The 144,179-nt window shown below is 40.5% G+C and overlaps 2 protein-coding genes and 1 long non-coding RNA gene across 13 annotated transcripts; 1 reads left to right on the top strand and 2 right to left on the bottom strand.

Annotated features, from left to right (window-relative positions):
* The first annotated feature begins 34,803 nt into the window (after positions 1–34,803).
* Positions 34,804–105,471, top strand: PALMD (palmdelphin). Of its 3 annotated transcripts, none has more exons than XM_050960967.1 (9): positions 34,804–34,822; positions 69,757–69,802; positions 76,153–76,233; positions 83,561–83,691; positions 94,601–94,715; positions 95,804–95,837; positions 95,947–96,060; positions 96,940–98,061; positions 104,322–105,471. In XM_050960967.1, the coding sequence occupies exons 2-9, from the start codon at positions 69,758–69,760 to the stop codon at positions 104,363–104,365; spliced, it is 1,686 nt and encodes a 561-aa protein (XP_050816924.1). In that variant the 5' UTR covers positions 34,804–34,822; position 69,757; the 3' UTR covers positions 104,366–105,471. The 3 variants fall into 3 exon arrangements, with proteins under 3 accessions (XP_050816924.1, XP_050816926.1, XP_050816925.1); XM_050960969.1 differs by lacking the exon at positions 34,804–34,822 and adding an exon at positions 69,280–69,298; XM_050960968.1 differs by lacking the exon at positions 34,804–34,822 and adding an exon at positions 69,471–69,620.
* Positions 105,472–107,949: 2,478 nt separating this feature from the next.
* LOC127054791 (uncharacterized) lies at positions 107,950–110,013 on the bottom strand. The gene is made up of 2 exons (XR_007775330.1): positions 109,128–110,013; positions 107,950–108,500 (listed from the first exon to the last, which is right to left on the bottom strand). It is a non-coding gene; the product is annotated as an uncharacterized LOC127054791 (long non-coding RNA).
* Positions 110,014–110,022: 9 nt separating this feature from the next.
* On the bottom strand, positions 110,023–136,657 carry LOC127054772 (putative ferric-chelate reductase 1). 9 transcript variants are annotated; one of them, XM_050960959.1, is made up of 17 exons: positions 136,429–136,541; positions 135,701–135,807; positions 133,816–133,945; positions 126,355–126,550; positions 125,907–126,043; positions 125,247–125,341; positions 123,895–124,045; positions 122,338–122,517; positions 119,075–119,173; positions 117,855–118,002; positions 117,140–117,256; positions 115,370–115,482; positions 114,950–115,036; positions 113,934–114,031; positions 113,651–113,709; positions 112,647–112,790; positions 110,023–110,392 (listed from the first exon to the last, which is right to left on the bottom strand). In XM_050960959.1, the coding sequence occupies exons 4-17, from the start codon at positions 126,548–126,550 to the stop codon at positions 110,232–110,234; spliced, it is 1,785 nt and encodes a 594-aa protein (XP_050816916.1). In that variant the 5' UTR covers positions 133,816–133,945; positions 135,701–135,807; positions 136,429–136,541; the 3' UTR covers positions 110,023–110,231. The 9 variants fall into 9 exon arrangements, with proteins under 9 accessions (XP_050816916.1, XP_050816923.1, XP_050816918.1 ...); XM_050960966.1 differs by lacking the exon at positions 133,816–133,945 and having other exon boundaries at positions 110,023–110,245; positions 110,331–110,392; XM_050960961.1 differs by lacking the exons at positions 133,816–133,945; positions 136,429–136,541 and adding an exon at positions 136,571–136,657.
* Positions 136,658–144,179: the final 7,522 nt, after the last annotated feature.

Raw genomic sequence — 144,179 nt, 5'->3', positions numbered from 1 at the left:
TTCAGAAGTTTCTCTCTGAAGTCTGATCCTGAAGTTTTTTTGCTGCAGGATGGCTACCTTTAAATCTGCTATTGTGTGTCCAGGGAATTTGAAGTGTTTTCCTACAGGTTTTTGTATATTGCTATTCCTAATATCTGACTTGTGTCCATTCATCCTTTTACAGAGGGATTGTCCAGTTTGGCCGATGTACATAGCATACTCTGTTAGGCTCCTTGAACTTATTTAGACCCCCTAGCACTAGAATCCCCTAGATCTGTTTACACCTGTTAGAGCCAGGTGTATGGGAGGATAATTTGATCCAACTTCTGGCTCCTTGGCATCCAAGTTATTCCCTCTGTGACTCCTTTAGTCATGCATGATGGTGGAAGGTGGTTTCTAATATCCCATTATGCTTGACTACTGCATTTGGTCTACTATGCTAAATGGCAAACTAAGCCACTAGGTTCCTGGAGCTGGGCAGGCCATGCAGCCTTTGGATTACTTCCAACTCTTTAAACATTAAACAAGATTCGGTATGCAATCTCTCTTTACAACGGGGGCTGTGCCAAGGCCTTAAAACACTCCTTTGAGGAGGCTATTGCTGCAGAATAGTTTTTGTATTGTGTGAGCACAAGCAGCAGGGCAGTCTCTGGTCCCTGGACAGGCTTGTATGGCAAGTGAAGACTTCTTGCATCCCCTCTCTCACTTACATAAAACCAGGCATGAGCAGAGCCTGAGGAAATGGCTCCATGAAGTTCAGAGCTTGCTGTGGCATCATAGTTTTAAATGTTTTACAAACAAACAATCTAGAAATGAAAGTTAAATATTTGTTATGGTGGCACTTTCAAAAGTAATTATCAAAATCACTGTGCCACTCATGGCAGGTTCACAGGCTCACACCCAGGGCAGTTCAGAAATTTTCCATTTAAATGTTTGTTGTTGTTTTTATAAATAGAGAAAATTTGGTTTTTCCAACTCAAGAAAAATTTTCATGAAACATGTCAACTTTCCAGGGAGAAATTTCCATTTTGTCAAAAAATGGAATGTTCTCAACTCAAAATATTTCATCCAAAACCTGAAATATTTCAATTCAGAAATGTTGCCACGGTGCCTCCAGGGAGTTGAAGTTCAAACGCTTCATGCTCCCACTCTCCTCTGTTGGTCAGGTTTCCCAATGGACTTCATCTCCCATGACAACTGCATAGCTGCATCATGATGTACTGCCACACATCACCAAGAGGTTGTGGTGTATGATAGGATATGTACACTCACCATCATGAGCCCATGAGACACCCCAGCCACATTTCAGAATAGAAGTATTTCAGTTTGGGGCTGAAATATTTTGAGGTTCCATTTTTCTCCAAAAACTCAACATTTTCCACAGGGAAAAAAACCTATTATCTGACCATAGATATATCACAGAGTTTGTTCTGGATCAGATCTTCCCCAGAATTTAAGAAGCAAGTTTGGGTGCAGGCTTTTGATTCAGGATTGTCTCTATATTTAATATGTATAATGCAAAATACAAGCAAGTAACAATAATAGTGGAGCAGATTGCACACAGATAAAATGGTGTTCAAAATGCCAGAATTTTGCATGGTATGGAGAGTTCCATTGCAGCTTCCATTTAGTTTCACTGTCTTCCTTTGCACTCCATTGGTTTTATTAAAAATACCTTTAAAATATGTTTAATCAATATCCCTCCTGGGACCCACACTATTAGAGGGTACATATATCTACTACTACCTGCCTACCTCCAATGTGGAATTAGAATTGCCTGTAAGCTAGTTGACACATTTTTCTATTCCTCAGATGAATCATCTGGGATTTTTTTTAGACAGGTCTAAGATAGACTTTAGCTTCTGCTCTATGATTACCAGAGTCTTTTATGATCTTTTTGCTCAGAGTTGAGCATTCAAAGTAGTGAGACTAGAGACTAAGTAATTATTCATTGTGAAAAGTATTCCTTGCAAGTTCATCCATTTTTTCTCATTTCTGAAATTGTATTTGTTCATCACAACTATTTGCTGGGTAGTTGGCATCACAGTTACAAGCTGAGCTGCACTTTAGACCCTATTTAGTCTCTCAAGTGGGAACAGGTTTCACTACCTTCACCAACTCTGCGTGGAGCCATATGGCCCTATCACTCTTAGAAAGGAGGGCTACAGCCTAGAAATCTGGTTTCCCAACTGTGTTAACATAGCAGGCCCAGCTACATTTGGTACTTGTTAAGCCCTTTCATTCCAGAGACTCATGACAGCAGCTGATAAAAGCAACTCAAATACAGAATCTTCAAAACAAATCCTTATTTATTCACCACCACTCCCAAAGGCACAAAGCAAAGAGCAAAAACAAGAAGAGGCCTATACAGATGGGTTTTACTATTACCGTAATCTATTTTTGCCAGCTTTTGTAAATTCCCCTAAGCCCAGCTAACCCCTGTCTCTGGCTGGGAGAAAAAGAATGTCCTGCTTGCAGCATACGCCCTATATTTCTATGACTCAGGCCTTGGTTACACTTGAGAGTTACAGCGCAATAAAGCCACCAACAGCGCTGTAACTCACTCCCCGTCCACACTGGCAAGGCACATACAGCGCTGTATCTCCGTGGCTACAGCACTGCTTGTACTCCACCTCGCCGAGAGGAATAAAGCATATAGCGCTGCTGCTGCTGCGCTGAGGCGCCAGTGTAAAAAGGGAATAATCTTAGTACGCTGTGACTGACCTCCGGAAGCTTCCCATAAGCCTTTAAAGTGAAGGTTACTCTTTGTTTTGTTGTGATGCCTCTTTTTGTTTTGTTGTGAACTCCGGGCTCCCAGAGCTGCTTATCAAAAAAATAAACACAGCTACTGTTTGCTGTGAATGGGCAGAGGCAGCAGGGCTCCCTTTGGAATGCCCACAGCTAGTGTTTGCTTGAAGAGAGGGGGAGGGAGGGGGCTTGAGGAGAGAAGCAACAGGACGGGTGGGGGGGGGGTTCGTTTCGGCAGCGGCTGCTTATCTGGTCTGTGAGGAAACAAACAAACAGCTGCTGTTTGCTTTCAGTGAGTAAGAGAGGAGGTGGGGGAGGGGGTCAGAACTTGCAAGACAGCTGCTAACAGTGTCAGCTCCAAAAATCCACTCTCTCTCTCCTCACACTCCCTGTCACACTCCACTCCACCCCCCTTTTGAAAAGCACGTTGCAGCCACTTGAACGCTGGGATAGTTGCCAATAATGCACTGCTCCCAGTGCTGCTGCAGATGCTGCAAATGTGGTCACGACAGTGCGCTGGTAGCTGTCAGTGTGGACAGACTGCAGCACTTTCCGTACTCAGCTGTACGAAGACAGGTTTAACTCCCAGCGCTGTACAGCTGCAAGTGTAGCCATACCCTCAATCAGTTTGAATGTCAGCCTGTCTACTGACAACTCTCTCACCTCTCCCATTTCCCCAAGCCAGTGTTTTAAGATTTAGAATCCCCTTTGATCCTAGGCTGTCAGCCCTGGGTACCGTAACCTATGCTAGCCTGGACAGAGCCATTCCCAATGGATGGTGCAGCCGTTGTTATCTTAACTCCTTCAAAGCTGTTTACTCCAAGTGTCTTGTCTTTGCCACTGTTTCATTTCCTGTTGGTTTCTCCCTTAACAACCTCTTTGATTTAATTCGTGGCAGTCAGGCATGTTGATATCAAACAGATATGCCCCTCAGGTTACAATATTCATTAAAAAAAAAATCTGACCCACAGCTCCCTCATACTCCACAATTGGGATAAACGGTGTTCAGATTATGGACCATTCACACAGAATTTCAATCAGTTATTGGAGAATTCTCTCTCAGACAAAGATACATGGTATAACAAGTTCAGGCAATAGACAGTTGGGTGAGGGGAAAGCAGTGAACAAAGATGGTTTCCAGGAAAGAAGAAGATTTTAAGGAGGGATTTAAAAGAAGAACTCTGCACTTGTATTCATGTCTCTGAAGAATACCAGCTTATGGTCCCAAGACTCACTAGGACTACATTTCGCTGTACAAATAAGTTACTGAAATAGCTTAGAAAGTAGGTTTCCTTTTTTAATATTCCTAGACATGAGTATGATCTACAAACCTTGTATAACTGGGCATGATTTCAGCCTCAGGCTCCTGCTACTCTATTCTCAGAATAGACAAAAATGTTGTTACAGACTAGAATCATAGCATGTTACAGTTGCACATCATTTTCAAGACATGCTCAAAAAAAGGTAAGGAGTTGCCAAAATACTGCACAGGGTGTTTCAAGGACTGCTGTATATTGCAGCATGGAACATCATAGCAATTTATTACATTCCATATTGTACTGCCCTTAAAACATTTGCAAAACTATCATATGATGCACTGTTTACACAGACATTCCTCAGTATCTCAGAAGCAGTACCATAGACATTAATTGAAGTGGAGGCTGATTATTGATTGTTTACCGACTAGCAGATGAAGAGGACAGAAAACCAACATTCAGTCAGAAACTCATGCTGCTGCCTAGCATGGTACACTGCTTTTTTAAGGTTCTCCTTAATATTGCTTTAACTGAATATCTGTCTGACTTTGCCCCCTTGTGGCAGTGTGTACTCCTCACTTTGGATTTGTTGTTCTGAGAAGGATATATTGGGGGAGGAGGAGGGGGAGAATACAGTCACGAACAACCTCATACATAGGGATGGCTCCAGGCCCCAGCACGCCAAGTGCGTGCTTGGGGCGGCATGCCACTGGGAGTGCTCTGCTGGTTGCCGGGAGAGTGGCAGGCAGCTCTGGTGGACCTCCCGCAGGCGTGCCTGCAGAGGCTCCACTGGTCCCGCGGCTTCGGTAGAGCCGCGGGACCAATGGACCCTCCACAGGCATGCCTGCAGGAGGTCCACCAGAGCCACGGGACCAGCGACCGGCAGAGCACCCCTCGAGGCATGCCTCCATGCTTGGGGTGGCGAAATGTCTAGAGGTGCCCCTGCTCATAAACATATAAAATTAGCTCAGGGGAGGGGTTAGTGAAATAATAGAGGAAAGGCACTTTTAGTAGTGTTATGCAATATGCAGATTTATGTTGGCTGAGTTACAGTTTAAATAGAACACATGCATGTAAAAAGCTCTTTCAATCTTTTAAAAAAACAGCAGCAACAAATATCCTTTTGTCTTGTGATGCTGCTGTGTAATCTATACAAACCTATGAGAATCAAGCAGAAGTGGAATAGGAATGGGTAAAATAAACAGAATTATATCTATTATTGTTTAAAAAGGTGTCACAGAGTGTGAGGAAGTCAGGGCCCTGCACCCTCACTTCTTGTGATTCACTGTGACTCTCAGCCAGTCAGTAAAATGGAAGGTTTATTAGAGGACAGGAACACAGTCTCAAACAGAGCTTGTAGGTACAACTAGGACCCCTCAGTCAGGTCCCTCATGGGGGTGGGGGGAGGAGCAGGGAGCTTAGACCCCAGCCTTGAGGTTCCCTCTGTTTCCCCAGACTGCTTCAAACTGAAAACCCCCTCCAGCAGTCTCACCCAGCCTTCCCCGGGCTTCTCCTCCAGCCTTTGGCCAGTTTCCCGGGCAAAGGTGCCACTTGGCCCCAACCCCTCTCCTGGCTCAGGTATCATCCTTCAAGTGAAGTCACCCCCTGTTATCCCATCCCTAATGCAGACAGTCCCAGTAAAACTCCCCTGCTACATCCCCAGGTCAATCCTCCCCACTCTGTCACAAAAGGATATAGGTTTTTTCACAAAATCTGTATTTTTCTACAGTTGAGAGAATAAATTTATGTCTAAAATAATCTCTCTATGTAAAGATCAGAACATGTGCTGCACCTTGGTAATTTATAGGGTAGTTTATGCCTGAAGGATTGGGTCAGAGGCCTTCAAAATATCTTCTAGGCAAGCAATTTGTGTCATCCATTTGATTGCTGTTTTCTACAAAATGATTTCATGTGCATCACCAAACCATCCAGGCCCTGAGTTTCGTTATTTAGTCTGCCTCTATCTTTTAGAATCTTCCTTTGACAGAGCTGTGGCATGAGCTCTCACTATCTCGTCAGTCTTTCAACCATTCAGGCTTCACCCAGCATCCCTGTGAACGCTGGACATTACTCCCAACACAGCCACCAGGAATGGATCACATTCCTTTATACTAAGCTCAAGCTGCTTCAGATTTGAATATCGTTCTCTGGGACATGCAATACACTCTGCTCTTGTCTACAGGTGACTTTCAGAAAAAAAAAGGCTTCCATTCCTCCCTCACTCACTCCTGGTGCTATCATTGGCTAAAGCCCTCAAATCCTCCAGATGCTGCTAGAGACTTGGTTGCAAGAGGGGTCCCACCAGTGCAGCTGGACTGATGGTAGAATTGGGGGATTTTTTCTGCATGCCCTAGGTGCAGTTCAAGTGTATAAAATATTAGAATTAAGATGCACTGGAGTCCAGGAGAAAGACTGAAGGGAGTGTTGGGATCTGTCACTGTTGGGAGGATTCATGCTGCATGTAATCTAGTACCTTCATTGATTGCAACTGCTGTGATCTGGTGCAAGAAAAGAAGCAAACTCTCAATCCGGTCCCAAATGAACACCTTCAATTCTACTTGAAATTCACTAGAAGCCAGTGCAGTTTCCAGAGCACTGGTATTATGTACTGTCAGCATAAGACCATGCTCAGCCAGTAACTGAAGTTCCTGAGGAATGTGGCAGCCTTTCAAGCAGTCTCAAGATGTAGGCCTGGTCTACACTATGCATTTAAACTGAATTTAGCAGCGTTAAACCGATTTAACCCTGCACCCGTCCACACAATGAAGCCCTTTATATTGATATAAAGGGCTCTTTAAACTGGTTTCTGTACTCCTTCCCAACGAGAGGAGTAGCGCTGAAATCAGTATTACCATGTCGGATTAGGGTTAGTGTGGCCACAAATTGACGGTTTTGGCCTCCAGGCAGTATCCCACAGTACACCACTGTGACCGCTCTGGAAAGTAATCTGAACTCAGATGCACTGGCCAGGTAGGAAAAGCCCTGTGAACTTTTAAATTTCATTTTCTGTTTGCCCAGCGTGGAGCTCTGATCAGCACGGGTGGCCATGCAGTCCCAAATCCAAAAAGAGCTCCAGCATGGACCGTCCGGGAGATACTGGATCTGATCGCTGTATGGGGAGACAAATCTGTTCTGTCAGCGCTCCGTTACAGAAGACGAAATGCCAAAGCATTTGAAAAAAATCTCCAGGCTATGATACAGAGTCCACAGCACAGTGCTGTGTGACAAGCATAACGGAAAGCCAAAGAATCATATGGACGCTCATGGAGGGAGGGAGGGGGTACTGAGGACTCCAGCTATCCCACAGTCCCCGCAGTCTCCGAAAAGCATTTGCATTCTTGGCTGAGCTCCCAATGCCTGTAGGGTCAAACACATTGTCCGGGGTGGTCCAGGGTATCTCTCATCAATTTACCCCCTCCCTCTCCTCCCGTGAAAGAAAAGGGAAAAAAATCATTTCTTGACTTTTTTCAAAGTCACTGTATGTCTACTGCATGCTGCTGGTAGACGCGATGCTGCGTCACTGAACAGCAGCATCCTCTCCTCTCCCTTCCCCGGTGGCAGACGGACTGGTAGCCATCCTCGTCATCATCCCGTGAGTGCTCCTGGCTGGCCTCAGGTGAGGTCGGCTGGGGGCACCTGGGTAAAAATGGGAATGACTCCCGGTCATTCCCAGCAGATGGTACAGAATGGCTGGTAACCGTCTTCATCATAGCAACTGGTCATCATCATAGCATCTCCATCAGCCCCCCTCCTCATGTCTAAAGAAAAGATTCTGTACTGCCTGTACTATCATAGCAGCGGGATTCTGGGCTCCTCTCCCCTCCACCGTTTAATGTCCTGCCTGGGCTATCATAGCAGCTGGAGGCTGCCTCCCCCTCATTTTATCTCACTAAAAAGTCAGTGTTTCTTATTCCTGCATTCTTTATTACTTCATCACACAAATGGGGGGACACTGCAACAGTAGCCCAGGAGGGTTGGGAGAGCAGGGAAGCAACAGATGGGGTTGTTGCAGAGGCACCCTCTAGAATGGCATGCAGCTCATTATTTCTGCGGGATCTGACACGGAGCGGCTGTGCTCTCTGGTTCCCTGGTACACTGGTTCTCTATTACACTTGCCCCATATTCTAGGCAGCACTGACTCTATTTTTAGATAAAACATAAAGGAGAGAATGATTCGGGAAGTCATTCCCATTTTTGTCTTTGCACCCCCGGCCGACCTCAGCAAAGGCCAGCCAGGGGCACCCATGAGAGCAGAAGACAGTACAGAGCAACTGATAACCATCATCTCATTGCCCATTTACACTGGCACGGCAGACGGTACAGAACAACTGATAACCATCTCTGCTACCTTGCAAAGGCAAATGAATGCTGCTGTGTAGTGCTGCAGTACCGCCTCTGTCAGTGGCATCCAGTACACATACGGTGACAGTGACAAAAGGCAAAAAAGGCTTCATGGTTGCCATGCTATGGCATCTGCCAGGGCAATCCAGGGGAAAAGGGCACAAAATGATTGTCTGCCGTTGCTTTCACGGAGGAAGGAATGAGTGACAACATTTACCCGAAATCACCCGCGACACCGTTTTTGCACCAGCATGCATTGGGATCTTAACCCAGAATTCCAATGGATGAGGGAGACTGCAGGAACTATGGGATAGCTACGGGATAGCTACCCACAGTGCAGCGCTCCAGAAATCGACGCTAGCCTCAGTGCATGGACGCACACCGCCGAATTATTGTGCTTAGTGTGGCCGCGTGCTCTTGACTTTATACAATCTGTTTTACAAAACCGGTTTATGTAAAATTGGAATAATCCCGTAGTGTAGACATACCTGTAGCTTCAATCACCTATTATCAAAATGACAATGGCACACGTGAGAGTAGCAAGACTAGCATAACAGAGTGTCTTTGCTGAGCTGGAGATCCTAAGGCCAAGCCAATGCTGATTACAGCATGAGTCCACCTCAGAGGAATCAGGCAATCTCCTATATGGAGAAGATGGCCACAGTAAGTGGAAAGCTCAGGAGGCTGTAGTGAGATGGAAGAGAATGAGAGGGGCTCCTGCAGGGAAGGCCCTGAGACTAGGGGACCTGCCCCAGCAAGGAAGGGCTGGGAGTAGCCTACTAAGGCAGGAAGGACTTTGACCAGGCCAGGGAAGCTTGGGTGTACCCAGCTGAAGGCTGGAGGGAAGACTTCTGAACTTTAATTAATAAATGAGACCCAACCCTAAGGAGTACAGTTGGGGTTCGAGTGGAAAAACCCTGTATGGAGTTTACTGGAGATCCAAGTGGGTGAGGGGCTGCCTCCAGAACTGCCCTGAGGCAGCCACTCATCTATAGGCAACATAAGAAATAAAAGGTTTCTCACCAAATACTGATGCAAAAAGAGTTCCCTTGACCCCAGCTACCACCTGAGAAGCTAGCTACAGCCTCAGCTCCACCCACAAATTACATGTCTGTTACCACTGACAGCAGCCCTGCCTTCTATCTGTGGTGCCATTATCATCTCTACCAATTCTTCTGGTTGTTTTGTCCAACTTATCAGCTTATGCCACAATGAGCCCTAGCCGCCTAGCTCACTTCTAGCCCCTACTTTACACTGGATCATCCCCTCTTGGTGCCATGATCAATCTTTGCATTAAGCCGAATAGATATTCATAAATACTCCTAGCCTTCATTTGTTACAGCAGATAAAAAAGAATTGCTTTTGAATTAGTATGTAAAAAAAATAAATAGCACTAACTAAATAAAGAGCCCATTTCTAATCTCACTTAACTGTATAAATCAGGAGTAATGTTATATGTAAATCACATAGTTGCAAAATGGTATAACTGATATCAGAATCAGACCCAGAGCATTTAGGGTACCTGTACACTGTGGCCCAGACCGTCAGCTGCTGTAATTTAACATAACTCCATTCACTTCAATTAAGCTGTGCCAATACACACCAGCTGGCGGATTGAGCCATGTGTGATTGCTCTAGGCATAGAAATAGCAGAAGGCACTACCCATCTTATTACAATTGTGTAACAAATCACCACACTGTGAACTTACAAGTAACAGAGATGGCCAAGCAAGTGTAAGAGTGTAGGGGGAGGCACGGGGGGTGAAATGTTGTAAAAACTCCTTTGGATAAACTGTACATAGTGAAGAAATGTCTAATTTAAAATGATAATGAACATCATAAGAGAAGTAGGTTGCACCAGAAAATGATTGGTTCCCCTTCAGATTCAGATGGAGAGGAACCATGCATCCGATGAAGTGGGTATTCACCCACGAAAGCTCATGCTCCAATATGTCTGTTAGTCTATAAGGTGCCACAGGACTCTGCTGCTTTTACAGATGGAGACTTGAAGCTGCTCTCTAACTTTTCTTTGTGTTTTTTAATTGGCAGCTATTAGAAACCAACCAACCTATTCCCCACATGGCAAAGCAATGACTGGCAATCAAGACTGATTCTTCCACAGGCATTTGAGAACTAGATGAATCTATAAACTGGTGAGGGAAGGTGTTAAAAAAAAAGTTGTGTTGTGATGAGATCTTAATTTGTTTTAATTTACATTAAGTGCCAAAAGTACAAAATGAGTCCTATATAATCTAAATAAAGAAATAAGAACCTGATTTTATCACTGTCATTGAGAGATCCTAGTGTAACTCCACTGACTTCACTGGGTAACCCCCAATTTATCTCAGGGTAAATGAAGGTGAGAATCAGTCCTTACATAATTAAAATGAGGGCCTGATTCTGAAGCCTTTATTCACGCTGAGTAGTATCAGATGAATTAACTGTTTTTTTTAAAATGTGTAGAAGGAGCCGTATAAATCATTCCTACATTATTGTGGACTATCAGAGATCTCTTGGGACCTGAACCAACACTCATTGAATTTAATGAGAGTTCCCATGTCCCTGACACAGACAGCTCAGAACACTTTATAAATTCAGTGTGGGATTTATGTTAAGACAGAGGAAGCAAAAGAAAGGAAATGTGAGAAAGTACACACATATTGGCGTACCAAGGAATTAGCAACAGGATAACTCTGGAGTCTTGCCTCTAGAATAGGTATGTCACTGGTTTACATCCATGTCAGGTCAGTAAATCAATAGAAGTTAGGAGCCTAAATACCTTTGAGGAACTGGGTCTAGTCATCTAAGGTTTCCATCATCTAATAGCTGTTGACAATCTAAGCCTAGCTCCTTGTGGACAGCTCTGCACATCAAATAAGCCGTCATTGTCACATTTGGCCCTAACGAGCACCTTTTTGGATGTCTCAGCAAAGACGCAGATGATTGACCACAGATATTAAATTACCTCTCATCTTTAAAGATACTGGGTAAGGTTCGATGTCAGCACAGCACTCATAGCCTAGGGGGAAGGGGACTACTGCGGCTTTATCCAACTTTGCACCTTCCAGATCCTGGGTTGGTCAGGGAGCTGATGCAGCCCCCACACGCACACTGTGCAGTTCTTGAGGGCCTGTTGGAGTTATGGCAGCCTCCATGGAACTGCACTATAGACTACAGCACTACCTGGAATATTTGCAGTGCTATAATCCTACTCCAGACAATCCCCGGACAGTAGAATTTATAAAGGGGTCCTCAGAGGACAGCCTAATCGCTAAGAGCCAGAGGAATCCTTCCCTAGTGACAACTGGGGCTTTTACAGCCCCTTTACACCACTCTGTCCCTTCCACCCAGTACAAAGCATTTGGAATGAGGGCAGGGACCTCACCTGGTCTTGTTTCTATCCGCTCCCAGGCACAGCAGTGAAATGGTGTGAGGAAAGTTGCACAGCCACCCCAATTCTGCAGTAAAATAGTTGACTGCAGTTTCCAGAATTCTCAGTCCAGCATTTTTCTTTAAACACACCTCTTCTAGAAAGTAAGCCCAGCATCTGTTTAATGCTGAGGTGGGAGTGATGATCGCACTGTTTCTTGGTGCTTGTGTGTTACCAGTATGGAATGTTGACACACCAATCCCACATCCATATTTAAATTATGCCACTAGCTAAGAGCTAAAGTTCAGTTTGTTCCATTTCATGCCATTCCCTTTACATGGCATTTCCTAGGGCTGGCCCCATAGACAAGATAAGACATCCAGCTTAAAGATGTGCTTTAATGAAAGCAGTCTGAAGGAGGGCAGTGTTTCAGCTGTCTTCTAACAGTGAACCTTGGCTCTTTAACATGTCTCCTGCGGCTCTTTACAGTACATGATGGTAAAACACTGATTTAATTATTAACCAATCAGGATGCTTTTAATATGTTATTAACCAATTATAGTTGATAAAATAATATTTGGTTAGTCATTTTGCTGTGAAAATAGTATAATAATAATAAACAAACTGATTTGTTTCCCCCCTAAATATTTCCCCCTAGTTAAACATGAATATATAGCACTATAGGAAATGAAACATGAGTTCACGCTACTGTGGCTCTTGGGTATTTTTGATCACTAATTTGCCTCCTGAACTACTGAGGTCTGAGTATCACTGTTCTAGATGGTGTGAAGGCTCCTTTATAAGGTGTTGGTCTTGGACAGCCTGACACACTGATACATATCCCATTATAACACCACTGGGATGCTTCTGTTCTTATACTTGTCTTGAACATAGTCAGGACCAGTTATGGGAACCCCTAAAAAGATTTGAATGATATTTACAATGAAGAAACAAAGAATATATGCCATAAGTCTGAAGGTTATACTGTTTTTCATAGCAGTATTCCATGCAGCAGAGCAATAAAGCAGCATAAATAATCAGCGTGTGTACACACTTATACACAGATAGTATGTAAACATGAAAACAATGCCCATATTTGTAACAACTTTCAGCCAAAATATTTTACAAATCCATTGGCGCTCACATTCTGGAAAGCTATATCTTGCATGACACAGTAGCATAAACTCACATTGTGCTGCACAAGCCAGATTAAAAATATTTGTCTTCTCCATTAAAAGAAACACACTAACGAATTGAATATCACATTGTTTCCTTTTTCAAAGGCAAGGAGAATGGAGCCTAAGAGGGCTATTTGAGCTCAGCTCACTGAGCAGAAATTAATAATTAAATAACCTGCCTCAATTGCAGCTTCTGACATTTGTCTGTTTATTATGTGTTTAGTATTGGATTTCCCCAACCCCAGTCACTCCTCTCTTTCCATTTCCCCAGCCTACTGCCATGAACTAGTGCTCTCTGGCAGGGATTGTGTGCGTTTATTGTTCCCTAAGCAACCATGCTTGGTTCCTTTTAGTTCTCCGATGATCTAAAATGTAAACCTATGTCATAAAAAAGAAAAAGGAAAAATATCAATTATTATTAATCTCAGAACGACAGATTCTAGCCCATTTTCCCCAGCTGCCTCCTGCAGAGTTTTTTGCTACTACTGCTTCCTTTTAGAAGCTAAAAAGAGCTTTGTGTTGCTTTGTCAGAGGGTTGAGAAAGAACCAGCTGATCAGTGGTGTGACGTTCTCTATTCCAGTTATTTTATGGTTTGTTTGTTTTTGAAGGTATAGGGGTTGTTTCCCCCAGCTGTTTGGAGAGGGTGGAAAGCAAGGCTCTTCAGGCTCATGATCCATTTATTCTTCCCTTTCCTTATTTACACCCTTCCCACCTGAATAGGAAGTAGCCCAAGCGCTTGTAGAGTCTAGGGAACTTGGAGAACTCCACAAGCTCTGTGGCTTGGGAAGATAGGACAATTTGGTGCTGAATAATCATGAAGAATGATACTTGGACCACTTCACTTATAGCCTAGGATTATGAAGAAAAATATTTTTAAAAATCAAATCTACAATACAATTCATTCCCAACACCATGGACATATGCACATAGTGCCTCCCAGAGGAACATAACTGGAAAGAGTCACAAAATGAGATAAATACCCCTCTGCATCCATTTACACTAGATACACTGAGGCCAAGTACTAGGATAGTATTTGCTTTGAAGAAGACAGTGTTGGGGAAGGCATGGTATTCAAAATTGGCAGAGTCAATAGCACACCCACAAGACCACCAGACATGAGAAAATCTTATTAGACAAAAAATGACTATAGTTAGGCTGTCTAAAAGAGAAATAACTAGCAAATACCTAGCAATGCAGAATTTCACTCCTCATATACTGTGTGTGCTAGATGCATAGCTGGAGTATATGGAGTATCCAGCCTAGTTGTGCAGGTTCACCAGAGACTGCACCATGCTGCTAACTGTAAAGTGTCTATTCCCTTAGTAGGCACAAGAGGTGCAACACTCTGCACACTGATATGAAGCTGTTCTGACAAGATTTTCACAGATTTGGAATCCGTATCATTGGCTTGTAAAACACTTTTTATACATTTTACAGGGTATGCTATGTAGTTACTTGCACAACTGCTTTAACATATATCTTTCTGCAGTTTTTGGCCGCTTCTAAAAAACAAAAATAACACACTGAAGGGCATCACGATCCCTATGAACAAGTGAGATATGCAGGACTTTAGAAATGAGAGTCTAAGAGACGGGACGGTGAGAGAGAGAAAGAGAAAGTTTAAAAAGAAATCTCAGGACAAACGGCGTTATCAAGGGATCCAACTAAGTGAAATCCATCCAGATGAGAGCTCTCTAAGCATAATGGCTGTATTGCATTGATTATTTTGTTGTTGGATGATTCCAGACAATTCTTGTTAGAATGTGCTGAATTCTCGCCCCTTCTAGCTTCCCCTTCCCACTCCCACCCCGCGACCAACACTTTCCTCTTTTTCCAATGTAGCTTCATTTTAGGAGCAAGTGAAATAATCTATAATTCCCCACAGTCAAGAAAGCATGTCGAGGTTTAGTTCTTCTTTATGAAAGATGTCATTACTATAATGAGTGGTTACAATTAATTACTCATAATTTATTGGCAGCCATAATTAATTGATTCTGAGCCATTTCCATTTGAAAAAGCAAAGTGTTTTTTCCCCAAAAAAAGTCTTTTCCCCCCAAATTTCAGGTATTTTTAAAATATTTAGAATTTATTAGTGTGTCCAAAACGGTTCCAAAGTCACATCCTAGATTGTCCCAAATGAGAATTTTATTTTTCCCATCCAATCAGCAAAGAAAAATATATTTTAAAAAAGATGAATAAGAAACACCACTGGTGTTGTTTATCTGTTATTCCAGCAGATACTTATAGTACAACAAAGAGAAGCTTGTTATATAATAAACACCACTATGGAAAAAAAAACCAGGTAGGATTAAAGGTATTACACTAATATATTGAGTTCTGAGAAATTAATAATAATCTTACCCTTCTTGTGAAAGATCTGTGCATAAGATACAAGCCCACTTATCTTCTACTAGTTGTTCAGGACAATTTGAGTTTAGATGGGGGAAGATAGCCAGAAACTCAGACTTTTGGAAAATTTTCATGCAATGATAAAGTCTTTGCCTTACACTGATCTGCAAATATTTTCATAGATTTGAAGGCCAGAAAGGCCATTAAATCATCTAGTTTGACCTGCTGTATAAGACAGGACATAGAATTTCATCCAGTTACTCAATACTAAGTCAAATAACTTGTGTTTGTCTAAAGCATATATTCTAGGTAGGCCTCCAGTCTTGATCTGAAGATTTCAAAAGATGTGGAGTCCACCACTTTCCGTTGATAGTTTGTTCCAATGATTGAACACTCATTGTTAAGAGTGTGCCTTAAACACTTAGGACATGCATAGCTTTACCCGTATGAGTAGTCCCCTAGACCACAAAGGATTACATATGGGTAAACCTACACATGTTTAAGTATTTGCTAGACCAAGACTCAGATTTTTACAGTATGAAGTTAAAGGAAAGAAGATGGCACTGACTGGGAAGAGAGTCCAGAATCTATCCTACCCCTTCAGTGCTGTGAAACATCAGTGATCTTGTTTTTCGAGGTCCCGCATCTGATGATGAGCACTGCAAATGTGCTCCTGCCCAGCTGCTGAGTGGGTGCATTAGCAGAGAAGGAGGTCTGTGCCTCCTCTCTTCATTAGATTCACCCAATTTACACCATCTGATGATGTGGCCCTTCATTTTTTTCCCTTGGAGTAGACTCAGGGATGGTGTGGGGAAGAAATCATGAGTTATAAATTACTGGCTAGAAAAAGAGTTAAAAGTCATCCGGTTATTATTAGTTACCTTTTAAACTGCAGCAGCAGTCAGAGGCCCTGCAATAGGAATATGGGCCCCACTGTACTAGACACTGTCTACACATGAAATATAAAAGCATGTTACTATGCAAACAAGTTTACAGTCGAAGTGTGTGATGAGAGACGACAGATGGAGAAAACCCTAGAGGATTAACACACACCAGAAGGGATTCTTTTCCAACAAATGAATTCTACTGTACACTGTTGCTACTTGTACTGAATGTCCTTGGACTAATACCACTTTATGCAGGACTGGAGGTGGAATTAGATTTCCTTTCAAACTCTCCAGATTGAGTACTGCCTCCCACACATTTTGTTATCCTGCTGTCAAAGTTCATTCTGACTTGCATTGTCATATTTATTTTGAAGATGTTTTCAGATTACAGGGGCTGCAATGGAAAGAAACACCAACACAAATTTTGCACGTTTTTCTGTAAGCAATAGATGGAAAGGTGTTTCTGAATTACAACCATCACAATCAGTGCACACAACTGGTAAGAATGTTGTGCAGTTCTGATCTGAACGCATCATTGAACATAGCTGCAGTGAAAGCTGCCATTTACCCGTATCCCCTTCTTGTGGCCAGATACTGGGGATAAAATTGATTTTTTAGCAAATTCTCCTATGTAGAGGTTGAGTTTGTGAGTTCAGCACATTGCTGAAGCCAGTCAACTATTGAACCAAGTCCCAAGTGGTTTGTTAACAGTACCTCTAACAACTTAGTTTCCCTCTGAACAAGCCAATTTAAGCTCTAAGCTTGTTTTTACTGTCTCTTGCATATCTTAATTCAAACACTATAGATTTCATTTTTGAGTGGCTTTGTTTCTTTCTGGTGTCTAACATATCTGAACTGCCTTAAAAGTACCAAACAAATAAAAAACTCTTCCTTACATACCAAAGATAGATAACATCCACTAGTAAATCTTTATTTTTATAAAATAGGACAATGCCTGTTGACCTAGCTGTGCTTCCATCGACCTTACTAGGAGTTTCCCCCATTGATTTTAATGGAAACAGGAACAGGCCATATGGTACTAATGCTAACCATATACAGCACCATTTATCCCCAAATATCACAAAGCACTTTGCAAATTATGTCCTGTACAGAGAAAATTTCACTAAGAAGTGAAATGCAAACACCTTAGGGGTGAAAAATGGCGGATGCTTAACAGCACATAGCAATATTACCAAAATGACTTAGAACCAGCAGCGAAGAATACCATCAATCAGACAAAGTGCACTTGGAATCTAGGTTGACACAATATAGTTATCAAAAACTGAGGTTAGCCTGCACGATTTGATGCTCTGTGAAGTAATAATTCTTTAGGGCTAAATTCTGCTTATAGATGCATACATGCAGCTCCTACTAAGTGACAGGCGGGGAGAGGTTACCCACCATGACAGAACTTGACTATTAGTAGTACAGATTTAACAATGTATTGTGAACTTTTATGAATCAACTTACTGGGCTTGTTTCTTCAAAATATTGTCTTCTTAGGTTAGCTTCTCACTGCTTTTTGAATGACCCAGCTTCCTTTTTTCCCCCACCTCTGAATCTGTTTAGAGATGCCTCGTGGATGTATTTATAGGATGATTTATATATGCCACAAAGTTCATTCCAAATACTGCTCAGCAAATTAAATCAATCTTAAACTGACAAAATGTAATTGAATGTATACTTTTGTATTTGTAGAGTACACAACTTTCCAGGAAACTATTAATAGCACTTGAAAGAACAAAAGATTAATCATCCCATGATACTGTAAATTAACATCAATGGATTTGGGATGGGATTTTCAAAGAAGCACTGATTTAGAGTTGGTCACCTAACACCTTTGGCTCTTTTGAAAATGCTAGTTGGCAGCCCACCTTTTTCTCTGTTTTTTTCTGACAGTTGGGCCTCTCCGGTGCTAAGCACCATAGCTTGGGTGTACTATGTCACACTATTGCCCATATTGATTTTAGCAGCATTTCTTAAACCTAGCTATTGGTGGTCTCCCTCTTACCAGAAAAGAGGACTAAGTGACTGGAAGAGGCTACAGTTACTGACATTCCCTTTTTACTGACACATTATAAAGTGACCAGTAGGTCTTGCCCTCACTGGGCAAGTGTAACAATTTACAACTGGAGATCAAGTGCAGCAATTTACAACTGTGACATTCCCCCACCCATTTTTCATAGAAATATGGTTATGATATCAATATGGCATAACTAAGATATACATTATGCAAGATAGCTCATGTAACATCATTGGAAAGGTTATGATTTACTGAATGTGATTATCCAATTGTATGCACGTATCGTTTCTGTATCTAAAGTTAGGAATATTGACTATGTAACAATTATAACTGTGTGTGTACTTGGAGGGAGGGGAGGAACAACCACGAGACAGTAGGCAGTCCTCCTGAATGACCCATTTAAGAAGGACAGTAGAACTCTGAAGATGCTAATCTCCTACATTTCTGAGATGCTTCCTGGGAGGTTTAAGTGAATCAAGCTTAGTTTGCATGTTTTGTTTTATTTGCTTAGTAATCTGCTTTGTTCTGTTTGCTATCCCTTGTAATCACTCAAAATCTGTCTTTTGTAGTTAATAAACTTATTTCTAGTTTATAACATAACCCAGTTTGTGTAATCTGTATCTGGGGGGGCAAGAAGGTGTGCATATCTCTTTTCACATTGAAGGAGAGGACAAATTTTTATGAGCTTCCACTGTGCAGATTTTTCTATACAGCACAAGACAAACCTTTGGGTCTGCACTCCAAGGGAGGTGGGCACCTGAGTGCTGGGGCAAGTCCCTTAAGCTGAGTCTTCCCAGATCTGATCTCTGTCTTTCTGCAGCTGGGTGTTGCCCTGCCTGTGTGTGTGCTAGAGGAGGCTTAAGAGCTTGTTTCAGCAAGACAGAGTAAAGGGGGCCTAGGCTGGTGGAACAGACAGGCTCAGTATATCAGGTGGCACTTAATGGGGGGCAACCTGTCACAACACGCCTGATCTTTTGAAGCCTGGAGTGCAACCTTATCATCCTGGCAGCTCTACTGTTATTACCCATGTATGGATAAATACTTCATGGCCTTTACCCCATGAAATCAGTTACTGATTAGGAATAAATGTTTTATTAAAGATATTCAAATGCTTAAAAACTAATAGCAAAAAGAAATATTACAACATTTCTGTCCATTCCAAAGGAGGAACTGCAAAGACTGTACAATATGAATACTGCTGCTTTCCTGGCTTGAAAATTATAGGGTAGAAAAAGATGGTAAAGATAACATGAATAGAAATTAATATTTCTGGGGGAAGCAGCAAGTAAACATGCTGAGCCACCATGTCGTGTGCCTAATTAGTATTCTAAGAGAGATCCTTCATCTGTTTACAGCACCATCTCTCCACAATTATGAAGGCCTTTGCTATGGCCATGTTTTGTTCACACACCTGATTGTAGTGCTTGTAATCAGGGATGCAGGCTAGCACGAATGCAGCGTGCTCAGCCTCAGGAGTCATTTTGTTCTTTGTTTCTTTTTAATAAGAATCAGACACTCTAAAAGGATGTGAAAAGACTATTATTAAAATACATTTAAATATGTTTAATGGTGCCTCCTGCTGACTCAGAAATCCCTTTCCTCTAAGCCTTTACAAAGTATTTGGCTAATTGTAAGTGCCCTCATAACTGTGCCTATAAATGTACCATGTCATGTAGTCTTTTCGGAAAGACTTGATAAAGACTCATTTCTAATAAAAAGCCTTAAGAGAAAACTCAAATATTTCTGCTTAGAAGAGCAAGCTTAATATCCAACAATAATAGTATTACTGTATTTTAGATCTTCAAAGTGCTAAAAAGATATTTATTAATCAGACCTTTCCAATGGAGGCACAGAATTTAACTTTGTATTGGATGATGGGTAATGAATATCAATAGGTAGCCGGTTTCCCTCTTTCAATTAAAGTATTTTCCTTCCCACCTTATCATGTATGACACAAATTAAATTGTGGCAAAACCTCTCTGTTTCTTTGGGAATTCCAAAGGACCATATGGCTGTCTGTTTGTAGTATGTGAGATATAGTAACAAGGGGCTGGTGAATTTTCAGTTTTATCTGGTCTTTTTTCCTTTCATCCCCTATCAGTTTTCCTCTCTAGAGGCTGCCAACCTAAGAATCTATTCTCCCATCAAAGCAGAGAGGAGATATTCAGATAACAGTCATCACTGCTTACTTATTTAAGGCTAGATTAGAACACTATCTTGAATTAGGGGTAGTGCAGAAACATCCTGCCCCAGATGGAGCTCAGGGATGGTTCAACACATGTCATTCCACCCACCCCCACCCCAATACCTTCAGACCACTCCATGGGCTGGAGCCATTAGCCCTGCCCCCTCTGCACTTGACAACTAGGCACACACAGAGGGAGCAGTCCATGCATTCTCCTAAGTGACTTGGCCTTTGTGTACCCAGCACAAGGGGGTGCGGGTCCCTCTAACACCTCCTCATGTCTCTCACACCTCCTCCCAGCACACCTATGGAAATGCCAAGGAAAATCCAGCCCTAAATTTGTATCCAGCACAATTACAACATTGCCCCCTCTGTCTTATTTTATTTCTCCAGCTTTCCTCCAGAGATCGTCAGCTGGAGCTAAAGTTAGTTTTAAATCAGCAGGTACAAATAACTTCCATCCAAGAGTTTTAAAAAGCTGGTTGAAGAGCTCACTGAACCCTTAATGTTGATTTTCAATAAGTCTTGGAGTACAGGGGAAGTTCCAGAAGACTGAAAGAAAGCTAATGTGTCAATTGTTAAGATGATTAAGTTTGCAGATTACACAAAAATTGGGGGAGTGGTAATTAGCAAGAGGACAGGTCACTGTTTCAGAGTGATCTGGATCACTCGGTGAATAAGGCAAATGCAAATATACACAATACTCCAGCTGAAGCCTTAACGGTGCTGAGTAGAATAGTATAATTACTTCTTGCTTACAATACTTCCGCTAATACATCCCAGAATAATGTTCGCTTTTTTTTTTGTAACGGTATTATATTGTTGACTCATGAGTAGTTTGGGATCCAATATTAACACCAGATCCTTTTCTGCAGTATTCCTTCCTAAGCAGCTATCATTCATTTTGGATTTGTGCAATTGTATTCCTTCCTGGAGGCAGTACTTTGATTTATTCTTATTGAATTTCATCCTGTTTATTTCAGACTATTTCTCCAGTTTGTCAAGATCTGAATTCTAGCCCTATCCTCCAAAGTATTTTCAACCTCTCCCCACTTGGTATTGCCTGCAATTGTTTCTATGTCATTATCCAAATCATTTATAAAGATATTGACTATAACTGGATCCATTACATATCGCTGCATTTCCCCACGCAATCCTTCTTTCCAGCTTGACTGTGAACCATTGGTAACTGCTCTCAGAATATGGTTTTCCAACCAGATGTGCACTCACCTTAAGTAGGTTCATCTAGGCTATGTTTCTCTAGTTTGCTTATGAGAGGGCCATATGAGACAGTATCAGAAGCTTCCCTAAAGTAGAGATATATCACATCTAGAAGTTCTTCCCATCCACAAGGCTTGTTACCCTGTCAAACAAAGATTAGGTTGATTTGACAAGATTTGTTCTTGACATATCCAAGTCAAGTGTTACGTATCACCTTATCTTCTAGGCAGAGGTGAAAGTAAGCCAGAGCCCTGCTGCCACTACCCTGGGGCTCCAGCAGCCAGGCTCCAGCGGCGATTTAAAGGGCCCAGGGCTCCTGCCGCTGCAGGGAGCCCCGGCCCTTTAAATCTCTGACAGAGCCCTGCCTCCGCTACTCCAGGGCTCCGGAGGCAATTTAAAGGGCCAGGGGCTCCCCGCTCCCCAGGGTAGTGGAGGCAGGGCTCCATTGGAGATTTAAAGGGCCTGGAGTGCCGCTGCAGTAGCGGTGACCAGAGCCCCAGGCCCTTTAAATCGACCCTGGGCTCCCAGCCACCTCTGCAGCTGGTAGCTCGGGGGATGATCTGGGGCACCCAGCCACAGCCAGAGCCCCGGGGCCTTTAAATCTTGATGGAACAAAACCTACCTCTTCTGGTTGAGGCCACGCCCCTGCCCAGGACTCCGGCATACCAGCAAATCCTTAAACTGACTTTCACCCCTGCTTCTAGGTGCTTACAATCTTAAAATTTTCATCCTTCATATTTTCACTTAGTTTCCACTTTTTATGACACATTTTTTGAGTTTCAGGTTCTTGATCTCTTAGTTAAGCCAAGGTGGTCTCTACCATACTTTCTCTCTCTCCTACGCATTAGGATAGTTTGCTTTTGTGCCCTTAATAATGTCTCTTAACAACTGCCAATTCTTGGAGACCACCATTTTTCTCCTTCATCCATATACCCCTTGTAGATGGCCAGGAACAAAGTTGAGGCAAAGTTGAGGCAAACTGCTTTATCCAAGGCAAATGTCATTTCTGCTCCACAGATTGGGTGGCAGCTGGAGTTTGTGTAGCAAGAGTCTGGCACTTCACCAATGTGCTTGAATTATGATGAGTGGAATAATTTGACATTCCACAGGGCACTTGAACTTGGGTCTCCTGCACCACCACTACTGCTCTGAAGCCATTATGTTGGCACATTGAAATATTCCTTTCAATTCACAGTAGCTTTAGTTTTTGTAAGTTTACAGCTGTCTATTCTTTTTCCTGTGATTTTTAATTATGTCAAGGATAATGGGGATTTTGCTAAGCTAGACTGTGTTAATTTAGCAGTCTCCATTGGCAGGAGAATATTAAATGTTTAAATGTATGATAGAAAAAAACATTTCCTGGATAGTCTGAGAATGAATGACTATGAGCTTATGAGGGGAAATTATGCAAATAGATAGTAAGTACAATCATTGGAACAGCTTGACTTTTAGAATTTATCCAGAAGTTGAGAATTAAGAAGAAGGAGTAGAATATTGCTGTGTGCATCACATCACCTGCTCTCACAAAGGAACTACAAAAGAAGACTTAAGAGGAAGAAAAAGTCTATCATGTTTATCACATGGAGATCCTTGGGAATTACACTCTTTAAGGAAGTCTTGGGGTGGAGCACAGAGTTTGCAGGTGTGCATCCAAACAAACTCAACAGATCCTGGGAATCCACAGGCAACGGTGCGCTTTCATTAGCAGATACGAACGATCCTGTGCTGACAACTGGCCACCAAACTGTGTTACCTCCCAACTGTATTTGCATATAGATTCTAGAGGGTCTAGAGAGAATGGTGCTGGTACAATGGTCATCTGCCTACACCATCCAGCACAGGTGAATAGCACCTCTAGGGCTCAAGGAAAAGGACACAACAGTGGCATTGCAACAGCAGTAGCACTTCTTCCCTGTCACATGATCAAAGGGGATGCTCAGCTTCTTAAGCACACAGTTATCTAAAAGTCAGCTATTCCTTCTGTTATGCTCTTTCCTTAAGGGGCTAGCACAGGTGTGGGGATTGTAAGCCCCATCACATTTGATATCATCTTCTGGGTTCTGCTTCTGTGGCCCCCAGGTTTACAATAGAAGTAACGATAAAGGTTTCAGCAGAACTGCTTCCATTGACATCCCATAGGAAAGATCTTTCAGTGGTTGCTGCTTCTGAGCTAATAGACAGTGTAGGCCATTAAAGGTCTCTATGTGTAAGGAACAAAATCATTTTTTTCCTTCCCCCTTCCAAGGGTCACAAGTGACTGCTGCAAGAGCAACTTCCAGGAGCAGAAAGTGAGGTGGAAGGGTTCAGACTTGTTCCCTGGCAGCGGTGAGGACTGAACCCTTGGTTCTTTTATTTGCTATTTAACATGGAGATTTACATGGCTTTCTAATACATTCTATGCTGCCACCATCTGGCCCTTGGTATAATAGTAGGTTTTCTAGTTTTCGATTACCTACAGCCCTATAAGAGTTTTCTGTGGGCTGGAAAATAGCAATACTTTTCCTGAGGTGATTTTACAAGACTTTAAAGACTTGCCATTGACCAAGAAGCATTTACAGGAGCATTTACACTGATATTTGTAGCATAGATATGCACCCCAAAATCTGTCAGCATAGGAGAGGCTGGCACCCATCAACATGAACAACTATCCATGGCACTCACTGCAAAAGTGCAGCCACTCTGACATGCTCTCCTTCACTTCTTCTCCTGAGTTAGGTGCTTAAGTGTCCCATACCACCAAGATATAGGCCAGGTCTACACTACACACTTACTTCAGTATAACTACGTTGCTCAGGGTGTCAACCCGAATGACGTAGTTATACCAACCTTAACCCCCCCATGTAGACAGCACTATGTCGGTGGGAGAACTTCTCCTACCAACACAGCTACTGCCTCTCATGGAGGGGTAGTTAAGCCCACGGGAGAACCATCTTCACCAAATGCACTACAGCAGCACAGCTGTATTGGTGCAGCTATACCACTGCAAGTTTGTAATGTAGACTTGCCCATAGTAAGCTACATCTATTTTCTGCAGCCAAGGCCCAGGAAATTCTGCAATAGCTTTATTTGGATTAAATACTAGAAATAAGACTATGACTAGAACAGTCAGTGCAATAATCAGCTAAATGTTTCTACCAATATGATCAGCAATGAAATAGTTAATCATATTGATATTTAAATTACTACATATCCTAGTTAACATCCCTTTGTGTGACGGGCAACAGCTCATAGCACTCTGAGCTATTGTTTCAGGCTGTTGGCAGCCTCAGGAAGACATTGCTACCCTACATCAAGTTACACTCTGGTAATATTTTCAAAGTTTTCTTCATGGCTAAAAAGACCAGAAACATTTTAAAATGAAAGCTTGGATTCTGGAGCAGTTTTCTGCAGCTATATAATGAAACAAATTTCCCTAGGTATGCTGTGTGCTACCCAACATCCTGACTGTGGTGTGTCTAGACAAACTGGGGGGAGAGGTTGTGAGGGACCAGAGGTGACTATACTATGGTCACATGCATGTGTACACACATGCAGTGACCCTGTCATGATCCCTCCTCCTCCCTATGCATCTACTCCATGGGAATTATTTACATCTTCTTAATAGATAGAGAAAGGGAGTAGACTTTGTAGAAGGCCACTTGAGTTATGGGGAGCTCATGTACAAGAGACACATGGTACCTCACACATTCCTTTCAGTTCCAGTGACAGATCAAATGTCAGATCCCTCTGTGCTCCTTCCGCATCCAACATATTCTTATAACTATGCAAGTGACTAATTTAGAAAATAAGATACTTATTCAGTGTAATAATTAGAGGAGCAGCTGTTTTCAATATCCCTGTGTTGAAAACAATTGCTTCTCCAGTTAGTACACTGAATGCTTATTTTCTTGTTGAAAGTGTCAAACTGTCATTACAACACGTACAGAAGACACTTTCAACAAGAAAGAAGGTATTTCAATGTATACTAAATAGCAGCTTCCCTTTGTTTTTAAAAAATAGACTATTTTGATTATTTCAGTAATAGTACATATTATGATGTCATTACTCACTACCACTGCTGATATGACAAATTATGTAAAAATAATTTGAAACTTAAAAAAATGAAATTTTTCAAGATGAAGTGTTTCCATTTATTTTAACAGGAAATTTCATTGAAATAATACAATTTCATAATAAAATATTCAATTCCAATAAAACAGCTTTTTCTGACAAACAGTTTTGATGAAAAATTTCCTACCAACTCTACTCAGAGGTTCAAAATCTGGATCTGAATTTTGCAATCTGTGACCACCTGCATTTTAAAAACATTTGTCACTGTCAGTTTTGTTATTTCTATGTTATGGTTTTGCACACACAGAGAATAGTCATGTACTTTCTATAAAGATGACCTTTGATATTAGTATACAGAAGAGAACAGAAAGAAAAAAAATATCTCCATGAGACAACACACAGCGTGTGTCCATCTGTTTTCCGAAAAGATCATTGAACTGAATACAAAATGGCTGCCTTCATCTAGTCCCTAGTGATTAAAATGAGGTTTTCAAAACCGCCAAAAGGAGTTGGACTCCCAGTTCCCATTAAAGTTAATTGAAATCCCACAGCCAAAATATCTCAGTTTTAGAGATATACAATGAAAGCAAATGCTTGACAATTATATAACTAAATTCAGTAGAAAACAAAGTTTTCACTTCTAAAATGGGACGATTACAGAATGGTTTTGTATCTGAGATACAAGATCAAGAGTTGTTGGATTTTTCAGTTAGCTGGCAATTTTTAAAGAAAAAAATAATTCCAGATTGAATGAAATGTTTTGTTCCACCCACAACAAAATGTTTCATTTTTGGTTTTGAACATTTAACATTTAATTTAAAAAAAATAAAGGAAGTTTCTAAATAAAGCCATTTCAAAAAAAATTTTAAAAGAAACATTTCATTTTGAAAATATCAAAATGAAATCTTTTAAAAAATTGTTGGTTTTCTATTTTCCACCAAATTATGTCTGCAAAAATTAACATCATTTTGTGAAATGTTTTGGTGTCACCAAATCTCTACATTTCCACCAAAAAAACTTTGGTTCAAAACATTTCACCCAGCTCTAGTTGCAAACCTTTGAAAATAGGTGTTTGCGTCAAAAATATAGACAAACCTCATAATTATAGGTACTAGTTTAGTATAGTTGGTGCTTGCTTTTATATCCAGTTTCTCTGGTCCCAGGTTTTCCTTAAACATATTTAAGGAGAGAAGATGTGAACACTGTAGGAACTGGCATGCCATATGTTTCCTCACTTATGGGGATGAACAAAATAAAGAATGCTTCATTTCATTTTTAAAGCAGGCTCTGAGTGATTTTGGAGTACATTGATGCCCTGTGATATCTGCAGAACACAGCACTGGGACTGTAAACTCCATATACCTCCTTACTTTTGTAATAAAAGAATAATGAGCTCAGCGGTGCAGAAGCAACACACCAGACTCTGAAAGATACCTCAAAGCCCATTCTGCCAATTCTTTGGTGTATATTAAAATTAATGAGTTTCTGCTAGAGAAGGAAGGAGGTGTCCCTACATGTGAATGAAATCTCTAATCTTTACATTGTAGCACTACTGCTGAGCAAAGCAGCAATCTGCGCAGCTTAGTCTCAAAAGAGTTGACTGCTTTTTTTCAGGGGCAAAGTGGGGACAGAGTGAAGATGCTGCAGGAGGAAACAAAGGTTTTCAGTTACATCTTCAGAGGGTAGCCGTGTTAGTCTGGATCTGTAAAAGCAGCAAAGAATCCTGTGGCACCTTATAGACTAACAGACGTTATCGTTTTGGAGCACGATAGCTCATGCTCCAAAACGTCTGTTAGTCTATAAGGTGCCACAGGATTCTTTGCTGCTTTTACAGTTATATCTTAACATTAGTGAAATCTGGATTGCCAGGAACCATTGCTTTTTCCTAATTTCATTTATATAACAGAGTGAAAAAACTGACCATGCTGAAAGCCAGCCAACACCGGAAGCTGCTAGCTCAGCCAATATAACCCTAATAGTTAATGGATCTCAATTATGGATTATTTTTTGGTCACAGGAACAAATATCTGGAAATGAATGCATTTGATTTATACATTTTGATGAACATGTCTTTCATAGTGGTTTTGAGCCATTAATGAAGCATAATTGTGAAGCAGCTACTGCATTGTTCCTTTATCCAATTGTAAAAAGGTGGTTTCATTAAAACTGCTCAGTTTCATCCCAAATTCTTCAAGTTTCCATATCGTTTCAAAGAGGAATCAATAAGACATTGCCGCATCAACATCTTTTTCAAGTTTTTTTTTCCTGCCTCTGAGGTCCAGTGGTGGATCTGAAAAGCTATTCACCACCCTAGGAAGAAGTCAGGAAAGTTTGACAGATGAAAAATCATTAATTTCACCAGCAGTTTCAGGACTGATGTCTGGTGGTTGGGTATGTTGCCTGGAGATCTGTGCGGCATCAGTGTGCTTTCTGCACATTTTCTTGAGGTTCAAGCCATGTTAGTTTAGTACCCTCCAGCCTTAGTTTTCAAAAGGGACTGATGAATTTGGGTATCCCAACTTGACAAGCTTCAGAGGATTTGGAATCTCTGCAAGTGCAGACCAGCAGTTCTTTGAAAAGCTGGGTGCTTCCAAGGTGCTTCAGGTTGAACCCCCAAAACTGAGGCACCCCAAATCACTAGTCATTTTTGAAAATGTAAGCCCTACAGTTGAATGTTTGGCCTAATCCTGTGAGCTGTGCCATACCACCCTCATGGGATGCAGAGAGAGGCCAGCTTGGTGTATAAAGGAGAAAAAAAAATACTAACCACATGGGGCCAGGGCAAAGTGGAACAGCACTGATTCCTGAGCAGTGCCACTCCCTGGAACTGCACAGCTTGCAGAAGCTGTTACAATCCTAGTGCTGTAAAAACCCCTGCAGGGACCAGGGAGATGGATGGGTCCCAGATGATGTGTTAAGTTGACAGTGGGATAGAGGCCTCTCCTGCCCATGAGGTCTGCATAGGAACTGATAACAGTAGGTAACCCGCTCCATCATTACTGAAAAAGGGGTTCTGCATTATGATGCAGGTTCTCCCTGCTCCAAATGGAGATTGGTGGAGAGCTTGAGGCAGTCTCCACGGATGTGCTCCCTAGCGGGTTGTTCACCCAGGAAGAAGGATTCAGGCTATTAATCTTCATACAGACAGATTTTAGGCCAGTAGCTGTCAAAGCACCTTGCATTAGGGATCAGCCTCCAAAGAGATCTCTCAAAACTGAGTGATTGGGCAACAAAATAGAAGATGAAATTCAATGCTGATAAATGTAAAGTAATGCACACTGGAAAAAATAATCGTAACTTTACACACAAAATGATGGGGTCTAAATTAGCTGTTGCCACTCAAGAAAGATCTTAGAGTTATTGTGGATTGTTCTCTGAAAACATCTGTTCAATGTATAGCAGCAGTCAAAAAAAGCTAACAATGTTAGGAATCATTAGAAAAGGGATAGATAAGACAGAAAATATTATAATGCCGCTAAATAAATCTATAGTACACCCGCACCTAGAATACTGTATACAGTTCTGGGCACCCCATCTCAAAAAAAGATACACTAGAATTGGAAAAGGTACAGAGAAGGGCAACAAAAATGATCAAGGGTATAGAACAGCTTCCATATAAGAAAAGATTAAGGCGGCATGCTTCCATGCTGCTGATGCTCATTAAAAAATAATGTGTTAATTTAATTTGTGATTGAACACCTTGGGGGAGAACTGTATGTCTCTGGTTCTGTTTTACCTCATTCTGTCATATATTTCGTGTTATAGCAGTCTTGGATGATGACCCAGCACATGTTGTTTGTTTTAAGAACACTTTCACTGCAGATTTGACAAAATGCAAAAGGTGGTACCAATGTGAGATTTCTAAAGATAGCTATAGCACTCTACCGAAGGTTTAAGAATCTGAAGAGCCTTCCAAAATCTGAGAGGGATTAGGTGTGGAGCATGCTTTCAGAAAACTTAAAACAGCAACACTCAGAAGTGGAAACTACAGAACTCAAACCACCAAAAAAGAATATCAACTTTCTGCTGGTGGCATCTGACTCAGATGATGAAAATGAGCATGCGTTGGTCTGCACTGCTTTGAATTGTTATCGAGCAGAACCTGTCATCAGCATGGATGCATATCCTCTGGAATGGTGATTGAAGCATGAAGGGACACATGAATCTTTAACACATCTGGCACATAAATATCTTGCAACACTGGCTACAACAGTGCCATACAAATGCCTGTTCTCACTTTCAGGTGACATTGTGAACAAGTAGTGGGCAGCATTATCTCCTGAAAATTGTAACCAAGCTTGTTTGTCTGAGCAATTGGCTGAAGTAGGATGAGTGGACTTGTAGGCTCTAAAGTTGTACATTGTTTTATTTTTGAGTGCAGTTATTTTTTGTACATAATTCTACATTTGTAAGTTCAACTTTCATTATAAAGATATTGCACTACAGTACAGTATGAGATGAATTGAAAAATACTTTCTTTTTTTATAGTGCAAGTATTTGTAATCAAAAAAATAAAGTGAGCAGTGTACATTTCATATTCTGTGTTATAATTGAAATCAATATATTTGAAAATGTAGAAAACATCCAAAAATATTTAAATAAATGGAATTCTATTATTGTTTAACAGCCTGATTAATCACACAATTCAACTTTTTAATCACTGGACAGCCCTAGTATAGAGTCATATTGATTTTGAATCTGAAAGTTTAAAGGAGTTCTCAAGGCTGATAGGCCAATAGATATAACCAGGTGTGTATGTTTCTATGCCTGGCCAGAAAGGATGTAACAGACAGCTGGAGAGCTACAGGATGCCAAGAAAAGAGAAAGACAAAGGTTTGTTTGTTTTGCAGGATTAAGTCTAAACAGACATTCTCATAAGGACTTGAGACTTTCAAATTGCTCGTAAAGTAATTTTTTGGGGGCATTTGAAGCGTTAAATTTTAGATCTGGACTTTCATTTTCCTTTTCCTCTTTCCTCTGATTACAGCAATCTTGAGATACCATGTAATTGGCAGAGTTATCAGCTCTTTTGTTTTGCCTTTATTGCTGGTGGTATGTCTGATGCTTAAGGACTGTTAGTCACCTCATTTGCTGATTTAATGCAAGTTATTTAGCAGTTATCCCAGAAAGGCAGAACGTGAGATGCACAATTCCTATAGCCCCCTTCATTTCTGAAACAGCACAACATTCGCTGCTAGAAGGGAGTCTCCTTCCTCAAGGCCCTGTAGTCAGTCACTTACTCAAGTCCACCCTCTCTGTGTAGCTGGCATACAACCCCACAGATACTTTTCTGTAAATCATTGTAATACCACAGAGCTCCCACAAGGGGGAAACTTCACACTAGACCTAGTTATATATTTAAAATGTAACTACTTTTTTATCAAAGTCAAATCAACACCTATGGCTGCACAAATTTGATGAGACTTAACTCACATGTATCCTTTTTTAAAAGCAAATATACTAAAATAAATAAATATTGCTTCCTATCTGATATAAAGATGTGAATTGGGCTGTAAAGCAGTTGGGCATACATTTACTTTTAGCTAAAAATATTTAACAAACAAGCATGTTTATATATATTATTCATTAATCAATGTTTAATATAGTTTTAAAACTTCTCTCTGAAGGCAAACTGCTTGGGCTTTATTTACGTAGCAAATATAATTTCATCAGGAGATTTCCCTCTCTAAACTACACAAGTGCACCTAACAGAAGGTTTGATTTTCCAAGTCGTTAAGGCCTACTTATCTCAAATATGAGATCACTAAATTACCATGGGACTGGCAGCTAAAGGGAGGCTGAGTAGGTAGAATGGATTAATCCACTAACCTTCAACTCTGGTAATCTAAGGCCAAATGCTGATTTAGTTTACAACTTATCTCTCTTATCTTAGTCTTCAAACTGTAGGCAGATATCAAAATTATTGAAGGCCAGATCCTGCCAGCCTTATTTACATTAAGTAAGCCTTAGCTCTAGGGAAACTCCTTCTGAAATCAGTAAGCCTACTCTTAGAGCAAGTCTCTTCTCAGTCAGAGTAAGGCTGGAAGAATTTGGCCCTGAATCAGCACACAACTGGCTGCTCTGGTATAACAATGTAAATGCCAGTGGAATACAGCTCAACATTCCAGCTGACCATTAAATTTTTCAGTACCGTATCACAAATGAAGATCCCAGACTGTCAGTTTGGACAGAACTGAAAAACTGCCTTATTATGGCAGTTTAGAGATAGCACCTTTGCAGATATCCCAGGCTCTAATTTTAGCAGTAGCAGTTTTCACCAAACGCTCATATTTATTTCTGATCTCTCTCTGAGCAGGCCTGTGTGTGTATGTTTGCCTTATTCCCAAAGGATCCATTTAGACGAGAGACTGATATGCAGTGTGAATGCTGGGGGCTGTGTGTACTCTTTTGGCCAAATACTTTGCCATTTGAGCCATACATTCACTGCAACAGAGATAGATGGTGTATTTTGAGCTGTCTAAGCATTACCCAGCTGAAAAGCCATACTTTGTCTCCTGTAAAACTTGCAGCAGTGTTTCCTTTCATTCTTCACCCCTTATAAATTGAGGTGTCATAAAAGTCACAACACTGCAAAATTCACTGGTTGCCATGAAATTATTGATCTCAAAGCATTGTGGTCTGAACCATAATGCATACTGATTCCACTCCCAGAGGAAAGGGGCACGAAAGAGGCTATTTTCCTTTAGGAAAAAATATTCTGTCCCTTAAGTGATAGTGCTGCTTTCCTTTAGATGCTGTTCAGAAGTTTGTTAATCATATAAGTTAGTTTTTAAGAGGGTTCCCCCCTCCCATAACATTTTACACTATTATTGGTAACATTTATCTCATTCATACTAAATCATAAGTGAAGTTTTACCATATTTGCTAGAAGTAACCCATAAAGCCTGCCATTTTCCATCACACTGACCCACAGGGGTTCAGTTTTGGAGACAGTTCTACAATGGTGTAACTTACATCTACTGCATGTGACTTACAGCAGCTTAGCCTCATTTAGATTAATTAGGCCTCCTCTGAATTTGGCTCCCTATGGGCAGATCTATTCACATCCCAATGGTAGCATCTGAGGAAACATACATGCCTTTGCATTCATTGAGTGACCCTAATGTCGGGCAGTTTTCTGATCAGATGTGTTCTCGAGAAGTGGAAGTGCTTTGGTAATTATTTAGCTCTTTTCCTACTCATTAATGAGTAAAAATATATTTTCTGTTGCACTATGGGTCTGATTTTTAAGAGGGGCTTTACCTAGCTTCCAATTTGTAAGTACTGTACTTGTGATATGTACCTCAAGTTTATCCAAACCTCAGATTTTAAATGACTCCTGTCTCATGACCCTCTACCACTCTTATGGAGTGTGCTTCTCTGCCCCCAACAGAAGCAGGCAGCATTTAGTCTTTTTCCTGCTCCTCTCAAATTTGGTACCTATGTGGCTTCCCAGATACAGATGCCTCAGACTGCAGAGGACTTTAAGCCCTAACTAGTCTGAGATTTCTTAGATTGTTGTGCCTTCTAGGGTACCATTCTTGGGGAATACTCTAGACATCAGCAGCAGATTGTCAGTATCCAATAAAGGCAAAGATGAAGGAATTTGAATAGCTTTCCCCAGTTTCAGTCCAGTTTAGAGTTGGTTCTAGTTTGAGGTGGCTTAACCCCTGTGGTGTTCACACACACCTCAACCCTTCTACTGCTAAGGTTTTTTCCTTAAGATCTTTTATCCTCTCCTCTGAATGACAAATATTCACAATCACTATTTCACTTAGGAATGTCATTTCCTTTTCTCCACGGAGATTTTGTGCACACAGTGATGTTACATTCCATTTCAATAAACTTCTTTCATTTGGTGGAGCAGTGAAGTCAATACAAATTTGACCTGATTAAGCACTGAAGGACTTGGGCCTGTTGGCCAACTCATACATCCCTTCTTGTGGGCACAGAGCAGGCTGTGAAGGCCTGTTACATAGGGGGCAGGACACAGAGCTCACACAGAGTTCATTCCTGCTGCACACTACAAAGCTGTGAACGAATCCTTCTATGTCACAGTAGACAGATTCCCCCAGTCGTTTCCCTTCAGAGAAAGATCAGACTATACTGTGTGTGGGTGACCCTGAAGTTCTAGTAGTGGCAGTGAGCTACACTGACTGTTCACCCAACTGCTAATTTACCCAAGCAGTGTCCAGAACAAAGATTTGCCCTAATACAGCCACACCCACGTACATTACATAACTCTAAGTTCCAGATTTATCAAGTTAAATATTTACTAATATTGCTATGACTAGCAAATCTTTTACAGTAATAACATGAATGTGGGGCTGGCATGTTTAAATCAATACATGATTTCCTAGAATATATCCTGCTAGCATGGAGCTCTTAGCTCCATTGAGGAAAGTGGTTTCTATAAATGATTCAAGCTATGAGATTTTTTTTTTTTGGTAAACACTATCGATGCTGGCCAATCATTCATGCAAGCATCTGAATAAAGGAGTCCAATAGAACAGCATCACATGGAGTCTATCACTTGTATCTTTCTCCCATGCAGTCTCTGACCTACATTAATTTATGAAGTGGCAGTAGTGACTATGACAGAGTGAAGCGGTCTCTTGATTTCATTTCTACAAAGTCATGGAACAGAAGGTAAGACCCCAACGTACATAGCCTGAATGCTATTTTTGAGAAACTTGGCACACAAAATTCAGGTCATTTCCTGGCAAAGAGTTTTATACTCTGCAGTCAGCTTTTTCCTTGATGGAGTTATTTTAAAAAATAAATAATAAAATAATAATAATAAAGTTTTCTTGTTATATATGTACAGTGTTTCACATTTGTGTTAGAGGGCATTTGTGTCAAACGAGAGGATAGGCCAGATCTCATGCTGGTTTAAATCAGCATAACTTCAGTACAGCTATATCAATTTACAACAACTGAAGGATCTGGACATACATTCAAAGTCTGAGCTACAGAAGCCTTAATATATCTCAGTGCAATTGCAACAATTCTTTGGGAAGGAATTTAACTTCAGTTGTGTTTAATATGAGTGATGTAACCCTCTTTCTATAAATTTCATGAGATCCTGTTTTATTATCTAATGATAGGAGACTGCAGTAACACAAAGTGGACTTAAACTGTAAACCAGAGGAACCCTACACATCAGCAATCACAGCTTACTTATGTGCTTTTACACTAATTTGTACTATCTGAAATGGAACGGTCTGTTTTGAGGTAAGGAAGTCTGATTAGCTGCCTTTGGTTTAACAGGTATTCTATATAACAATATGTTGAAAAGAGGTGGAAAAAGTTATTCTGAGACGTGTCACCACAGTCAGACAAGTACAAACAAAGTAACCATTTGTCCATTAATGTGCATCTTATTGTTCAGTTATTTAAAGTCCAATACTTTAAACAACTGAACATTAAGGATTGTCTTAAGAGTTCCACAAAATAAGGCTTTTGTCACTTCTCTCGGGAAAAGATTCCACAATCTGAAATCTCACTCACAGGAAGTTCACATTTATCTTCTAGGGTTCATTTAAGTATTTCTAGTTATGCCTCTCTTATTTATTCCTCTCCACTGGCCCTTCTAATATTTGCAGGCTGCCTCCTGCATCTTAATCACTTAGTTAAGTTATTCATGTTTAGCTTTTTTAATTTTCCCTCCTAAGTCAAAACTTCCAGCTGTTTGATCATTTGTCACTCTTCTCTGAATTCTCTCTTACGTGTCTACAACGTCTTGCAATTGGTCCTGCAGCCATCGAATCCTCTTAAATACATATTAGTTTTCTGATGCCTACATGTGATTCTCCCCTCATGGCTATTTCTTTTTGCACAAGTCCTCTAATATTAAGGCTTCCAATTTTCATTTCAAAACAAACACACAAAAATTAGACATGGTCACAGACATCACTGTGCTTTCAATTAATTGATTTCAGCAGCATCTGAACTAGAATCTGGATAAAAATTTACTGACCTCTTTCCATACTGTTTTCTCTATCTCAACATCGCATTTAATTATGAAGAATTATTGTTCCTTTAAGTTTAGATAAAAGCAGGACCATAATGTAAGCGATTTAATTTCAGTTTGTTTACTTAGAAGCATTATTAAAAGCTATCCTGGTTAGTAACTAGGAATGTACAATCTCACTTGTTGCCATAATCTTGTCCCATAATAATCGTATCAGGTCATGAAGTTCAAGAATGAACGTGATGACAAGATGTTAGGTTCCATAAGGAATGGGATGGTAAATACTACAAGTAATATTATAAATCCTTTATATAAATAAATGGTGGGGCCTCATCTGGAATACTGCATACAGTACCTGTTATCCTAGCTCAAAAAGGATATTGAAGAACTACAGGGGGGTCAGCAACTCAAACCTTTTATGCAGAACCCTGTTTTGTCAACAGGGAAACAAATACATCATCATCATCACCACAAACCCCACTCCAGAACTTTAGTGCTTCAGATAAAATCTCTTTCTAGCAAAGTCATGGGAAACTGCACTCAGAAATCCAGGCTTTGGTGGAACATAAATTAATTCTAGAGCCCACAATCCCTCACCCAGAATACCTTGTTGCCAGGCACTATTACTTTGAAGTAATGAAGTAATGAAGTACTTTGGATTTCAGCTACTGTGATCTCACACAAATAGAGGCGGTCACTCAAGCAGCTGTGGCTCAAACCATTTTTAAAAGGGATCTCAAACTGGACACCCATGAACTGAAGCAACCCAAGCACAATATCTTAAACTTCACCCAGCAAATCAACTGGTAGCCAGCACTGCTCACAGACTAAGGTGGTGTGGGGGGGGAGATTCTCCCCTTTCAACAGAACATTTCAGTGTATTTCATTTTGGCCAGCTACCTCTGACAACATTAATTCCTTCCCCTGATCCTCAGAGGATTCAATTTGCTGGTGACTGAAATAGGTCTAGCGCAGGAGAGATTCATATTAAAAGCATTTTTTTCCAGGGTCAGAGTACTGGCTGGATTGTGACCAAACTGTATACAGCATGACTACAAAGGGCAAAAGGCACTTAGCAAATAGACACAGACACAGCCTGGCACCATGTGTATCACCTCCGTGCCCTGGTCATGGACTTTATGATCACTTACACTGGGCTATGCAACTGATAGCAACCTTTATCTTGCACACAAAGCTACGTGAGTCCACGTGATTTCATTAATGGAATCATTTGGGTGCAGCAGAAAAAGTTCATGCTGGTCTGGGTCTTGTTACAAAGGCCTGTAGAGCAGCTGTGGAGAGGACAGAAAGGCCAGGCTGTTGAAGGTAGTGGTCTAGACTGAATCAGAATAATATAAGGTAGTTGTGTGAGCAATTTGTGGCAATAATAAAGCATAATAATTAAGGCAGGAATCACAAGCCACCATTTGCTTAGCTGCTTTCAGATGACAGTTTTCTGTAAGTATCCCAGCAGAGGAGAACTTTAGGGAGGAGATTTGTATAAGGACAAGGTGGTACTTCTGAATTGTGTTAATTTAGGACTCTATGCAAAATACAAGAATCTGCTTAAAGAGTCTTCAACTTGAGTGATGTGGAGGCTCCAGATGAAAAAAAAATTCACAACGAAGTCTGGGATCACAGGGCCAGATCCTCAGATCCTCATAGCGCCATTGACTATTGGTTTACACCAGCCTAGGGTCTATGTCATATTTTTAGAGAAGGGGACAACATAGGCTTGATTCCTCGCAGCCTTGTATAGTCAGTTTCATCTGTGCAGTGAGGATGTAAAGTACTATCCTTCTGATTTACCACCATCTCAGTATTTTGCATTGGTGTAAGTGATGACAAAGTGCAGGGCAATGAAGAACAAGGCCTGCAGCAAGCACTCTAAAGGTCTAGTTATACCCACCTTCTGTTCTCTCACACTGACCCCTTCACTCATTAATTTCATGTGTCTCTATTGGAGCTCATGGAGTTCTGCAGCCACCCTTTCGCCACAAATCCTGTACACTTCAGCATGAGTTACTTTATATTGATTATAAGGTTAAACAAACAGCAAGATTCTAAAGTGCCAGTGATCAGGCAGGAAGTGAGAAAGACCCTTGCTAAAAAGACAACCTACTTGAACACCACAACTATGAAACACGAACCAATAAGTTTCTATCATTGTGCCACAGGGCCTGTTGGCCACGAGCTAATTCTGCAGCTAGATTACCTGAATTTGATTAACACGCCTGGAAAAAGGGGGGCTCAAATAATATTGGAGGCAGAATAATTTTTAAAGAGTGAAAAGCAATGCAAAGAATCAGAAGGATTTGGATTATTTTAACCCCTTTTGCTACAATTAAATATATAGAGTTTTGTTGTGCTAATAGTCCAGTTCATTTTCCTTGGTGGACATACCAAGCACTGAATAAATAGTTTAATATAAGTCTTTGGATAATTAAAATTCACCTTTCTTCTGCGATTTAGTTTTCTTGTTTGCTTTATAACTTTGTACTAATCTTTGACCTACAATAAAATCCCTGAAAGATGCACACAACAGCAGTTTTAGGTACGTTGTCACACAGTGCATGCTCCAAGGGATCACTGACACAGCATGCATTTGACAGGCCTCTCAGTTAATGTTCTTATGAAAACAAATAAGTGAAGCCACTGAGAGGTTCTTGAACTTCTCAGCATTTCTGCCGAGTGACCTGACACCAAGTGATTGATCAGTCACATTCTCATGCCTCCTGTATTCCTGCTAGCAACTATTTTCAGCATTTACACTAAGATTTAATATATTTAAATAAATCAACTTAAAGTGCTGCATTGATAAATGCCACAGGAAAAATTATAGTAAAGCATGAATTTACTTTGAACTGAACAGCCATCTACCCTAAAGGGCCATTCAGTTCTACAGTTAAAGTCACAGAAAGCAGGACATGCAAAGATTTTTTCTAGTGATGTTAACTTAGTTGTGTTTTCATTCCTGTGGGCCTGTTCTCATTTACACTATTTTTTTCACCTGTGAAACTACATCAATAGGTCCTGAGAGGAGGAGTAATTCTATTTACACAACACAAGAACTGCATTGTCCCCTGAGAGCATGGGGGATAAAGTGACTAGCAATGCTGTTATTGTTACATAAAACTGCTGAGAGGAGAAAGAGAAGAACTAGCGCTGCAATATCACCTAGCCTACATCCAAAACTGCAAAAGGCCCTTTATAGGAGCACTGCATGCATCGCCTCACACTCTGGCTGTGCCTGACATTTTTGACAGTGCCCACTTCCAGAGCTGGGTCAGCCAGCTAATAGGAGAGCTGGGGATGCCTTTGCAGGTCTACAGCTCCACTCTGAGATAGGCATTAACCACCAGAGACCTGGACTTCAGTTTCCATTGGAGGCTACAGCTGGAATCTGGGAGTGAACCCATCTGTTTTACATATCTCTAGATGAGCAGGAGGAGGTAGACCAAACAAGTATCCATGCACAGAGTTACATTTCCTCCTGCATTGCCTGCCCTCCCTCTTTGCCAAATCTCCTTTTTGGAAATAAGGCCACCTCCACTAAGAATAAAGTCTACCAAAGCATAAAGGGAGAACAATCTCCTACACTTAGTGAAATGCTTACAATGCTCATTTCAATACAAATTTCCAGAATGCTCTACTAGCTGACAACTATTTCAGACAAGTGCCCAAGGTATAAAAGCAAAGCCCATTCTACTTGGGTATTCACGGTAAGCTCGCCTTTGTGCTTTGTCTATATACCATGTGCAATTACATATTTTCCATACAATGGGCAGAAGCACAAGATGCTTCCTTCGGTAAAAAGTTTCCATTAGGCTGGGAACAGATAGAATTGGCACTGCTGGCTGAAGAAACAGTGAGTCAGAAAATGCATCATCTGTTACTTAAGAGCACAAAGTGAAAAATTAATGAGTGTTACTGTTAATCTTGAAGCATGGGTTTGCCCATCAATTAGAGTTCAGGTGTGAAGGCTGCTTGGTAGCAAGTGCTGTATTTGCAGCTAAATATTTGTGTAGCACCTGGATGGAATGCCAGGCATGTGACTTGTATTTGTTACTTGTGTGGATTTGTTCTACTGAAGTCACCTAAAGGAGCTTGCCAAACCAGTGAGATCAGACTGGAAAATCTAATTCAAGGATTGTCAAGTGTACAGCAGCAAAACCACGCATTCTTTAGAGAAACAGGCAGCCACAGAGAAAATGCAATGGCCAGTAGCAAAGATCTGGGGTTGGATTATGCCTTGGCTGTTATGTGGGTACACAGACGTGAAGAAAAACAGCTTCTACTATATGTCCTGCTTCTAAATGGGAAGGTCCAGTCCCTGCACTCAAGGGACCACAGGTTTTTCACCCTTGAGGTGCAACTCATGCCAGAGGTTGAGCTGAAACCAAATCCTTCTCCACTTGTACTGCCCAAAAGAACAGACCAGGTGAACAAAGGGGAGCACTGAGCCACAGCCTGACCTATCCCTGAGAGTGCTGGGGAGCACCTTGTGCTGCTCGTCACTTAACCCTGATACAGGATTGTGTACAGAATGCCCTGTTTAGCCATTTCACTGGTTGCTCTACTTACTGCTGAATGGCGCTGACTCCTGGCGGTTCTGGGGATTAGCTCAGTCAGGCTGATACCCCTTCCAGCAGTTACATCCCCTCAGTTTCTCCTCTCTCTCTCAGGGGCCGCAGTTGTCCACTTCATGACTCTACCCAGGTCACTGTAGTGATTTCCCCTCCCGGGGGTCAGAGAGGAGCATATCAAGGTTCCTGCTTTCCAGTAGTCCCAGGCAGTCTTCTGCCTCACAGTGCTACTCCCACAGTGGCTTGCAGGGAACCCAAATCCACCCTCTACTCTAGGTTCTGGCTCAGGGACCTTCTACACAGCAACCAAGGTCCATTCCCTGCACCTTTCTGCCTTTCCCTGTGTCACTTCCATACTTCCTCTCCTTCCCCGCTCCTCTGGGTTTGCCAGTCTCTTCCATCCCTTCTCCCAGGGAGTAACTTTAGACAACCTCCAAGCCCTCTTCCCAGGGAGAGGCTGCTTCTTTCTAATTAGCTGCATTCAACCTAAAGTTCCTCCATTTGCAGCCTAATTAGCTGATTGGGCCCATCTGGCCCAATTCAGCTCTTGCAGGGCCAATGTGTGGCGCACACCCCATCTCCAGCCAGTATTTTTGGCATTAGGAGTCCTTTAAATGCAGTAACAGAGACTGAATAGCACCCGTAAAATAACCTCTACCCTAAATAGCCTGTCTTCTCATTAAACTACAGAATAGTGACTGTTCAGTCGGAATGCTAAAGTGTTTTCATATGATTTATATTTTACTGACTGATGAGAGGAGAACACTGTCACATATATCCATAGTAAATCTGACTTAGAGGGGGGGACTAGGGTGACTCATGCTGAATAATAAAGGAACTGAGCTGCAATGCAATAATTTAAAGAAAAGCTTTCAACATGGATCCTCCCAGAGGGCTTTGTTGAATCCTCAGTGCCAAAACTATATGGACCAAATTCAGCTATATTATAACTCCAACTTCAGTAGTTACACCAGGGATGAATTTAGTCTAGCTGGCTTCTGTCTCTTCTGCCTCACTATTATATTCCAAGTAGTAAATTAGAAGTCTCAAGAGGTACTAAACCAATCAGGTTTCCCTCTCCCCTAATGTATTGTATGCAGACAAGAGACTTCCCCAGCAGATTCAGAATGGCCCTGCTGATTTGTGTCTTGGCTATCATTTGCTCACATGCTGCTGCGGGAGAGCAAAGATTCATTCTTTCCAAAGAAATCCTCTCCAATTGTCCTTACAGCTGGAGAGTAACTTAAACAGTGCAGTGAAACTTACCAGCAAATGAATGTACTTTGTCAGGGGGCTTGGGCTGGGCGCCAAAACAAAATCTGCTACAGACCGAATCCTGCTATTGCTACCATTTGTTTTCATGAAGTCCTTGCACTAGCACTGTTCCAGGGCCTGAGTCTGACACTGACACTGAATCTGCATGTGCGGATCTTTGCACCTGGCAAGAACTCCGGGATCACCTCCACAGTCAGTGCACCACACAGGAAGTGGATAGGTCTGTATAGTCCAAGAGGAAGTCAAACAACAAATCAAATGAAATAACCTGTTAACCATTGTACTGCCCATTATAACAAGACCCACATAGGAGGCATCTCTCATTCCTCCTCACTTTTCAAGATGGCTCCTTTGCTGCAGCAAGCTGAAAACCAAACTCGCTTAGTTGCTAGAGGGCCATTTTTACTTTACTTTAGAATTAAACAATTCTATGACAATTCTGGTTTTTGACATGCAATGCTATAAGTGTAGATAGGGCCAGAATTCAGCACTTACGAGTGGGACTTACACACACATTCAAAAAGAGTTGTTTCAAAAATGTAGCTCACTCCAAGGCACCTCATGCCTCATCATGATCCCACAGTTGGCACAGAGGGGACCTTCCTATCTAGTGGGGATTCAGCTGGAAGTAAAAAGTGGTATTTCCCACACCTTTCAAGATCTCAGGTGCAGGAAAGATTTGGATTCTCTATTCTGACTAGTATAACTTCACTATATCTATCAAAGCAACAGGCTGTGGTATTTATTCTTCTTTACAGACACCATTCTAAAGGTACCTAGACTAGATGTTTGGCTTTATAAAACTAACCCACATGAAAGAAAGCTATTTTAGAAAGCTAATCCCAAAGGACCTACAATTGGAATAAAAACTGCCTTTGTTTTTCCCTCTGAAAGTTACCCTATGCAATCTAGCTTCCTAGTTCACTTTTGAGTGTTATAATAACAACTGTTACCTTGCAGTTAGTCCCCTATGCATAGAATAACTGCTAAGCTATTTTTTTCAAAGCTTCATCGCCGGGGATGCTATAAAGAAGAGAAATTATGCTGCACAATCAGAACCTTCTTAATGAGACTGCTCTCTCCAAATAATTAAAGCTATAGTTTTCCCCCACCAAGTGAGAGCTAGCTCAGTGTTATAATCAACGGATTAAAGTACCTTTGAACCTAACATTTCAGACCTGGGATTAACATCACTTGTAGTTGTTTTTTCACAGAGAACCCGAGTCTCCATATATTTATGCCTGTGTAAATCTGAACTAATTCCCTTGAAGTCTATGCAGTTAAGTTAGTTTTGAAGTGGTGTCAGGGAGAGGAGAATCAGACTCATTATATTTAATCTTTGCCAAGTTGCTCTCAGCTGATTCACTTGATAATAGTATTTCCACAACAACATAGCTTCAAAAGACTAGAATACTATATGGGGTTTTCATATGTTATTGGTGTACAGTGATATCTATCCACCCATGCAGGTACTCAGATAGCACCCCTAACCACAGTATCTGAGTGCTGTATACATTAGCAAAATAGGTTTCATCTCCATCATGAAAATGAATAATGAGAATGGTAGGAGTAACTGCTGGCAGCTATCATTGTGAGCAGTCACCATTTCAGGCTCTCAGAAGAGGAGTATCACCTATTACTACTCGAATTTTCTGCTCAAACCTGTATGTTTGTGCCCTTGTGTTTTTTTCAAGCCATGCTGCAGCCCATGTCATGCTCCATCCTTACATGGCATGACAACAATCCAGCTTTCTTCATGGGCAGCACTGGAGCTTACCATGATGTGCCGTATGATATAGATCGAATCTACCCATCTGCCACAGAGGGCAAGTCTGCAAGACTCGACAGGTTTAGCTCTGTGGAGCTGCCAGCCTCTGTGATTTTTGTTTGGAAGTGCTGCCTCTGACTCCTGCAGAATTGGCAATGCTAACTATGCTATCAGTCATCCCTTTCATTCTATCCCTTCTGCAACAAACAATGGTTTGTCACTCTGTTACTCCTCTGCTATTATTCCACCCAATGTCACAGTGACTCCTGCTTATTGCATGCCCTGTAACTCAATTTATTTGTCAGAATGGGGAGATCAGCTGAGCAAGCTGGCCTGCCTTTTTCTCAGGGTGTGAGCAGGAATATGGATTAGAGAACTTTCTACTTCTAACACGCCATGTCTGTTTTTGCTCAGCACAGTGACCAGACTGCAGAATGTGAGCATTGCTTCACAAGCAGGCTGCTTCCTCCTATACCCATCGATTCTTTCCAAACAGCCTGTTTGACCTCTGGTTCTCATGATGCAAGAAGGATGGTGATAATTGGAGAGGGTTCAGAGAAGAGCCACAAGAATGATTAAAGAGTTAGAAAAATGCCTTATAGTGATAGACTCAAGGACCTCAATCTATTTAGCTTAACAAAGAGAAGATTAAGGGGTGACTTGATTCCCAGCTATAAGTACCTACACGAGGAACAAACATTTAATAACTGGCTTTTCAGTCTAGCACATAAAGGTAGAACATGCTCCAGTGGCTGGAAGTTGAACCTAGACAAATTCAGACTGGAAATAAGGAGTAATTTTTTAACAGTGAGAAATAATTAAACTTTGGAACAATTTGCCAAGGATTATGGTGGATTCTCCATCAGTGGCAACTTTTTAAACAAACTGAATGTTTTTCTAAAAAATATGCTGGAAGTTCTATGGCTTGTGTAATACAGGTGGTCAGACTAGATGATCACAATGGTCCCTTTTGGTTTTGAAATGTACGAATGATCACATCCCGAGAGCCCCACTTCTTGGAGTGATAAAAACTCTATGATCTGTTCCATACACAGCCATGCCCTGTCCAAATGTAGTGTATTATTTGAACATTTCAGGAAGTATTTATTGCTTCGAATCAGGGAGCCAGAGTTAAAAGCAGATCAGTGGCTAAAGAAGTGGTACTGAAAGTCAGAGGAAGGCAATCAACAAACAGGAAACAGACTGGTTGCTTTTTTGGTTTCATTTTATGCTTTGTTATTTTTCTGGCTCTGCACTATCCATTCTGGGCTAATTTCCCACCCTCCACCCCCCAGCAGCAGCCATCTGTCAATACCACCAGCCCTGCCATGTCTCCCATAATGATATACTTGCTCTTTGATGGACTCACCTGCGAATGCTCTATAGTCACCAACCCATCTGCCTCCTTTTTAAAATAGCTTGAGGCTAGTCTTACATTGTGTTTCTCCAGGAGTCTCTCCCGCTGTTGCCCCCGTTTCATTTGATAAGTTCTACAGCACCCTGTCAGGCCAGGTCTCCAGTGGGGAAATGTGTTTAATATATTTTCTAACATGATATTAAACAACTTAGTAGCCATGTGGGCAGGATCTAAAAGTATGTTATATGGCTGCAGTTAAATGTAGGAGGTGGACCAGGGTTAATCAGCTAACGTGTTTTTAAATATGACAATCCTCAATCACACTAAGTCCAAATCTATGGTGTGTTAGTTAAAGTACATTAACACATGTTCTAACACACTGCACTTTCCCCAGTGTAGAAAAGACATTCTCTATTGCTGGCAAGGCAAATTCTGTTAGGCCGGGAGAAACGGATTGGATCACAGACCCAATGGCTGGGAGGCGTTGCGGCACGGCCTCCATGAAGGTCCATTTATCTTCTAAGTTCCTCAAGGCAGGGACTATTGCCTATGTTTGTAGGACTCCAGCACAATGGGACCCCAGTCCTCATCAGAGCCTGTAGGTGTATAAAGAACCTGTGATATCTCTGCATACCACAGCTGCCTGGAGGAAATGAGAGATTATTTATGGTAGATATGTAAGAGAAATCTCTGATTTTTCTGGGACTTAAGTAGAAAGATACACATTTTCCCAGTGTGCACAGAAAGCAGGTGACTAGTACTGAGTAACATGTTGCTATCGCGTCTCCTAGATACTGTGGTGACTTGTGCTCTATAAATACCTTAGATATAATCTGTCTTTGTGCAGTGCCAGTTACTGAGCCAGACGCAATTATATGTTTGAGAGTCTCTATGCGTTGGCATGTCAAATGCTCTTCAGAATCCAGCAAGCAGTTACCCAAGTCTTTCAAAATAAAGCAACCTGCAGTTGCTACACATGTGCGGTTATTACACATGGAGGCAAATTTTCAGAAGTTTGACACTCACACTCCAAGCAGATTTTCCAAAGCATTCACATCTCACTTAGGTGCCAGATTTTCAAAAGGAGCTCAGTACGTTGAGGGTTGAACTGTTTAGAAAAGTCAGGCCATAAGTGACAGAATGGGAACTGAACTTTTGAAAAAATCTTCCCCCGGTTGTGAATAATGAGCACTTGAAAAATCTGGCCCCTCATGCCCACACATGACTTTTGAAAAAGGTAGTTGTATGTGCTACAACAGCTATACAAAGTCAAAAAGATTTTGCTGTGCAGTGCAGAGATCTTGCAGTAGGCAGTCACTGCTAGTTATATTTCCCTCCTGCATACCAAAATGGTGGCTTTTGCACAAGCTCCTGCAGCTAAGGCAGCCCATGTCTGAACCTCCATCCTCCCAGGATGAAAAACATCCCTCCTTGCCAATTCCAACTTCCGACATCTGTGAATTCCTAACATCAATCTGGGGGCTGATTTAGGAGAGCACTAAGATGTGATTTGAACTGTGGCCCTTCAGGCAGACAGATAGCCTATTGTACTTGAGCAGCCTCAGAGTGCAGAGAATTGTGGAGCCAGCCAAGCCGCACTGCCACAGAAATTTTTCAGACACTAAATCACATGACAGGCTTTTCCTTTGGCAGAGTGACAGGTGCAGGTTGTACTTATTAAATGAAGCTACTACTAAAAGAGGATGGTGAGATCACGAAAGGATTAGCATATGCGTGTCTGTTCAAGGGCAAATCACATTTGCTGATGACAGCTATGGTTTATGTGGCGGCGGCTGGGAATGAGCCATCCCCTCAGTCAAGGATTCTTCCCAAGCAATTCATTAAAAATAATAAGTTATGGATTCCAACAGAGCAAAGTGGTATACTGCATTGGAAATAGAGTAATACCAGGAAGAGAAGAAGTGTTCTGGAGTCAGAACGTCATTTAAAAAGCTAGAGAATATGTTAAGGCTTAGATTTATCACTGCCAATCATAAGGTAGGGTTTTATCCTGAAAGGTACTAAGTACTATTGGCTCGATACAGTAAAATACTTAGGTGTGTGCTTAATTTTAAGCATGTGCTTCAGTCCCATTGACTTCAGTGGGAGTTAAAGCACCTCTTTAAGTACTCCTTTGGATTGGGGTGACAGACAGTAGCAGAATTATGAAGTCACAATAATTTCCGAGATCAGCTACTTCAGTAGGATAATTTTAGCAACAAATCAATAATTAGCTCTTTACTGTCAGTTGTTACTGGTATTCTGCATGAACACTAGTAAGGAAGAATTGCTGCAATCAGCCTTCTTGAGAGTACATTTGTTTTTCCAACTGACAAACTGTAGTTTCAGTTGGATTCAGTGTACTTTCCTAGCCTAAATTGCCACGCAGTGAACTGTTAAATAGCTGTTATATTCCTCCCCCAGGGTGGAATGCATTACTCTGATGAATGAAGTGATTTCTAGATACCCTATAGAGAGCATTTTGGAATCTCAGGATGAAAGGCTCAATAAAAGAAAAAGACGATTCAGTGGATCTATCACACATATAGGGTCCTCTTTAATATAATATCAGAGCCTCTCACAATCTTTTATGTATTTGTCCTCAACACCTTTGTGAAGTAGAGAAGTATTAGCCTGCCCATTTTACAGATGGGGAAACTGAGCCCCCAAAGTGAATAAGTGACTTAACCAGGCTCACACTTGAAGTCTGTGGTGGAGCAGCTCTGATTCTCTACTCAGTTTTTCCACTGGTGCAGTGCCATTGATTTCCATAAACTTATTCTCGATTTACATCCACAGTAATAGAGTGAGAGGAGAATCAGGACCTATAGTTTTAGTTTAATACTAAGGACAAAACTTCTTTTCCCAAATTCAGGCCCCACTTGAAAGCCTTTGGCTCTAGATTTAAAGGAGAACTCAAGATGTACACGGTTCCAAGCATTAGACTGTAAGCCATTTGGAGTAGTAACCATCTTCCTATTAAATGTTTGTGCACTGACATGTACAAACGGAGTCTGACTGAGACCTTAACTGCTACCAAAATAAATGCAGTTAACCATCAAGAATACCATTTGCCTCTGTCATATAGCAAGTTTTAGCCTGTATATTTTTAAATTTATTTTCCTGATTATGCTAGAAGTCAGGCAAAAATTACTTTTAAACTTAATTTTCAATGTTTACATAGCACAGACTATGTTATTAGAAATATATTAGGGAGAAGGTTAAAACTAAATTTGCTCCTGGGAAATAATGGTTTCAGTTATGAAGAAAAATATTTCGTGAACTGAGAAATTTCAGAATTTTTTTTTAAAGTGCCAATGGTGTCACAAAACCCAAGATACCATCCAACTTGCCAGTCCCTAGTAATTATGAATACTTAAGACTGAATGCTTTCATTTATCTACAATTCATAATCCTCAGCTAATACTAATCTCCTGTAAAGGAGTAGCTGAAGAGAGAATTGTATTCGGTGGGTATATTGTTCTGATATGGCTAGCCTTAATTAAACTTAGTTTTAAAATAAGCCTTTTTTTATTTGCAGTATTGCTCATGCCTATCAGTCACTAGAGTGATGTTTCTTCAGAGGAAGGCAAAGAAAATGCCTTATTAGAACCAAAAATTGATATTTGAGAACTCTCTGGGAAAATTAGGAGTTGCCACAACTTCTTAAAAATTGCACTAGAGAAACTAGGAAGAGAGAGCCTTAGAGATGGCTGAAGATGACAAAATGTCATTCAAGTGTCATGGCTTCATGAGACTACATATGTAAGTGAGTACTCTGCATTTGTGTCATATTCACATTCTCAGCTCCCGAGCTTTAAGTTCAGAATAGCACTAGCTCTGAAAATCATGTTGTGTACTGAGACACCAGAATGAGGTGTCCCTTCATGCAGAAATGTAGTCCATCATCCAAAAGGCTAAGGTCAAGGTCAGACAGGAATAGGAGAAAGGCAACATCAATTATTTTTCCTTCCACAAAATCAAGTTTTCATGCAATTTCACCATACTTGTAAATATATCTTTAAGCTGCTCCACTGAGGGAAGGAATGGAAAAGGATGTGTGCTGGGAACTAAAGGAGAGGAACTAATAGCAAAGAACATCTGAGACAAGGTAGAAGAGATGGAAATACAGGAGCAAGGGAAAAGAATAATGGAAGCCAATAAAGATAGTGAGAAATGGAGCTCGAGAAAGAGAAGACAATAGGGACTGAGACCCTGCAAATAAAGAGGAATCTGGCTATGGAAGTAAAGGAAGTCTAAGTCTGAAACTAGAAAATATATACTTTAATATGTTAATTTCTTTATTCAGCTACTAGGTATCTGTATATGCCTTAGTGTGTCACACTGTTTGTGGTCCCTAGTAAACATTAGAGACAAAGTTGGCACTCAAGTTCTGTAGAAGCCTGTTTGTGTCTGTGGTTTCCTATCATCAGGGTTGTCATAAACAGAAGGTTAAGGGTTAATGTCTCTTTTACCTGTAAAGGGTTAAGAAGCTCAGTAAACCTGGCTGACACCTGACTAGAGGACCAATAGGGAGACAAGATACTTTCAAATCTTGGTGGAGGGAAGTCTTTGTTTGTGCTGTTTTGTTTTGTTCGTTGTTCGCTCGGGGACTGAGAGGGACAAGATGTACATCCAGACTTCTCCAAATCTTTCTGAATCAGTCTCTCATGTTTCAAAATAGTAAGTAATAGCCAGGAAAGGCGGATTAGTCTTATGTTTGTTTTCTCAGCTGGTAAATGTGTCTTTTTGCTGGAAGGATTTTTACCTCTGTTTGCTGTAACTTTGAATCTAAGGCTGGTGGGGGGAGTCCCTCTAGTCTATATAAATCTGAGTAGCCTGTAAAGCATTTTCCATCCTGATTTTACAGAGATAAATTTTACCTTTTCTTTCTTTAATTAAAAGCTTTCTTTTTAAGAACCTGATTGATTTTTCCTTGTTTTAGAATCCAAGGGCTTGAGTCTAAACTCACCAGGGATTGGTGGGGGGAAAGGAAGGGGTAGGGTTAATTCCTCTTTGTTTTAAGATCCAAGGAGTTTGTAGCCTCTCAGGGCAACCCAGGGAGGGGAGAGTCGGGGGGGGGGGGAAGAGGGGGATGGTTAATTTCTCCTTGTTTTAAGACCCAAGGGTTTTGGGTCTTGGGTTCCCCAGGGAAAGTTTTGGGGGGACAGAAGTGTGCCAGACACAGACTTCTGGCTGGTGGCAGCATACCAAATTTAAGCTGGTAATTAAGCTTAAAAGTGATCATGCAGGTCCCCACTTTTTGGACACTAAAGTTCAAAGTGGGGGAAAAAACCTTGACAAGGGTCCTCTGCATTCTGCAGGATTCACCCCCATAGCAAAGAATTGTGCTCCAGAATCTGACCTTAAAATTAAAAAAAAAAAGTTAAATAACATAAGAATGGCCATACTAGGTCAGACCAAAGGTCCATCTAGCCCAGTATCCTGTCTACCGACAGTGGCTAATGCTAGGTGCCCCAGAGGGAGTGAACCCAACAGGCAATGATCAAGTGATCTCTCTCCTGCCATCTATCTCCACTCTCTGACAAACAGAGGCTAGGGACACCCTTCCTTACCCATCCTGGTTAATATCCATTAACAGACTTAACCTCCATGAATTTATCCAGTTCTCTTTTAAATGCTGTTATAGTCCTAGCCTTCACAACGTCCTCAGGTAAGGAGTTCCACAAGTTGACTGTGTGCTGTGTGAAGAAAAACTTCCTTTTATTTGTTTTAAACCTGCTGCCCATTGATTTCATTTGGTGGCCCCTAGTTCTTGTATTATGGAAACAAGTAAATAACTTTTCCTTATTTACTTTCTCTACATCACTCATGATTTTATATACCTGTATCAGAGCCCCCCTTAGTCTCCTCTTTTCCAAGCTGAAAAGTCCTAGCCTCTTTAATCTCTCCTCATCTGGGACCCGTTCCAAACCCATATGGGACCCATTCCAAACCCCTAATCATTTTAGTTGCCCTTCTCTGAATCTTTTCTAATGCCAGTATATCTTTTTTGAGATGAGGAGACCACATCTGTACGCAGTATTCAAGATGTGGGCATACCATGGATTTACACAAGGGCAATAAGATACTCTCCATCTTATTTTCTATCCCCTTTTTAATTATTCCTAAGATCCTGTTTGCTTTTTTGACCGCCACTGCACAGTGAGTGGACGTCTTCAGAGAACTATCCATGATAACTCCAAGATCTTTTTCCTGATTTGTTGTAGCTAAATTAGCCCCCATCATATTGTATGTATAGTTGGGGTTATTTCTTCCTATGTGCATTACTTTACATTTATCCACATTAAATTTCATTTGCCATTTTGTTGCCCAATCACTTAGTTTTGTGAGATCTTTTTGAAGTTCTTCACAGTCTGCTTTGGTCTTAACTATCTTGAGCAGTTTAGTATCATCTGCAAACTTTGCCACCTCACTTTTTACCCCTTTCTCCAGATCATTTATGAATAAGTTGAATAAGATTGGTCCTATGACTTACCCTTGGGCGACACCACTTGTTACCCCTCTCCATTCTGAGAATTTACCATTTATTCCTACCCTTTGTTCCCTATCTTTTAACTAATTCTCAGTCCATGAAAGGACCTTCCCTCTTATCCCATGACAACTTAATTTACATAAGAGCCTTTGTTGAGGGACCTTGTCAAAGGCTTTCTGGAAATTTAAGTACACTATGTCCACTGGATCCCTCTTGTCCACATGTTCATTGACCCCTTCAAAGAACTCTAATAGATTAGTAAAACACGATTTCCCTTTACAGAAACAACGTTGACTTTTGCCCAACAATTTATGTTCTTCTATGTGCCTGACAATTTTATTCTTTACGATTGTTTCACCTAATTTGCCCGGTACTGACATTAGACTTACCAGTCTGTAATTGCTGGTATCACCTCAAGAGCCCTTTTTAAATATTGGCGTTACATTAGCTAACTTCCAGTCATTGGGTACAGAAGCCAATTTAAAGGACAGGTTACAAATCATAGTTTCTTGCCTTTATGATTTCAGAGAAATCTCAAACACTAACATATTCAGTTTCATCAGCAGAGAGCCTGAAATAATAGCTTTGCCAAGTGTCATCGGCCCCATTGATCTGAGAGCACTGTGGATTTCATAATTCCACATCTCTGTAACTTGGCATCCCCACTGCCCCTCACACAACAACGTCCAAAGTAATTCAGAGTTTTTGCCACAAATGCATCATTTTGCTTCAGCCAATCACTCACCCATCCAACCAATAAACTAATAAATGGCCTCTGTGCAAGACAGCAATATCAAAGCCCTTGACACTCCAAGGAATGGTTAAAAGGGTGAGATCTAGGGGGAAGAGAGAGTGACTATTAGTCCCACCAAAAGAGAGAGAACCAAGGCCAAGACTTCAGGTTTGGTTTTAATACCACAGAAGTCCAGCAGAAGAGTAACATAGTCAGCTAGAAAGCTATATGGTAATCTGTGTAGTTGTAGTGCATAGAAAAAGAAATAGATGTGCAAACTGTTTCCTCCACTGGTATCCTTTGCCACATTTCTTTCTGCTGCTGGACTTTGAATTCTAACCATGGTCACCCAGAGTGCTGGAGGAAGATTAATTTCAGTTTTCAATGAACTTTTCTAAAGCTTTGTCAGTTTGCAAGAGGAAGTCGTGATATATAAGCAGTGAAAAAAGGCCTTTCCCATAGTTATGAAGATAAGGTGTATGTCATCAATATATTTGTTTACTCTTGCAATGTAATGCAACAAAGAAAAACTTTTAGAGATGCTAGTAATTTTCCATCACTGACTAATTAATCCTAAAGCACATGCCACTTTAGTTGAGAAATCTAACATCAGAGAAGCCTTTGCCAATTGTGTTAAATGTTTTTGGGGTTGTTTGCTTTTAATCAATTTCTATTTAGAAAAAAAACAAAAAACACATACCACTGCCAAATAGATTTCATGGTACAAAAGTCCTCTTATAATTTGAAATACATAATAGTTTTCCTACTGCACAGTGACATGAAGCATTTTGGATGTTGAACAGCTATTTTAGCTCCAACCAAAGTATTTAATTTTGGGAACTATAATAATAATGAGAGAGCTACTGTCTTTTACGTTATATCTTCTATGTCAAGAAACTTGATTTTTTTATTTTTTTTTTAGGAGTCACTTTCCTAGATCTGCAACAGGCATATTCCCAGTAGTTTTTCATTTCTGAACTGCACAGGGAGCAATCGTAAAAACACTGTCCCTATATCATCATAACTGGCAAAAGGAAGACGAGAAACAATCTCTTCAGTTAAGAATCTTCCCGGTGTTTTAGGAACCCAAAGAAGAACCCAAAAAGTTTGTAGTTTATCTGTCCTTACACTGTACATTATCAATATAGGGAATGTGAAACAGAACCTACTGGTATACACATGTGTGCACGCGCACAGAGACACACATGGGCACATGCCTTGTTAGACAAATCTAATGGTTTTATAATTAAGCAGATTGGAGACAGATGCCATCAAAGATTTTCTCTGTAAACTTCTGTGGCTGGAGAGAGATTAAACTAGGCTGATTACTAATTTAGCCTACAGATAAAAGGTAACGCATGACACACAGTTCCTATTCTGTTTACAATGTCATCCTACATCCACTAATTCAAAGGAAGAATTGGCACCTGGATTAAGAGTCCTTATAAACCTTTTTCCTTTATTCAGGAAGAGCCAATTATTCAGGATGATTGAATGCCGACATAATTGAATAATCAAAGCTTTACAAACCTGAGAATTAAAACAATTCTTATTAAACTTTCATATCTGAAGCTCTTGCTAACTAGGGACCAGGTGCGTGAGTTGCAAAGAATTAGTCATTGTCTCACAATAGGAATTTCATTATAAACCAGACCAAAGTTTATTGGCTAGTCCAGAGGTCAGCAACCTTTCAGAAGTGCTGTGCCGAGTCTTCATTTATTCACTCTAATTTAAGGTTTTGCATGCTAGTAATACATTTTAATGTTTTTAGAAGGTCTCTTTCTATAAGTCTATAATATAGAACTAAACTATTGTTGTATGAAAAGTAAATAAGGTTTTCAAAATATTTAAGAAGTTTCATTTAAAATTAAATTAAAATGCAGAGACCCCCAGACCGGTGGCCAGGACCGGACAGTGTGAGTGCCACTGAAAATCAGCTTGCGTGCTGCCTTCAGCATCCATGCCATAGGTTGCCTACACCTGGGCTAGTCATTCAGAATGTGGATCAGGTAAATTAAAGTCAAAGGTAAATTTCAGATAAACTGATAAATTAATCTTGATATGATGTTATAGGATCCAGTGAGGGTGACATGAGGAGAAAGCAAATAAAAATCGAGGGTTAGAACTACAAAAGCAACGCAGCTGTCTCTATCTTCTGCACCAAATGGTTTCCATAACTGCATTACACACAAATTTTACCTGCAACAATTATACAATTAACTAAATTATCGCTTAAAACAGCAAGTTAAGCAGAGACATTTTGAGTCAAGAAAAGGACCTTAAGAAAAAAAACTTTATGAAGTCAAAACATTTTCTTGAATCACATTACTGAATTGTGATTCATTTTTTAAGGCTCCATGCAACACAAACCAAATCCTAATAGCCTTGCTTATGTGAGTACTCTATTGAGGTCTATCCCTCATTCATTGCTCGTGGCATTTTTAAAGCTGGCATTTGATTGCACCCACACTGACAAAAAGCCCTGTGGCTGGAAACCACAAGAAGGTGGCTTGGAAGCATGGTCTGGTGGACAGATGCCCACAGAGGATTTTTCAGAAGGGCCCAGGACAGCTCCAAGGCTGATCTAATTGCTTAAAAATTAGTTGCAGTCTAGATACAATTAAGCCAGGAGGCACAGGCTACGGTGTCCAGACAGCAGCCCAACACACACACACACACACACACACACACACACACACACTTGAAAGACACAGAAAGAAGCAGACAGGATTTGCTGAGGTTTTATAGGATTAGTATGGGGAAGGAGGATGGGATAGGAGAGGTGAGGGAGAGGAGGTAGAAGAGACTGGAACTCAGAGAAGAGATACTGTGGGTTAGGGGAACAGTATCAGAAAGAGTCTCTAGTGCAGCATGTAATCATGGGGCTGGTACATCATGAGACAATTTAGATAGCAGCCAGTAGGCCAGGGGTAGTCAACAGGCATACACAAGCCAAATCCGGACCACCAGACGCTTTTGAAACACCCCCCCCCAACAGAAAAAAAATATTTACTTATTATCAGTATTATTATTTTCTCTGGAGTCTGGGCCTTAACTATACCTTGACCAAAAAAATTGGACCTTGACAAAAAATAATTGACTATATCTCTGAAGGGGAAGCAGGGCTCCGAGGAAGAGGTGCATTTACCATCCTAACAGGATCTATGAGCCTTGAAGGACTTTCATCATCCTAAGGCACAGGTCACACCAGAATATAGGCTATTCTACCCTGTCTATTCAGGTTCTCATACCACACTCAATAGAGTGATATTTGTGTGCCTATACTCAATGCTGAAGTCATCCAGCATCTCTGTATGAGCTGCAGGGGGAGCCATGGGGGCAGCCATGCCTTCTCAGCAATAGTCAGGGTCACCATAGCATGCAGTAATTCTTGCCACTTGCCCTTTCAATGGACCCTCTCTGTACATAGGAGATGGCTTTAAGGCTACAGTCCACAGGAGTTTAAGCTTCCCTATGGATAGAGAGATCCAACACCAAATTATATAGTTATTCTTTGTCGTGGATCTCTTCCCATCTGTACTGGGCACAGCACACATGTTCTGAAGGGATCAAGGGGAGACAATACAGCCAATAAATAGACCACATACCTATTCCATGGCTAGATGGGCAGTTATGGTGGCTGTCTACCCAAGACCATGTCACAAGTTTTATACTCTGTCATAGACCCACACAGCATTTATCCAGGACATAACCTGAAGGCACAAACTCTACATACTGTCAGCACAGAAGGTTCATAAATATTTGCCCAGAAGCTCATCCTTGAGAAGGAGCATTTCTGTCATTCTGGTGTAAGTTTCTTAGTCTCCTTAGATAAGCTTCTTTTTGTCTGTCCCCGTCCTCTCTGATATCTCCCTCATCACCTGTTCCTGCATGTGGCAAATCTCCAAAGGTGCCTAAAATAACATAAATTTACCCTGCTCCCAGCTGGCCTCAGATGTGCTGTGCAAATTTACAACTGGCAGGTTTCTGTTCAACTCCGACTCCTCAGGTCATTGGCATGGGTGCAAGTAACAGGTGCTCAGGCAATTTGGGCATAGCCAAACACCAGCTTTGAAAATTCCCTGGGTGCTCAACTCCCACTTTAGCCCCTAGATCGAGACCCACGTTGTTATTTGTGCTTCTCCAAACTTTTTAAGAGGGTGAGCGACAGTGTGTAGAAACTGATTCTTATCCGCTTCACATTCCACTCCCACTACATTCCAGCAATGTGTGAAAAGTTGTCTTCACTTTTGAAAGCTGATCAATTCTCCCTGTTTATTTGATGCTATTTCTGAAGCTCCATAAATTTAGAGGCTGGTGAGGCCATTTTACTGTCCCAGCAGGCTTCAGGTGCCCCATGAGAAAACTGCTGAGGTGACTTGAATGAGTGACCTTAGAGCAGCAGGGAAAGATAGTGCATTTAGAAATAGGGAGAACAGCAGAACACAACATCATCTAGTGGTGAAGATGTGAAAATCCCAGTGCCTAGGTACCCAGCAGAACTGAATACATAAATGAAACAGGCTCCCAGAGCGGTTAGATTTACAAAAAGCACCATCTCATTCTACTTTGAAAATTCCTTGTCTGAGTTTACCAGAACTACTTGCTCACATCCTCTGCAAAGTGTCCAAAGGGGGCCATTTGAAAACTCCCCTAGGTGTCTCTTACATGAAATGTAGAGCTTCAAGCTTAGAAACTAGTTAATTTTGCCAACTCATCTCTGGCCTTCCTGCTGTCTATTGCCACATGGGAATGAGAGTTATGTTGTGTTCTGTATACTCTCTACACCTTTATTACAGGAAGTAAGATTGCATCTCACTACCAGGTTAGGATGCAGTCCTCTAATAGAAAACTTCAACTGTTAAATTGAAAAACATCTTAGCCAAGGCTGTCCAATCGTTCTCATTCCTGTCCCCTCAAAACTTCTGAATTGCATTAAAAATTGACTCATGCCCTCACTGTGATCAAATATTTCTGAAGGGATACAAACAGATTCCAAACTGATGTGATCAAAAATATCAGTATACGATTTGCTTAGAATGCTATTAATCTAAAATATAACAATAAATCAAACAAATCTATTAGTAAATGGGTGCATTTCTATAGTCTTTATTTGAGCAGAATTCTCATTTGAATCTGGGGCTTGGAATGTGTGGACTTTATGGAATTTAGTGACTTTGATGCTATTAAGGAGTCAGACTGGATATCCCACATAGGGCTTTTGGGGGGGAATTCTGCCAATGGGCCCTGATCTAGCAAAGCATGTAAGCATGTGCCTAACTTTAAGCATCCAAATACTCCTATTGAAGACAAATGGGATTATTTGCTTTTCAAGATCTATAAGAGGGAAGAATTTGCAGATAATGAAAAACTGTGTAGAGAAAGAGTCCTGTATCACATGCAGAGTCCTGTATCACACCTCACTCTTATATAATGTTTTTATTCTATAGATCTCAAAGCACTTTACAAAAGGAAGTAAATTTTATCATCACTGTCTTACAGATGACAAAATAAGAGAGACAGAAAGATGAAGTGACTTACCCATTGGCACCCAGAAAGCCAGTGTCAGATCCAGGAATAGAACCCAAGTTTTATATTTAAAGGGGACAGAATGAGAGCTTTAGGTGGTTTGGGGACTTAAGAGTCAATTTAATTTTACTTATTCAGGCTTGTGTATTGCAATTAATATCCAGGAAAGAACCTGTAACCTTGTCAGTCAATACTGTACTGAGATCTACAAGGAATTTTAAAATAAACTCTGGGAGATGCATTCAGGAGTCTGCCTGATGATTAACAGGAAATAGTTCTCAAGATCTGCACCAGCCATGAAATAAATTCTATACAATTACATTTGTTAAAAATAATCAGCTTATAACAATAATGACCTTGGTGTGGGGCATTTCCTGGGGATTAGTGGCCATATGAGGCTCTTTGGCTGTGTTTTAAGCCATCTAGTCCTTTCAGCTGGTCATTAAGTCCTAGGAAATGCCCTCCACCTCTTGCCTCATTGTCTAAATTGATGCTGTTAAAAAGTCACACTTTAGCTTTCTTAGTCTAGTTTAAATTTAGGGTTAGGGTTAGGACTCGCCAAGTCCTGGGCTCAGATTTACCCTAGGAGCCAGCCTCTTTAAATCTACCTGCACTGCATACTTTTAAAATATATAAATAGAGAGTATATCTACACTGCAGTTGCAGCTTTGCTGCATCGGGACCTGAGCTAGCTACATTAAAGCTAGCTTGGGTTTCTCTCCACAAGCTTCAGTCACACCCTGTGACTTCAGTGTCAACATATCCTGAATCTTATCCTTATTGTCCCCATTTACCAGGCCTCCACAATGCTGTAAGGAAGGTGGATGTAACCAGTGGATACCTTACCCAGAGTAGAATGCCCTAGGGAGTAATTTACTGGGCCTTATTCTTAAAGAGACTGGTGTACAACCAGTATAATTCCATTGACTTCAGTGGAGTGTCTCCTGATTTCAGCCAATGAACATGAGAGGAATATGAATATCTGGTGCTTAGCTATCGTGTTACCAGACATAGTGGTGTAAGTAATTAGTCTGTGAAATTAATAATAAGGCATAAATGGACAATACTAGACAACAGCATTAAACTGTGCATTCTTTTCTTCTATACAGTTCTCACTATTTTGTGATATTGGCCACAGTAAAAGCTGGTTAAATAAATACACAATTGTGTAATTTGTGAATAATTTTGGAGAATAAAAGTGAGAAGTTCCATTTCCTGTTAGTTGTGGGATGATGACATTTGTAGTTCACGAGTACTTAGATTATTTCAGGTATTCATGAATCTTTGCAAATGTTAGCATGAATGATATGCTATTCATTGTTCCATTATTTAAAGAGATTCCATCATCCAGTCAGTGAGCAGAAACAATCCTGTGTAATGTAGGTGACATGAACAGCATTACAAATATAGAACACTGCAGAGTTGAAGTGAATTCTTTGAGAATGACTGATGGGATGAAAGTTATTCTCAGCCTATTTGGTGAATACTTACCAATACTGAATCCATTAGCCAAAAAAAGAGTCAGGATTGCTTTGCAGAGAATGTTACTTGCTACAAATAATTTGTTCTGGTCCACTTACATTAATGTTACGCATTAGCTCCTGCCATTTATTTTTTTCTCTTTAGTACTATGAAAAGAGTAAGCAAAGTGACTCCCGTGTTAGCTGGTTTTCTGACCACCCACACTCTACAGGATAGTGCACAACTGAGAGCATGGTAGGGATTGACAGATGTCTGAAGTCACCATTCTTTCAAACAGTTTTAAATTTCAAATGAACAGCTGGGTGCATAAAGAAAGTACACAGTAGCTAGACAACTGTTACACAGCTGACCAAAGCTCCAAAAGTAAGTACAATATGTTTTGAAGCTAGGGGAAGGTTTAAGCAAAGCACTGTTGGGAAAGTCTCCATACATTGTAACACAAGTGCAGATAATCCAAAGACGTTATTTCATATGTAGCTATATGTGTTACATATTTGCAGGCCATACAACTGCATGAATGTTTTCAGTAAGTTTAAGCATTCCACAATCAGTGTTACATCTAAAAGGTCTGGGGCTGGAGAGAAAGAGAATGGACACTCACCTCCACTGAGTTTTATAATTTACTTAAGGTCCCAATCATTCTCTTGCTGAGACAAAACTCCCATTGGAATCGGTGGGAATTTTGCCCAAGTACGACTATTAGGACTGAGCCCTAAGCTTTGTACAGAAATCCTGACCTGCCTTACACACCTGCAGAAGACTTAAAACCAATTTGCCATGAAATGGAGGCCATAATCAGCAGAGTTCCTAAGCAGAGGGACACTGCTCATTCCTGAGCATTGTGGAGATCTCGGTAATGGATCTCTACAGCCCCTTACTGTGCATCCACACACTACTGATCTACTGGGCCAACACTCCATATGGAAGGGGAACAGCAGGCTGCATCTGCTTTCCCCCAATGCTCTGTTTGAATAGCTGCAACCCAGCTGCATAGGCTCAGACTCAAGCCCTCTAATGTGTGTGCGCGGGGGCAGCATAGTGCTTTTATGTGAGCTTTGCTCCATTCCCTAGGGTTTGACCTGACTTACAATGTATTTGATTTCGGCTAAAATGAAACAACTCCACTACAACAACTAAGGCTTAAGTCTCAAAGCGCGCTTCTAAATATTCCCAGCACAGTTGGCATTGTGGAGTTTGAAGTCCTGCACTATTCTTATATGGAGCTGCAGCAGCTGGAAAATGCTCGGTTGCAATCAACACATTCCACAACATGCTCAGGGGCTGCTATCTTACATAAAAAGTGCCTGTCCCTGATCTAGGCACTTGAACAATTTCTATTTAAAAAAAAAACTTATATTCATATCAGAAGAGCAACTTGTTTTAAACTAAAGTTTCAGCTGAAGTGGGACATTTAAATACAAAATAGAAACCATTTGTTAGTTTCTTTGGATGAATTTCCATTTTCAGAAATATATAAATGCTTTTCCAGGTATTTATGGCCCATTAATTGTTATATTGCCAAGGAATATATGGTAAACCATGGAAATGATTCAAAAAAATTGAATATATTTGGTCAGTTTATTGAATAATCCTAAAAAAGTATGGACAAGATTCAGTTAGTACAATCACTTTTTGAGGTTGGTTAATCTGTGTAATAACAGGTATGTTGAATATAGATCCAACACAGATATATACACAGTAGATACTCTCCAGGATGTGCTATGCTAAGCAAATATTCCTAATACAGAGAAATTAATCTGCAATGTAACATTTATATATCATCTTTTATGAACTCTGACAAGGCATTTTACTATAAACATGATCAAAATAATCAAAGTTTTAAAATAATCAAAAAGGCAATGGCAAACAAGTGTTTCTTTAGTTTGGTTTAAAAGCTATAACAGATTTGGGTTATGAATAGAAACAGGAAGGGAGTTCCACCAACAGCAACAATCTCTCAGAGCTCTTCCTCCCGAAGATTCAGGGTGTGGGCTTGCTTGGGCAAGCAAGGAAAACAGGATTTTTTCAAGGGAGCTCATAGGGATAACAGAAACATGGTGAAATAGTAGTCATGACTGGAGTACAGGTATTGAAGGCTATGTGCTATTTAGGAAAGACAGAAATAAAGGCAAAGGTGGTGGAGTAGCATTGTACATCAATGAGGAGGTTAACTGTAAAGAAATAAGAAGTGATGGAATGGACAAGACAGAGTCTGTCTGGGCAAAAATCACACTGGAAAAGAAAGCTACTAGAGCCTCCCCTGAGATAGTGCTTGGGGTGTGCTACTGACCGCCGGGATCTGATTTGGATATGGATAAAGACCTCTTTAATATTTTTAATGCAGTAAACACTAATGGGAAATGTGTGATCATTGGAGACTTTAACTTCCCAGATATAGACTGGAGGACAAGTGCTAGCAAGAATAATAGGGCTCAGATTTTTCTGGATGTGATAGCAGATGGATTTCTTCACCAAGTAGTTGAAGAACCAACAAGAGGGGATACCATTTTCAATTTGGTTTTGGTGAGTAGTGAGGACCTCATAAAAGAAATAGTTGTAGGGGACAACCTTGGTTCGAGTGATCATGAGCTAATTCAGTTTAAACTAGATGGAAGAATAAACAAAAATAGATCTGGGACTAGGGTTTTTGACTTCTCAAGGGCTAACTTTAAAGAATTAAGGAAATTAGGTAGGGAAGTGGATTGGACTGAAGAACTTGTGGATCTAAAGGTGGAGGAGGCCTGGAATTACTTTAAATCGCAGGTGCAGAAGCCTGCATCTCAAGAAAGGGGGGAAAAAAACATAGCCAGAAGTTGTAGACCAAGCTGGATGAGCAAGCATCTCAGAGAGGTGATTAAGAAAAAGCAGAAAGCCTACAAGGAGTGGAAGAAGGGTGGGATTAGCAAGGAAAGCTACCTTAGTGAGGTCAGAACATGTGGGGATAAAGTGAGAAAGGCTAACAGCCATGTAGAGTTGGACCTTGCAAAGGGAATTAAAACCAATAGTAAAAGGTTCTATAGCCATATAAATAAGAAGAAAACAAAGAAAGAAGAAGTGGGACCGCTAAACACTGAGGATGGAATGGAGGTTAAGGATAACCTAGGCATGGCCCAATATCTAAATAAGTACTTTGCCTCAGTCTTTAATAAGGCTAATGAGGAGCTTAGGGATAATGGAAGGATGACAAATGGGAAAAAGGATATGGAGGTGGATATTACCACATCTGAGGTAGAAGCCAAACTTGAACAGCTTAATGGGACAAAATCAGAGGGCCCAGATAATCTTCATCCAAGAATATTAAAGGAACTGGCGCATGAAATTGCAAGCCCATTAGCAAGAATTTTTAATGAATCAGTAAACTCAGGGGTTGTACCGTACTACTGGAGAATTGCTAACATAGTTCCTATCTTTAAGAAAGGGAAAATAAGTGATCCGAGTAACTATAGACCTGTTAGTTTGACATCTGTAGTATGTAAGGTCTTGGAAAAAATTTTGAAGGAGAAAGTAGTTAAGGACATTGAGGTCAATGGTAATTGGGACAAGTTACAACATGATTTTACTAAAGGTAGATCGTGCCAAACCAACCTGATCTCCTTATTTGAGAAGGTGACAGATTATTTAGACAAAGGAAATGCAGTAGATCTAATTTACCTCGATTTCAGTAAGGCATTTGACACGGTTCCACAAGGGGAATTATTAGTTAAATTGGAAAAGATGGGGATCAATAGGAAAATTGAAAGGTGGACAAGGAACTGGTTAAAGGGGAGACTCCAACGGGTCGTACTGAAGGGTGAACTGTCAGGCTGGAAGGAAGTTACTAGTGGAGTTCCTCAAGGATCAGTTTTGGGACCAATCTTATTTAACCTTTTTATTACTGACCTTGGCACAAAAAACAGGAATGTGTAATAAAGTTTGCGGATGACACAAAGCTGGGGGGTATTGCTAACACAGAGAAGGACTGGGATATCATACAGGAAGATCTGGATGACCTTGTAAACTGGAGTAATAGTAATAGAATGAAATTTAATAGTGAAAAGTGCAAGGTCATGCACTTAGGGATTAATAATAAGAATTTTAGATATACAATGGGGTCACATCAGTTGGAAGCAACAGAGGAGGAGAAGGACCTTGGAGTATTGGTTGATCACAGGATGACTATGAGCCGCCAATGTGATATGGCCGTTAAAAAAGCTAATACAGTTTTAGGATACATCAGGCGAGGTATTTCCAGCAAAGATAAGGAAGTGTTAGTACCATTATATAAGGCACTGGTGAGACCTCATCTGGAATACTGTGTGCAGTTCTGGTCTCCCATGTTTAAGAAGGATGAATTCAAACTGGAACAGGTTCAGAGACAGGCTACTAGGATGATCCGAGGAATGGAAAACCTGCCTTATGAAAGGAGACTCAAAGAGCTTGGCTTGTTTAGCCTAACCAAAAGAAGGCTGAGGGGGGATATGCTTGCCCGTTATAAATATATCAGAGAGATTAATATTAGGGAGGGAGAGGAATTATTTAAGCTTAGTACCAATGTAGACTCAAGAACAAATGGGTATAAACTGGACACTAGGAAGTTTAGACTTGAAATTAGACGAAGGTTTCTAACCATTAGAGGAGTGAAGTTCTGGAACAGCCTTCCAAGGGGAGTAGTGGGGGAAAAAGACATATCTGGCTTTAAGACTAAGCTTGATAAGTTTATAGAAGGGATGGTATGATGGGATAGCTTAATTTTGGCAATTGATCTTTGATTATCAGCAGATAAGTATGCCCAGTGGTCTGTGATGGGATGTTGGATGGGATGGGATCTGAGTTACTGCAGAGAATTCTTTCCTGAGTGCTGGCTGGTGAGTCTTGCCCACATGCTCAGGGTTTAGCTGATCGCTATGTTTGGGGTCGGGAAGGAATTTTCCTCCGGGCAGATTGGCAGAGGCCCTGGAGGTTTTTCGCCTTCCTCTGCAGCGTGGGGCATGGGTCACTTGCTGGTGGATTCTCTGCAGCTTGAGGTCTTCAAACCACAATTTGAAGACTTCAGTAACTTGGACATAGGTTAGGGGTTTGTTATAGAAGTGGATGGGTAGGGTTCTGTGGCCTGCTTTGTGCAGGAGGTCAGACTAGATGATCATGTTGGTCCCTTCTGACCCTAAAGTCTATGAGTCTATGCTGGGTACTAAACACTTGAAAGTCTGGACCTGAGCTCTGGAAAAGTCTGACACCAAGGGTGAAATCCGAACCCCATTGTCATCAATAGGAGTTTTTCCACTGACTTCACTGGAGCCAGGACTTCACCCTTATTACCTAAGAAGGAGAGAGAGAGAGAGAGAAATTGATTTACATTACTACGTAATTTGATGGAAAGCCAATATGGGGTAATATGTTAAATCTACTAGGTACCTTTAAGAATACAGACTGTAGTGTAATTGTAAAATAGGGAACATCTGCAAACAAATTAACAGTAGCTAAAGGGAGTCAGAGCAAATCTCCCAGCCTGATGATACCATGGGTATGGTTGGAAAACATTCCATTTTCAAAATATGTAATATTACAAGTCTCTAATAATGTTCATAAACTCTTTAGTCATCACCAGGAACTATCCATGTTCTAAGGTGATATTTAAAAAGCCACATGTTCCTAGTTCTTCTAATAGTTTTAAAGCTCACTCATATTTGGGATCATTTCTTATTATGGAATCCTTTCATGACCATTGCCACTCCCAATCCCACTCACAGTTTGTGGTCCTTGTGGATACAAGTGTTTTCCGAAGGCAGTATCAAGATCCAATGAAAATAAACTCCTTTTAATGTCCTGGGTGTTGCTAATTGGTAACTTCCTCCCATTTTGTATTGTCCCTGTGTTATTTGTTTCCATTCCTTGCAATTAAGATTTTGTTTCTGTAAATGAGTCTTCTCTCATTGCCTAAGTCTGCAAAATATCCAATTCATATGCAGGTTGTTCTGGCCTACTTGTGAAACATCTGTTCATTGGTGTGCTTGTTGGTCAGAAAGAGCCTCTATAAACCACAAAAAAGTTCTAGATGGGGTAAAATGATCAGGGCATATCTCTGGATGAAAACTGACCCATGCCACAACACTGTGAAAGCACAGCTGGATGAAGCAGCCCAAAGTGCATTTCAGAATACCAGTGAAATTGGCCCTTGACCTTGAAAGACATTCTGGGTAGCCTAAGGGTATAGCTGCTGAATTTCATTCCTCAGTGTTGTGCAAGAATACGCAGAGCTAATGGGCAGATCTCCCCTAGCACTGCTTGTTTAGAAAGTGCCCAGAAGATTTTTATGCTTATCTAAGCTGCTTTTGTTTATCATAAATTCACCATGACTTCCAACATTGTTTTTTTTCCTGTCAATCTCCCATAAAAATGGTCTTACCTGTTCTATTAGTTATCTTTAAAGAACTAAATTGCTTGGATCCTGGCTATGCAAGAGACCACGTCCTCCTCAATGGTATTACGGCATTCATGGTCAGCTAAGCCACTCCAGGCAGCAGCCTTCTGGTTTAATTAAAAGGCTGTGGCAAGGCATTCTCAGTGAGAGAGACCCACAACTCTAGAATTTATTGTCTCTCCCCCATCCCCCAAAACAGACAAACTTAAAGCTACATATAGACAAACTCATGGTGAAGGCAAGTTTACTCTATTAAAAACAATAACAGCACTTAGCAGAGAAGAGAGACTAGACCCTCAGCTGGTGTAAGTTGGACTCACTTCACTGGCTTTTAAAAAAACATAAAGATGTTAATGGGATCTTGCTAATTTACACCCACTGCAAATCTGGTCCTATAACTGTAGTCAAACGTCTATTCCCTAACAAACAAAGGGGTTATTACCTGTTGATTAAGAGGAGATGCTTATAACCTCAATAATACAGAATTCTCTTTTGATTTAGTTTAGTGTTTCCCTTCAGACTGCAATTTCAGTTTTCAGGGCCCATTTCTATTTTCAGTTATGCTGGATTACACAGTTTAACACTATTTTTACAATTACCATTAAAAGCCATAAGCAAGGATATGGAAAAGTGGGTGAAGGGACAGCTGGTGCAGTTCTGATGTGGCATGATTTTTCTGTGCTGCTCTTTAGAATTTGCTTTTAGGAGCACAAATCTCAGAAACAAGATCCATATTCATTTCCAGCTGTGAATGTGTTTCTTCAGGCCCACTTGTGAACTTTTATCATAATGTTCTGTTCCCCTAAATTCCCACCCACTTCATTACATGACTGTATAATGCAATTGTTTCACCATTTGCCTTGGATACACATTAGGCAATCTGACTCCTACATTAGGAATCCATGGCAAAATGGAAACAAATGAATAAAGGGGATGAACACAAAAGAATGTGATTTGCATGACAGATCTAGTGGCACAATCACCCTTTTCTAAGTAACTCAAAATATCAGTCCATCCAAAGAGAAATATACATTACATGACCACCCACAATAGAAAAGACAGGTTAAATGCACTTTTCCACTAGAAGATTTTTTTCCCTTTAATTTATGGACTAGGTAAGATATTTCCAAAGGAAATTTTATCTATCAGCTTTCAGGAATCTTGCAGACTGAAAGCACAGCTGTTTGGATCCACTGATTTGACAATATGTAATGTCTTGGTTACTGCACTGTTATTGGCAAAGCAGGCTTAAGGGCAGACAAAGTGACAGCTGGCCCATTTCTTCTTTTGCCATGTAAATCCAGTTTAGAATAGGAATTAACATAACTGGAAAATAACCTAGTGGCTGAACCAAAAATTCTACCTAGCAACAGGTTAATTGAGAAACACAGTTAAATACTTTCATAATAATGGGCACTTACAGAGCCCAGTAGCATTACTCATACTTGCCTTTCCCTTTCAGAGTAACCTTGAACTCTGCAACATAGATGAGAGAAAGAAAACATTAAATCTCAGCTAGTACATCTCCTTATGGCCACTTAACTGCTAATAAAGTACTTTTAATAAATCCCACCTGTAGACTACGTGATTTAGGAACTTACTTCCTTTTGAAAGTCAATTGGACTTAGGCAATTTAAGAAAATATTACCATACATCGATAGCATCTACTACAGTTGAAGTTTGAATGATACTGATAGACACCAAAGGAAGTCTCATCTAGCTCTTTTCAGCTGGAGGTGTGGTAGATAGAGAACACCTGATTCTGTTCCCATCCACTGTGGGCAGTCATTTACATCAGGGCTAAGTATAAAATATCCCAAATCCAAGTGGCAGGATTTTACACCCACTATGCAAAGGATTTCACAAAGGTTCAGATAAAGGGAGAATCAGGGCCAATAGCTTGGATAGAATGGGGGCTTCTCAGAGCTACTCCTTCTCCACAAAAAATTGCTTATAGATTTAGAACATTCAAATCTTTGTTTCAAGCTTACTATACACATATAATGAAAATATAGATCATAAATTAGGCTGGTTTTCCTGGGGGTTGTCAGCTGGCCACCCAAACTACATCTAACAGAATCACTGCACACAAGTTGTCTGCCTAGATGTAATTGCTATTCTGGGGCTTGGTCTTGAAAAAGATCTCATCAATAGCTCCCCTGGGCCTAGTTCTCCAATGCTTTGCAGCTTGTGTAGTCATTTACATTCCTCCAGAGAGTGTTACCAAACCAGTTCAGAATGGTAAAATTTTGTACACTCTTTCCATAGGTGTGAATGATTATAAGAGGTGCAAAATCATGGAAATCAAGCGTTATTTGAACTCAAGTTTGAACCCATACTGGTTTTACATCCATGAAATTCCACTGATGACAGAGGGCAGAATTTGGCCCCAAATGGCTTCTTTATCTTGGTCATTAGTATTAATTTCCTATAGGAATGGGTATGGTTCTAAAACTCAGGTAAGCATCCAAAACTTAAGACAATTTCTACAGATTCACAAGGCCAGAAGGGATCTATAGATTTTAATAAGGATGAAACAAGTAGGAGTCTATGAAAAAGTAATTCGGTTCAACAGAAGTATATCATGTTACAGAAAATTATTTTTCTCACTATAGGATTCTATAACAGGGATATTATTAAGTTCTATGGGGGTAGTTAAGTTGTTTTCTTTTAAATCCATAGGGGAATGTTTATCTGGACATGTCCAAACTTCCATGGCCTGCCACACTTGCACAATCAGGCTCTTGTGATAGCTCAATACTTTGGGCTTTGAACAGCAAACTTCACCTTTCTTGTGGTATTTTTAATTTTAGGTGCTGACCCAAACCAGGAAGAGCAGAACATGTTAATAGTGAAACAAAAAAAATTAGTTCTCTCATCACACAGTGAACATGAGTTAATTTCAAGTTTTGAACAAAAGTTCAAGGTGGATCTTGAAGACATTAATGCATCCCTAAATTCTGCCTGAAGGGAAGCAAACTGCTCAGATGCATGGGCAAATGATTGCATATCCCATATTTATGCCATTAAGTATTGAATCCTATCAGGATCTGTAGAGGAAAGATTCACTTACTGGATAGATCACTTGTAAGCTGTCAATTCTGTTGCATCTCAGCATTTGTCAGTAGCTGGTCTATATCCATTATGGTGATGTACTGCTAGTTATGTAGGTGGGCAGCTTTTGGACCCAGCCAGGGGAATAAAGAGTGTGAAGTCAGGAGCCTGAGGCAAAGGGGGTAGGGTTGGAAGCAGCTTGGATCTTGCATGTGGTTCAGGAGCAAAGTCCAGGTGATGAGCTATGGGCAAGTACTGGTGATGCTGACTCAGAATGGAACATGGGGTGAGGGAAAGATAGTGAAACACCAAGGTCCTTGCTGGAGGTTTACACATCTGTAAAGAGAGAGGATCGTGGCACTGAGGCAGGTTTGGTGCTGCACCTCACCTATGTCTAACAACCCAGGCACAGGGGAGCATAAAAATATACACACGTACCATTCACTGAATGAGAGGTCAGAGCAACAGGCAAATAGTTTCATCCATCTCTCCTCAGCATTGGTGAAAGTCATTTCCTTGCACCAACTCATTACATGTGAAGTGATCCCATGATTTGAATCACAGTGTATTTAGTGTCTGTGCATTAAGTGCAAAAAGAGTGGAGACACTGACAGATCCTTGCATACAGCGTATTTGCAGACATTACAGTTACACATTGCTGAGGGCTGAAGTGATTCCAGACTCACATTACATCTTATGTGTACGCAGCTTCAGCTTTTACGCATGTGCTAGGATTTTTTCGGTGAGTGGATTTTATCTGAGGCAGTTCCACCCATTTTGGAGGTTTCCTAGTCTGATTTTAGAAGGCTCACTCCCAGTCACATAACCAGAAAGGTGAAAATGTACACCATCCCTTAAGCTGCACAATACCAAGTTCCAAAGCACATGACAGATATACACATCTCATTCCGCTCAGCTGAATAGCCACCCAATACAAGAGCTCTGTTAAAACACAAGCACTAGAATTCTCAAAGGCATACTGGTGATCTTCAGGTAGAGAGCCCGACCCTGTAGTCCTTAGCCAGATTGTTGAAGCCTGAGGATCTGACTCCTTTACTATGTACAGTTATTGGTGGTTTTTTTTTCCATTCAGGACATACATATAAGGAAAAGTGAATTGTGGCTTGTGTCTGAGTGCATTTGTGCCATGTTCCTGGAAATTGTGCTTTGGGCGTGAAACAGTTAAAGAAACTATGGCCAGCTAACTGTGCACATTAAAACAAAGAGTTGGCAGCTTCTGAAGGAAAAGGGCTTGTGCTCCGCTGTTCAAACTTGTCAGTCAGCTCATGCCAGCACTCTTCACGGCTGCCTCCCCACCGCACCCTCATTACATGTGTCTGCTTCGGCTGATCTGCTCATCTATTCAGAGACTCACCGGATAAGTCAGAAATTCTCCCTTCTCTCTGCTGTGGAATTGGATCACAAGCCACCCAGCTTTTCTTGAATCTCTCACAGGTGGCTCTTTGCCCATGGTATCTTTTCTTCTCCCTTCACAGCTTGTCTGTTTTTAATTTCCAGAATGGAAGAAGCTGAACTGCTGAAGGAAAGATTCCAGGCCATAACAGTAAGTGCTTACAGTTATAACCCATGAGGATAGGCTTAGAAAAATCAGCACATAAATACAATATTGTGTGTTTTCTGAAGAATCATTTGTTCCATAAAAGAACAAGAAGAAAACATCTATTTCTGCTTGAACTGGTTACTTTTCCTTTATTTGCTTTGTAAGCTATATGCTGTGATACAGTAAATTTGCCAGAACCCATTTTATTATGGTTTAAAGACTAAATCCAGTGCACTGAGGTCAAAAAGCAGGTCTTCTTGAGCTAGAAGCTCTGCATCTGATAAATTACCATATTTCACAGGCAAAAAGTAACTAGGGCCTTGAAATCTTTTTGCCCCTCTATATCATAGAATGAAGTAACACTGCAGGATTGCTAGTTTCTGCAGACGTTAAAGCTTAAATTGTAAAAGTCAGAAGAAAGAGCATGGGCTGACTGAATTCCAAGCTCTCAGCTTTCTGTAGAACAACAGATTGAGGGATATTTATAAAGAATGTAATGTATGCCAAAGACTGTAGAAGCCACCTTCATTACTGCTCTAAACAGAATTCTGCTTTGAATGTTTAGGGTGGCGGGGATGGGAATTTTAGATCTCTTTAAAACAAGGTGCATAGATGGCTGAAGTTGATGTAACAACAAAAAAAGTCACTCAAATCTACAGGACCTTGATTTAACCCCCAATGAAATCAATTAGATTAGAGAAGAGTTAAATTGAGGCAGAATTCAGATCTGGATGAAACCAAAAGAAAAGCAATTCTGTTATAGGGTAGTTCAGGTTTGATTAATTATAGGCAACCTTTAAGCCAATGCCTTTGTTTTCAACCCCTCCCCATCCCCCTGACCCAACACACACACACGCACTCCATATGGTGGGTTAGAATTATATGATCTTGCAATTAGCAGTCAAAGATAGATTTTATTGCCTGGATAAATAGCCAGTGGCATTAAAAAAAACCTGCCAGCACGAAGCACATCACAGATAAACTTGAAGGATCCTAGATAGAAATTCTGATAAAGCGTTGAACTGGACTTTGTTTTTATTGTTGCATCTTAAAACACCACCCATCTACTAGACATTAGGACAATGGTTTTCAAACTTTTCTTCTGGCGACCTAGCTGAAGAAAATTGTTCATGCCCATGACCCAATGGAACTGGGGATGAGGGGGTTGGAGTGTGTGAGGGGCTCAGGGCTGGGGCAGAGGTTTGGGGTGTGGGGTGAAGCCAGGAATGAAGGGTTCAGGCTCTGGGAGGGGGCTCTGGGCTAGGGATGGAGGCTCTGGGCTAGGGCCAGGGATGAGGGGTTTGTGGGGCTCAGGGCTGGGGCAGGGGTTTGGGGCACAGAGTTCGGGCATGGGCTTACCTCAGGCAGCTTCCGCTCAGCGGCACAGCCGGGATGCAGAGGCAGGCTTCCTGCCTGTCCCGGCACTGCAGACTGTGCTGTGCCCCAGAAGCAGCCAGCAGCAGGTCCAGCTCCTAGGCGGAGGCACGCAAGCGGCTCCATGAAGCTCTTGTCTGCAGGCACCACCACCCCCAGCTCCCATGGGATTGGGAGTGTGGAGCTGGTGCTCGGGGCAGGGGCAGTGCACAGAGCCCTGTGGCCCCGCCACCTAGGAGCCAGACCTGCTTCTGGCTGCTTCCGGGGCGCAACACACTGTCAGAACAGGTAGAGACTAGCCTGCCTTAGCCAGGCAGCACCCCGATGGGACTTTTAACAGCCCGACTTTAATGACATCCAGACCAGGCTCAAGCTGGAACCTGGTTTTCAGCGCACAGCCTCAAAGCTGAGAAGTTTTTTAGAGGGCCAGCAGATGGAATAGCTGGAAGGGGTTGAACTTTTCTTTCCTTAGAAACACTTGAGAAGCAGTTTTTAAAGACTTGTGACCACTTCCTATACCCTATGCTGCCTGTTATAAGACATGGGAAGTCAGGCCTGGAGTTTTAGCCAGGTTCTTATTTATTGCACTGGCTGCCTGAAGCAAGTACTTGCCCCTAACTGTAGAATCTGCTGTATTTGCTGTAGCAAACTGATACTGAGAAAAAAACCAGGGCTAAGCCCTCCCTTCCATGAGAAAAGTAGTAGTGGAAGTATTTTGGAACAGTTTTAGATCATAGTGTTTCCTTGGACTCATCCCATTAGGGTGGCATTTCCCTCCCTGCAGAAGAGATGAGGGTATGTCCTCAAAAGGCTATTGTCTATTTGGATGAGCAACAAGCATTCCCAGGAATCCTTGTAAAAGCAAAGGTGCACAGGCTGGCTCATTAGCTGTTCTGATAGCCCTAACAATACAGACCCTCTGCTGTGGGGCCTAGCAGACAGGAGAAGAAGGTGGAACTGCTGGGAGTGGAAGACTAGGGGTGCAGTAGGACTTCTGCATCAGACAATGTTGAAAGGGTCTGTATTTTCCTATGAAGTATACTCCTCTGGCTCTGGTGGTGGAGGGGACGATGGAGAGTGGCTAAATGTTGGTTCCACCCTCCCAAAGATGCACATTCAGAAGCAGTGGAACCACAAAACCATACACAGTTAGCCTGGAAGAGCCATGATGTGAGACTGCTGTCTCTTCCCTTCCGCTCCCCCAGGATTTGCACAGGGTTCGTCCCTTCCACACATGAATTTTGAAGGACTTAAGGTGACCCTGAGTATTTAGTTAGGCAAGACTTCCATAGACTATAATGGGAGTCAAAAATTAAGGCATCGGGCCATGTCCCACTTTGGTATATGGATGAGATAAAGGGGCATAGGTATCTCTTCACCGTCACACAAACAGGGCATCTCTCTCTCCGTTGTGAAGAGCGCTAAGAGGCTTCTTGCCTGTAAGCTGAATCTTCAAGGGGGAGCGTCCATATCCAGTTGACTAATACTTAACATTTATTCAGCTATTTAAAATGCAGAGCCTGTACTGCAGTAAGATCTAGACAAGGCACAGCAAAGTGCCCCCTAGGGAATGCCCCAACCTGCCTTAAATCCTTTCATGACTAGAAGGCTGCACCTGTGCTCAGTCTCTGTGTGGAATTCAGCCCACTGTATTCAGCAATCAATTTCAGATGAAAAGGCGTACATACAGCACCAAAAATGTGTTTTACCTTATTTAGTTAATGGGTAGTTACTTAGGGAGGTGTTATCTGTGGCTATTGCTGTTATGAAGGATGCAAGAACAAAACCTGATGAAGCAGAGCATAGGAGGACACATGCAAAGTGCCTGGTGTTCACTAAAAAAATGTTTCCTTCTTTTAATGTCGTACATTGATCTCATTTTCAGTTGGATTTTTTGTTTGTTTCTTTGCATTCTACTTTAATCCCTTTATGATTGCCTTTTTGTACAGTATTCTTATACACCACTCTTCTGTGTTAGTTTGTAAACAGTATAGAAAAATGGTTCAAGAGGAAATTATTGTTAATGGAGGATTTTTGTCATTTTGAAAGTGTATTTGCTGCCTGATTGTTTACTTTGACCTCTTAGTACTAAAATAAGATTTTTTTTTTAGTGAGTATGTGGACTCCCCAGGCATCTTTCATAATTTATTATTTGTACCAAAGTTAACACAGGTATATTTTAGCATGAATTTAAGCTGAGTGCATTCTCTGGCTTAAAATGTGACTATCAAGAAAATACAGTCCCTTAGAAAGTGGACCAGTCTGTAAATGTGTGTAGTCCATCGGTTTGACGATGACGTTTTCATGCTCTCCCTTTTTGTGGATTCTAGAGTAACTCTGAAGTCCAAAGCATGAAAATGCATGCTCGTGAGCAGATTGGGCAGACAGAGTCATCGGTAGCTATAGCAGTAGTATGATGCTTTTCCCTTGCAACAAACAATTGAATATTTCTGTCCTCTTCAAAGGCTTTGAAAACTCTGAGTGTTGTGTGCTGCCAGGTTGATTTATTTAATGCAGCCTTCTCAAGATCATTCAGGTTTTTTGCACCAAAGTGTATGCTGTTCTTGATGGTGTCCTTGTAGCGCTTTCTGGGGTGGCCTTGATTTCAATGTCCTTGTGCCAATTCTCCACAGAAAATTTTTCTGGGGAATCAATATTCAGGCATCTTAATGACATGTCCAACCCAGTGTAGTTGAACTTTATCAGCATGGCCTCAATGCTTATGGCATTTGACTTTTGGAGAACCTCTAGGTTGGTAATTTTGTCCTGCTAGCAGATCCCCATAATGGCGCATAGAGACCGCATATGGAAGGCCTCTGGCTGTTTGATATGCCACACGTATGGCATTCAGGTCTCAGCACCATAGAGAAGAGATGTGAGCACAAAAGAATTATAAAGTTTTATTTTTGTTGAGAGGGTTATGTTGTGGGATTTCAGAACCGTGATAAGTAACGTTCCTAATGACTGAGCTTTCTGCATCCTATTCTGTAAATACAGGCTGACTTTATGACCTGTTCATCTAAAGACTGGATTAATCTGAGACACTTATACAGTGATATTAGGAAAGTTCTGTATTAAAGAAAGCTGTGAAGTACAGAGATGGCATGTTCTTGAAATCAGGATAAGTCAAACAGTAAGAAATTTATGATAGCAGATCTTAGACAAAGCACATTTTATAATAGATGCTGCTGACAAACATCACACACTAATATCTTAAATCCATTGATTGTTAGGTTAAATGAGTTACAGAAGAAACAAAGAATCTTTGATGGATAAGTGTGATAGGGACTGTGTCAAGCTATATTCCAAATCTAAACTCACCTTTAAAAGTTGTATCTTGTATTGCTGAGATGGATCAGTAGCACCTTTCAGGGAGATGGAAAACAGAAGTTATGCCCGCTTGTAATTTGACACTTTTCAGAAGAGAAAGTGTGTCAATGCTAATTCACTTACTACAGTCTAACATGGGGGCAATCATACTCTGCCAAGCTACATTCCTCCCCATGTACTTCCAATTGATTAGGTGTTTATCACTTGCTGTCCCCCAGACAGGTACTGTTCCTACCAACAGTCACACAGCTGACAGCCTTCACACCAGAAGTGGCTGACTTTCAATAGCAAGTGAAGGGCTTTTCTGACAGGACACTAGCATCCTCTGGGGCTTGGGGTTACATGTCCATTAAGGCAGGTCCAACATCAGTCAAACACACACGTTCCATCTCAATCATGAGGGGGAAAATAAACCATCACTGAAGGGCAGCTGCCTTAGCGGTGGCCCATAACTGTAATGATGATCCTGTTTATATTTTGATCATTTCTGAACAAAGGGGTGAGGAGAGACTTCCCTAAGTCCAGAATGTTCATAAATGATCAAAATATAAACAGCATTGCCTTACACCAAGGAAGGCTTCTATTCCCCTATTTACTCCTTTTCTTGCTTGGATCAGGCACTTCCCAGGCATGACTGTGTAGTAAAGACCAGCTCATCTCCCTTCCAAAAAGAGACTGAGCAATCCTTTGGGAGATGCCACTTCCTTTTCTTTTGTCTTCCTCCACAGCTGTCAGTTCCTCCTCCTAGCAGCCAGGCTCGGCTCATCCTGACAGCTCTTCCCACCATGTTTGGCAGCTCAGGTAGTCTGAGAACCAAACGTCCAACTTTTGGCCCAGTAAAGTGGCATAGCCTTTTCCTAAGTCACATGGGAGGCACATACACCCGTCAGAGATCCCTATATGCAGTCTTTTATAACCTCTAATCATTACATCAGTTCTTACTATGGTGCATCATAGTATAGAACAGCAGGTGAGACATGAGTTAGTTACTGCTGTACCACACATTAATGTCAATGAATAGGTGACAAAATTGTTATATCTAATAGCAATACATTGTGAAAGCAATGATTGGCAGTAGAGTGGCCCATTAGGAGTGCTTGTAATGGTACAAGTTACCTTGTGCTTGATTCAATGCCCATTGAAGTCAATAGGAGTCTTTCTTCTTACTTCAAAGGGAGTTGGATCAAGTCACCTATTACCATCGTATGTTATCCCCAGATTCTGGAGGCCATTGAAAGTGGCACTGGAACAATTTTTATAGTGAGGGTGCTGAGACTCATTGAACCAAATTGGATATGATGGAAACCACTTCAAGCCAGGGGGAGCGGCATCACCCTTAGTTCCAGCACCTATGCCACTGGGCACCAAATCAGTAGTTTCCTGGTGACGCGTAGAGCAGCCACAAGGTTATTTTATATTATGGCAACTATCTATGGCTCCAAGGGGCCATCCCAGCAGGTGGGTATTACCTGGGTGTAGGGACATCCCGGGCATAACCCTTTTCCTTAGCCATGACCTCTGCACTGTAAATAGGAAGGAAGGTGGTGCTACATCACTTAAGAATTCCCCCAGGAGTCCAAGTTAAAGCACCAAAGCAGTGACATGTCACTTTAAAAATTAATTTGTGGGTTTGTTTTTTTAATTTCCAGGACAAGAGAAAGCTTCAAGAAGAAATCACACAGAAGCGTCTTAAAGTAGAGGAAGAAAAATTAAAATACCAGCATTTGAAGGTATTATTTTGTCAATATCAGCAGCTTAAATTATTCAACATTTTAAAATATCTGTAAGAGTCAAATAATAAACACAAGGAAAGTCCTAGCCCTGCTATTAACATTAGGCAAGAATGCTGTAATTAAGTGTTGTTTCAGCCTTCAATCTAAGCATCCTTCCATTTATGGGTTTAAGTCACGCCTTTACTGTTACATTAGCAGAACTATTTGGAGTTTTACCAGAAGGACTCCAAGTGACTTTAATAGGCATAGTGTAAAAGCTTCACATAAAGGGGCTAATGTTGTTTGATAATTTTTGTAACTTAAAGTGACATCACAACCAGAAATAATTCCCAGCTTAAAACTGGACTTCACATGTCAGACTGAGTGTGTTCACTTTATAATTTCAGCACAAAATGCAATATAATCACCAGATGCAACCAAATGGCAAATAGCAGCTTCTTTCTAAAATCATCAAGTAGCAGATTATTTTTATCTGGCAAAACATCAATTTATTTAATACATCTCCTTAGTGAAATAATGTTGTGATCCTGTGTCGGAAGCATGTAGGAGAAGCATCTGCAAATTTCGCACTGTTGTCAGACTTGGCAAGTTCACATCAGTATGGCGTTCAAAACACTGGTATGACCGGACAGCCTGGATGGGCCACACTGAGAATGCTACACTCAGGGCTGACTCCAAGGATTAGGGCAAACAATGCCTCAAACTGGGGGTTTATCCTGTAATTAGATTCACCAAGCCAGTAACAAAACAGATTCTCTAATACCACAGTGGTTAACAAGAAACCAAATACAGTCCCTTTTAAGCATTCCAGCTCTTGACTCCCATCTAGACAGCCAAGTCTAATATAGTGAGGAGTTATTGAAAACCTGATTCACCATAGGTGAGGTTCACCAATCCCAAAGGACAGGTCACTTATCCACAGGTCAATATGAGTCTCAGATCTTACCCAATAATCACACTTACAGCCAATCCTTAATAGCTAAATCTAAGATGGGTGGCGGGGGGCAGGGGAGAATGGCAAATGGTTAAGATCAATATACATACAAATGTGTGTAAAGTCCTTAGGTCATGGTGTGGCTGCTGATTTGTAAAAGTCTTTCTGGAATCAATTTAAAAATGTATAGTCCAATAGGCAGTCCAGATGTAGAGTCTGTCCCAGTCTTTCAACGCATCTTCCAGGTTATTCCAAATCATTATTTGAAAGATGTCTGTCTTACAACTTATACTTTCTCTGTTCAAAGTTTAAGCAAAATAGAGATGAAAAGGATCAGGCCCAGGGCTTCTTTTATAGTTCTTCTAGCAAGTTGACAAGCCTCCTCACAGAAATTGTCACAGTAGGGCCTTCTCCTGAGGAAGAATATGCAATGCAGGTCTTTGCTTTGAAGCTGATCTTCTATATCCTGTGCATACACTGGTAAACTAGTTACACTCATTCACATAAGGCATTTAATCTGTCATGCATTATAACAGAGATATTTAAACCAAAGACAATGTGGATAATATTATTAGTTTCTTCCAGTATTATGTCTTTGATCTTAAGGTTAACTGGTCACAGTCACATACATAATTAAGGCAAATAAGACATGAAAGGGAATTAGCACCTACAAGATAATCCGGTTGCATTGTTAAACTTCTAACAAGATATAGATAAACACAGACCAATACACTTTTAAAATACACAAAAACAATCCCTATGTTGCAGGAACAATGACCTATAATTATAGTACAAGTGTACACACTGCCCTGCACAGGTGCATATTAAAGACTAGATCTTCAGCTGGCATATATCAGTCAACTGGCTCACACTAACTGAGTGTCCGGTCCTTCAGACCTATTTCTTTCAAACCCCAATTGTATATGGGTATGGAGACACACACACTCACACAGTCTGAGGAATGAGAGGGTGAGTGGAAGAGAAGAGAATGACTTTAAGGGCTCTTTAGTTTGTGAGCAGTAATTTTCTATCCCAATATTACCTGTGCATGTTCCTTGGTCACTGCATTAGAAACCATGTAGAAGCTACTTTATGTTGATCATGGAGCACAAAAAGACAGGCAGATGTGTCTCAATCACAAGGCATAATCTAACTTTCAAACTAGATGCGTCTGAAAGTTGCACATGGTGCAAAGTGACTTAGGCACCTAGGGCCAATTGACTTTCACTTTTGAAAATGTTAGTTCTAGTCCATCTCTGTGCTAATGCAGGATATTTCATTCTTTTGGATTTGTTCTCTATTGCACAATTGTCAGTACTTTGTCCATCTATCTTTCAGTGACCCATACAATGGAACAAAGATGTTCCTGATATTCAGACTGAATTTTTCCTTTCCTAAGTTTGTCCCATGATTCCTGTGTGCACTCTCTGGTATCAGTCTAAGAATATTATTCTCTTTCATTAGTGTTTACACTCTTCAGGTATTGCTGGCTGTCCTATCCCACTTTAGGAGTTTCAGCTAAATTACTAAAAGAGCTAATTATATATCTTTTCCCCCATTAATCAATCCCTCTGTTCCCCAAATAACTTTGCATGCTCTTCTCTGAACTACCTCTAATTTGTCAGGTGTCTTTCTGGTAATGAAGTGTCAGAATAGAATTTAGTATCCTCATGTGTGGCCACAGCAAAGCCGTATGGAGGGGGATTACCATCCCCCTGTTCCCATGACTGATTGTATTAGCACACAATATACAAACCAAGATTATGTTGGCCTGTTTTGCTTGCATATTACACAGCAAGTGATGTCTCATTTGCCATCCACTGTCACCTCTAGATCTAGTTCAGCATTCTGGCTTTCCAGATTTGTCCCTTTCACTGAATTGTTTTGCGTTGCATCACTTTTCTCCATCCCATAACTATGGGCTACTTGCTCCTCTCCAGTATGTGGTAGAGGGAAACAAAACAGGGCAGGTAAGCCCCCAACCTGAATGAAGCTTTCATGGATTAGCCCCCTTACAGCAGTCTCACTCCAGATCAGTTAGGTTAGGGCTCTGTGGGTCAGGAAAAGATGTTTCCCTGGGCAAAGGGTAACATGCCTCCCCTGTACAGAGCATACATGAAATCTGCATGGGAATGATTACTGGGCAGCCAGCAGTAGCTCCCTTCTGCACCTACAATCATTCCTATTGAGAGGATGGGGAAAGGTATAGGCACCACAGCTGTGCTGCTGGAGGTGATGTGCAGAGAAGATGGGACTCATATAGTTCTGGAAAAAGAACAGGAGTACTCGTGGCACCTTAAAGAGGAACAAATTTATTTGAGCATAAGCTTTCATGGGCTAAAGCCCACTTCATCAGATGCATGCCATCTGGGTAGACTTTCCAGCAGATTTTATGGATCCTTTCATTTTACCTGGTGAATCTGTTTATCCCCACCCCCTTCAATGTCTCTCCAAGTGCTATCTCATGGAGGTCACATGTGTTACCATCCCAGGGGTTTATCCTGTGAGAATAGTATGTAACTCTATTTTTGAAAGCTCTTAAAATATGAAAAAAACTTAGACATTTTCCTAGATATAGTGTGGGTTTGCATTTTGCACATTGGGAAAATAGACTATGCACCTGATAACCAGCCACAAAATTTACATAAGACTCTGAAAAACCTATGCAGGGGACAAAATAATGACATCCTGCTACATTACTCCAGACTTGTTCTGTGGTCTCTGACCAGCTACAGCGCCCTCAGAGCGTGCTCAGAAGTTTGTTCACAGCAATGTAATCTATTGTCAGTACCACTAGCATGATGGAATATGAACCACATGGGGCAATGATAGCATTCCAGCCATTCTGAGAGTGTTATCACATCATATTGTATTAGCATCCTTTTCCTCTATACAGTGTATAGAAGTCAACATGATATCAAAGGTACAAACATACTGTAGCATGCATAACTTTGTACCGTACTGGAGCCACTTTCATTCTTTGTAATGAAGGAAGAGCAAGATGGCACTGCAGGAAGTTTCTGCATGCCTAAAAGGCAGCTGTTATTGCTATACGTCAATGAATTATACTGGTTTCAGTGGAGCCATGCAGGATTCTTCTCTAGCCAGAGCTTCTCCATTCTCCATACAACAAACATTTCCAAGTTATACAGCATGTACGCCATTCATGAAAGTGCAACTAATGAAATAAAATGTTCAAGAAAGCTATAATAGGAAATTTACCCACATTGCTTATTTTTTATATTATTGTACTTGTATGGATGGGGATTATCCCTGTAGTTCTTGTACACAAAACTTCCATTGACTCTAATAGGCAATATGCCGCCTGAGAACTACAGGATCAGATCCTATGTCATATTTGGAAACTATAATCTCCTTTGCCCCAAAACAGTGCTAGGTCAATACAAAGCAGAGCAATACCTGGAAAGTCATTACCCTGAAAGCCCTACCTATCATAAGCATTTAAATAAAAGATACCTTGGTTCCTAATCAGACTAGATTATTGTAGGAATTGTCCCAATTTGATAAGGGGAAGACACATTTTGAGTGCCAAATATTCTGGCATAATCCCAGTCATCTCCTTTCTGGTCACAATCACACATCTGATCATGCCGAGACCAAGACACATTCATTGCACAAGCATTGCACATCCTCTTTGCACAAGCACAGAACTAGCTTCTTGTGATGGCTTAGTGGTGAACTAAACAAAGCCACTTCCCATTCAAACAGTTTCATTAGGAAGCTGATGCTGTGCTGCCCAAATGAAGAAATCATTTGTCAAGTTAAAGATTATGTGCAGAACACAACAATGGGTGAACAAAGTAGGGGTCAGCCAAAGGCTTCTGTACCCACCAGCATCCTACTGGTGGCCTCCAATCTTAGGCTGAAATATTATGTTAAACTGGCATTTTGACTGAATTTTATGTTAACATCTCTTCCTAGATGTTTTCACTAGGAATTTCAATACTGTCCTGCAAGGCAAGAGGCATTATGCATCTATGGCCCATACTATCTGAGCACTTCACAATCTTTATATTTCTCCTCATACCACTGTGAGGTGGGGAAAAGCTGTTCTCTCCATTTTTCAGATGGGGAACTAAAGCACAGAGAGGCTAAGTGACTTGCCCAAGATCACACAAGAGGTCTGTGGCAGAGCCGGAACTTAATTCAGGTTTCCCAAGTCCTAACCATAGGACCATCCTTCCACTGCCACATCTCCATCAATCATCAGCAGGTTGGAAAGATACCAGGGAGTGCAGTTCCTAGAGAGGGAAAGGCTACTCCTGGTTGTCTTCCTCAGGGCTACTCTTCCAGCCCTTCCAAGTGCAGGGACATGGAATTTGGCTTGGAGAAAGTTTCAGAGCCTGATCAGCTTCTCACAGCTCAGTCCTATTTCTATTTGAAAGTGAATCTACTCAGTGAAGGAAAATGTATATATGAGTGAAAATACACTTGTAGCTTCTCAGAAGCACTTTGAGAAATTAACACATTTCCTTTTATTCATTTTAGATTGTAGTAATGAATACCTACACATTTCATTCTAGATGTCTTTCATTTACAAAGTCTGGGCAAGATTCTCTACACAGTTATGGGGCTTTGTACTGCTCTGGTGTGCAAAGGAGCCATAGCTTTCACAAGCACCCCACAGAGAATTCACCAGTTGGAAGGAAGCTCCCTGCTGGTATAAACATGACAGTTCTGGCCCTGTACGCGACACATCCTTCCCCTCTCTCCCCATTCCCCATCTTCCCAGCACAGGAACACATCAGGGTAGGAAGGGGCATGCTGAAACATCTCTCTAACAACCCTACACCAGTGGTACAATTTAGAGGAGCCCAGCAGCTGCTATAAGCTGTGTTGAGACCAAAGCAGCTCCCGTTCCTGCACCAAGCACAACTCTGGCATAGGAAAGACTATAGCCATCTGATCCAAAGCAAGCTCTAAAACAATGGGAGTAATAACTGAGTGTGCTTTATAATCCTGTGAAAAGAGGATCAGCAGCCGCTTCATGCAATTGACAAATATATAAATGAAAAAGTGACAGACCATGTGCTGTGTGATCAATTCACCAGCTCAAAAGAATCTAAACCGCAGATGAAAGACAGACTCATGTTTTAATTAAGTAATGCTCATTAACAGGTGCAAAAGTCCAAATACCTACTACTAATGCACAGTTCCACTCGTTAACCAGCTACGAGTGTCACTTCATTCCAAAGGGACTGGGAGGTCTCCATCTATACTGCTGTGGCTTTGTCTTTGAGGGGTTTAATACCTCCTACTTACCTTCAGGAGGCTATGATGGAGCACCATCCTCAAGCATGCCCCTTCACAGCCCACCAGCCGTTTTCTGTCTTGCAGTGATTTACTCCTGCACCAGAGTACAAGGCTTGGATTCCTGCTTTCTAGGACTTACGTATTAGTTGTCATACAGAGTCCAAACTCTCTAGCCCCTCAGCACCCAGAAGAAGGGCAGAACTAATTGAGACAGGCCTCCTCTTCTAAATTCAGGAATCCTACAGCCTCCCTCTAGGTCTGTGTAATAACTGAGATAGGCTTACCCTGCTTGTATTAAAGAGTCCCACATGTCTTAACCTGGGATCTGTATTAATAATTCAATCCTTCCAGTCCTGCACTGGGAAAGCTCAGCAGGCAACAATTCTGGTATTTTCAGGAGCTCCTCTAAATAACCCTTGCAATGAGAATTTTGCTCATAGAGCAGAATACTGACACAATGAGAAAAAGGCAAGGCAACCTGGGGCTCTAGGCATGCTGATACAAGCCATTCTGCAGCCCCACTCTTGAACCACTTTCAATCTCCAAGTGAGCAAGGGACAGCTCTCAGAGCTATTGTTTCAGGCTGTCTGCAGACTCAGGCAGTCATCACTTTGTTGACTGTTTCAAGGTTTTCTTTATAACCATCCTGGCTGGAAATTGTCATTTAAAAATAAAAAGATATATATATACAGATGCAACTGCAGGACTTCAAGAGCTGGGTGTCCCTAGGCATGAGCCTGTAGTAGCTAAGCTTTAATGCAGCACAGAGTAAAACAAACAAATTTCAAACACTGGGTCAGTTTACAAATGTTAACGATCACAGCTAATAAGTGACATGTGGTCTGCTCACCTGTTAATTCAGTCTATCTGTATATGGAGAATGATTGATAATGAAAATGTTTTGCTGTTTTAAACCACTCACTAAACAACAGTTGATTCTTGTTTATTTATATTTCTATTATGGGAGTCCAAATGCTCCCATCTCTCATTGGTGTTGTACAAACACATACAAGGACATAGTCCTTGCCCCAAAGAGCTTACAGTCTAGGAAGCATATAGGGAAAGTTATTGATTAGTATTTTTAAACACATTTGTCTTTATCTTTCCTGAAATTAGAAAAAGGCCCTTCGAGAGAAATGGCTCTTGGATGGCCTGAGTGCTCTCACTCCAAAAGAGCAAGAAAAAATGCAAAAGCATAATAGAGAAGACCAGGAACGGACCAACTACCTGGAACAAAGCATCCTCAGGTACAGCACTAATTTGTTGTGGCCCCCTATAGTCATTGAAATGGTTCATTCTTAAAAGCATGAAGAAAAGGAGAGGTCCCACTCTCCATTGTTACAGGTAAAATGAAGCATCAGCTAAGGCTAATAATTTGCAGTGTTTTATTTAATTCCAAGGGTGCGATCCAGTCTTTAATATATTTGAAGGGCTTCTACAACTATCAGAAGTATAGCATGTGGAGTTGAAAGTCATTATTCCTACTAATCTATACAATACCCCTGAAGGATTTGTTTTCTTGACTCCAAATTCACCATTCATACTGTACTCTACAGAGGCAAGCACCAGCATGTGGATTTTGCTCAGAGATGCTAACATGTTGAATGAATATTTTAGTAAGTCAGATAATGCACACTTAAAATTAAGATAACGAATAAGTTCTTAAGTTTAGCTAGAGAACATGTAGCCTTCAAAACTTGACCCCTTGCAAAGCATTCCACATCACAATATAGTACCTCTAAGTCATGTAATTATTCGTGCCCTGTGAGTCTCTCCTGTCCTGCTCTCACTCATAACCCATAATGTTAAGCCCATCCTAAATGTAATCCTCAGAACCCTCCCACAGAGTCCTTCCTTTACCCTTTCGCTACCTTATCTTACCAGTTTCTACAAATCTCACAGCTTGGCTCTCCACCACATATAGCTATTTTTAAAGCGACATAAGCAGATTCAGACATGGTGGCCCTATTTGATCACAGGCATGGTCTTCAGGATTGTTATCCACATTCAGTACTTCTTGAATGCTGTGGGGTTTGTACTGTACACAGGTTGGAGCTCCTTTGTGGCTAGGAGTACCAACGTTTGCTCAGTGAGGACTATAGCAAAGATGAAGAGCTGTTTCTTTAGATCCACAAAGTTGCCTTGTCCCTGGAATCTTGCTGAGGCTTCTTCCTACATTATTTTAATTTAACAGCATCTTAATCTGAAGAGTCCTCTTCCTCAGCTCTCCTCCCCTGCACACTCCTTTGGCTAAATTGTCATCAAGATTATCTCCCATCCCCCTCCTCCCTACTTCCTGTCTTCTTGGTGCAAGTGATATGTGTTTGCTGATAGGCAGCACTGCTGTGCCAGCTTGTGTCCCATAATTAGAGCGATTCCTTCCATGAAACACTTTTCCCAAGGAGAATCACTTTTTGAGTACATCAGTGGAATGCTTTGTTGTGGTAACAAGGGTATAGCTGCCTAGCTGGTTGTAAGACCCAGTTAAAATGCACCATCAACGTGATTGTCAAATATTACACACATGCACAGGGAAGGATAGACTCAGGACCAAGCAGAGGACACACTGCTTGCTGTGAGCTGCTGTCCTATTATTAAGGCCCCAACGAATCTGGTTTCTCTGATATACCAGGAAGAGATATTTTCAAAGGCTCACAGACTTTCAGTGGGAGTAGGGCGTCTACCTCTGCTTTAAGCCTTTAGGAAGGGAAAGAAAAAACCTAGCCTCCCCAGCAATTTTTTTAAATGCTATTTTTAAAGCCATAGAATCAGGTCAATAATGTTCATTTTTTCCTTTCTCCTCCCTGTAGCAGTCCTCTGAGCAGTTTCACATTCATTCAGTGGCACCTAAATAAAGAACAGACGGTGCCCTTATCCTGCAGCTCTGTGAATAGTAGTAGAGCTAAAATGAGAGCTATTGAACTCCTGACAGATTAAATGCCTTGGAGACTGAGACACTCCAGCGGGAAAGTACTGTAACTCCAGAGTATAAATTCAATTTGTCACCTGATGAAGGTACCTTAAGTGCTCTCTGTGCCTGAGTCATAGCATCTGGAAGGTCTCATAGCAACAGTTGCTGCAGATCTCCTGCATCCTATCAGTAGAGAGGACTTAGAATTAGCATCAAAATAACTCCTACAGTATTAGCTCAAAGCTTTCAGCAAGTTTTTAAATCCTTATAATAAACAGTCAGACTATTGCATAAAAAAGACTCTACATTCTTAATATTGACTTAACCAGGTTTCTAATAAGGTTAAATCCTACTAGAATCACCCATGTAGTGGTGATATTTTTGTATCTCTTACTATGCTTGGTTCCAAGGACTGTTAAGGATCTTGCAGGGTATCATTATAGAGTACATACTGCCCTTTGATGCTGCCTTTATTCAAAATATAGCCCTTATTTCCTCATGCACAGGAGGTTGTATACACTGATAGTACACTTTCTTTTGCACCATATGGAACATTAATTGCATATCACTTATTGTTCTTACTATAAAGCCAATATACTGTAAAGGAGAGAACTCCTCCTAAAACAGAACTAAATACTTCATTGTATTTCAGGGAGGTGGATTAGAATCAAAGCCCCTACTTTTCATTGCAGGTTGAATACAAAAGTAGACAAAGGGTAAAAATTCAGAAGGGCCTAAGTGACTTAAGTTCCAAAGTCCATTTTCAAAAGTGACTTAGACACTTAAATGCAAGTAGGCTCTTAGTGAGATTTTCAAAAGCACTTAGGCATCAAAATCCTATTTACTTCAATGGGAGTTAAGCACCTAGATACTTCTGAAAATCTCACTAAGCACCTATCTGCATCTTTAAATGCCTATATTTAAAAATATGGCCAATAAGCTCCTAGGTCAGTTAGGCACTTTTTGTATTCTAGATCATATTTTTACCAAAGTCTAGTTTGTGATTCTGGTTCAGATGTAGCCAAAGCTTCACAGCAACAATAATTCTCATGAGAGTTGGCCCCGAGATGTTGAAAATCTCACAGCTGGCCTTGCAAGTTTTCTACTATTTGGAAATAAAACTACATAAAACCAGCTCATAGATATAAGTGCCATCTAATCCGTAATCTAGACGTGATTCAGCCTTGAACCTGAGCCCAAGCATAACCCTCCAACACAGATCCAAAGACTTCCTTGTCCCTAGCCCATCTCTGATAGTTTTCCATTATTTTTACATTTACTAGCAGAAAATTATCAAATAGCTTAGTTATAGAATACAAATATCCATTATATTCCTAATGGAATTTTAGCCTGAGAGTTTTTAATTGTTTCCATTATATCTTCATTGAAGATCTATTTGCAAATCCCTTCCCCAAACACAGTGTTTTCCTGTATACCGAGAAGCCAATTTTTAAAAACCTAGCTTCTATTGCTGGGTCTGTAAATTCCAGGTACAAACAATTGTAAAAGCAAATTTGAGCCTTCGGTTGTTTACAGGCATGATTAACATGCCATGGGTGTCTAAGCACCTGACTATACCTACAAATCAGTTATTTAGATTGCAAAATTATTTTAATTACTCCTAAAATCATTAACAGATGCAAAATCAGAAGCTTAGTTAAACTGAGGATGAAAATTTCATCTTAAAAGTCCACTGCCCCCCCATCACTAAAAGGTTCCTCTCTTCACATTAGGCTACTTCATTTTGCTACTCATGAATAGTAGAACCCAGAACTGTTGCTGATTTTGTGTGCACCCTTGTGGCAGGTGACCTTTTGCAGTGTGATATGGACATTTTCACAGCTCTGTGCTATTATTATTTGTGTCAGCTACTTAATTTTGTTGCCCAGCTAACTTTTCCTTCACTTTGACCTTTCTTTGCAAGCACTCAGATAATTTTCTCCTCCAGATCATTTCCACTTCTTCTTGATGCACATACAAAATATCCTAGCTTTAATTGGAGTGCAAAGAGAGCCTAACACAAATGGCATGAGTATAAAATGCAAAAGGTTGACTGCCAAGGGAAATACAGCACAGAGAGATTCACTGTACTCACTTTAAGAAGAAAAGATCTAGTTATGATGTAATGCTACTTAAATAGAATGAGGATCAGTAAATATCACTTAGTTTTGTTTTGAATGTGCAATGTTTGAGAGAATGTAGAAAGGAATCAGTGCTATTACTCAGCAAAATTATTTCCAGAAAGTATGAGGGAACTGAAGTGTAGAACAAATCACACACACAGATGCACACACACACACAGCTCTTTCACATAACTCACATTCTTAAAGCTAACACATTTGGCAGCCAAAGAACTACATTCAGAACCATTGTAAAATACTGCTGGGGATGCTCAGAGCTCTGAGCCATCGTGCTCTCTTTCTGCCTCCTCAGGAGTCGGTTTTGCTGGAGGGTAGAGTGTATATCAGCTTCTCCCCCCCTCCTCCCGCACTCCCTCCAATCTGTCTCCTCACCAGCCAACTCGACACTCTTCCAGTCTTCATCTTGCCTAGCAGGTAAAAGTCAGTGAACTCCAGGCCCAGAGCTCCTCAGAGATGCCTCTCTTCAATGCACAGCCCATCATTGCACATTCACAAAAAATACTACATTTGTTGCTCCTTTAAAGAGTCAGTGCATTTCAGCTCATTAATGTAGCTGGTATTTGACACTCTTATTTCAGTTACAGCACTGAACTGGTTTATAGTAAAGATAAAACAAGTTTACTACATAAAAAGCCATAGATTTAAGTGATACCAAGTACTAGGAAGTAAAGGTAGGAAGGTTTACAAGCAAGCAAAAGAAAAAAATACGCTTTCTAAAGGACACAGAATTACTTTAGCAAGCTGCAGTCTTCATTCAAGGTAGTTTCCTCACCAATATTCCTTTTCGAGCAATGGCTGATAGTTCGTAGCCAGGTCCTGGCTTTCCTTGTCTCCTGAGGTGAATTATAACTTAGTCTTTGTGTGTGTCCTTATATCTCAAAGTCTGCCTTTCTTTCCAGGGTCAAATTGATCCCCTGGAGTTCAGTCTGTGGTCTCCTCTAGGAGACCAGCTTCATCTTGATTAAGGTGTCCCCTGGTGTATTCCAGTGTGATGGTTCCTGCTGCAATTTTACAACGTAACTGTCCCTATAGCAATTCCCTATGCCAAATGACTGGGAATTGTCCTTCTTTCTGTTTACCACGTACATAAGTTACAATCCCACCATCACTGATCAACCATGCTTTGTTTGTATTCAACTCCTGGGCAGACCTGTTTTCTACTTTGTTCAAATACAGACTGTTAAATCCAATATCAGAAGCCATCCACACTCAGCATTATCACATACATTTCACAAAGATATTATTGACCGGTCTGTTGTGACTTGTCAAACGATACTTCACAAGGCATATTTTGTATAAATATTTATTGCAATAGTGTGTAGGGTGTGAATACAAGAGTACCTAGGGTCACACAAGGTCTGACATAATACAATTTAATTCCCAGAGAATTTAAAAGACAACAAACAGGAATCAAGCTGAAATGAGTAACACTCCAGGAAGTACACAGGTATAATGGGATGGTGTTAGCTGTTGAAAGCATGATCTGAATATCATCAAATTCTCTGGGAATTAAATTGCATTATGTCAGACCTGGTGTGACCCTGGGTACCCTTGTAGTCACACCCTACGCACTATTGCAATAAATATTTATATTATATATAAATAATAATTTTAATATTAAATTCTAATACCACAAAATAACTGGGGTTTGATCAAACTGTAACAAGCTAAACTCCATTCAGAGCAAAACGTAGCATAAAAGCATTAAATCTTTGAAAGTGAAAGCCTCACCATCTTAGTGCTGATCTATCGATGGCCCTGTGTGGGTGTGCCGAAGAGAAGGTGTAAGAAACTCTCATCATTTCACCAAGTCTACTAGGCATAGTTCAGCTATCTGCACACAGGGGCACAAAAGATAGTGACCTCCTAACACTAACCAGGCCAGAATGGGTGTGGCTATGGTCCAACCTTCCTGCGTACTGGTAAGTGCTTGCAGGTGAGCACAGTTACACCTTTTAAAAGATATAGCAAGACCTACTCCTGGTCAGACTGCCGAGCACCTCTGATCTGCATTACACAGGTGTAATAGCTCTGTCTACCATTGATGAAGATCTAGCTGTGCTTTAAAGGTTTTCAGGACCATAATATACAAGAAAAACCTAACATGAGCACCTCACAATCATTAATGGATTTTATCCTCAACACCTGTGAGAGGTAGGGAGTCATTATCCCTATTTTACAGATGGAGAATTGAAGCATGGGGTAGATTAAGGCCCAGACCACAAAAAGATTTAGACACCTAACTCCTAGTGAAATCATTGGGAGTTAGGCCCCTAAATACCTTTAAGGATCTGGGCCTAAGTGTCTTGCACAAGATCATAAGGAAGTCAGCGTGTGAGTAGGGAGTTGAACCTAAGTCTTACAAATCTTAGTGTAATGTGTATTCCAATAGCCCGTCTTCCTACCACTATGCTATAACTACCTATCCAACAGCTCTGAAAGAGAAGACAGATACACTGCTCATGTGCACACTTGCCACTGAGTAACAATATATTATTGAAAATCCCAGAGAAAGAATTGTACTGTTCATCTGAATATCAAACTGGAGAGTGGATGGCACATGTACTGCCAAGGGGTGAGTTATTCTGTGCTTTTTTCTTTCTTGCTCTTCTTTAAGAAAAACATGTAAATTCCTTTAAGGAATATTGCAGCATTTGTTTAGCTCCTGGTTTCTTTCTGCTGTTGCATAGTGAATGCATGTATCTTTCCCTCTCTTCCCCCTAAGGGGCCTCCAGTTTGAAGCATTTCTTTTTTGGAGTGCCCAGTAGATCCCTTCAAGGGTTAATTTGTGCCTGTTAATCCTGCAGTACACAAGCAGGATTTCTGGTTTTTTAGATAAACGAGAGAGTTCCGTTCTTTGTATCAATACTGAACAATTAACAGTGGCCTGAACCAAAACTGCAGGCAAGTAGTTCAACACTCAGGTTACGACAGGAATAGCACTCACAGTATCTATCCCATAATACCCTGTTTACATGGTAGAGGTTACAAGGCATAAAGCCAAACATTCTCTGCTGAGGGTGCAAACTGGCTGCAGAATCAGGTAGACATATTTTGTCACTTAACTTGACAGCTTCGTTGCAAAAAAGGTTCATTCTCAGTAGAATTAGTTGCTAAACAACTTATTTAAAAAAAGATCACAAAAACCATAATGTTACCAAGCACCATCCAGCCAATTGGGAATATCCAGTATACTCCCAATTATCCAAATAGCAATGGGAACATGGATTTTATTCAGATACTCAGGATTTGGATAATTGAGAGGGCAGGAGCCATTCAGCAGTGGATGGCCTCCCCTGCAGCCTGAGGCTTGTCCTCTGCCTCTTCCTCACAGTCCTGACCAGGGGTTTCTGCTCTGTCCACCAGGGCTGCAGTCTTCTCTGCACCTTGCACCTGCAGGAATTGGGTGTCCCCAGCCCAATGGCAGCCAGGAAGCCCTCTGCAACTCTGTCGTCATGGCCCCACTTAGTCATTCCTGTGACAGTGGTCTGCCACAGGAGCTATCCAGCAGCATGGTGGCCTCCCCTGCTACAGACTCTAGTCCTCCTCCTTGCAGTCCTGGCCCAGGGTCTCTGATTAATTACTTGAGCCTCTGCATTATCCGAATCCCTCTCTTGTCCCCAAACATTAGATACTTGCCCTCTGCAGCATGTATTTCATGCATCTCATGCTGCAGGACAAGGATGGGGTTCAGATAAGGGGAGGTTTGGATAATAGGGTTTCAGAAAAACAGAAGCATGCAGTAATTTATGAAGGAATGTTATGGCTAGGTGGAGCCCAGAGCTGCTAAAATGTTGGGCTCACACAAAACAAATTGCATCCCTGCCCCAAACTGACTTTTCCTCTCTTTCTGGTATCCTCCAGTCAGACTCTTGTCTTTTTTCCACTCCTGGGTTCTTGATCTTTCTTCCAGGTGAGGCAGAGCTGCCTCTTCCCGCAAGCAGTAGCAATCAGCTGTGTGCTGTACTGTTTCCCAAGTCAGTCATTACTCTGATAGGGCACCCTCCCACTTGAAGTCCCAGTTCCAAGGAGCCTGCCTTAATCTACTCCTGATAGAAATGGGAAACTGCCTCAAGCCCTGAGAGACAAATACCCACATCATGTATTTAATATCCGTAGATATGCCCAGCTTCCCTACATCTGAAACCTGTACAAAGCAGTGAAAACTTCCAAAGATAAGTACCCCATAGCAGCCAAATTCCTCTTAGAGCATATGTATGTTTTAAAACTTAAACACTAAGAATGGGAAGTAGTTAAATATGAGAACTTTTTTTCCCAATAGAACATTTAAACATTTCTAAATCAGATTTTAAAAAAATAATTACAAAAAGCTGTTCTGGCACAATTTTCAGCCTCTCCAGCAATGCGTGTGAATCTTTGAACACATATAGCGCAGGGCTTTTGCAAGAATGCATCCCTACAAGTTTCAGTGTGCAAATGTATAAGATTCTTTGCTAGCTGACCCTAAACATTTTATACATAAACATGAAAGGGCAGGAACAAGTGCAAAAGCATTTATTTTAGATCCAGATCCAATGCCCACTGAAGTCAATGGGAATCTTTCAATGAATCCAGTGGAAATGGACCTATGGACTTAGGTGGAGTTGGCTTAGGACCATGGTTATTGTTCTTTCTTGTGGGGTTGAATTACATATAGCAGAGCTGGTGAGAAAACAAGCCTTCCTTTTCACAAAAAATTACAAAGTTTCAAAACCTTCATGACATTTTCCTCAAATCCAATCCCGTTCAGTGAAACACTTCAGTTTCAACAAAACAGCATTTTTGATGGTAAAAAGTTGTGCTGACATGTTTTTGACCAACTCTAACAGACAGTTCTGCATAACAACAACAAAAGAGAGAGGGAGGGAAAAAAGAACTGTGATTCCGTAGGTATACAGAGAGGCCACACACAACTAGTAAGAAGACATGGTGAAATCCAGCATAGACCAAGAGATTAATTCTTTCAGCTGGGTATCAACGTGTCTCTTCTGTAACAATAAAGGCTTTAAAAGCAACCAGACAGCCAACATGTCTGACAGGAAAGCTATTTTGGGTTAGTACTATTGAAATCTGGAAGGGAGATAGCAGGATCTCCAGTAATGGAAACACTGTCTTATTAATACTCAAATTAAGTTTACTAAATATTCGTGAAATATCTGTACTCTTTGCAAAACACAGTGGTATTTTAGATTTATGCTTGCATTGTATCTAATCTGCTAATAGAGACCTTTGGTGACAGCTAGGCATGACCCAAGAAATTTTCCTGTAATAAATGGCTCCCTTAAAATGACTTGTTACAGAACACCTCACCCAAGTGGGTAGAAGGTTCAGAAAGGGGATATCATTAATAACCCACTGACATATATCTTGCTTATCGAAGTTGACAAGTTTCTCTTGCAAACTTACTGGCTGCAATTGTGAGGACATTACCTTGTTCACTTGAGATCGTGTCTCAGCAAGCACAATAAATGTTCAGCTTTCCATGCTGCCTGTGCTTGGTGCATTGAATCAGCATTTCTGGTCGTATTACTTTTCTTCTGAAAAGAGATACTTCCAGGGATGTGGAGCCAACACTTCTTCCGCAGAGCAGGATGTATAGAAACATGGAGTTATACTGGTAAAGGGCACATGACAGGAAGGAGGATTTTATTGATAGCTAGGACATGGGTCCATCTACTTAAAACTGGTCAATGTTGTAAAGTTGTAGAAGATATGCATCCAGTTCTCTGCTTGTACTAAGGTGTGCCACATCTAAAACCGCATCATCACAGTACTTTTCATTTATGCATCACCCTTCCTTTCACAATTAATCAAGGCTTATGCAGTAACATGCCTGGGAGTCAGGTATTGTTACACCCTGTTTATGGATTGTAAAGTGAGAGACAGAGATGGTGGGGGGGGGAGGTAAATGTTCAAATTTCACCCTCTATATGTGGACTCGTGCACACACATACAGAGGAACAAGTGTTAGAATAGTCATCCCCCAACCCCTTGTCATTGAGTATCTGTAAATCAGTTGTACTCCATCCCAAACAAATGAAAGTGAAAGTAGTAAAGCTTTAATCCCAGCCTCCATCAAAGCTTTTGTATGTGAGTGACTTTATTTTTGACAGATACACAATTAACACTGGTTGGAAGCATTTGTGCTGGTATCATTTAAAATACTATTATCACCATTATGATTAGTAATAATAATCGTTTTCTAAAATTGAAATAATTACACTGAACAAAGATAATGAGATCACTTTATTGGTTTACTTTAGTCCTACAAAGTGAACTTTAGTTATTTGTAGCTGGGTTTTAAAACTCAAACAAGTGCTCATAATCCCAGTTCCACTGTGTGCCAGCTACAAGGAAGGAATGCTTTTATTTCCAAGGGCAGTAGTTTAGCTCTCTGTATCTTCCGCCATTCTTTTGAGCTCACTTCTGCCATCCTTACTCACACAGAGTAGTACCTTACTCTACAAGAAGTCCATCTGAAATCACTGCAGCAATTTATGTAGTAAGGGACTAAACCACATTATGTAAAAATTGTCAGAATCTGGACCCTTAATTATAAATGGTGTAAATTGTTGCTATAACTTTCCTACCACCAAGCAATCAAATTGCGCTGCTTGTTCTAGAAGATGGGAGAATGGTGATCCAGAAGAAGTGAGCAAATAAACACATTCACCCCCCTGTCTGTGAACTGCCCTAATATCTTAAGTCATTGTTATGGGAAGGTGAACACCATTTTAGTTGTGACAATACTTGAGAGAGTTTAGTTAAAGGTGAAGAAATCTTTTAGGGGCCTCCTTTCCTCCCTCCATCCCTTTCTAAAAGAGTTATAAGGAAATTTTACCTTAGGGTAAGGGTGCCTTAATCAGTTTATTTTCAAAGTATCCTCTGAAGAGATCTGTGACAAACACAGTGGCCTGTAAAAACCAACAGGCATATTCTGATTTCACACCTTCCTAAATCAAGAGCAAATCAGTTACATCAGTGTAAAAATGATGTAAGTGTGAGGGGAATCAGGTGCATCGCTATAGGAAATATACTGTAAGCATAATTTCATTTTAATATATATTCTGTAAATATTGTTATGTAAATATATTATGCTTGCAGACTTGAGAAAGAAATTGAAGCTCTGGAAAGAGAAGAGATGAAAATCTCAGTTAATGAACAGGCAATTTTAAAGAAGCTTAAATCAGTTGAGAGAACAGCAGAAGATATCTTAAAGGTTGGTGTTACAACACTTCAGAAACAGGATTCTTTAATTCATTATTATAACAAATAGATTTTAGTAAAGAGGAATTGAATGGATCATGGGACTGATAATGAGATATGAGGTATTTCACCTCAGTAGTTCAAATCTAACACAGAAGAGTGACCAAAAGATTACACCATCCAATGGCTACATGATCTATATGGAAAGAGTTTGGTAGTTTCAGCCCATTACTCGATGGAAAAAATATCTACAGCACATCACAAAATCGCACATTGCAATTGGCAGCTTTGCAGGCAATCTCAGCAGAGAGGGCAAGGAATGAATAACGAGCATGGACACTGAGCTACCTAAACCCTTGAGATGGTCACTCCAAGCAACTATATTGTGACAACTATCTTGTCTCTCTAGTATCCTGGGACTGACAAGGCTACAGCTACACTATATTGTGCACCTGTCATAAGTGCACGTACAATAAAAATCTTATGGTACCATTAATCATTGTCAGCTATGCTGACAAAATGTCAATAGCATTTTTTAAAACCTTCTTATCTCCCACTTGAAATAAAAGAGAAGCCTTAACCCATAACTTCAGGAAAACCCTATCTAAACAGATTTTCAGCAATATGCGTGAAAGTCAACAAACTTGGGGCCAGATTGCACAACACTTGCTCCTGCAAATAGACTCACTGACTTCAGTGAGACTACTCACAGCCATAATTGCCCTGTGGCTTTGTCAGCTCCTGGGGAAAAGGTAATTCCTAAAGTTAGGGCCCTCCACTAAGAACACCCTGTCCTCTACACTCCAGATGTACAAATCTATGGGTTGCTCTCTAGTTTCATGTGAAACTACAAGAGAGGCCAGCAGGAGCCAGACTCTAAGGAGCTAAATAAGGCATGCTGGCAGAGTGGAGTGGGAAAGCTTGCCCCACAACTGCAACTGCCCTGTTGAGAGGTTATTTCTGTTTCTAGGTATCTTCCAGTTCAAACTGAGCTACACAAAAACTTAAACAGTTGTGCAGTAAAAAAGTCTCTTGTGTTTTGAGTTAATTTCTTAAAACTGCAATAATCACATATCACTTTTTGTTGCTCTTTCTTCATAGTCTGTGAAGGCAACTAAAGCAGAAATTCAAGAAGGTATGTTCAACCAAAGCATTTTATCCTAAAAAATAGTAATAATAATAATGTTTGTTGCATGAAGGCAATGAAAAGTACTCTGGATCTCCTATTTATTTATTTTTAGCAGAGACAGTGGACTACATATATACCAATATACCTGACCTTCCAAAATCCTTCAGACCTTCTGCACTGAAAAGGGCAGGACATGCAGGAACTGAGAATGAGGAGGAAAACAGAAGAGGTACAGATTGGCAGTAACTCTAGAAAGAGTGCAGATTTGCAATGGTTCATAAGCCTCTTAAAAAATTAAAGCTAACTTATTTAGGGAAAGAATAGAGAGACTACAGATAATAGACCCAATTCTCTTCTTTCTTACACACGGTAACTCCATTATAATCAGTTGCGTGGCACTGCTGTATAACTAATGTACCATTAAAAATGAGGGCCAATGTTTTCTAGCACTTTCATCCGGCACTTACTTACTGTACTTGATGTAACCCCTATCTGGTTCTGATAGTAGTCCACATAATGCATTTTCCATGAGCAATTATGCCTGCTGAGTAACCCAAATCTAACCATCCCCTGACCTCCACAAAGCTTTCTATCTCCCACTGTCTTCAAGACTGAGACTCTACTCCTGCATCGTATTACACTCCCTCGATTCCCATTGACTCCCACTGCTCAGCACCTTGTAGGAGTTGGCCTCATGAGACCAAGTTTAACCTGGCTTTCTCATTTGGTGTTGCATAATGGAGCCTCAAATAGCTGATTTTCTGTCAGATGACTCCCAACCAAAATGTTGTTTCTTAATATCTTCAAACTTAGAAGAGGGCAGCAGGGGATAAAGTGGAGATTCAATCTCGGAACTGAGATCTGGATTCAAATTACAAGGTTGACTATTTTCGTTATACTACTGAACCAAAAGCCTAGGTCTGAGTGCATGCCTCATTCTTTGGTGCCTTAGACTCAGGATCCAAATTCGGTGGTGCAGACCAATCTCTGCTGAAAATTGGACTACGAGATTTGACAGTTTATCCAAACCATGTATCATAAGGATAAAATCTAAATATTTGTTGCAACTACTTTGTTAGCAATGTTAAGTTCTTGTTTCTCTTAACAGCATTGTTTGCCATGGAAATTAAAGTTGAGAAAGACATGAAGACTGGGGAAAGCACAGTTTTGTCTACAATACCTCTTCCATCTGATGAGTTTAAAAGTACAGGAGTAAAAGTCTATGACGATGGTAGGAAATCAGTCTATGCAACATGGTCCAATGGCAGTTTAACACACAATGGCATAGATGAGCTTGCACCTGTTGAGGTGGAAGATCTTTTAAGAAAAGCAACTGAAAAAAATGCTAAATCTCCTACAGAGTATCATGAGCCTGTGTATGCAAACCAGTTTTATAGGCCAACAACTCCCCAGAAAGACAAATTAGTTCCTGGACCAAATTTGGAAAACACTGTTAAAAAAGAGACTAATGAACTTGGCAATCGTCAAAATGAATCTTTCTATAACAAAGGCAACAGGCAACACAATGAAGAAAACGGTTTTGATCTTCCCAAATTAGCACTTCCAAAGTCTCCCTCTCCAGGGTCTCAGCAAAAAGAGGGAAAGGTACACATTAGTCCAAAACCCAGGATAATACATAATGATGAAAGAGGAGTTCTACAAAAGGATTTGGAAGCCTATCAGAAGACAAAAGAGAGTCATTGTGAGGTAATGTTTATGAACTCAGAGAATACCAGTGAAAAGTCTCCTGTCGCTCAGAATGCTGATGAAGATGTTAGGTACAGCATTGTTCAAGCTGTGCCATGTTATGTGGATGATACAGAACCTGTTACAATGATTTTCATGGGTTATCAGCATGTAGATGATGATGATGATGAAGCAGCAGCAGCAGCAAACAAAAACTTGTCCAGATATGATGGAATTATCCATGCGGAACTGGTTGTCATTGATGATGATGATGAAGAAGAAGAAGAAGGAGACAGCAAATCTGAGAGACCGTCATATCATCCTGTAGGCCATTACAGTCAAGTTTACCAGCCACCCAACAAACAAATAGCAGAAGTTCCACAGAGGATCCCAGAGGGCAATCTAGGTGGAAACATCAATAAATCATCCCACAAAAATTCTATATCACTGCAAGAACAAGAGGAAAGTTTGAGCTCTGCTATGTACCATACTCATCTCAGTGGCCAACTACCTGGAGATGGTACAGAGGATCCCTCATTAACAGGTAATAAAAAAGGAAAGTCATGTTACTGCTGTTCACTCATGTAACAACTGATGGCAACACTCTTTTTTCCTACTAATAATCCTTACCACTTTCCCATTCTTCTGCTGTTTTATGGACAATTACACAATTATTGGCCTATGTCTTTACTCTTTTTATTTGTTAACATATGTTAATCTGATTTCTTAATACTGTGGAATACTTTTTTCACCTTCAGAAATTCACTAGTTGCCATATTTTGAAATAATGATCATTTTGAAAATTAATCTCCAAAAATCTATTTCCATAATGTTCAAAGTTGGTTCTTCTAGAAATGCCAATTTAAAATCCTTCTTTTGGCATATGATATATAAGAATAGATTCACTTTGCTTCTGGGTTACTAATAGCATGGCTTCTTACACTATATATCTCCTTATTGGAACATATCTGTGCCTGTGTTCTAACTACTTCCTGTATAATCTAATTTATGCCTTAAATTAGAAAGACTGTTTAGCAAGCAGCTTTACATTCTTCTTGATCAATTTTGCCTACCTTGCCTTGACTATGTTTATGCACATTTTAATATTTTTTCTAGCCTGATTTATTTAGATATTTTTATAATTTTTAAATTATGATAAAATGTCATTTTCCTGTCTGTATGTTAACTTCAGTCTGTCTGTATTGTCTGTCTGTCTTTATTTATTAAAATACTTTACTTTTTTCTAATCTGTTAACATATACAGCCTTGCACTCTTTAATGCAAAATTTTATTAAAAATGTTAAAAAGAAATCCTCAAAGAGCAATAGTTGTCTATCAAAGTAAGCTAATATGTTTTATATTTATACTGTAATTTAGCTATCAGTGAAATATATCTAAAGAATAAGAGAAGCATGTTTCCATCAACTAGTAAAGGTTATATTACATTTAAAAGAAAAAGACATCATAATATACATGTAACTCAATGTATTCAATTGTGTCCTGATCCTGCACCCCACTCCCACCCTCCAAAATTCCCAGTAGTTTTGATTGCAGTAGATATGCAAGATTGGACCTTAGCTAACAAGCCACTGGTGATCTAGCAATAGTTAGAATATTAGGAAAGGAGTAGCAATTTAAAATGTATCTCCAAAGGACATGGATACTTCATTGTATCAAGCTAGCAATTTCAAGTAATATTGCCTGAATATCACTGTACTTGGAGAAGTTTCTGCATAGCTGTTGTGAAAGGATGCATTCACTTAATTCATGTTGTCATGGTGCATTCATGCACCATGCAGTTAGAAATTTTAAAGTTTATTTTTCTTTCACTTTCAGAAGCTGAATTTCTTTTGGCAGATAGAAATACACTCACAGGCTGGTCCTGCCTCATTTTAACAGTAAACTAACAATTACTTCAGCGGGAATAAGGCAAGCCTCAAATGTAGTAAAAACATAAGAGAATCTGCTTCATTCTTTTAAACCATTTTTATCTTTGAGTAATTCTACTGATTTAAAAGTTGTGTGAGAGAGAGGAGAAACAGGTCATTGGATGTAATCCTGGTCCCGTAGACATCAATAGGAGTTTTGTCACTGACTTTGATAGGGATAGAATTTCACTCAGTATGTGCAATACTATCTCTAACAATGTATTTTAAAAGTTCTCAGCAGAACATGGAACAAGGTCACATCCCTCTCCTTCCCACATCTTTTTGTCTCCACCCCTTGCCATATTAGATGGTGGAGAAAGCCAGGAAATGACTAATTTTTTCCAAATAGCCTTGTAGTCATACTGCTAGCTCTAAAAAGGAAACAAAAGCAGGAAAACCTCTTATATCCAAAGTAACAATGTATTACAAAGGGCTACTGCTTAGAGAAAGAAAAACTGTTTACAAATCAATAATTCTCTTGACTCCACTACCAAATTCATCCTGATAACGCCACTGAAATCCATGGAGTTACACCAGGAAAGAATCTGGCACATTACTGTTAATTGTTATCCTATTCCAAGCTCCTGTTTTATGTTTTAGACAAGTAACTTTGGGTCAGATGCTACATGTAGCATAGAGAGGAAAACAATCAACTAGGCTCTGGAGGGTTGAGGAGCCAACGGTTGCATGTGCACATGAAGAACATGTATCAGGGGCTCTGCTAAAAATGAAGGGGAAGTGGATGGCAAATTAGACTAGGTCACAGATGTCTTATGGCAAAATTAATTTGAAAAGAATCTCCAGAGTAAATTGCTGTAGAGGTTAATGCTAGTCAGGGTCAGTTCCAAGGCACATGAGCCATGTTCTTTGCCTATGTATATGGGGATCCATGGGTTTGAACCAGAGTTTCCTACACATCCCCATGCAGTACTAGAATTGCAGAACAAACTCATCCCCTTTTCACCTGGAAGCCATCTCCCTGAGAATGGTGATGTACTCAGGACACCAAGGTACAGTTGCAGGCTACTGCTTCCATAGGGTCTAGCCCTAGGATTACAACTTCAAATTTAAAAAAAAATGTACTAGAACATTTCATTTTACTTCCAGCATGTGAATTAGGGTCCACAAATGTTTGCATAAGCCAAACACCACTCAGGGAGAGGCAAAGCACTTAGGCATAGGCGGTGAGTTGTATGGGCTCATGGTGCCTATGCTCCATCAATATTTAGGAACATGGGCCCGGCTCCACCAATGTTTGGGCTTACAGTGCTTTGGGGGGGTCCCATGCTTCAGGGGGACTCAAGCTCCTGGGCAGCCTGGGGGATTAGCAGGGGGCCTGGTACTGGTAACAGCAAGTGAGCCGGCCCCAGCCTGCTCTGCTGGCTCCTGGTGTCACTCGGGGAAGGGAGGGCGCAAACTGGAAAGAGGCAGGGCAGGAACTTGGGGGAAGGAGTGGAGTGTGGATAGGGCGGGGCAAGTTGGGGCTGGGTTGCTCACTGCAGCTGGTGTCAGGCCCCCCTGGACCCAGCATCCCCCTGAAGCGTTGGCCCCCTCAAAGCATGGGGCCCAGGGCAGTTGCCCCAGTACATCCTATGGATGGGTCAGCTCTGGGTCTAGGGCAGCCTGGGGACTAAGCAGGGGGCCTGGCACCAGCAGCAGCGAGTGATCTGGCCCCAGTCCACCCCTACTCCACCCCTTTCCCAAGCACCTTACCTTGAGCGATGCTGGGAGCCAGCGGGGCAGGCTGTGGCCGGGTTGCTTGTTGTTGCCAGCACCAGACCACCCTGGACCCCATATCTTCCTGAAATGCAGGGTCCAGGGTAGCTGCCCCAGTCCATCCTAGGGATGGGATGTCTCTGCCCAGATCCCACATCCCCTTGAAGCACAGAGCGGTTGTCCCAGTCTATCCTATGGATGGGACAGCTCTACTTGGAGATGTTCTGGGCACCACCAAAAATGATACAAACCTGACACCCATGCACTTAGGGTCACACAAACTAGGAGGAAGGGGATGAAACAAATAAAAAATATTTATGCTGAATAGCAGGAAAATCTCCTACCAGTGACCTTTAATAGGGTGGTAGAATATTCTATCAGGAGAAGTGGTGAAGTCTGGGCCTTCTGGCAGGGAATTGGAGTGGATGAACTAATGTTTTCCTTACTTATTACTTTGTTGTGAAGGGGAAACACAACTGACGTGCAACTACATTCATGTAGAGGAAAACAGTATGCAATAAAAACTCAATAGAGAAGAAAAATGTGTTCTACACTATTTCTGTAAAGCAAGGGGCAATGCACATCCAGGTAGTCAAATTACGTTTTTAAATCAAGTGCTTAACTGATCATTCTTCCAAACCATGATGGGATTCATCATCCAAAATTCCTAGATCTGAAGGTGGTAGCCACAGAGCCTTCGGACTTTGGCTTCCCCAAAGCCTAATCCATACTGTGGTCTGCTGAGCAGGTTTTCCCCATAGATGTAGAGTGTAACCTATGACTAGCAATAACTTTCAAGTTTAATATGTACACTCAGGGGCTCCCCAAGGACACTTGTTGAGCCTCATAAGTCAGATAACAGATGACTAAATCCTCAACCCCACTTATCTTGCAGTAGACAGAGCTAGGCAAGGGGGGGGGTAGGGGAGGGAAAAAAATCTGTGACTAGCCTTTTTACTACAGAAATTTTCTTCAAATAAAGTTGTATATCATTGTTTTAGAAAGAACCTTAATATTTAATCACCTGTGTTTCCCTTGTAACTTTGAAATTAGTTACAGCGCTCCAGTCACAATTGTAATTAGGCCCTTAGTACTTAGAAACTACATTACCGTGACAAATTGAACTTGGGGTAAGATTGTGACATTGCTGCCCCACTCCTACTCCACTGTGAACGGAATCAAATCTTTTACATATGTTAATCCAAAAGAAACAGAGAAGCTTCTAAGTGTTTAAACTAGGGCTGTCAAGTGATTAAAAATAATAATTGCAATTAATTGCGCTGTTAAACAATACCATTTATTTAAAATATTTTTGGATGTTCTCTACATCTCCAAATATATTAATTTCAGCACAAAATACAAAGTATACAGTGCTCATTTTATATTTATTTCTGATTACAAATATTTGTACTGTAAAAAACAAATAGTACTTTTCAATTCACTTAATGCAAGTAATTTAGTGCAATCACTTTATGATGAAAGTTGAACTTACAAATGTAGAATTATGTACAAAAAATAACTGCACTCAAAAACAAAACAATGTAAAACTTTAGAGCCTACAAGTCCACTCAGTCCTATTTCTTGTTCAGCCAATCACTCAGACAAACAAGTTTGGTTACAATTTGCAGGAGATAATGCTGCCCGCTTCTTGTTCACAGTGTCACCTGAAAGTGAGAACAGGTATTCACATTGCACTGTTGTAGCCAGCCTAGCAAGATATTTACATCCAAGCTGATAACAAGTTCTGCTCGATAACAATCCAATGCAGTGCAGACTGATGCATGGTCATTATCATCATCTGAGTCAAATGGCACCAGCAGAAGGTTGATTTTCTTTTTTGGTGGTTCAGGTCCACATTGGAGTGTTGCTCTTTTAAGACTTCTGAAATCATGCTCCACATTCCATGCCTCTCAGATTTTAGAAAGCACTTCAGATTCTTAAAAACCTTGGATCGGGTGCAGTAGCTATTTTTAGAAATCTCACATTGGTACCTTCTTTGCATTTTGTCAGTTCTGCAGTGAAAGTGTTCTTAAAATGAACAACATGCTGAGTCTTCATCAGAGACCACCATAACGTGAAATATATGGCAGAATGCTGGTAAAACAGAACCAGAGACATACAATTCTCCCCAGAGGAGTTCAGTCACAAATTAAACACTTTTTTTTTTTAAAATGAGCATCATCAGATAGCATGTCCTCTGGAATAGTGGCCGAAGAATGAAGGGGCATATGAATGTTTAGCATATCTGGCATGTAAATACCTTGCAATGCCGGCTACAAGAGTCCCACATGGACACCTCTTCTCACTTTCTGGTGACATTGTAAATAAGAAGTGGGCAGCAGCACCTCCCCATAAATGTAAACAAATTTGTTTCCTCTTTGCGATTGGCTTCACAAGAAGTAGGACTGAGTGGACTTGTAGGCTCTAAAGTTTTGCATTGTTTTGTTTTTGAGTGCAGTTATGTAACAACAACAAAAATCTACATTTGTAAGTTACACTTTCATGATAAAGAGGTTGGACTACAGTACTTGTATGAGGTAAAAAGAAACTCTTACCATTTTACAGTACAAATATTTGTAATCAAAAATATAAAGTGACCAGTGTAGTGTGTTGTAATTGAACTCTATATTTTGAAATGTAGAAAAATATCTACAATTTTAATATATGTCAGTTGGTATTCTATTGTTTAACAGGGCAATTAAAATCGCAATTAATCGCAAGTGTGATTAATGAGTTAATCGTGTGAGTTAACAGCAATTAATCAGTCCTATTTTAAACTAAACCACTAAGTGAAGGCCATAAACAAAGTTTAGTTTAATTACGCATGTTTTCTTTTAAACTGGTCACCTATCCAATCAAGAACCATACCAGCTGTTTGCCGTGCATTAAAGCGATAAATAAATAAATAAAGCTTTGAAATTTAGTCCACTTATCTCCTAAAAGTGTTAATGGATTCATTTTCTGTACTGTCTCTGCTGTGAAGTTACCAGTACTAATCCATTCTACTAATTTCTATAATACTAAAATAATGCTTAGTCTGTTGGATCTAACCATTCGGGTAAGTGCATTCTTCCTTATTCTAAGCAAAGAGATTAGATTCAGAAGCAGAAAGCTAATCATATTATTCACTGAGGTTTTCTGTTCTCTTTTCTATCCACAGCTCTGAGGATGAGAATGGCAAAGCTGGGGAAAAAGGTGATTTAACAGTTGGAATGACATGGAACTAAAATTTAGGCTTTGTTAATCAAAAGAGAATAAAGTCAAGGCTTCCTTTTCGGCTGTTTTTTCTGGACTTTAATGTTTTGCTTATTCTAAAATGTAAATGTGAATTACATATTACACATATGCAGCCCTGTCCCTCTGCAGAGATCCAGTGACTTCACTAGGATTCTCCCCAGACATAGGGGGGTATCTGCATAGATAAACAGTGCAACTCAAACCCTGGAGTCCTTACACCTAAATAAAACTACTACTGATGTCAATAGGAAATTTGCCACATAAGAACCTGTCAACTTTGGCCCTAAAACGAACACGCGCACACACACACACACACACAGAGTAAAGAACAACAGTTGCCATGGAGTACAGCATGGATAAGCAATTAAACACCCCCTGAGGAAATTCCAGTATTCAATTTTCAAGGACATGTGCACACACTTGAAAGTGAACCAACCTAATTGAAGATGCTATTGCAATGTATTTCTAGTGAAAGTTTATTAAGTTATGTTAAAAAAGCAGCTATTTAAAGTAGAAATATGATGGAATGTAAATATGCAGAGAGATTCCCATAGCATAAATGGATGTAGCACCACTGGACTCCGATGGATTGGTAGCAACTGACAACAGCTGAGGACTTGGCTCAAAAAATGTTTTCATCAATAATTACAATTCAGACTGTAGCTTCCTATCAGGAGGCTCTCTCAAGCCAGCTGCAACCCAGCAGGGATGTAAAAGCAAATCCAAATTCTCTCTCATGAGGTGGTAACTGCCTGTCACTGTGCCGGCTGTGGGTGGGTATTCCATAGCTGTACTCCTACACAGCCAGTGAGCAGGCAATAGCTAGTGCAGAATCTGGTGCTAGACTTAGGTGCAACTCACACAAAAGCACCCTGTTGTGCTTGGCAAGTGCGAGTCTGGTTATTTAGCTCCCTTGCTGCCCCCCCCCCCATCCAGTGAGCTGTCATCATACCTGACACAGACACCTTCCGAGATACACACACGCGCATTTAATATGTAGGGCTGCAAAATCTCAAGTGTTAGAACTTGGCCAAATGCAGGAAAATGGACAAATAAAACTGAATAAGGTTTAAGCTGTTGGGTGGCAGTTCTTTTCCACTTGGAAGGAGAGAAAACAATGCATCTTTAGTAATCTTCCATTCTCGTATTACTTTGCTTTTCCCTTTTGTCTGTTTTCTCCCTCTAATCTGACCACCCTGTTCTTCTAGTACCACATTTGCTCTCTCTCAGGCATTTCCATCCTAAGAAGATGGAGTCCTTTCCTTTCTCTGTATATTAAGTACTGTAGTTAAGTATTTTCCCCACAATGTAAGGAAAGTGCTCCAGTATTAATGCCCAATTTAAATATAGTTCTGACCTGATCCAAAAGTCGGTCAACATAAACATTGTACCATGCATTTCTCATGAATTCAAGCAATGCCCTAATCTCAGGCTGCCTGTGCTGCCACAGCTGGGGGACATATGCTGCCCCTACACCTGCAATACCTGTGGCCAGACTATCAACAGCAAAACAATCACCAGCATTAATTTTTCAGCGGTAGCATAGTTTTTACAGTGACTTCTCAGTGCATCACTAAACTGAAGGGCAGTGGGGGGAGGGAAGCATTAAAAGACTCGGATTTTCCTTGCTACACCACCACTAAATAAAGACTTTTGGAACGTAACCCTAGTGAAGTTGTACAAGTGAAAATATAAACTCTGTAAACCAGTCGCAGTCAGTTCAACCATGACCTCTTATGTAAAGACCAGTTTCACTATGTATATCTGTGAAATACATTCAATTTATTCACCCAATTATCTAATATTTTGATATTATTATAAGCAACTTCTTCAGGCCAATTTCTTTTTATTGACTGTCTTTTGTACATAATCTCCCACACCTTGGCCCCCTACATTTACAGTTCTAAAAATTGAAGAGGGAGAAACAAAACCCCAACCACCTGACTTCATGTTATTTGAACAAGAGCGCCACATAGTGTCACAAAAGCTGAAGTGAGCAGGAAAGAGGACAAAACAAACTTTGTCCACTTATGTATCCCTGATAGCTTCAAATCCAAAGAGGAAGAGGAAATATGGAGTAATTTTTAATACATTTTCTCCAGCTGGTACTTTTTGGCAAGAACAAAAAAGGTAGCAACGATGCAGGAAGTCACAGTGACTGGGAGGAAGAAATCTTTTCCTTAAAGTGCACTGTACAAGCTACCACTGCATATAATTTTAAATTAAAGTTCTGTTAAATAGTTTTCATAGTCAAGAGAATTGACAGTGTCCAGCACCTTTATAGCATCACTTGTGGGTAATTTCACCACTTCATTTTTCCTCTAAAGTAGATCAAGGTGAAATACTGCTTCAGCAAAAGGAGTTTTGCATTAAGGAGCAAACTCTGGTCCTATTGACTTCATTGGGAACAAGATTTGGCCCACGAGTGAGTTTACACTGCACCTCGGAATCCTTGGTTTCCTCTTTGGGAATACTGGAGGGTGACAGAACTTCAGCATAATAGATTACAGAAGAAATGACTTCTAACCAAAGCCCTGATCCTTAAACCCTAACTCATGGGAACAGTTCTGTTAACATCAATCACACAATGTAAGTGGAACCAGAATATGGCTTTAAAGGAGAAATGTATTACCAGAATGAAACTATTCTAGTGATTAATTACATCTTGTGTCATAATGAGTTGGAAGGAAGGGGTTCTGCTCACCTCATTAGAGTAGTCCCACTGAAATCAATTGGATTTCACACAGGAGTAAGGAAGCAGGATTTGATGCTGGTAGTAAAGTAATATAGTATATTAAACATGAAATGATGGCATGGAGGAAGTCAAAAATCAGTATGCCTAATTCTATGCTCCCTTACACAGGCAAAATTCCCCTGGACTTCAGCTGGGAGTTTTGATTGTGTCATGATCAAAATCAGTCCCATAGAATTAGTTATTTTGATCGAATGTATTTTAATAGCAAGATATAGCCTTAAAGATACAGCCCAACAATAATTCACCTGCCTTTATTTAAAGCTATATTACCAAATGACTGGAAAGGAATACTAGTAGCTCTCAATGGCTCTGGAAATAAACCTGCTGCCATGGGATGGTCCATCAGTCTTTAAACAGAGTTATAAAAAAGAGGAAAGGGGGGCAAGCTCCAGAAAACATACCTGAGTAGTGTTTTGTACTCCTATTTGTGCTGAGCCTGGTCCAATACCCATTGTCATTAATTCAAAAACTACTATCTTCACTGGGTATTGGTCAGGCCCATTGTGCAGAGACTTTAAACAAGGAGCACCAAGCGATAACTGTTAGCAGAATGATCCAGTTACTTTTTCTCTCTTCTGAGACTAGCAAGTTAGTCTCACTATCATCATCATCTGGGAAGGTGACATGAGCAGCAATCCCTGGAAGCCCTTTTGGGAAAAGCCAGTAGTGCAAGAGATTAATAAAAAAAAGAAACAGATCTTTAAGGTTTAAAAGTTGAATAGGTTTTCTTTTGTAGAAAGGAAATCTTACACAATATTTTGAAGTGTCTTTATCCCACTAAAAAGACAAGAGAAACTTTAATTTCAAAAGTACTTATATTAATGTTCTTTAAAACAAACAAAAAAACCCATCAAGACTGTGTTCACATTTCCATGACAGAACAGACAATGTTTGAGGTATCAGAGTACGCGGCACATACAGCTATCAGTGTAAAAGTCATGCAGAAGAACTCAACCTTGATAATTAAACAAGAATAAAAACCCAGTGAAATGTCTGGTTTGACAGCTTTTTTCTTCTCTCCCGTAAAGAAATACATTTGTATGCAGAGTCCCTAGTGACTTTAGATCTGATCTGCTCATATGACAGTAGGGTACTAGTGGTCCCCAGGCTCCTGAGATTGGGAATCGATCGCAATGGAATATGGGGATTTCCAAACTCATCTCTCAGTATAGTTCCTGCCATTTCTTTCCATCTGTATCCACACCTAGAGTTTTTGGTAAGTACTTCCTCTTTTTGCTTGATTTTTTTGTTTGTTGTTTGGTTGCCCCACTCCCTCCTTTCTGCTGGTGGTGGTTCTTTCCCATTCCTACATGCACTTGAAGGCTATCATTGCTGCCCATGAGGTTACTGATCAACAGTTGGGGCTGAAACACATGTTAAGATGGTTCAAGATTTTTTTCTTCTTGGCTCCTCCAGAACTAACAGCCTGAGCCCGTAGCCCTCCACTGAGCTGCTCCTTTAACCAACTACATTAGTAGGTACCCGATGGAAGGAGTACAGATGGGTTATACAGGAGACAAAAATCCGTAGCCACCACTTAATCCCTATCTATGACAAATGCCACAGCTACATCATGCTTGCTAAGAGAGTGGAGGGTGGATAGGTCTGGTTTCATATACCTTTCTTCATCCCATATCTCACCCCATCACAGCTAGTCAGGTATTCCCTGGTTAGCAAAATATTCTGTTATAACATACCTAGATCTTTATGCTTTGAAACATCAGGAGCTAGAATAAAAGCATGAACGGAAGCTGTTCAGGGTTCATAAGGGGTATTATTGCAGTTATACACTAGTAAAACACTGCTTATCGAACGCTTTGACTATAAAGTTGGCAGAGCTACTGCCACCCCTAGACAAACCCACAAAACAAAAACCAAAACAAAACAATTTAAAACAAGAAGTGGAGAGAGTTGCTTTTATCTAGCCAATATTGCTTACGGGAATCCCTTACTGCTCAAAGTAGGGAGAGGCACAACCCCTCTCCCCCTACACAGTCTCTAATATTTCTGTGCGTATGAAGCAAAAAGGTCATTCTCCTGTTGGATGGACACGCTAATTCAAAAAGAGCTGTGGGAAAGCAGCTTCTATCAGGTTAACCAGGAGGTCAAGGAAACTCTACATTTCTAACAGTACCATGTTTAACCACAAAGAGATGGAAGAGATATTTTTGACTTAAGTGGCCAGAAGACACTATGACTATGTAGACACATTGCGGCGTAGTTTCACTAAAAGTTTCTCATAAAGAATTTGCAGTGAGTCTTCTCTTTATATTCTAAAGATTTTTTTAAAATCTTGTGACTGATGCAAGTAATGACAAAGTTACAGGACTGAAGCTCAGCCCAGTTTGTGTGGTATATGGAACTGCTCTTAGAGCAGAAAATGTAGGTTTTGCATTTAATTGCAGAGAAATATGCCCATGTAATGTAGTCTTGGATGCATCAGCTACTGTTTGTGACAATCATTCTGAGCACAGATATTTGGAGTGCACAATACAAACATCACATACTTTAAATAAGAGCCATTTAGGCAGTACATTATTCATAAAGCAACATGGTAAACTGAACTATATGACAAGCAGATTTAGGACTCGTCTATTCAGTATTCCAAATAATGTACATGTAGGTACAGAGAATGACAACAAAAAGTTCAAAACAGTGATTTCCACCCAAACCAACCAGTAGTTATAATTATACCGTCTCAGTCTACACAATTCAAAACAAGAAGTTAAGTTACTGGGTTAATAAAAAGTTACTGCAGTCCTTATTCGGAAAACACTCCCATAAAAAAAAAAGATAGTTTGGGCCAGACTGCAGGATCAGTCTTTAGAATCTAAACATACATTCTCTCTGTTGATGATCATAGATCACACACAATTATTCTTCAAGTATAACTTCAGGAAGATATTGAGGCAACATTGGTATCTGTAAGAATTCCTTGAGTGGTGCTTCACTCTTGATTTCACTGCAAATGCTCAACATCTAATGTCCTTGCCAGAAATTCATAGTTGGTGGATTGCTGCCAGGAAGGTAATAAGGAATGCTATATTTCCACAGATGTAGATGGTTAACACCATCTCTTTAAATGTATGGCCCTGTAAGAGAAAATACACATTTCACAATTACAGTGTTGGAAAGTATTTCACGGTGTGTGCTTTTCTTTACAAGGTAGCAACTTGCCTCTGCCTCTGCCGATGTAAGTGACTGAAGAATTTGTATTCTATCCTCATCGATCACTTCAACTGTAAAACCAAAACAAACATATGGTTAGCCTTGTACTTGATAAGAAGAGATGCAATGTTTCACATATACTTCTTTCTGGCTAATAGCTGATTACACCTGATCAACAGGTGTCTCTACAGCAGTTCAGAAACAACACTGAAAAAGCCTCATGCAATGCATCCTCTCATGGCCTATACTTCAGTGTTCACAGTTAAGTAGAAATAAGGATAGAAAGTTAATGAAAATTTGGAAGAGCATGCCAGAAGCATAAAGGACACTCTCAGTGTTTTGTCTTTTCAATGCTAAAGAGCAGTGGTTCTCAACCAGGGGTATGCAGAGGTCTTCTAGGCCAGCGGTTCTCAAACTAGGGAAGTGGGGGCCAGTACGTCCCTCAGCCCGCGCTGCTTTCTGCAGCTCCCATTGGCCCGGAACAGCAAACCACAGCCACTGGGAGCTGCGATCGGCCAAACCTGCGGATGTGGCAGGTAAAACAAACTGGATCGGCCCGCCAGGGGCTTTCCCTGAACAAGTGGTGGCCCTAGTTTGAGAACCATAGTTCTAGGCAATACATCGACTCATCTAGACATTTGTCTAGGTTTTACAAGAGGCTATATAAAAAGCACCACAAAATCAGCATAAACAAAAAATCTCATACAGATTATGATTTCTTTATACTGCTCTATGTACTATATGCTGAAATGTAAGTACAATATGTATATTCCAATTGATTTATTTTATAATTATATGGTAAAAATATGGAAGTACACAATTATCAGTAATAGCGTGCTGTGACACTTGCATTTTTATGTCCGATTTTGTAACCAAGTGAGATGAAACGTGGGGTATGCAAGACAAACAGACTCCTGAAAGGGGTACAGTCGTCTGGAAAGGTTGAGAGCCACTGCTGAAAATGACAATTTGATTAGGATTTCTACATTGTCTCCTGGATTTCTCATAGTCAGCTGGAATTTAACTCCTCTTTCCTCCAAAAATCCTCTGTCCCCCTCTTCCCTCCCCCCCCATTTTGAGCCACTTGATGCTGCTATCTCTCTGGTTACTGGCTTGAGTAACCAGACCGTCACGCAGTTCTTCTCCCTTCATGTATAGGCAGCATCTAACTCATCCCACTTCTCCGCATAATAGCTAAATTGGTCTCTTCTCTTCATTCTATTTTATTAGTAAGTAAGTATCACCCTTCCTGTTTACTGCAACCAGGGGTGAAAGTAGGCTGGTACCATGTATTGGTAAAAAGCTGGTACCAACCCGTACCGGCAGGGCCACTGAGCAAGGAGGAGGGAGGGGCAGCTGCCCCAGGGTCAGCAATTTTAAAAGGGCCTGTGGTTCCCGGCCGCCACCACAGCAGCAGCTGGAGCTCCAAGCCCTTTTAAATTGCTGCCGGAGCCCCGGGCAGCACAGGCCAGGCAGCATGGATGGGCTGGCTGGAGGAGGCTGACCCCTCCAGCTCTGCCCCTTCTACCTGAGGCCCTGCTCCTTCCAGGTAAGTATTTAATATTATTTTCACCCCGATTATAACCACTGCTCTCCATCCTTCTTGACAACTATGCAGTGGTTTATTTAACTGTGTGTGTAATCTTGACTTCTGGCGAGATACTGACCAAAGTGAAGATAAGAACTTGGGATGAAATCCTAGGCCTTACTGAAATTAACTTCAGAACTCTCTCAGGCTTCAATGGGGCCGGCTGGTATTTAGCAGCTAATGAGTTACCCATTTTTGCTCAAACAGTGTTTGTGCTTAAGGTCCTCTGCTGTAGACCAGTCTGCTCAGAAGTAGGCAGCCACAGCTAGTTACAGTGATGGTTTAATCGCAGAGGATCTCAAGCGACAGTACCTGCTTTCCTACCTAGTTTCAAAGGACTGAGTTCACTCCCACACTAAGCTTGACTTTCCCCGAACACAAAAAGAAGATTTTTTGCGTACATTTCAGAGATTCACATGACCCTCTGGCACTAAGTTTTGGGATTTCATGACAAATGGGCCAATTCAAAAATGTACCTGCACTTATAGCCAGGAAAGTCTAACCAAAAGTGTCACAATTCATTTATGGTTTTCAAAAGTAGTCATCCATGCATTTATTTCACATATCTGCTCATTTAGGTGATTTTGGATATTTGCAAGCACAAAATTAGAGACTGGTTTAAGCCTCTTAACTAAGTGAACTAAATTATCCAAGTTTTTGCATTTCACCTGGGAAGTCCTATTTTGCACTACCTGGCAAGCAAAACAGTGACCGTAGTCATATTGTTTGGTTTGTACCTTTGCGAATGAGACAGTAGCTATGTATCTCCAGGAGAATATCAATACTGACATGCCAAGATACAAATCCAATCATTGTATAAGTGTCCCATGGATCTGGAAGGTTGAGTGCTGGTAGGTCCATTCCCAGGAACATAGTCACCACTGTTAAAACAGTCAGTTTAAAGATGTGAAAAGAAACATTGAGAAGTACTGTCCCTAAGACAAAGTAACACAAGCTTATGGCTTAGTGGGTGAATGGTTATCAAGAGTTAAATATACTTATAGAGGCTTAAGAGTGAAAAACCACATCCAACTATCTCTAACTATATGGCTCCGGATAACCATGATCCTTGTTATACATTGATCCTATGAAATAACCTCAGAGTCCGGAGCTACTTTACTACATAGATTAGCATGTTTACAATCTAAAAAGAGGTTTAAAAGGACAATGGATGTGATACACAGCCACAACGGTAACAAATTTCTCCAAATAAATGGAGGACTGCAACTGATTTGAAAACTCTGGTGATTATACACACTTTAAAAACAACAAACCAACAAACCCCAAAACAAATGGTTCCCCCCAAAAACTATAAGATGAGGTGAGAGAGAAGTGCATCATGTAGGAGATGGGCCACCAAAGTCCCCAAAGACGAGAAAGTCACATAAGGGGTCCCAGTACTCCATACTGATAGATGGAGACTTAGGGAAAGAAGAGGAGCTTTGAATACACAAGCAAGCTTGTAAACATTTGCCTGGTTGTTGCTTACCCTTGCTATTGTACAGGGTTAAGTCTGGTTTGTTTAGCCCATACAGACAAAACCCCTTATTCTAAGTTCATTTTGGTGATTAACGAGATTGAAGTAGTCATCGACATTAAGATCCATGTTTGAGTAACTAGTGTTCAACCACCACTCCATTTCTGCAATACCAACATATCTCAAGATGCCTAAGCAAGTTACAAATGGGCTATAAACAATGAGGTACACTAGATATGCCTAGACAGGATTACAATTACTCACCAGCTAGTATTCTAGCTGTTGTGCCAGTACTCCAGTGAACCCAGTTAAATACTTGCCTTCTACAAGAAGAAAAAATAATCAGTGTTATATCAAGTAATTTAGTTGCCAACATGAAAATCTTCCAAAAGGTTGAAAAAAGATCCTTAAATATGCCATGTTATCTTGAAAAGATAGAAAAAAGTTTGTATCTGTATGAAACATGTTTAAAACTTGTTTTGTATGCTATCGGCGTAATCTCCTGGAGATGTACATTACGACATTTTAAGAAGTGTAAACAGTGTACCTTGGTGCATGAGGAGGTGGTCTGAAACCTGCCATCAGAGGTTGAAAGATTGCCAGAGCCATCACGGTACAGCCAAGGTATGGGTGAAATCCTGCCCACTGAACAAAGGATTTCTTTTTATTAATATGGTGACATTCATACTAAAGAATGCAAGCATCATTCAGATCAAAGAACAGGTCAAGAACAACTGTACACAATTGCAAAGCCTTATTTTAATACTGTTTCTTTCAGGTGCATTCCAAGCCCCTATCCTCAGTTACTAGTGTTCCTTTTGGTCTAAGTCTTAGCTATGAGTAGAAGCACTTTTTTCTCCTGGTGTATGTTTTTAAATTAATTTAAAACTGAATTGGTATTTATAGTGTACAAGGCAGCTTGAGAAAAAACAGAACTAGTGGAACATGGTGACAAAACTAAGAGCAAAGGACGTAAATAGGAAAAGGAAGATTCAGATTGAGTGTTGGGATGAACTTGAAGTCAACTACCATCATCACACATAGAACAGTTTTCTTAAGAGAAGTGCTTTGCCATCCATCATTTAAAATTAGGCTAGATAAAGCACTAGAAAAATTATACCACAGAGAAGAATCCTGTATTAGCTGGATGCGGGGAGGGGAAGCAGCAGCAGATTGATTCAGGACCTAATAGATCTTTTTCATCTCTAGTTTCTGTGGTGAAACTAGAAAAAAAGATGGACTCAAAGTGGATAACAATTCTAAACAAGGTCTTTCACACAGGGGGAAAACCAGAAAAGGTGACAAGTGCAATTTTTCAACTGAAAGTAGTAGTAAGTAGGAAAACAAGGTAAATGCCTGATTTATACCTCTTGGTCATCAGGAAATCACTCAAGCACAGCAATGAGGTAACCGCTTTCATGGCAATTTCTTTGGAATTAAATAAACTACCTATGCCGTGGACATTAAAAAAAAAAAATCTACTGTTCATACTTCAAATGACATTTATCCGGGAAACAATACAGACTTCAAATCTCAGAGGCAGCCCAAAAAGGTTTTACTCACTTCACTCCAGCCTCCTCTGTATATAAAAGGAAGAACAAAAGCGATGCTCGTAAGAAGCACTGTCGTCAACATCAGCATACGATGGACCTATGAACATTCAAATAGGTTTAAAATGAAGGAGTGGCGATATATTTTGAAGTTTATTTAGAGGAAACTGTTAGAGTTTGCATTACATTGGCAGGCAAGCAGAGACTACTAGTAAAGACAAAGTCCACTGTAAATAGGAGACAATACCTAACTGAACTCATTGTACTTCGCAAATCCAAATGAAAGTTATGACCTGTTGTGGCACCCCAGGTCAAGAAATAAAAGAAGATGCAGTTTAAGGAGCAAGACAGTCTCTTGTGTTTTAATCTATTTGTAATAAAAGACTAATACAAATACATACAGCTAAACTTTTATGTAGAGTTTTTTGCCCACCTGGAACCAAATCTCCTTCCCAAACAATGAATGAGGCCAAACTGGTTTGAAGAATCTGGCAACGATAACGCCAATACTAACTGTAGTCATCCATGCAACAAACATTAATGAAGCTGAAGGAGAAAAATATTCATATGTGAAAATTTGGTTACAACACTGGATATGAATACAACTAACCAAATATTGCAGGGGATAAGCTTCAAAACATAACTTTAGAAGAATGTAAGAGTAGAGGGTCAAATCCTTCTGGTACTTGGTTCAAAAATGCCTCACACGTTGGTGTACTCTTGCTATGTTATATCTATTTTTGGAGCAGAGACCAGACAATAATAGGATTAATCTGTGCGGATAGCACTGTAGAGAGATCGGTGCCAGGTCAGGGAAAGCACATGCACTAAGATATAGATTTCACTTCCAAACCAGAGGGCAGTCTATTGCTGCCTCCACGAGCCGGTTCACTGTGCAATAGCACAAGTCAAAACAGAGGCAGTAATGAGCAGCCTGTGCTTCATCTGCTGACCATAGGTTTTTTGGTGAGCACCTACACAGAGAATTCTTGAGTTAGATTTTAGTAGTAAAAGTTTAAAAAAGTTAATTCAAAACAGGTCTTCTTTCTTTGACAGAAAGTAGAATTTTCATTCAGCTCTTTATGGACCTGTTTCAAAACCAATTAATGTGATCAGAAAGACTCATTAACTTCAATGGGCTTTGGCTCAGGCTCCAAACCACGACCCGATGAGTGTCTCATGGTTAAGGCTGCACGTCTCTCAGAGGTCACGGAACTCATGGATTTTGTTACTTTCCCATGACTTCTTCAGCTGAGCCAGGCAGACCCTGGGCCAGCAGCAGCAGTAGTTTCGGTGTGTGGGAGGGAGCTTGGGCAGGGGTTTGGGGTGGTGCTTACCTGGGGGAGCTTCCTGGCTCCCACCAGCATGTCCCTGCAGCTCCTAGGTGGAGGAGCCAGGGGGCTCTACATGCTGCCCACATCCACAGGTGCTGTTCCCCCAGCTCCCATTGGCTGCGATTCCCAGCCAATGAGAGCTGGTGCTTGTGGCAGGAGCAGTGCATGGAGCCACCCTAGGAGCTGCAAGGACATGCTGGTTGAAGCCAAGTAGGAAGCCTGCCAGCCCCACCAACCCTCCCTCCCACAGAAGGGGTCCCGGGCCATGCACTGCACCTGTGGTGGTCCCAGACCATCACCACTCCCAGCACCCACAGCTTCCCGGCCCAAAGTTTTAGTTAAGGGTATATAGTAAGAGTTATGGACAGGTCACAGGCCATGAATTTTTGTTTACTGCCTGTGACCTGTCCATGAGTTTTACTAAAACTACCTGTGACTAAAACGTAGCCTAAATCATGGTACACACATTTATTTTACATAGTATTGGAAAAACGGAACTTCAAAATAGAGATGCACTTCTAAATTTAGACTGCCAAGTCATAAAAATAAGACGACAAAATTCCTTTAAAACGAGGGAGCTAGTAATATGCTTGACAAATGAGTAAAACAAGTTCCTCTCTGGATGAGTAGAATCCTGCAAAACCATATTACAGTTTGTCAGGTTTTTTAAAATTAAGAAAAAAAAAATTTTTCCTACTTTTCCCCTCGTTTTCCAAACCAGCTCTTATATCAGGAGAAGCAGATACCCCAGTGGACTGACACCACAGGCAATAGCTTTTTTATAAAATTTTCATCCTTCTTTCTGCAATCAACAGTAGCTTCTTCAGCACTGGGCAAATCTAGTATTTGCTGTTAGAACTGTAACTTGCCATGGAGTTTAAGAAGAAGTGGAGAGCGGGATCCCCCTACATCCTTTGGAGAGTCTGTGACATTGTACATTCCATTGGTCATCAGAGGCTGACGATGATGTTTGTGAATTAGACCTCCTATGCAAAGATACAGAGTAGTTTATAGATAGATAGCGAAAGTCCCTTCCCCTCCTATTCCTTGTTTACAATTCAGTGAGCACTATGTGTTATAGGGGGATGGTGATTGTGTTTGTAAATTACACCTCTGCAGATTCTGACTGGAATCTTTTGGATTCAACTCCACCCGCCCCCTCCTCCCCTACAAGATTTTTCCTATATAATTTCACACACACACACACACACACACACACACACCCTAAACAAAAAAGATATCACTCTCTATTAGATCTACAGGGTTTTGAAGAGTATTTAGTTTCCATACTCATTTCAGTTTAATTCCTATTAAAAATTGTATAGGAGTCTCAAGAATACTACTCCAAACACTAGATGGTTATGGAATACATTTCTATTAAGAGCAAACCAGATTTTTGTTATATTCCCAGAGATGAGCCAGAGCTCATCACATTAAGGTTATTTTCACTGGTTACATGTGAAACTTGATTCAGAAGTCAAATTATGTCTCGTGTTTATTTTTAAAACACTTTATAGGGGATAGTCCTTGTTTAGCGTGGTTTGAGAAATGTGAATATTTAACCATATCTTCAAACAGACTTACCCTCACTCGCCTCCCCATCTGCCAGAAATATGTAATAATTAGCATCTAGATTAAACCTCTCTTTATAAGCAGGAAGATGAAGGTTTCTTCTGAAAGAGCACTGAAGAAGACCATCAGCCACCCTCCATGAGATATCTTCAAGGCCATTCTATGAAACATACAATGAACATTTAATACTCATTGTGTGGGGTCTTTCAAACTTGAAAACAAATTTACTTCACTCCTTCCTCAAGGCCAGTGATTTTGGCCTGGCTTTACTTGACCAGTGTTGGACAATGAGCCAGTGTTCATTGTCTCCTAACAGCCCAAATTTACTTCACTCCTTCCTCAAGGCCAGTGATTTTGGCCTGGCTTTACTTGACCAGTGTTGGACAATGAGCCAGTGTTCATTGTCTCCTAACAGCCCATATCATAAAAACAGTTAGCTGCACCAGCATAGTCAGTGATATCAGCAAGAATCAGAGTTCTGTAGGTTTCTAGGCAACAGCTGCAGGGACATGCTTTCACACACTACATTTTAGGGCATTGTCTTCAAAACGGTGACTAACCAACTTGCGTCTTACACGGGTGTATTTACAGAAAGCTATTTTAAAAAGACAATAGATGCACAGGAGCACTGTGCAGTTAAATTACTTGCTCAAGGTCACAAAGAGGGCACAAGGGTAAAGACAGAGTGCTTGCCTAGATACAGAATCAGGAAGTTTGCATTGTATTACCCATGTGTCTGCCATCTCAGCATGACCTTGAGCAAGTCACTTCCCCGCTACTAGTTTTACTCTCAGTTAACCTTTTGTAGAGACACTGCAGGGCTCTCGAAAAGTCACTTACACTGTGGAGCTCCATCAGCTTTAGCAATGGTAGGAGATTTTCTAGAAAGTTTCCCTAGCATAGGCCGGGCAATAACAGACAACTACCTCACACGCTGTTCAAATAGAAGTAATAAAGAAGCCAGCAACAGATCTGGATCTCGACATTTCTTGTGCATCAGGAATAAGCACCCTCTGCGTGAGGTGGGTCAGTGAGTCCAGAAAGGGAAAAATCCTGGAGCCTTTATCATAAGATGGCTAGTTATAGAACTACTGCCTTATTAGCTTCATTCAGAGCTATTGGATTTAAAAACAAAAACAAACACAAAAACCACACACCACTATACATCAGTGAAATATTGACAAATTAGAACCCAGCTGCATGCAAAGTGATTTAACTGTCACACACCATACCTCTGAGTCCAACACAGGAGGAGTTCGCCCACTAAGATAGGCCGTGTTTATATTAATACGGTGACCTTCATTAATACACAGATATGCATCATCGTCACCCTGAAAATAAAAGCATTTTCCCCCAATTTAGACAGTAATTATAGGCAAGGCCATATGCAGATGAATGGTTTATTCCAAGCTCTCCTTTCCACCTGCGCTATACCTAGAGTACTTTAATTGCCATTTGAGCAAGTTTACAACGGTGCAACTAAACAGAGTCTGGCCTGAAGTACTGTAAGAGTTGGAAGTTTGAACTTACAAAATCTAATGGAAAAAACTACTTTTTTGAAGGACATTGGCTAGAACTATACAAGGTATTAAAAGTTATTTAATTGCGTGCCATATGCCAATACCAATCTTTGCATTGTTAAGTTGAAGATAATGTTATAGTTTAAAAAAAGTTTACTCCAACACAAAACACCTTACACTGTAAGATATAGCGCTTGAAATGATAAAGGCTTATGTCATAAACAGATAATTATGGGTTAATGCCTCTTTTACCTGTAAAGGGTTAAGAAGCTCAGTGAACCTGGCTGACAGCTGACCAGAGGACCAATAAGGGGACAAGATACTTTCACATCTTGGTGGAGGGAAGTCTTTGTTTGTGCTCTTTGTTTTGGGTGTTGTTCACTCTTGGGACTAAGAGGGACCAGACGTCAATCCAGGCTCTCCTAATCTTTCTGAATCAGTCTCTCATGTTTCAAAATTGTAAATAATGGTCAGGCAAGGTGGATTAGTTTTATTTTTGTTTTTTCAACTTGTAAATGTCCTTTTTTTCGCTGAGAGGATTTTACCTCTGTTTGCTGTAACTTTAAAAATAAGGCTAGAGGGGGTTCCTCTGGGCTATACGAATTTGACTACCCTGTAAAGTATTTTCCATCCTGATTTTAGAGAGATGAAGCTTTAATTAAAAGCTTTTTTAAGAACCTGACTGATTTTTCCTTGTTTTAAAATCCAAGGAGATTGGATCTGGACTCACCAGGGAATTGGTGAAGTCCCTCATGGCCACTCAGGGAGGTGAGAGTTTTAGGGGGATGGGCAGTGCTCCAGACACTGAAATTTCTGGATGGTGGCAGAGTTACAGATCTAAGCTAGTAATTAAGCTTAGAAGTGTCCATGCAGGTCCCCACATTTGTACCCTAAAGTTCAGAGTGGGGAAGGAACCTTGACAGCTTACCACCAGGGGTCAGTGGTACATGTACTTTTTGTAGTATTTATGCAGTGAGCACCAGGATAGTCTGTAAAACGGTTTGATCCTGGAATCTGACAGCCCATTGACAGTATTTTTGGGATGCTAGAAATGTTTTCATCTAGACCTTTTGAACATCAGTGCCAAAAAGGGGTGGGATTTTAATTCAAATGAATAACTTGTTTATAAATCTGACAAAGTGGGGATTCACCCATGAAAGCTTATGCTCCAATACATCTGTTGGTCTATAAAAAGGTGCCACAGGACTCTGTCACTTTTTACAGATCCAGACTAACACGGCTACCCCTCTGATACTGGTTTATAAATTAAATTATGCCATTACTTTTTCTACAAAGTATCCTCATCCACATTGCCAGAGTCACAAATACTTCAAGGAGTATTAATAAGTACCTCTGATTATTTAAGCTAAGTAGATCAATTTACATCATCAAATTATGTGATTAAAACTGGAATTAACTGTTGAGGTCAAAGAAGAGAATGTTATTTCTTCCTATATTTGTAGAGTGAAGAACTACTTTTTCTTGTGACAGACACATATAGAAATGCTTTAAGAATATTACTCTGTTCAGTAAGGAAGTTAAATATACAGATTAGTGAATAATACTCCTGCACATTGTAACTCTCTTCAGCCATAAGAATCTCCAAAGGGCTTTCAGGAATGACAGCGTCCACCCCTGAACTGCACACTTATTTTGGACAGAAACCACTGTGAACATACAGCACCTTACACAGATTCCTTTTAGGATAGGCAGTGAAGAATAATGCCTCTAACTACAACTAACCAGGAATTTAGTTATGCTACAATGTAACTGTCTGGACTTTGGCCAAGATAGAATGCCAGAGAATCTTAAATGCAACTGTTTAGTCAGGGATTACATTTTTCTAGCCATACCTATAAGAGGCCACCTCCATCCAGCAGTGCTCTCAAGCACCACATGGGAGTAATTATTAGTGGGGGGAGGTCCCACTATCACCTTTTCCAGTAGCATTTCAGGTTTCAGAGTAGCAGCCGGGTTAGACTGTAGCCACAAAAAGAACAGGAGTACTTGTGGCACCTTAGAGACTAACTAATTTATTTGAGCATAAGCTTTCGTGGGCTACAGCCCTCTTCATTGGATGCATGTAGTTGAAAATATAGTAGGAAGACAGACAGACAGACATTCTGAAACAACGGGTGTTACCATACACACTATAAGGGGAGTGATCAGTTAAGGTGGGCTATTTTCAGCAGGAGAGAAAAAACTGCAGGAAATGGGCCATTTTCATTACCACTACTAACAGTTCTTTTTCTCTCCTGCTGAAAATAGCCCACCTTGACTGATCACTCCCCTTATAGTGTGTATGGTAACACCCATTGTTTCAGAGAGATTTTATCTATCTTCCTACTGGATTTTCACACTACATGCATCCAATGAAGTGGGCTATAGCCCACGAAAGCTTATGCTCAAATAAATATGTTAGTCTGAGGTGCCACAAGTACTCCTGTTCTTTTTCCTAGTAGCATTTCAGTTTCTCCTGAAGGGATCTCATCTGACTACTACTCAGACTCAGGTATATTTAATTTATAAAATCTGATGGACGTGCAGCTGAGAATGGTGGGGCTACACCAGTCTTCATTCTCAACAGGGCCGCCCAGCGGGGGGCAACTGGGACAACTTGCCCCAGGCCCCGCAAGGGCCCCTCCATGAGAGTTTTTCAGGGCCCCTGGAGCAGGGTCCTTTACTCGCTCTGGGGGCTCCAGAAAACTCTTGCAGGTCCCGGGCCCCCAGAGCTTCTTCCGCTCTGGGTCTTGGCAGCAATTTGGCACAGGAGGTTCCTTCCGCCCCGGGACCTGCCACCAAAGTGCCAGGTCTTCGGCGGCAATTCAGCAGTGGGGGACCCCCCCACCATCAAAGACCCCAGGCCTCCTGAATCCTCTGGGTGGCCTGACCCTCAATATTTTGACTAAGAATTATTTATGTATCTTGTTGTGCTAGTTGGATGGCATAGGAAATACTGTAAAAGGCATACTCACCATCCACTGGTCATGAGATAATGCAAAGGCTATGTATCCTTCACTAGGACCACTCATTTCAATAAGTACCAAGTGGTTATTTTGTTTGAAGGACAGAAAGAAACAATAGGCAGCCCCAGGATCACATTTTGGAGGATTCCTTATGCAGAACTTTGTAATTCCACAGCTGGAGGCATTAAACTGGACAGACAAGTAGAAAATTAAAGTTAACAAAACAAGCTGGTCATTCTCCACCCCATCCCACGTACAATTAAAATTACTATAGTCTCAACTAATATAGAAGTGAAGATTTTACACAGAAAATACATAAAGAAACCCCTCTTCTCCCTCCCCCCGACATACCCAATAATTACTAACCAGGATTAGAATTCACTGTCATGGTACTTATTAAATTGTGAGCTTTGAATTCACCAATCAGTTTAAATGAAAGAGTTTGACATCATAGTGGTAACAAGGCTATAATTTGGAAGTGTAATACAATCCCCTCCTGTTCAAGGACATTTCTTCTGTTTAATAAAATAAGTTATTAACTCAAGTAAAATGTTTTTATATACTTTTCAGGCTTCCTGGGGTCTCACTTTTCCTAGACTATTCCAAGTAATTAACAGCCCCATAGTGCTTAAGTTATTAGAAAGATGCTCCTGTGGATTCTTACAAACTCAAAACAACACATTCTAGGGGAGGAAAAAAAAAAAGTGTCTATTTTTTTCCTGAATGGTTGGTTAAAAGCACACCAAGACAAGTTAAGCTGCACAAATGCCCAATACATAGCATTGAATTTTAGGAGTACTTTAAATGCAACATATTCAGAACAAGCATGCTCAAGATAGCAGTAAGTGGAAAAGAGGTCATATTGCTAAACCTAGCCATGTTAAAATGATAATACTTTGCCCAACTAACATGGCAACTTTAATTAAAACATCAAGAACCAGTAATGGAAGTCCAAACAAAGAAAAACTCATATGAACAAGCAGTTATAAATTAAGCCTTCCCACTCGTATATAGAAATAATCTACTTTGTTCCTGCCCACCCACACCCTCACTTTATTAAACTTGAGTTTTATCTATACAGAACAGGTCAGCATGGCTCTTTATGCATAAAGCATAACAGGACTCCCCAAATGAGCTTAGGTATTTGTCTTTTCACGTTCTTACTAAATGGTGCTTGAACCGAGTTTCCTTCCCCCACCCCTCTTCTCTCAACATCTCAATAGTTAATAATCTGATACAGACACATGGTGGGTGAGGAAAAATCTTGTATTGAACCAACTTCTGTTGGCGAGAAAAAAAGACAAGTTGAGACAAAAAGAGAGAATTGGTCCAATATAAGATATTACCTTACCCACCTTGTCTCGCTTATATCCTGGGACTAACCTGGCTACAACAACACTGCATACGATAACCTGATAGGTCATTTCCTATCTTCCACCTTCTGTCAACACAGTGGCTAAGAAAGCCATAACTGCAGCCCTACTTGGGAAAACTCCTATTGAAACCAGGCATAAAAACTGAATAAAGCTTGCAGAATATAGCTCATAATAGAGAAATAATACCCACTGATGTTGTTAGATGGAAAACTGGCTGTGAAGTTGGTAGAGTGTCTGGTGTAATACTTGTAGGTGTTGTCAAAGGTGGTGCATTAGGTTGGGAAACAATGGGACCAGGAATCTTCACCCAAAAGATTTTATACTTCTCTACAACTGTGGCTCTGAAGGGAGGGAAGGAAACCACACAAATATTGAGTACCGCGAGGGGTGTGCAAGTACTAAATGAATTACTAAATAATGCTTTACAAAAAAGGAGGGAGAAACTCCTTTATTTAGCTGACCAAAAAGAAACAAATATACTTGTCATATTGTGTCATACAACTACTCTCCAAACTTGGCATCTACGCAGGTACCTGATGGGGTTTGGTTTTTTTTGGGTGGGGGGGAGAAATCTCCAGGTAGAAGGATCCACCACACAGCAGATCAAGCTTTAGAAATGGATTCAAGGCAGTCACTTCTCAGCTGCCTGCTGCATAATTTGCAGCATCACAGAAGGGTGGCATTTAATTTCTGTTTCAAAACATATGAGTGTCACTGCTCATACCATACATTTGGGGTCCAAAGTTTAAAGCCATATAACGGTAGAGTACGTGTGCAGTTTTGATTAGGAATTATACTAAAATTCACACATCACAAAAATATTTTTATCACTACATTTGTAAACCACCCCTTGCCAAAAGAGGAAAAATCCTTAGTAGTAGGCCAGTGTCAGCCAGTAACATGCCTTGCAACTTCCCCACTTCAGAAGAGGAGAGAATGTTGATGATTTTCTCTCCCCTCTTTCCCCCTCTCCCCGCCAATTCAGGATTGTAAATGCATTTCCCAAATAAAGTTTAAAAAAACAAACAAAAAAAAACCCTTTCTGCCTTGATATTCTCTTCCACAAGGTTCTGTATTAAGATTGCTTCTTGTTTTTAATTGTCCTTCCAAATGCGGTAATTGAGCACAGAAGCCAAAGTTAACCAAGCTAAATAAGGGAACATCAAATATGCTGCTTTCTTGTTGACATGGTACCAAGTGACAGCTGTAGCTGTTGCTGCACCACTCGTGAGTAGGAGATCGACCAACCCCCATCCTATTTTGTGAGCTCTAAAGAATATGGGAGTCCATGCCCAGTTTAACGCCAGCTGCCCTGCATACAGCCCAAGCGGAACCACTGATTCTTCACTGAAGCCTCCCAGCTCCTTCCATAGGTAGCAGAGCCAGTTCTTGAGCAGGAGTTGGTTTGGGCAGAAAAGGGAGGAAACAACCATTTCCCCCAGAGACATTTCCTGGGTGCTAGTCAACATTTAGGACAGATACACTATATATTCACCTAGTTTGGATTTCTAATAAAGTAGCTCCAATATTGTGTTTACTTACAGAAATTGTACATGTTCTGGTGCATCTGTGGGAGCAACCCAATAAGCCTCTACATTTGTCTTTTTCGATTTACTTGTGTGACTGATAGCAGAATTCTGAAAGATATATTATATTATCAGAGTATATATTACAAACTATGTACATATAGCAACACTCCTATGGTTATTCTACAAGGCAACACAATGGTGCATCAGAGATGCAGTTAAACTGAGTCCTGAACAAGCCTACAGACCCACCCTACCTTCCATTGATTTCAATGGAAAGCCTCCATATTGACTTCAGTGGGAAATCAGTTGAGTCCCATGAAAGGGAATCAGTTATAACCTGGCTGTGGCAATGATCAATGTCTACAATATATGGTATACGGAGTGCTGTGTTTTTCTACTTAATATTACCACACTAAGAGTTATAGTCTACTTGCTGTGTGAAGAGCCAGTTGGCACTAACCATTTCACATTAGTGGAAGCTGGAGGCTTTGGCCAGAGCTAACTGCAGAGAGCCACACCTCCGTCTGCAAGGTACTGCCCAACCGTGTTGAGCTGCCTGCCTAAACAGAACTAGAAGGGCTAAAAAGCTTAGGTCATATCTACACTGGGGATTTTAGCTATTGGTGTAGCTATACCAATGCATCTTAGTTCCCGTTTGAAACACACACCATACCTTTACAAGTCCACATGTCAGGAGCTGAGAAATCCTTTCTTCAGCTAGCATAAAAGAGCCAACTGCAGGGCCAGTCAAGTTCTCTGCATTCCGGGCTTGTATGAAAAATCCTTTAAAAACTGGACCAGATAAACTAACTAAAATAAGTGGGGAGAGAGAAGAAAGGTAAGATGTTTCCAATGTCATCTGTAAAGGTGGAAGTGAACAAATATGCTTCCCCTGCCCCTGGAACCCTATGCCTTAGCAATGGCCACTGTTTAACATTATTTTAGAGGGTAATTGTACTGACTTGAATGAACACTCATGAGCATCACCAGGACATTTCAACTTTCTCAGGATGGTTCCTTTAACCAGGTAACCATAAGGAATCTACAGAAGGTGAGTGAGGCATGACAAAGCACTTTTTGACCACCATAGTTTACCGCAACTGCAGTCGTGAACACAATACCTTTTATATGGTCCCCTGGTCTAAATTTGGTCTCATTCACTGATATAGTGTGCTCAGGGGATGGCTGTGGAGAATGTCCATGGTAAGGCATCATACTACTGCAGGCCTCTCTTACTTTTCCATTTGGATAACCAGCCGCAGGAACAGAAAGAAAGGCAAATATCCAAAGAGCGAAAGCCAGTACAGGAGGCTCCATCTGAAGAAGTTAAAGTCACACATTATTAACCAGCATTGTAAATGCTATGCTGTTTATAGAGTAGGAACACTAATGTTGGTCTTTAGTAGACATGATTAAATTAAAATATATATATTTGCAAACATCTTTGTTTGTGAAGGCACCACGTTCAAGAATCATAGCAAACTGGAGTATCCAGGCAATTGCCAGGCATTCATGAGACAGTTTATAGACACCAAACATTTAACAAATTTAAGTATGAATGATTATTTGTTCAAGAACTCCTGTGGCTGTGGCAGATCATCCAGTCACGTGGCACTGTTTGTCCTCTCTGACCAGATTTGTGTTGTGGACAGGCTACCATTTAAAGCAAGGTCTATGTTTATTTTCTCCTTTTAAAATAGCCCTTTCACAACTTTCAGAAGAGTCTTTTCTATCTTTCTGCTGATATTCATGGGTCTTCTCAACAGTGGAGAGAAGACAGGACCATGAGCAATAGCCTCCAAACACGTGTGGGCTCATCCTTTGCTTCTTCTATGTTCATATACTTGAAGTGAGTATACTTGGCACTTATTACACGGTATATAACACTCCTCACTTTCCTTTTAGATTTCAAAATGCTTCACAAGACACTAACATTCTCACATATATAAATATCATCCCTGTTTTACAGATGGGGAAACAGAGGGAGAGAGATTATGTGACATGATCAAAGCTGCAAAGAATACTTGTCCTGTCATTATAACTCAAAAACTCAGGAATTTCTGCTTCCCAGTCTCATGCTCAGCCCATACTACAATCTTCAGCTGCAGTTTTCAGTCAGTCCTAGAAGAGATAAGTCAGCCTCAAACAGGGACTTGACTCAAACTGGCATTACACCCTTTCTCATCTGACCACTCCAGTCAGATGACACCCACCAGTTACATGGGACATATGCAGCTTCAAAATCAACCTAATAAAATACAAATGCAAAGAATCATAATATTGAGGAACAAAAGCCTATGACAAGTCCAGATGTTTATTAGTCAGAGTGACAAAAGTCCAAATCTATATCATGCAGTACTGATGGTGAACCAGTCACATAGTATATTTATTCCTTTTTACATGACTAAAGATTCCCCAGTGACAAGATCTTCCCCAGTGATTACAACGGCCAAGTAGTGGAAAACATTTCTTTAAAGTCAGATTAAACAAACTATTACTGTGACATCCTTAAAAAAAAAAAAATCAAGCTACTGTTTCAAAAGTTACTGACTAGAACTAAACTTTGATCTTATGCTCTAGTAAAATATTTGTCTGTATTAATTTTGGAGGAAAAACCCTGTATTCCATTAGCTACAAACAAGTGGCTGGAATTCTCCCCGAAAGAATCAGCTTTTGAATTTGAACAGAGTAGTTCTGGACTTTTTTTTCCCCACCTGTCATAAAGAAACAAATATTGATGCAAAGAACCATGATCTATTAGGACTGAAGATGACAAAGGGCAATGTAGATCTCACAGCAGAGGTTTAAAAAGAAGGAAAATTTACTTTGTTCTGCCACAATAGAGAGTGTGGTAGAAAGAAAGGCAGGTCTGGCTTTTAAAGTTACATTTATGTGCAGTTAGCTCTTCTATGGGGATGGGGTTCCTAGTCTGCATGTTAAGCAGAATAATTGAAAACTTTATTTACAATGTTATGAGGAAATTTTTCAAAATAAGAATACATTTGATACTGATTTTGCCTCATGCTCGTGTTTCCTTGCATTATGGTACGTTACATGAACATTATTTGTATATACAACAATACGTTCTGTACTTACAGGTATAAGAGACATTTGATATTATGCACAATATTGTTCCAAGACAGACGCTAAGGATGGCAGCATTATTTCAGGGCGTACTCATTAAATGGTGTCTGGGGTTTTGACATATACTTAGTGCATCTTTAACATGATTAAAAGAACTTGTTTCTACTATGGTCAAACAAAATGGTAAGAAAGACTCTTGAAATCTTCACCCCCCACTGAGACATCAAGGTTGAAAGATTACCAGAAAATAGAGTTCCCCCCGTTCAACTGTGTAGGAGACACATACTCAAGTCAGAAATATACTAATGTGAGGTCCAAAGATCTGCTTTCTGAGGAAGTACAATCTATTTTACACAAATAGATCAGAAAAACCAAGTTATGTGCTTAGGAAGCTTCCTATGGATGTAAAGATAACACAGGCACAGCACCATTTCTCAGATAAGCTGAGCCCTGACCTCTGATAAAAGAGAAACCAGAAAGGCTACAAGGCCAGAGTAACCATTTACTCACTCTAGAACACGGGTTCTCAAACTTCATTGCACCACGACCCCCTTCTGACAACAAAAGTTTTTACATGACCCCCAGGACTGGGGACTGAAGCCTGAGCCCAGCGTGGGGGTGGCCCAAAGATGAAGCTGAGGGCTGAAACTGAAGCCCGAGTCCTGCCACCCAGAGCTGATGCCCCTGGGATTTGACCCCAGGTGGTGAGGTTTGGGCTTTGGCTTCAGCTCTGGGCCCTAGCAAGTCTAACACCAGCCCTGGCGACCCCATTAAAACAGGGTCATGACCCACTTTGAGGTCCTGACCCACAGTTTGAGAACCGCTGCTCTAGAAGCATGTAATAGTAGCTCTTTTCCTAGAGAGTGCCGGATGCAACTGTACAAAACAATGCAGGATTTGTGCTTCTACATAAAGTCAGCAAACAGCTCTTATGAGCTGACTTCCAAGCTTATTGAAGATAAATTAAAATGCATTTGGTGAGCTCCTCATAGTCCCCATTCGAGCACATCTCAAAAATCCATCACAAGACTCAATCACCACCAGAGTTCTGCGCTGGAGGGGCAGAGGAGCACATAGAGGATATAGTATTCAAGAACTAAGTTGCACTGGATCTTTGGTGTAAAGAAAGTTTGCATAGTCCTTGTTAAGATCACAGTATGCTGGCTCAGGTCACTGTAACTTCTCCCTCACTGGCATGAGCTCGTAGTAACAGAAGGTATAACAAGCTTCAACAATGTTGACAGTTACCAAGAGATAAGACTTGTATGTGATAAGGTGATAACAAAACAATGTTAGGGTTCCAGTTTAAATAGTAGATGTGGTACAGATGATTTTTTTTTTTTAAAAAAAAAAAAGAGAAGCCAAGGTTATTCTTCTTCAAACTGAATTGGTAACAATGCTACTTTTTCCCATAAAGATAAAAATGGCTTTGCAGAGGGGAGAGAAAAGAGGGAGATGTGAAACAATTGTTATGCCAAACAGTAATTTAAAAAGGGAGATGGGGTGAGGAAACATTTACAAAGGGATAAGTGAGTTTCTGCTAGGTATCCCAACTTGTCTACTAAAATGTAATCCTAACAAAAAAACACACACAGAGCTGGGTTTCCTAAGAAAGTCCCTTAATTTCTTTGAGTTAAGATTCTTTTACAGCATAACATTTTTCTCAGAGTTCTTCTCCCAGTAACAGGAAGTTATTCTCTGAAAAACTCAGTTCCTTCTAGTACATGTATATACAGCAGTATTTTGATTCTTTTGAACATTCACATTCTGTGGAATGTCAGAGGGAAGAGGAATTTGGCACTGAAGAGAAGCCAATTTTTATAAGAGATGAGTCCAACCAAATACCTCAGATTTAAAGTTGCCCAAATTCTCTGAAAGGAGTTCAGTGTTTGAAACCGAATCCAAAGCAGAATGTTATGCCAGACACCATTCCACATAGTAGTAATGCCCCAAACCTAAACATCTTGAAGTGTGCGAATTAAAGCACAGAGCCAAAGATCATTCTCACCTCCAATCTGTTGTATACCTTACCTTCCTTAAGAGAATATAAAAAAAAATAGACTAGGAGAGATTATCAAAGAGCTGACTTTAAAATGTACCTATGCTGAGGCTTTATTGTGAGAGTTGTTTGTCGTTAAGTCCATAGCAGTTACAACTGTGAGACAGAACACTTCACAGCTTTGTGAATATGACACCATTAACCACACATTAATTAAAAGACATGAAGGAAAAATTGTATCAGTAGGTCAGGAGGGTGTGATATTCAGAGTTTTAAGGGAATTAGCTAATTAACTTACTGAACCAGTAATAATTGCTTCAGAAAAGTCACCATAAACGATGATAGAAGTACCATAAGATCTCTATAATTTAAATAATGTGTTGAAATCTAGAGTGGTAAGATAACAACCTGGCAAATCTATTCCAATCTTTGGTTAAATTATGGAACATTTGTATTCACTCAAAACAGTCAAAGTCTCTGAACTCTCTCTCATATAACATCTTAGTGGAATCTATAATAGCTACCCTTCCCTCCCTAATATTACAGGGCTACTTTTTCTGTTAATTACAGTTCTCCAGTCAGTTGCCTATGATGATAAAGCAAATCTGTGCTATTTCCAAAACATGAATGACTTCATGTTATTTGCTAAAAATGAGCAACCATCACAGAAAAAAAAGAAAAAAAACGAACACACACACACACCACTCTTAACCAACACATTAAAGATATTGCTACACTTGCCTAGTAGGTAAACAAATTCAAATGTCAGTCTGTCCAAAAGCTATTAAAGTTGCAATAAATGTATGCACAATACACAGTAGAGCTTAAAAGATGCATTTTTCCAGGGAGCAATAAAATATACTTACTGTAAAGTAAGGAGGAAAATTAGAAAAAAAACCTGTTCCTAATCACAGTGTTTTGAAAACACAATGAAAAAATTAGACTTCACGTGCATCTCATTTTTTGATTAGGCTCTTCTGGGGTAAAAATGCACATAGATCACATCTGAATTATTTTCTTTGAATACCACATTGTTGTTGTTTATGTTTAAAATTCACCATGAAAGAGAAGAGGACTTTGAAAAATTTTAAACACACCTCCTTCCCCCAACCTGTATTGAATAATTTGGAAGTGATCACAGCTATAAATGCCTTATAATAAATAAAAAAAAAAGATATAGGTAGATTTTTCTCCCCCAACAGTATGGCTTACTAAATTATTTCCAGCTCAAAAGCAGTGAATTGATTTTTGTCAGCTGATCACCTAAGGAAAGCTCAATCAGAAGGTCACATGCAATCCAAGACTCTAGATAAGATTTAGTAGCATTTAACTGGAAAAGAGACTAGCCCTTAAGCCACACTACAAATAAAACTGAAGGCAACCCACAGATGACTGATTTTATACCCAATGTGAAGCAGAACACAGTTAGCTACGCTGGTGCCATACATGAAGAATCCATAGTGACCTTTTAACAGGAACACACTCATTAGAAGACAGCAGTTCATGTAATACTGGATAACTAATATTCTCTAGTGTTTATATTAACTTTAGAGCCATCTATATACAGTTTGAAATGGAAAAACATCATGGAGTTTAAGGTTTTGTTCACAGGTTAACCAAACTGCACCATCCAACAACAAACAGCAGTAAATCACTAGAAGAAAGTCAAACTGTTTAACCCTTTAAAAAAAAAAAAGGGGGTACAGAAGGATTATCAAAGTCCAGAAGTATTTTTTATGACCTTATGACATAGTTGTCCTATATGGCATGAGAGCTGGCAGACCTTAATGTCAGCAGATAGTTATAATATGATTAACTCTCACAACATATTCTAGCACAGTAGATCAAACTGTTACAGGATTTATACCTTTATTTACAGTGGTTACTTGGGAAATGCTTCAGAACTTGTCAATTAGACAGGGACTTTTGTATGTTCATAATGTACTTTGTAACTCATTTCAACGTAATATATTACTCCTTTTCCACCCTCTCATTAGAGAGAATTGGTAATCCACTAGCTTCAAAATACACTGATCTGAATAAATCCCCACTTGCAGAAGTGTTATACAACAATGCTTCAAACACTGAGCTTTAAAAAGCACTGAATAGGGAACTGTCCACAGAGTCCTAATTATGCAATGTTCAGTATATTGTGATATTTGACAGTGCCTGCTTCCTGTCTCTGCTGCCAATCCTAATTCAGGAGGGACTGACTCTCTCTGGAAATGAACATAGTTTAGTTTCCAAGACCATTTCATCCTTAGCTTCTCCATGATCAGAGTAACCCAGTTAACAGTTAATGCCAGCTCTGGTGCTAGTATTTGTGGTGTAAACACTTGTTTAGTTGGAACAGGGCCATGACTGTAAAACAAGTTTTAGAGAGGTCACCTAAACAGCCAACAGCTGATAGGTAACTTGTAATCAGCACTGGCCCCAGCTGGAGATGAATTGGAATCTTCAGTCTATTCCCGGAGCCATCTGTTACCCAATACCTTCCATTTTAAGAAGTCTCCCACAGAATAGGCAAGCTTTTCAGGGTTCGAGCAGGAGCCTTCTGTGCTGGAGGCACCCAGCTCTGACTCCTGCACTGGACACAACCCATGCAAATAGGGTAAACATGTTGGTAGGCCAGCAAGGATTGCCTAAAAACCCAAATATTGTTCCCAGAAAGCTAGTGATTTCAGGTGAGGAACAGATATTTTGGTTCTAAACAAGATCTGGATTTCCAATCAGGTCTTCTGGGCACCCGCAAGAGACACTCCTGAAGGACTGGTAAACTGAAGTCCCTTCTTCTTCAGCTTGTCTGAACTAAGGGAAACAGCTGTTCTTATTTAGATATGTAATAGAGCAGAGCAAGAGTACCTCTTTACCTGTAACCACTAACTGAAGGAGTTTACAGAGGTCATTTTGACCTCAGAAGAGAGAGAGACAGGAGAGTCTGTCCACAAAAGCTGTTATGATCAATAAACCAGAGTGTTCATAACAGGACCTGCCAACTTAAAGGTTTATCCCCATTTTAAAGTATTGAAGTATCTAGCACTGGCTAAATCCTTTGGAGGGACAGATTGGAAAATAAAAGAGATTCTACTTTCACAGACTACAATGACCTTTGGATCAGGCTGCTAGTAGGTGTGGGACAGTGAGGACTGAAAGATACTGGATTTGACTTCAGCTATTAACAGGACAATGTATGGTATGAGAATTTTTAAGCTTTGGATTCTGTGCTGATCACAAAAGTTGTAAAATAAAACAAACCCCAGAAAAAATCTGTTTTAAAAAAATGAAAATGGATTCCTGCTGAATGTTCTCAGCTGTGCCAACATTCCCTCTCCATCCTGCCACACCCAAGCACCATATTGCATTTTTAGAGGGACAATATTCAACATTAATGGGCTAAAAAGATGCACCCGTACCTCATCCATCACACACATTTTTCTAGAAGACTAAAGGTTGTAAGAAGAACATTAGAATCCCAGGGTCTAATCATTCCTTTTCCCACCTGACGTGTGTACACAAACTACTCCTAGATGAGGGGCCCACACTAGGTAGGCAGGTGCCTCTGTAGCACCAGCACCATCCCACCTCCCAGGACATCACGGAAGGTTCTCTGCAAGATCAACAATCTGCAACTGAAGAGAAAAAGTCAGCTGGACCAATGGAGAATTTGCAGAAAAAAAAAGCAGCAAAGCCTCAGTCTGTGCTATCTTCCATGCCAAACCCCTACACGTGGGGGAATGTTCCTAAAAGAGGGCCCTGAAGCAACTGCTAAGGAAGCTCTGAGAGCATGGCCTCATTCAAGCCATACTTCCAGGGATTCAGAGAGGGAACAGAGTGCCAGTGCATAACCACTGGGCCTCTATACCAGAGGCCCTGGCATCCAGCAGGTCCCATGAGCAATATGAGGGGGTGTGGAGGGAAAAATCAACAGCTAGTTCCACTGGGGTGATGGCAGAGCTCATCCCTTCCCCAAATTGAACAGTCTAGGTTCACACACTCCATCCCAGAGGAGCTCCACGTTCCTGAGCAATACAAAAAGGAGGGTTGTGGTCACTTCTGATCCCCTGCCAGCTCTAAAGAACAGAGCAGTCACAGAGAGCAGAAGGACAGCACTGTTTGCACATTCAGGTTAGCAATAAACTCAGCGCCCTCTACTAGTAAGTCTCTTGGAACTTAAAGACTAAGATATAGGAAGTCTGACATATTTCACCATCTCAGTGAAAGAAAAAGTATTTCAAAAATTTCTTTTATAATAGAGGAAGGAGGTTATATTTTAGTCCTATCATCCTGAGCAGTATACTATCTGTTTTAAATTAGAAGCTCTCTGTATTCGGTCCACATTCTTTGTTAGCAGGAATAATCAGACCAATTCAAGTCTGAGCAAAGGAAAAATTGGGTCTCATTTGCTTTTTGTAGTGTGGGACATATTACAATGTTTTCTATTTCAGTTAACATTAAAGCTGCATACATAGAAGTGTCTTTTTAGGGAGGTCTACACTATGAGGTTAAGTTGACCTAAGTTATGCAATTTCAGCTACGTGAATAATGTAGCTGGAGTCAACGTAGCTTAGGTCGACTTAGCACGGTGTCAATAGGAGAAAATGTCCTGTTAATTTACCTTACACTGCTCTTGTGTTGACTCCACTGGAACAAGAAATCTATGGTCAATTTAGCAGGTGATCACTAGACCCACTAAATCAACTTCCAGCGGATCAATCACCGCAGCATCATTCCACAGTAAGTGTAGACATACCCTTAGAGGTATAAAAGCCACACAAAAGAGCAAAGTGCATAAGCTTTAAAATAAAGAAACCTGACATTGTCATTTTTAAATTAACCTCCCAATTTCAACCCATAAACATTTCACACATACGTGTATGTAATATAGGAAATTGTACACAGGTGAACAAGGAGCTAATCTTGCAACTTTTGTTGCACGTTGGCAGACTGCTGTGCTAATACAGGATCAGAGCCATTTTTTTTTAAGCACATACAAGTTTTTCTGTTACAAATCAGGAAGATTCTTTAACAACTTGTTCCTGAAAATACATTTTTGCCTTGTGATTTCATACAGTAATTTCTGATTCTAACACACACTTTGCTTTGTGCCAGGTAAAATTCATATTTTTTTTTTAAAACAAAACAAAAGGGGGATAATAGCAACCTAAACAAATCGAACCCATACTTCTTTCAGAACATATTCCACTGAACAGGTATAGAAGTGGAAGAGTAGAGAAGAAAGTTCTCTTTTTTTCTTAGCCAGTTTACTTTGGTCACTTTTAACACTATGCAAGATTGAGGCTTGCAGCATACATTTATGCACATGCTTAAAGTTCAAGTTGCACACAGGTTTAGAATACATGCAAGAGTGGAGTCAGCTTTCCTACCTTTGGCTCTAATCCTGCATCCAGTTAATAGGGTCCACTTGTGTAGGTTGAGTTACAAGATCAGGGCCTTTGGATAGTTTCCCCCTGCCCCGCAGGAATAGAGATTTCTTTAAAGAAAAAAAAATTGTAAAGCACTAAAAGGCAAATGTATTTTTTAAAAAGTCAAAATTGTTTCAATATAAAGTAGGCTGAAATTTAGTTTAACAGTATCTCTTAATATCTCAAACTTACAGCAACGAACATGCTTGCTAAATAATAAGACTTCTTTGAAGTCTTCCATGAAAGACATTATATAAACATTATTATAAAACACTAAATACAAAGCATTTTCATTTATTTGATAACTGTTAGAAACATAGCTTTCTCTTTGCACATATGCTGTCTTAAGAAATTTAGACTTTATTATAATATAGAAACAATGCTGGAAGTGAATGGCATTAAAATAGTTAAGCCTTTGACTGAACACAAGTTCTGACTTCCAGAAAAACTTTATATTTATATAAAACTTAAAATAAAAAAGTTCTCTCTGCAGATACCAAATTATAATTGAATTTTGCTATACATACCTACAGGGAACACAGAAACTGAGGTTCCTCCCAGCACCCCCAATCAACATACATTTTTTAAATATTCTATTTACAGTTATTACTTTCTAATCACAGGAAAGCAATTAACGTTATGCCTGACCTACACAATCACAACAGTTCTTGAACCAGACTGTAGGATACCTGTTCTTTACTTGCTACATACACCTTGCTCACCATAAAACAGTCACTTCTCCCAGTACCACAAACACTCTTAAAACTAGTATTTTGGTAGATGGTTTTCAAAGCATTTTAGCTACTAAGAGTATCTTAACATCATGCTTACCTTATCAAATCATGCAGAGTGCTCTAGCCAGACTTCCTGCTTTCTGACAAGTTGTATCATACTTCAGCAGGGGGGTGGAGCCAACCAGCTTTTTAATCAGAAGGGAACAGGCCCTAGGGAAAGCTGGTTAAAGCAAGCAGGAGGCTAGAAAGAAAGGAAAAAATAGTAATACTTTAAATTAACTTTTAGAAATACCTGTCTTAATAAATTATCATAAACATTTACCACACCACATATAAAGTCTACTTTACTTCCCTTTACCCTGATGAACGGCTAATGAAAAATACATGCTATTTTACTCACTCAAGGGAGGGGGGAAACACTCTTCTTAGGCAAATAGGCAAGAAGAATTTTGCCAGGCTGCAACAATTAATGCATATAGTTATGCACACGCTTAACTTCACTACTGGAGGTAGCCCATTGATTTCAATGGGACCATTCAGAGTAGTAAAGTTAAACAAATGCATGTTTGTAGAATTGAGAACTAAGGCCCAGATCCTCGCAAGTATTAATTAGTGCCTAATTCCCACTGAAATCAATCTGGGGATCTGAAAGTTAAAATCCTAATCGTATAATGAGCTCTAGACAAGCAGACCTATTTCCATTGACAGCTGCATTAATTTCTGAGGGGCTTTATGTGTGCACATGCATCTGCCTGCATGTTCATTTTGGGATTGGGTCCTAAAAGATCAAATTCATTTTTCATTAATATGCCTTTTTCATTTTAATTTTAATTAATAATAAGATGTGTTCAAGCAAATTGCAGGGATATCTTTAAAAGTTTTAGAAGCAGGAGAGCTATATTTTCCTCCAAATGAAAATATTTGAGGATATTTTAGAATAATTTATTGGTGGGGGCACTATTTCTAGTAATAGTTAATTTGTAAATAAGGGCATTGTCTTGCTATTATTATATAAAAGCTTCACCCAGTTGATTCCATTGAAAGGCAAATTAAAATGGTCTGTGTAAAACTTAGGACTGATCCTACAAGTTGATCTATGCAGCTGGACCCCTATACAGATCCCCCAATCAATCAATGGGGCTTTGTAGGAGTCAACCTTGCAGGATCCAGTGCAATCAATAAGCATATTTTGTTCAGCAAACTTGAAATGTTAAAAGTTACTAGGTAATGCTTTCAAGATACAATCAGACCCTTGAACCAGTGAGGTGCCCTGTTAACTTCATTGAGGCTCTGGCACAGAGCCTCAATTGCATCTAAACACCTAACTCCCCATTGAAATCAATGAGGATCTGGCCCTCTGTGGCTATGCAAGGATCCTTCCTGCAAACCACTATGCCTGTGAGAAATCTCACTGACTTCAATGAGACTACTACTCAGAAGTGTAAAGTTAGTCCTGGGTGTGCATGTTTGCCAGATTGCAGCTTTTATTACCAGCAAAGCAAATATGTACTGTCTTTAATTGGAAGTCTGCCCTAAGTATTTATGCAGACATTTTATGTCACAACTTTAATGTCCCTCATCTTTTGACTAAATCCTTTATTGCTCGATAACGACCGTATCTTTTTTTTAAAAAAAAAGGAGGAGAAGGGAAAGAAGCCGCAGGAAATATTCATAAAAACTCAAAAGATATTCAGAAGCAGTAAGTATGTCCCTTTCAGCCCTTGTAGAGCCTCTCCTGTTTACGGCAAAGAGAGAACATTTTTGTTTTATTAGGGTTCCCATAGTTTCTGCCCCACTCAGTGAGATAACAACATAGGGCCTTGAGATAACAAGCTCTTATCCTCTTTTCCAGACCAGCCAGTATAGGGAGCATAGTTCAGCACACCTGAAGTCTCAGCCCACAGACTTTATGAGAAAGCATAAATCTTCCAAGGAAATACATTAATCAAATGTTCATATTGTGTGTTTGTGTGCTGGGCAAAAGTGTATATCTATATTTGGCTGGTTATATGTTAAAACCGAAGGGGAGTTTGTTGTGGAATGAAGAGTCTGAGAGGGTTTAAATATCTTGATGTGGTATTTGGGGCTGGTATGGAGGGGTGTCTTGTCTTATATCATGCATCTAACGAAGTGGGTATTCACCCATGAAAGCTGATGCTCCAATACGTCTGTTAGTCTATAAGGTGCCACAGGACTCTTTGCTCTTTTACAGATCCGGACTAACATGGCTACCCCTCTGATACTTGTCTTATATGCATCAGAGGGGTAGCCGTGTTAGTCTGGATCTGCAAAAGCAGCAAAGAATCCTGTGGCACCTTATAGACTAACAGACGTTTTTGAGCATGAGCTTTCGTGGGTGAATACCCACTTCGTCGGATGCATGTAGTGGAAATTTCCAGGGGCAGGTATAGATATGCAAGCAAGAAGCAAGCTAGAGATAACGAGGTTAGTTCAGTCAGGGAGGATGAGGTCCTGTTCTAGCAGTTGAGGAAAACCAAGGGAGGAGAAACTGGTTTTGTAGTTGGCAAGCCATTCACAGTCTTTGTTTAATCCTGAGCTGATGGTGTCAAATTTCTTCTTCAAAGAGAAACTGCTGAGCTTCAGTTCATCTGCAAATTTGACACCATCAGCTCAGGATTAAACAAAGACTGTGAATGGCTTGCCAACTACAAAACCAGTTTCTCCTCCCTTGGTTTTCCTCAACTGCTAGAACAGGGCCTCATCCTCCCTGACTGAACTAACCTCGTTATCTCTAGCTTGCTTCTTGCTTGCATATCTATACCTGCCCCTGGAAATTTCCACTACATGCATCCGACGAAGTGGGTATTCACCCACGAAAGCTCATGCTCAAAAACAACTGTTAGTCTATAAGGTGCCCCAGGATTCTTTGCTGCTTTGTCTTATATGGTGACTTTGACTTCCCGGGGTTTTAGATGTTGCTTTATTAGGAAATGCACTTATGCAAACTCAACTGTAAATTAAATATATTTTTTGTGTGTGGGAATTTAAATTGAGCATAATGACATAACATTATGATTTCCCTAGCATGCTCTCAATGAAAAGTCAGGACTTTAATAAAGATACTGATCTGAGTTACTACATCCCCCTCTAACTCCCCTAATGCATTGCTGGCCTCTACACAGGAGCGAATTTCACTTATGATGCAGAGTAGCAATATTATATTTACATTATGTTTTGACATGATGTGCAATTAATCCACTCAGTGGCTTATTTACTAGTCAATTGGAACAATTTTTATGACCTCATTGGCATTCAGTTATAATTAATGCTAGTTAGAAAAATATAACTATCTACTGAAATATAGGAGACTTGCTTAGTATCATATAATTTCTCTCTAGTCCCACTTTTCCTAAATCATGTCGACCACCAACCAACTTCAATACTATGATGCACTTTAGAGATGATCTGTAAAAGCATATTCCAAGGTAGGTTTACGGTGCAAAATAATAATGAAATATTGATTCAATAAGCCATCAACTTGTTAGTGTTTTAGGCCCTGATTCTGCATTGATCTTCCTCAGTGAAGTCATTGCATAAGCAGGTCCTTATTGTGTAGTATCTAGGGAAACACCATATAAAATCAAAATATAGGGGTGTTTGTTCCAGGTCAGTAGCAAATAAGGTTACTTCATGTCCACTTTCCACTCATAAGTAAACCTAAAAATACAGTCTTTTTGATAAAATTATGAGTCACAAACCCTACAAAAATAAGGCAAATCTGATTTGAAAAGTGCCCAATCCATTTCTCTGTTATAAGTTACAACCACTTTGTTTGTTTGTAACTGTTATTTGTAAACCACTTAAAATATAGCCAAGTTAGGAGGACTCGGTTGGAATTAAGGTCTCAGCAGTCGGCTTGTGCAGATCTCATTACACTATGAAGGTCTGTGCCTCTGAATGATGGGGTAGAATTATAAAAGATACAGCTAATTACCTGATTTTCATCTTCACAGAGGGAGGCTCAGCTTTGAAATGTAGCTCTTGATGCCACTTTAGTGTACATTTTGTTGATAACAGTACTTAAGACACTGGAAAAGTGAATCCATTTGTTCCTCCATGTTAAACTGGGCAAAAGGAGGGGATGACATTTTGTTGTTGCTCACTTGTTCAGCTCCTCTGATTTCAATAGCTGTTACTGACTGTTTTATAACAGTTTGGTAAATATTATTACACACACAAAAAAAAGAAGGAACCAATAACAATAAGTGAGAACAGGTGCATATGCTCCCTCTAAAACAGCAGCCCTTAATCTTTCTCCAGGGATTCTGCAGCTTTTCAGGCTTGTGGATCCCATTTCCAAAATACATGAACAGGTGCACAGTCCTAGTGAAAATGTTTCTATAAACAAGATTCTTATGCTGTAAGAGGTAAATCATTTTTAAATTTAATATTTCTGTACAATATGCAGTCGAAGCCAGAAAAGAGTGTCAGAGTTATATCAAAGAAATATACCCCCACAGCATATGTACTAGAAAAGGCCCACAGCTGGATACTGAGGCCGCAAAAAGTGTCACTTACTCATAAAACGACAAATATATTGCAGTTATAACAACCTATGACTTGACACTGTTTAATCAGTTTAAGGAATAATATACGCATTGCAGACCACAAGCTCCCATTTGAAAGACCCATCAAAAATACAAGCTTTCATCACACCAGCTTCTTGCCTTTCTTGTTAACTTTTCCCTCTCCCGCTCATTCTTCACTATGAAGGAGCTGTTTCACACTACTCTACCTCTTCTCCCTACCTGCTTTCTCTCCACTAGCCTAGGTTTCCCAGACAGAACCTCTCCCAAGCCAATTTTCCTGTGCCCAGCCAAATAGTTCAAAATGCTTTGTAAGTATTAATCTGTAATTTGTAAGAATTAATCTTCACAACACCCTAGTGAGGTAGATACGTATTATTTTGCCCATTTCACAGATGGTGAAACTGGGGCAAAGAGACTACAGCTGAAGTTTAAACATGTCCACTAACTAATTCTGAGCACATCAGTATTTAGGGTCCCAGTTTGAGGTACCTAGAATCCAATTTTCAGAAGCACTTAGCACTCAAACAGAAGTTAATGGGGAGCCACAAGTCCTCAGCATCTCTTAAAATTAGGTCCTAAGCATCTCAATCTGTGCCCCTAAAAATTGAGGTACCTAAAATTAGTAGACATTTCAACATTTTAGTCCAAGGACACACAGCAGTTAGTGGTGGTTCAGGGTCTAGAAACCAGGCGTCCTGGATTAATGATGTGTAACCCCTTTGGAGATGCTCCTGTACCACCACACTCAGCCTCAAGGAGACTGGCCCCTGGACTTCAGAAGCAATGGCGATGGAGGCTCAGGACTTCGCTTCTCAGATTATTTTAGGCTCCAGAACTGAGATGGAAGCAAAGAGAGAACCGTCACAGCTAAGGAGAACCCTACTGTTATCCACACTCCTACCCAAGGGAAGACTATGAGCCCTCTGGGGATTTCTGGGACATTGGACAGTGTCATCTCAGCAGAGACCAGAAACCCAGGAGTCTGAGGACAGAGTCATAGTTAGGCTACCAAGAGGCAGCCTAACTTCATATTTGAATCCAGACCGGAGAGCCACAAAGACACTCTTTCAGTTCTTAGTGGGGATACTTCAAGAACACCCCGGTTTGTTTATTTTGATATTGTATTTTAAGCAATTCTCTGACTTCAGCACTGCACGCCCAGCAAAGACTATTCCTAAACTCACTGTTTGCCTAGGCAGGTGCTGGGAGAGAGCACATAGTGGTGTGTACTGGCTGTGAACATTTGGAGGGATACAGATTACAATTGTTGTTTTTGACTTTTATTATCCTGATCCCTTGTTTCCATTGTCCCTTATCCCGAGTGCCCCATACTTAGTAATGGCCAGGTACAGTTTTGTTACTTTGAGAGTTGTGATAGCTATTTTATTGTTGTGTGCTCTCACTGACACTCCTTTGTATGAGAATATTTACCCAAGGGACAGAGCCTCTGTGCTGTCTACACTAGAAGGAGTTTCCTTGCATGGAGGGATCTGGCGCCCCTATAGGTGAACCCAGGACTCATACCCCAGAAAAGAAAAAGGAGAAGGCTGCAGCCAGACCTCAAGGCTGGATTACATATGCTTTTTTCTTTAGGTAATAGTGTATACACATGCAATCATTTAAATTGTAATTATAATTAGGAATAGAAAACTGCTCCTCTGGGGGGGTGCTCTTTTTCCCCAGGTCAGTACAGCTTTCTTGTTTCATACTCTTACTGCCCTATAATTGGAGAGTACTGTAACTGATACAATATTTGTGTAAATATAAACATTGTTTTTGTACAGTATCTTCCATTTGACTATGGTTATCCTCTTGGGATCAGCAAGAAGTATAAAAGAATAAAAATGTCCTCTCTTCAAGGTCTCTCTATACAGATACAGAGAGATCTTGTACAGATCTGTCTGATTCTCCCTTAACATCCTAATGTAAAGTTTGGAAACTGGACTTGTCTGCAGTCCTTGTGATCAGCATGGCACTCAAGAAGGGAACAACACAAGCACTCAGAGAAGAATGCCAACTTCTGTTTCTTTTGTAGAAAGTTTGATCATTTTGCAAATCCAGCTGCACGAATTGATTCTGCTTCATGTGCCTTCATCACAACAAGGTACTAAAATAGGAAGCAGGCATTTAGAGGTTTTGGAAAGCATGGATCCTCATTAAATACAAAGCTGTCTGGTGACCTGGGAAGTGAGACAGAAGAGGAAATGGATTAATGCCCACATCAGCATTTTACTTTGTATGAGGGTCTTTGAGTGTAATGGATTATTTTCAGCAGTAGCAGAGGCTTTCCCTGAACAAGCGGCAGACCGGTTTTGAGAACCACTGGTCTGTAGCAGTGGTGGGCAACCTGTGGCCCACTGGCCACACGCAGCCCATCAGGGTAATCCGCTGGCAGGCTGCCAGACAGTTTGTTTACATTTGCATGGCCGCCTGCAGTTTACATTTGTGCTACAGGCCGCAGGGATGTGCTGGCTGCCACTTCCCGCAGCTCCCTTTTGCCGGAAACAGCGAACCGCAGCCACTGGGAGCTGTGGGTGGACATGCAAATGTAAACAAACTGTCTGGCAGCCTGCCAGCAGATTACCCTGATGGGCCACAGGTTGCCCACCACTGGTCTATAGTGATCAGAAACTTAAAAGCCTTCTTTGACTGCAGACTTAACTCATGTTCAACAATGGGTTTTCCCCAGAACATATTATTCATTCATACATCCACATGCCTCTATCTGTGCCATATGGGAAAGCAACCCTAACGCAGACACTGAGATAGCATATCCTGTGTATTTCTAACTCGGGAGATTGCAGTGAAAATGTACAGCCACAGCCAGTCACGGCAATTGATAGATGATGGTCTTCCACTCCCTTCAACAAGTGCCTGGGCAACCATTCCTGTGTATTATCTTGAAATCTACCTGTGCTTTGACCCCTGACTGGAAGTAGTCTACTTTCATATGCCTCTGCTCAGCATCCTTGATCCTACACTGCTTGCCTGCCTGCAGTTCCTTTAGTTTCACTCATTTCCAGAATGCCTTGTAAGAAGCCCATATATCACTGTGCGCCCACCCAGCCAGGGATGATATCAGAATCTTGGTGCAAAATAGCATCAGCTCATTCCATGTATCCATGTCCACATGATCTCAGTCTGTTGTTGTGATTC

Source organism: Gopherus flavomarginatus, chromosome 7, assembly GCF_025201925.1.
Source record: "Gopherus flavomarginatus isolate rGopFla2 chromosome 7, rGopFla2.mat.asm, whole genome shotgun sequence".
NCBI lineage: Eukaryota > Metazoa > Chordata > Testudines > Testudinidae > Gopherus > Gopherus flavomarginatus.
Note: the sequence above shows the minus strand (reverse complement) of the source record. Positions and strands in the feature narration are given on the sequence as shown.

Bases quoted from the DNA above. Each gene is read 5' to 3' on its own strand.
- PALMD (XM_050960967.1), top strand. From the start codon at position 69,758: ATGGAAGAAGCTGAACTGCTGAAGGAAAGATTCCAGGCCATAACA. The intron at 69,803-76,152 runs GTAAGTGCTTAC...TTTAATTTCCAG, and splicing joins AAAGATTCCAGGCCATAACA to GACAAGAGAAAGCTTCAAGA. The intron at 83,692-94,600 runs GTACAGCACTAA...TTATGCTTGCAG, and splicing joins CTGGAACAAAGCATCCTCAG to ACTTGAGAAAGAAATTGAAG.
- LOC127054772 (XM_050960961.1), bottom strand. From the start codon at position 126,550: ATGGAGCCTCCTGTACTGGCTTTCGCTCTTTGGATATTTGCCTTTCTT. The intron at 115,037-115,369 runs GTGGGCAAAAAA...GAATGTTCATAG, and splicing joins GGAAGGAGATTTGGTTCCAG to GTCCATCGTATGCTGATGTT. The intron at 114,032-114,949 runs GTGAGTAAAACC...TCCTTTGTTCAG, and splicing joins ACAGAGGAGGCTGGAGTGAA to TGGGCAGGATTTCACCCATA.